The sequence below is a fragment of the Rosa chinensis genome, chromosome 1 (assembly GCF_002994745.2).
Source record: "Rosa chinensis cultivar Old Blush chromosome 1, RchiOBHm-V2, whole genome shotgun sequence".
NCBI lineage: Eukaryota > Viridiplantae > Streptophyta > Magnoliopsida > Rosales > Rosaceae > Rosa > Rosa chinensis.
The window spans coordinates 18,028,881-18,173,059 of record NC_037088.1 but is presented as its reverse complement, the minus strand read 5'-3'; the positions used below and the strand labels follow the sequence as shown (position 1 = coordinate 18,173,059).

General features: G+C 38.8%; 4 protein-coding genes, 2 long non-coding RNA genes, 1 other non-coding gene and 2 pseudogenes across 19 annotated transcripts; 4 read left to right on the top strand and 5 right to left on the bottom strand.

Annotated features, from left to right (window-relative positions):
- The first annotated feature begins 7,503 nt into the window (after positions 1-7,503).
- Positions 7,504-14,971, top strand: LOC112202799 (annotated as a pseudogene).
- A 9,222-nt stretch (positions 14,972-24,193) lies between these two features.
- On the top strand, positions 24,194-29,491 carry LOC112182389 (dr1-associated corepressor homolog). The gene is made up of 6 exons (XM_024320883.2): positions 24,194-24,383; positions 26,846-26,918; positions 27,018-27,111; positions 27,897-28,019; positions 28,185-28,242; positions 28,552-29,491. The coding sequence occupies exons 1-6, from the start codon at positions 24,351-24,353 to the stop codon at positions 29,071-29,073; spliced, it is 903 nt and encodes a 300-aa protein (XP_024176651.1). The 5' UTR covers positions 24,194-24,350; the 3' UTR covers positions 29,074-29,491.
- Positions 29,492-30,378: 887 nt separating this feature from the next.
- LOC112182390 (rust resistance kinase Lr10) lies at positions 30,379-32,518 on the bottom strand. Its single transcript, XM_024320884.2, is given in 3 exon segments — positions 30,379-31,257; positions 31,260-31,481; positions 32,512-32,518. Coding segments are annotated over 3 exon segments (1,095 nt in total). The 3' UTR covers positions 30,379-30,391.
- Positions 32,519-41,579: 9,061 nt separating this feature from the next.
- LOC112182388 (G-type lectin S-receptor-like serine/threonine-protein kinase At4g27290) lies at positions 41,580-45,872 on the bottom strand. 4 transcript variants are annotated; one of them, XM_040510730.1, is made up of 8 exons: positions 43,850-45,872; positions 43,601-43,714; positions 43,318-43,443; positions 43,133-43,251; positions 42,807-43,017; positions 42,405-42,642; positions 42,173-42,323; positions 41,580-42,037 (listed from the first exon to the last, which is right to left on the bottom strand). In XM_040510730.1, the coding sequence occupies exons 1-8, from the start codon at positions 44,877-44,879 to the stop codon at positions 41,747-41,749; spliced, it is 2,280 nt and encodes a 759-aa protein (XP_040366664.1). In that variant the 5' UTR covers positions 44,880-45,872; the 3' UTR covers positions 41,580-41,746. The 4 variants fall into 4 exon arrangements, with proteins under 4 accessions (XP_040366664.1, XP_024176649.1, XP_024176648.1 ...); XM_024320881.2 differs by having other exon boundaries at positions 43,601-44,104; positions 44,213-45,872; XM_024320880.2 differs by having other exon boundaries at positions 43,601-45,872.
- A 23,553-nt stretch (positions 45,873-69,425) lies between these two features.
- LOC112202790 lies at positions 69,426-87,195 on the bottom strand (annotated as a pseudogene).
- A 14,433-nt stretch (positions 87,196-101,628) lies between these two features.
- On the bottom strand, positions 101,629-105,036 carry LOC121051024 (NEDD8-activating enzyme E1 catalytic subunit-like). Of its 8 annotated transcripts, XM_040512834.1 has the most exons (8): positions 104,659-105,036; positions 104,265-104,392; positions 103,423-103,472; positions 102,999-103,235; positions 102,847-102,893; positions 102,663-102,718; positions 102,334-102,442; positions 101,629-101,683 (listed from the first exon to the last, which is right to left on the bottom strand). In XM_040512834.1, exons 4-8 carry the CDS (start codon positions 103,230-103,232, stop codon positions 101,650-101,652), a joined length of 480 nt encoding a protein of 159 aa, XP_040368768.1. In that variant the 5' UTR covers positions 103,233-103,235; positions 103,423-103,472; positions 104,265-104,392; positions 104,659-105,036; the 3' UTR covers positions 101,629-101,649. The 8 variants fall into 8 exon arrangements, 1 of the variants encoding a protein (XP_040368768.1); XR_005804848.1 differs by lacking the exon at positions 102,334-102,442; XR_005804846.1 differs by lacking the exon at positions 102,334-102,442 and having other exon boundaries at positions 101,636-101,683; positions 102,831-102,893.
- A 3,908-nt stretch (positions 105,037-108,944) lies between these two features.
- On the top strand, positions 108,945-109,966 carry LOC112182392. Of its 3 annotated transcripts, XR_005810130.1 has the most exons (4): positions 109,143-109,215; positions 109,311-109,413; positions 109,522-109,584; positions 109,862-109,966. It is a non-coding gene; the product is annotated as an uncharacterized LOC112182392 (long non-coding RNA). The 3 variants fall into 3 exon arrangements; XR_005810129.1 differs by lacking the exons at positions 109,143-109,215; positions 109,311-109,413 and adding an exon at positions 108,945-108,984; XR_002929425.2 differs by lacking the exon at positions 109,143-109,215 and having other exon boundaries at positions 109,222-109,413.
- Positions 109,967-113,206: 3,240 nt separating this feature from the next.
- On the bottom strand, positions 113,207-115,596 carry LOC112182393. The gene is made up of 3 exons (XR_002929426.2): positions 115,206-115,596; positions 115,017-115,073; positions 113,207-113,450 (listed from the first exon to the last, which is right to left on the bottom strand). It is a non-coding gene; the product is annotated as an uncharacterized LOC112182393 (long non-coding RNA).
- Positions 115,597-119,674: 4,078 nt separating this feature from the next.
- LOC112202785 lies at positions 119,675-134,160 on the top strand. The gene is made up of 3 exons (XR_005805270.1): positions 119,675-119,771; positions 128,840-128,962; positions 133,895-134,160. It is a non-coding gene; the product is annotated as an uncharacterized LOC112202785 (transcript).
- The last annotated feature ends 10,019 nt before the right edge of the window (positions 134,161-144,179 follow it).

Here is a 144,179-nt window from a genome sequence, read left to right as displayed (position 1 = left end):
AAGGAATTCCAGTTAAAGTAGGAATCTTAAGTCAACTAGGAGTGAGCTTGTGGAAATGATGACAGAAATGACAAATGATAGAATCCTAGTTGGACAAGGAAACTCATTCCTGTCAGGAAAGAAAACCTAACATGACTAGGAATCCCTGTTCTACAAGGAGAGCTTCGGAAGGTTCTAAAACATCTCAGAAATTAAGAGCCCTACATGCACTAGGAGTCCTGAGATGCTGTGGCTTCAAGATGTCTCAAGATTGTGCAAGAATGACAAGTTGGCATCATATACATATACATGGGCTTTGAAATGTCCAAGTTGAGAAGCCTGGCCCAAAGATTGAAGCATGTGACTTCCATGTGACCTTCTAGAAGAGTCTTGACATCTTGGAGGAGTTCTAGTCCCAAAATTACTTGTTTTTCCATGAGAAATAAAGAAAAATAAAGAAGATTTCGGCAAAGGCATAAAAAGGGAGAGTTTTGGAGAATCTCTACTTTGTGTGAATTATGGAAAAGAAAATAAAAGATAATAATTATCAATTTAGATTTCTTGATTGCAAACGAGTTGAATGAAGACCAAATTGAGACCAAGTACATAGTGATTTCGGCAAAGAAGATTACAATGAAGATTCAAGATTGTTCTCTACTTTTCATGGAATATTTTGATTAGTTGAATGATGTCATTAAAGTATAAAGTAATCAAGGCACTAGGAGAGGCCGTGCACTATATATAGGGAGCATTTTGAAAACTTTTTCACCACCACATAATTTAGATTCAAATTTACAAACACTTCTCTTCTTTCTCTCAAAGTTTCGGCATTCTTCCATTCTCCAAAGTTCAAGACCGTGAAGCATCATCACCTCCATCATGCATCCTTGCCGTGAGCCATCTTCAACATTCCACCACCTTTGAAGCTTCTTGCGTCCTTGAATATTCAAAAGTGTAACCATGAACAGCTTTTTATTGTTTTCAGTTTTGATACTTTGTAAAACAAATTCTATTTCAATTTCCATTTTGGTTATTGTTTTTGTACAATGGTTGTTGTGATTTCATGTGAGAATGAATCTTTGATTTTAAATGTTTAATTTTTGAATACTATGAAACATGTTTTAGGTTTTAGGTTTTCAAAACAGAAAATTGCGATTTCATATATGTTATGCATGATTGTCGGTTTTGTGCGAATAACCCATCGTTTATGTGTTAATTGATCTTAGGATGCATACTTTGATTGATGAGCATGTAACTGAATCCATATTAAGATATGCTAGCATTCTAGGTCTTAATAATTGAAGTGGAAAACCTATAATTCCTTAGGTAAATCAACAATGAGTTTTGCATGAGGTTAGCATTCTAACTTGTTATCTTTGCTTGAATTGATCAAACTTCCATATGTGCTTAATACTTTAAAAGTGTTTTTGTTAGTGATTAGCTACCACTAGTAATTGCATACTTAATAAAGTTAAATATGGTGCATTTATCTAGTTAATTTAATTAAGAGAAGTAAAAAGAATTTTGTATGCGTTCATCTCTGTTCTTGATTGATTTCTTCCTATAACATAATTTGATTCATGATTTGAGCTTTAAAACCTTGCCAACGTGTTAGTAATACTTAATTACTTCTATATTTCGTTCCATTCATAATTATCTACTTGATTATGCATTTTCGTGAGTCACTTGTGTATTGTTAAGTTGTTAGAATAAAATACAAATCCTAAATCCCCTTTATTTGTAATTCGTAAATAAGAAAGTGTAAATATATTTTTCTTTTGTTGTCTAACATTTTTCTTTTGTAGGAATAAATAATCCTTAATCCCCAGTTGAGAACGATCCCTACTTATTCTTACTATATTGATACGGTTTTAAATTGTGTACTAACTTTGGTGTAGTCAGAAAACAAAGTGGCTTTGAGTTCTATATAGGACTTTAAAGCCTCCATCAAGGACCCAGATGTGTCTGAAATGACATTGTTGATCCTGTGTTCCGAACTGTTTCTTTGTCAAGGCCAAAAGAAAAGTCTGGGAGGTTGGCTGGTTTCCTGCTCTGTTCAGGTGAGAGATGTCGACGACATCTGAACCCACGAGAGTGTGTGATGCAGCAAAGCTGGCTGTGACATCATCGATGGAAGTCATGGCTGGGGAAAGAAATCATGCAGCGGTTAGCTTCAAAGCTAGAGTTTTGAGAGTGGCTACAGAGTCGCTCTAGGGTTTTTTTTTTAGTAATAACACATCATGGAGAGTCACTTAGAAGTCTGGTGTAGTTGCTAAAATTGATTAAAAAGCTAAACATACTCTCCACAATAGCTAAGGAGTCACGACATAAAGTCTACTAAAGATTCTCTTAAAAGTCTATTGCAGCTGCTAAAATTAAAATAGATAAGGAGATAAGATAAAGAGTTTGCTAAAAATCCTTTTAGAGTTGAGAGTTTGGTTTTGCAAAGGTTTATATGACTTTTTTGGTGATTGTATTTAGAATATAAAAAAAAATCATTCAACTTCATTTGTGTTAATAAACTCAAGCTGTTGAGCATAAGGAAATCCCAAAAGTAGAGCCAAGAATGTGAGGACCAAGCTGCCATAATCAATGAAGATGAGAAGTAAAGAAAAGAGAATAGTGATACAAATCTAAGTTTGTCTTTTAAACTTTTCTTCCAACATTTTGTTTATTTTTTTTGTTGTTTGATAGTTCCCGTATCCAATTTACCTCTTTTAACGTACATTAATTACTTTAAGTTTTATTTTCCTCGATTTTCGTTTTACTAATTATGGGTCCTAAGAGTTGACTTGTTATGGGATAACAATTTGAGGAGATTTCCATCGCGAAAGCTGTAGAGGACGTTAAATCGAGTCTGTGGACACGTGGCAAACTTAAATCGGAGTTCGTATGCGAAAGTTATGATCAGAAAACAAAAGTAATTGTTTTGGGAAATTTTACTATAAATGGAAAATTTTACTTTGGAAACTTACTATTTCCGGAAACCTACCTTTTTACCCTGTTCACTCTCTCTCTCCCCCGACCCAATTGGCCCTCGACCTGCCTTTTTTCTTCCGGTGACGGATTTGGGCGCCACTGGTACCTTTAGAATGCTCTCATTGTCCTCTTCAATACTAAGGTGGTTTGGTGGCTCGGTTTGAGCTGTAGAAGTTGAGCAAGGAAGAGAAGAAGTCAGCACCGTCGTTTTGAGTTTTTGATAGGAACTTGAGTTTCCGGCCACCACCGGCGAAAATACTTGTTGGGTCTTGGAGCTCTTGGAACACACATCCATCCTCCAAGCCTCTTGATCCAATTTGAAGTGTGGAGTATGAATTGAAGCTTTGAAATTCTAGGGTTTCAAATTGGCCCTTTTGCTTTCAAGGTAAATTCCGGACTTTTGGCTTCAAATTGGACTTTGTTGTAGTTGTGAAATTTTGTTGTGCTTGTTGAACAGAAGATTTTGGCATAGGTATTGTAACCCAATTTGGGTTTCCGACCTTCTATTTTGAATGGTTGAGTTGTATTTAACATATAGGACTTGTAGGTATAATTTTGGTGAAAATCGTGGGTTTCTGAAGTTTGAAGTTACGAATATCGATTTACGAGAATCCGATTGTTGGATTTCTCTCGGTTATGCCTAGAACCTTTAAATTGACGAATTGATGATAGTGGTGAAGTTTGGGTCGAATCCGAGAAGTTGAAGCAATTAGATTTTTGGGGCCGAGGATTTAGTTTAGATTATTGCCCTTTATATTTTAAATTCCGAACCTTGAGTTATTGTTTATGATTACTGCTTTGTATAGGACGTGAGGAGACTCCACTTGAGGAGGATTCCGATCGACAGCAGGACTGGCCGTATATTGTGAGTGGACACTTTATTTTAAAATATATGCATGCATGCAATAATTCGTTTCGTAAATAATGGTTTTATTTACTTGAGATCATATTTTGGTTTCTTATATTACAGTATTTATTTAAAAACTAATTCAAATTGTGGGAAAGTATAAACCACTCTTTAATTTCTTATATTACATTATTTATTTTTGTCCACTCACTCTAACGTTTTTATATACTTTCCCCTGGGCCCTTTGATTTCAAATGCCCAGTTAGCAGTGTTGCTATTCGGCATTAGTAGGAGTTGAGGCATAGTAACTGCATCCGCTGCTGTCATCTTATTTGTAGGTTACCTGTTTAACCTACCAGTTGTTATTTCAGTTTCTTATTTAGATTACTCTGACTACCTTGGGGATGTTATTTAAATTCATAGTATTTCATTCAGGGTTTATGATCCAACTACGAGGAGTTGATGTAATTTAATTTGTAGATCTTTTTGTTGGGATATCTGTATTTGAGTTGTTGTTTTATGTTATCAAATTGTGGAGTTGTTTGGATGTGGGGAGCAGGGTACGTGGCTCTAGGAGAATAAAGTTGGTTTATTAGAAGTGTGTTTTCTACTGATCTTGGGTAGTCTATTTTTAGGGGTGACTCTGCCGAATTTTCGGTAGAGTTTTTCTTAAGGTGAGCCCCGTAGTGCCACCTGGAATTTCAAAGTGAAATTCGGGACAGGTCATGTCGTTGTTATTGTCTAGATATCGCAAATGTAATTTTTATGTGTATGATTTTTTTATTTTTTATTTAATTTTTTTTGCATAGATGGGGTCCAAAAGGTTGAAAAGGAAAGAAAAAAAAGAACACCAAAACAAACTCAACCATGGCTATTACAACTTTCCTCTATTTAAGATATTCACACAAGTCATCTAACACAAGGTTACACTACACCAATTTTTCAATTAGACAACATATATCAGACGACAGCAAACACTTAAACTGTCGTCTGAAATAATCAGACAACAGCAAAAAAATATATGTCGTCTGAATTTTCGAATCCAACGACAGTCATTACTTAGCTGTTGTGCAATTACTTTTCAGACAATGGTTGATATTATGATATTGTCTGAATAGATCAATTCAGACAATAGTTATTATTTCAATGTTGTCCAAGATTTATTCAGACAATGGTTGATTTTTGATGTTGTCTGATTGTCAATCACACAACTGTTATTCGTTGTCTGTTGTGCAATAACTTTTAAGTCAATGCTTGCTAAAAGATGTTGTCTGATTTGGTTTCACACAACTGTTTTTATTCGTCTGTTGTCACATTATCTTCAGACAATGCACCCTAAATGCTGTTGTCTGAAGTTAGATTTTCCCCCCTCTCCCGATACCAACTGAGTTTAATTTAGCTAGGGTTAGATTTTCAAAACTTGGACAAAAACAAAAATTAAACTCTTTCCCTCTCCATTCGACCAAAACACCCGAGCTCCCGCCTCTTTTTCTCAAAATTAATCTCTGCCCTCAGTCCTCTCTCTCTCTCTCTCTCTCTCTCTCTCTCTCTCTCTCTCTCTCTCTCTCTCTCTCTCTTTGAGAACCTCTCTCTGCTGCCTGTTTGATCGTACTTTCAGCTCTCTATCCCACCGCAGTGATCGCCAGTCAACCACCACCGCTTCGATCTCTGCTGCTTCCATCCGCCCTCTGCTACTTCGATTCGCATAGCCCTCTGCTGCTTTGGGACTTTGATTCTCGGAGTTTCGAGCAATAGCCAGTTCATCTTTTTGGTGAGGTTTGATTGTTTGGCTTGGATCTGTTGATGTTGTTTTGATTGATTTGGTATTATACGCTTGGATTTATAATTTGGGGCTTGGTTTAATAATAAGTCTCATGTTCAAATTTGGTTGATTAGTTTTGAATTTCGATCCAAAGAATTACGGGTGCTGCATATGAAGATACTTTGGGTTTATCTATCTGGGTTGTTTTGGGATTTGAATTTGGTTTTGTGGGTGATTAAGCCTTTTTCTTATTTTGACTCAATTTGCGCTTCTAATTTGAACAGTTCACTCTTCATAGTACAACACAGAGCAACCCTTCAGTCCAAAAATTTAATGAACCCCAAAGATAGCTGTGTGTGCATGTAATTGTTTCAGGCTAACTAAAGGACTCACTCGCACTCACTCATATAGCTCCTCCTCCAGGGATTGTTGTCACCCTTTTGCTTCTTCTTGCTCTGTAGAGTTATGGGTTCGTTCTTTCTTTTGCTTCCACAAATGTGAGTCTACACTACTAGAATTATGGGCTTTAAGGACACCCTACAAGGACACATTTTTATTGAGGTGTCCTACACTACTACAAATGTGAGTCTACCCTCGTTTTCTCCCATAATCCCTCTCTCTTTCTCTTCGATCTTGATGTTACCCACCAAATTGCGATTCGAAGAACTTGGTGGCCACTGGGTTGACCTGAATCAGGGATTTTTTTTTTTTGTCAATTCAGTCTCCTCTCTTGTCGAACCCGATTCAACAGTCGGGTCACTGGTGTTGGGCTCGTCTGATGGCGTGCGAAGCAGTTGATCGAAGTAGCAGGAGCAACATGTTCCCCTCCACCTTTGTCGCTCAATTCAATGGATATGGTATGTAACGTCTTCTGATGTTGAGAATCTTCACCTCAAATTTGGGGTATAATTGGTGCAGTGTTGAGGAAGCAATTTTATAAAGATGAGGTTCATAAGTATTAAGGGACATTAGTACTGATATTAGTGTTTCATTGTTTAATTGTTGTTTCATTTCATGGTAAGATTGCATATTCTCAAACTATGGGTTGGAGGTGGGCAAGATTGACATTCAAGATTGTGGTTTCGTATCATGGTTGTTCCTTTGATGGGTGGCAAAAGCAGCTGGACCTCTACAATTATCATGTTGTTTTGTGCATTTGAGAATTACTTAAGTTGAGTTAGCTGTGTTTGTTTGTGGTTTTGTATTTGTAATTGAAGCACTTAGTGTTTGCTCTTAGTGTGTCGGTATTTTGAACAGTGTTTTTGAACAATCTCTGTCTTGGCTCTAATTTGAGTAGAAAACTAAGGAAGAGAGGCAGAGGCAAATTGAGTCAAACTAGATTATGGAATGAGCATGGAGCTTAGTTAGCTAAAAGGGTGAAAGGATAAGAAAGAAAAGTTGCAGAAAAAAGATTAGCCGAGCTAGATTCATCAAGTACGTAATTGTTGGGAATGGAGCTATTGGAAAAAATTCCATGCTAATCTCTTATACCAACAATAGCTTCCCCACTGTAAAAAGCATGGTGTTAATTTCATCATAATTGATCACTATTATGTTCAGTTTGTTTCATTAATTTATGACATTTATTCTGTTTTTATTCTCCAAATTTTGTTATAGGATTATGTGCCTACAGTGTGTGAGATAACTTGCTAGATCTTATGTGAGATGCTAGAGGCCATTTAGAAAAGATAAAATTTAGTTTTAACCTCTCCAAATGTAGTTAGAACTTAGAAGTAGAAAAGATAACTGTCATTAAGTTATAATACGTAGTTATGTAAGCTGCTAGATTAGTTAGATATGGATATCCTCCGATTTTGTTTGTTTCTTTGACTGAGCTAATTCCTTTATGCTTTGTTGTTTTGCAGGCTGAGCATCTTGCTAAGTTTTATGAGTATTGCAAGGGCTTGAATCTTGCTAGAACTTTTCAATTTCCAACATGGTGGATCTCAGCCCCAGGTCTAAGATCTCATTCTTCCAGATGTTCTTATGCAGTGCCTTCACTACTTGTTTTGCCGAGGTATCCATCGTCCTTCTCTTTATATCTAAATTTCACTTTTTTTTGTTGGTTTTAGTTTATAGTTGTGAAATTTGCCTATCTGGGTCGGCGGTTTGATGACCATTTAGCTTAAATTCATGTACTTTTAGCTTCATCAGTGCATTTTCTTACTTGGGTTATGCTGAATTTTGTGTTGAGCAATCCAGAGTTTACATGATGTCAATACATTTTTGGTTTTATGGTTTATGTTCTAAATTAGTTGAAGTTAAACTTTAGGGCCTAGTATGATGCATATGGAAATTGCATAATGTGGATTCAAAGGCAATGAAGAATGGTGATTTGTCTCTCTCATCTCTTTGATATACATGACTGATCATATATGTGATTGTATTAGGTTAGACTGTTAGAGTCGAAATGTCTTGGCCGGCATGATTTAGTCCAACTTAAGCAATTGAAGTACAATTTGTAGGAGGCCCTCAACTTCATGTATCTGTGTTTTTTTTTTAGTAAGAATCACAGCTTGGTATATGACAGGAAATATGTTCTTTTGCAGTTTTGTACCATTCTTTTGGACATCGCTAAAGTTAGGCTCCAGCTCCAAAAGAAAGCAGTTGTAGGGGATGCAGCTGATGCACCTAAATATAGGGGCTTGTTGGGTACTATGGCTACCATTGCTAGGGAAGAAGGTTTAGCAGCTCCTTGGAATAGTATAATTCCAGGATTACAGCGACAATGCATCTATGGAGGCTTAAGAATTAGGTTATATGATCCTGTGATTTTTTAATATTATTCTTTCGTAATACATCCTGAATTGCCTGTTTAATGCTTTCTGTTGGTGAAATTACAATAAAATTATAATTTCTATATGAGAAACTCGTTGACAATAGGCTGAGGCGCGGGTATCTCGCTCTCTTTAAGGAGATTCAAGCCCTCTGCGGAACAATGCCGGTGCACCAGAAATCTCTTGACTTGTCCCCTCCAGGATACAACAGCCCAACAACAAGTTGTGTGGCTCACACCAATCTGCACAAATTGGAGGAACCCAAAGCTCCACCAAAAGAACACCTTTCTCTGGCCAAAAAATACACAAGACTCTTTGGGGGATTTTGGAAAGAAAGTTGATGGGTGAATAGTTGAGTAAAAGTTTGATGTGTTTTAGCATGCAACAAATGGTGCTATTTATAGGCTCTTAGGACACTCCCTACCATTAATAGGATAGTAACCAAAAGCCATAGGTTACAAGAATTAAAACCCAAAATAAATCAAAATAAAAACACCATGAGTTACAAAATAAAATTCAAAATAAATTCTGAATTTAAACACACAAATAAATTCAGATTTTAAACACAAAATAAATTCCCCCAAATTTAATTTCAATAATAAATAAAATATTAAAATGTAACAACATTCCCCCACTCATTTTAATATTTTAAAAACAAATATCAACCAAAGTTACCGGCCAAAGACAAACCATTATGCGTCATGAAGGTGTGCTCTGCATTGAACCTTCACTTAGTGAAACAGCAATCCCTACTCCAGAGTTGATAGTGGTCTCAGACTTGAACTACAACTGCTTAAGGGAAAATAAGAACTACTGCTCACACATAATAATTCAGGTGTTAATATGAGCTTTATTAGCCAGCACGTTACGGCCTTGTGCTTATCCCGGTTTTCATGAGTATATTTCAAGAATAAGCCCAATTCTTATAGAGAGCGGCCCCACTCTCACACTCATATAGGTAAAATCCGTCAAGGATGCTCTTGTAACTATGACATCCCACTCATATGAGCTACAGATTTTATTAAGAGTTTTAAGTGAACTCAACCTTCATATACGTTACAAGATTAATGCACCTACATCATAGGGATGAGTAAGAAAATATAGTGCATTTTTCTTACGGCCACCTTATGATTCGTTTTTCCCATTGAACCCAGTTTTTAGGATCTCTAATCACCGGGTTGGGTGTCCTCATATATGGCTCATGATGATATAGGCTTCAATCCCATCCCCCTCGATGTATTCCAGACCTTTTCTCTTGCCAAGCCCTTAGTTAAAGGATCTGCAAGATTATCACATGATTTAACATAATTCACATTAATAATTCCATCACTCAAATATGATCTCACAGTACTGTGCTTTCTTCTTATAGGTCTGGATTTACCGTTATAATAACGGTTATTTACTCTACCAATAGCTGCAGTGCTATCACAATGAATCAATATAGGTGGTATAGGTTTTTCCCACAAGGGAATTTCATGCAATAAATCTCTCAACCAATTTGCTTCTTCACTTGCTGAAGCTAGAGCAATAAGTTCAGCTTCCATGGTTGAATTAGAGATTATTGTTTGCTTCTTTGATTTCCAACAAATAGCACATCCACCTAATGAAAAAATATAACCAGTGGTAGAGAGAGAATCACCTGACAGAGTATTCCAATCGGCATCACAAAATCCTTCAAGTACAGCAGGATTTTTTTATAAAATAATCCATAATTTTTAGTACCAAGCAAATATTTCATAACACGCTCAATTGCATGCCAATGTTCTTTACCTGGTTTACTTGTGAACCTGCTAAGTACTCCAACTGCATACGCAATGTCAGGTCTAGTGCAGTCAGTTGCATAGCGCAAACTGCCAATTATGCTAGCATATTCCTTTTGATTAATCACATCATTTTCACTTTCAACAGGAAATAAGTGAACACTTGAATCAAAAGGAGTAGACACATGCTTGTGACCAACATAATCATATTTCTTCAAAATTTTCTCAATATAATGTGACTGATCAAGAAAAATACCATCACATGTTTTTGTTATTTTCATGCCCAAAATAACATTAGCCTCACCAAGATCTTTCATATCAAAATTGCTCTTAAGCATAGTTTTTGTCTCATCAATTACATGCAAATTTGAGCCAAAAATTAACAGATCATCCACATAGAGACTAATAATAACATGTGAATTTTTCCAAGATTTATAATATATGCACTTGTCACATTCATTTGATTTATAACCATTTTCAATCATGCATGAATCAAATTTTTCATGCCACTGTTTAGGAGCTTGCTTTAAACCATAAAGGGATTTAGATAACTTACATACCTTGTGCTCTTGACCAGGTTCTATAAAACCTTCTGGTTGGTCCATATAGATCTCTTCATCTAAATCACCATTTAGAAAAGCTGTTTTCACATCCATTTGATGAATAATCAAATCATGAATTGCAGCAATAGCAATCAATAATCTAATGGATGTAATCCTTGTAACAGGAGAAAAAGTATCAAAAAAGTCTAGATCATGTTTTTGCTTAAAGCCTTTAGCAACAAGTCTAGCTTTATATTTATATTTGTCTACACTTCCATCCGGTTTGAGCTTTTTTCTAAGGACTCATTTACACCCAATGGTTTTAAAACCTGTTGGTAAATCTACTAATTTCCAAGTATTATTAGAAATTAGAGACTCCATTTCATCATTTACAGCCTCTTTCCAAAAAATTGCATCTGGTGATGATAAAACTTCATGTAAAGAAATAGGATTTTCCTCAATATTATAAACATAATAGTCAGGGCCAAAATCTTTTTCAACTCTAGCTCTCTTACTTCTTCTAGGTTCATTTTCATTAGTTTCTTGTATATGCAAATTAGAAGAAGAAGAACTAGGTTGTGAAAAAATATTTTCTCTAGATTCTTGACCCCCACTATTTTTTGATTTAAAAGGAAATTTTTCTTCATGAAAAATTGCATCACCAGATTCAATCACAACATGATTTTCAACATCAAGAAATCTATAGGCTGTACTATTTAAAGCATATCCAACGAAAACACAAGTAGTAGCTCTAGCACCCAATTTTGGTCTTTTAGGGTCAGTTAACCTCACAAAGGCTAGACAACCCCAAACTCTAAGATAACCCAAATTTGGTTTATGCCCCTTCCACACCTCAAAAGGTGTAATTTTTGTATTTTTATGTGGCACTCTATTCAACACATAACAAGCAGTTAAAACTGCTTCACCCCAAAGATTAGAGGGAGCACCTGAATCAATCAACATGGCATTTGTTAACTCAATCAAAGTTCTATTTTTTCTTTCTGCCACACCATTAGATGCAGGTGAATACGGTGGAGTAACTTCATGAATCACTCCTAAAGATTGAACAAAAGAATTGAATTCAGAAGAATCATATTCTCTCCCTCTATCACTTCGGAGCCTTTTAATTTTTTTTACCAAATTGATTTTCAACTTCAAGGAGGAACTCTTTAAATTTGGCAAAAGCATCACTTTTATTTTTCAACAAATAGACATGAGCATATTTAGAACAATCATCAATAAAAGTGATAAAATACCTGTTACCTCCACGAGTTAAAATTCCCTCAAATTCACACAAGTCTGTATGAATTAATTCCAATAACTCGGTATGCCTTTCAACATTTTTGTGAGGCCTTCTAGTAATTTTTTCTTTACTGCAAGTCTCACATTTTTCAAAATCTTTTTTCATTGAAGGAATTAAACCCAAGCTACTCATGATTCCCACATATCTACTATTTATATGACATAAACATGCATGCCAAAAATTCAAAGAAGAGAGCATATAAACTGAAGTAGATGCTTTATTTTGTTGGTGAGGTTTACCAACTTTTTTCATATTTTTCTTCTTTGGCTGCATATGAGAGTTTTTATGAAAATGACCAATGGGCATATTATTATTGGAAGATACTAAATTTACCTTGGAGGTGTCATTGTTTGTATCTTGCATAAGAACATCTTGGCCTCTTGCTTCCTCTTCAACTCGGATGCAAGTCGTCAAGGTCTCCAAGAAAATCTCTTTTTGTTTGCGACGGATGGATTTTTTGGAACTCTCTCCATATTAATCTACAAAACTTCTCAATATTTCTTTGAATAATAATGAGTAGTTTATTATAATCATGAACATTACATGAGAAATAAGTCAAGAGATAAAAAAGAATAGTTATACTCATCTTTCTCAAGTTGAGATTTCCCATATTGTCGAACGATTTCTCTTGTGCATGCTCCATGTTAATGAATCTCCTTAAAATTGTTGGTGAAATTACAATAAAATTATAATTTCTATATGAGAAACTCGTTGACAATAGGCTGAGGCGCGGGTATCTCGCTCTCTTTAAGGAGATTCAAGCCCTCTGCGGAACAATGCCGGTGCACCAGAAATCTCTTGACTTGTCCCCTCCAGGATACAACAGCCCAACAACAAGTTGTGTGGCTCACACCAATCTGCACAAATTGGAGGAACCCAAAGCTCCACCAAAAGAACACCTTTCTCTGGCCAAAAAATACACAAGACTCTTTGGGGGATTTTGGAAAGAAAGTTGATGGGTGAATAGTTGAGTAAAAGTTTGATGTGTTTTAGCATGCAACAAATGGTGCTATTTATAGGCTCTTAGGACACTCCCTACCATTAATAGGATAGTAACCAAAAGCCATAGGTTACAAGAATTAAAACCCAAAATAAATCAAAATAAAAACACCATGAGTTACAAAATAAAATTCAAAATAAATTCTGAATTTAAACACACAAATAAATTCAGATTTTAAACACAAAATAAATTCACCCAAATTTAATTTCAATAATAAATAAAATATTAAAATGTAACAACACTTTCTTTATCCATAAAGTGCTTGCTGCACTATTAACTGATTAGTGCAACCATCCCGCTAACCTTAATTGTATGTGAGTGTTATCTTAATTGTATGCAAGTGTTTTGCATCTGTAAAGGTGTCGAAATTATTGTTTATATATTCCTTGCCTTCTGAATTGAAAACTGGGAAATTTAGCTTCCTAATTTTATGACAAACTTTTACATCAACAGGTGCTCTGGCTATCATAGTGGCTAATCCAACGGACCTTGTAAAGGTTCGACTCCAAGCTGAAGGAAAATTACCTGGCAGAGTTCCTAGGCATTACTCTGGAGCTAAAGATAATTATTTCACTATAGCGAGGCAGGTTAGTTTTCTTAAAGTAGAAGAATGTGCTTCTTTGCCCCTTCTTTTTTATATATTGTCTCCTTATCATCTTACTTATTTGTTTATTTGTGTTGTCAAAAATTAGGAAGGTTTAGGAGCTCTATGGACTGGGCTGGGACCAAATGTAGCACGAAATGCTATTATAAATGCTGCTGAGCTAGCTAGTTATGATCAAGTGGAGGAGGTAATTGCTTTCAGTCTCTGAAGTTTAAGTATTATTATAGATCACCAGTAATTGGTAATTTCTACATAGAGGATGATAATCCCAATGAATCTTAATTCTTCATCAGCATATATTGTGACTCTGGCTTTCAAGAACTGAATGCTAATGACATAGGTGTAAGGAATTATTACTAGCTCAATTGTGAATATAAAATAGAATTTTAAATAATAGTATATTCAATGCATGATAGATAGACCAAAGATTGACAACGTACTAGAGGTGTAAGGAACTATTAATAGTTGAAGTCTCTCTCTCTCTCTGCGCGATAATTTGGTGTTGGGACTGAAATATTCACTTTTGTTTCATTTTGTTTTTGCATATTCCCTTGCAGCTCTGTCTTCCTTACACAAAGTATGCGTAAATTCTAAAGTGAAACAAAGTAAGAAACTATGGTGCTTGAAGCTATAGAATTTACTCTGATATTGTTTAATTTGCAGAAAGCTGGAAACCCAATCTATACCAAAGGGTCTTGTACGTAAATAATAATTAATATATCAAGCTCCTTTTGTACGCCTATATATCTCTCCATACTCATTGGCTAGTAGAATATGTTGTACTTTCAGCTGTTGTTTAGTCCAATGTATAATTCTTAGTATATAGCCTATTCACTCATCTCTACATTACTATATGCAGGTTCTTACCCTGCGAGAAACTCAATTGTAAGTCACCTATATTCATTAAGATTGATTTGCCTCCTACCAAGTGTACTGATGGCTCATGAATATATGGCACGATTGTGTAGTGTTTAATAGCTGTAGGTTTACATTTGTTGGTATGTTCTGTTCTACCATTGTTGGTCTGTGGCATTTCACATTTGTATGATTGGTCCGGTTTTATACTGTGTTCTATATAGAAACAATGAACTATAGAGTAGTAAGAAGATTTAAAAGTGTAAATAAGAAGATTTAAATTCCATTTACTTATGCTTTGCTAGTTGATGTTGTAAATAGGACTATCTTAGCAGGTAGAAAAGAGTAAATTCTTGTAAGAACTCTAATTTGCATTTGATTAATTGAACGCCTTTATCTCTAATATTTCTACAATCTCTTTACAGCTTCTTAAGATATACAATACTAGTATATAATGTATTCACTCATCTCTACATTATTATATGCAGGTTCTTACTGAGGGTAAACAAAAGGATGTACTTAAAGCTGCTAGTGCATTGTTTTCACATATTTGTGAGGTTTAGGCAAGGTTAATGTGCATCAATTTATGGACAAGTATCGTGGGGGTTAATGTTGGGATAGAATGACTTTGTTGGATATATGGATGAATGTATCGAATCTTTACCTAAATAAATGTGTTTTGGGTTGTCATTTGGATCCCATATATGCATAATGTAGGTCTTTTGAATGTCTCTCAGACCATTCTATTCCAGCTAAAAACTATGGTCCAATAATTGATCACCATAAAATGGCTAACAAAAACTGTTGTATGAGTCATCTAACTATAATACTTTAAGGACTAAAAGAACGAGAAAGCCATTGTCCAGCAAAACAACAAACAACGGTTTTTTTTAGAAATCTATAGTATCAATAATAGATAGACAATGGGATTTGCAAGTACATATTGTCTGATCAAGCCTTCAGACAACAGCAAGCATATAAGCCCCTGTTATCTGGCACATCCTTCAGACAACAGTAAGTATATAAGCTGCTGTTGTTCTTCCTGGTATTCAGACAACAGCCATGATAGTAGCTGCTGTTGTATTAAACTTTATCAGACAACAGCAAGTATATAAGTTGCTGTTGTTCTTCGTGGTATTCAGATAACAGATATGATAGTAGCTGCTGTTGTACTAAACTTTATCAGACGACAGTTTTCTGGTATTGTCTGATTATGTATCAGACGGCATTGAGATAGACAATAGCAACCTTTATACTCAGACGACAGTGAAAAACTGTCGTCTGATTGAAAAATTGGTGTAGTGTTAGTAACTTGTGGAAGAGGTTGCTCGAAGTAGATAACACCAATCTCAACAAATAAATTGTATCTTGAAATGGCATCCGCTACCATATTAACTTTTCGAAAGTCGAAACACATGGCGCCTAATAACACACTCGGAGAAGCTACTTTGAAGATGAGACAAAAGTTGATAACAGTCTTCAAAAGGGTGCAAATCATCAACTCAATTATTCATCAGATTAACCAACACTTAGAATCACATTCCATGGCCACTTTGTCCATTCCAAGATCAACAACCATTTGTAATCCCATGCAGTAACTGTTTGAACCTATATTTGGCAAGGCCCACGTAGCAGATAGGTGGGCCCGGCCCGCAAGGCCTAATGAAGGACCGAGGCTAATAAAGACCGCGGCCAATTAGCCGCGGCACATTAAAGATTTACAAAGTTGATTCTCAATTAGCCAGCGCACGTTAAATGTTTTTTGTCAAATTTATGACCAAAGATAACATGTGCAGAGAGCCATTATTAGATCAGAAGAGACCAAATGAATCACAAGGCGTAATGAATAACTGCGGCTAATTAGCCGCGGCACATCAAAGAGATTGATTGTCAGGAGAGACGTTACCAAAGTTTGGGGGCAATTAACTTGAATGAGCATCAGGAGGTGTTATTGTCAATCATCAGTTACAAGACCTGATTGATTGCTCATGAAAGAATCAATCATTGATAATGTCAAAAATATCACAAACATGAATACTGTTCTATTTGTAATCAATGCAGTCTTAGTTGTAAAGACTGGGATTGTTTCTTTTCCTTCATTCAGTAATTTAGCTTCACTATAAAAAGGACCATAGGATTCATTGTTAGAGGTCCTCGACCAAACGTTCTACGCGATTGCACAAATTTTATCTCAATACATTTCTACAATTCAGCAATTCTTATCAATCTCTACGTGTTTATCTTATCGCTTTCTTTATCGGTGTTTATCTTCCTGCACTTTATTTGCTACACCTTTACATTCCTGCACTTTCTTTACCTGCACTTTCGTTTATGCTATTTATTTGTTGTTATTTACTTTACGTCATTTACTTTATTCAAAATCACAAAATCACAAAAAGAATCATCATCACTTCACTTTCACCTCAATCACCGAGTTACACAGCACGAAGACTGCGGCTAGTTAAGGCCGATTCGTGCTAAAGTCCTTGCATTCAAGGCAGAGAGAACCCTGCAGCCAAGATCGATCCTTTCTCGGCCCACAATCAACTGATCAGAAATCAGATCAGCGCAAGATCTACAATTTATAACAAAACCTCGCTTGGCCTACCGGCCGCGAGTTGGCACGCCCGCGCACACGTCACCAAGCCAGAAGGACACGTGTAAGCCAAGAAGCTCTCGACAGAGTGACACGGGGCCGAGACGATTTTTGAGCGAACAATAACATACCCCATGTCTTAGCTTCCGAAACCTGACTTTGCCCAATATGAGTAGCAAATCCATGTATCCAGTAATAATATTGACCTCTAAGAACCCCCAGCTCCTGTTTCCCCATTTGAATTAACTCTAGCACCATCAACATCCAGTTTGACCTATCCATTCCGTAGTCTGATTAGTTCCAAAACACTCTTTAGAATAAAAAAGCACTCATAATTGTTCAAGGAAAACCTAATTTGTGTTTAGCCCAAACTCTAGGTTACTTGACCTAGTGGTAATAGGATTTAATTAGAAGGATCTAGAATCCTAATCAATGTAGAATTACTTTCCTTGTATGATTGAGATTCTATGCATTGTAATCCTCTATATAAAGAGGCCCCTATTATCAATGAGAACACACAGCAAATTCCTCCCAAATTCAGTTTCTCTAAAACACGTTATCAGCACGAAGCCCTAACCTTGAAATAAATAGCCAAACCCTGATTCAAGAAGCTAAAAACCTTGAATCCGAATACAAAACCTTGAAGTCTTTCTTTCCTCCACCTCACACCTTGAAGAACTCTATCCCAAGAGTCCAGAACCGGCAGCCCCACCTCAAGAACCGGCCGGAAAACCACCGAACCGGCCAACGGAAGCTCTATACACCTAGCAGCAAATATTCCACCGGTTCACCATCTTCCGGACCTCCGATTTCCACCAAATTTTGGTCACAGAAGCCTCTCAAGTCAAAGATACTGGAACCGGAAGAAAAAGTGAGAAAACCGGCCTAAAAGTGCGTGAACCGGTCGACTAAATATCCTGCAGAAAACTGGCAGAAAAGAAAAGAAAAGAAAAGAAAAAAAAAGGAAAGGAAGCCCAGAAGCCCAAGCCCATGGTAGAGGCCCACTGACGCAGGCCCACTTACACTGCCACATCAGCACTGCCACGTCAGCACACTGACCCACTGCCACATCAGCAAACAGGGACCCACTGCCACATCATCAGGTCAACGGTCAACAGTCAACGGTCAAAGGTCAACAGTCAACACTTTTCCGGCCACTTTCCGGCGACTTTTCCGGCCAATTTCCGGCATCTTTTTCCGGTCAGCTACAGTAACTTCCGGTCTGCTACAGTGACTCGGCAGCTACAGTACTTTCCGGCGACATTTTTTTTCCGGCCATCTTTTTAAGGTAAACTTTTCTAAAGGTTCCCGTTTTTGAAGTTTTTTTTATTTATTTCTTCTTCTTTTCTCGGGGACTTCCAACATCCCTTCTTCTACCCCCCTTTCTCTACATAGGGGAGACCAAAAGCCGAACTGTGGGGGTTCGCGCTCACTCCAAGCTTGGAGCTTGTAGAGTCCTCCAAACTTAGAGTTTGTTGAGAAGAAAACGATCGACCACATATATCGTTGTTTCGATCTAATCCAAAATCCCTCTTGGAATCGGATTTTCTTAGAAGCGACTACGCTCAGAAAATTCCTAATTTCTTGGAAGCGACTACGCTCAGAGATTTAATAGTTTTTCGTGGTAGCATTTTCGCTCCGAAACTAACCCTAATCTTGTGTTGTTTTTCAGGATGAGTAACCTGAACAAGTTGAACTTCGTTCCACTAGAAACAACTGGCGCAGGATACCATAGGTGGGTCCGAGATGTGCGCCAACATCTTAAGGCTGATGGACTTCTGGGAGCCATCCAAGAGCCTGGTCAGAACGTGCTCTCCATTGAGCAAGCTACTGCTTTTGAAGCAAAACAAGCTAAAGCCATAATTCTCATGACAAGGCACATGAATGACGCGCTCCAAAATGAATACCTCAATGAGGAAGACCCAAGAAAGCTATGGGTAGAACTTGAGCAGCGATTTGGCAACGTTCGTGACTCCCTGCTTCCTGATTTAGAAGTGCGATGGCATAGCCTCCGCTTTTGTGATTTCAAGTCTGTACTTGATTATAACTCGGAAGCTCTTCGTATCAAGTCTCTGATGGAGTTTTGTGGCCAAGCCATAACTGATACGATGTTGATCGAGAAGACTCTCTCTACCTTCCCCGTCTCTGCACTGATGATTTCAAAGAATTATCAGATTGATGTAAATGCAGGACGTATCACAAGGTTTCATGAGCTCATTGGCGCCATGAACGTAGCTGAAAAGCACGACAATATCCTTGTGAAGAACTATAATGCTAGACCCGTGGGAACTAAGCCTATTCCGGAGTCTAACTATAGTCGCGCCCCTAATGGAGGACGTAAGGAGCGAAACCCTAAGGATAGGGACAATTCTGGACATTCTGGTCCATATGTTCGCCCTAAAGAGGAAGGAAATCGCCAAGAGAGGCGTGCACGGAACCGTGGAGGTCAACGTGTGAAGAGAGAGAGAGGCGGAGCCTCCGACCATGGTGGTAATGCCACCAAGAGGATAGGTCGTCCAAATCGCGCCCTAATGGCGCCTCGATCAAGGGAGCCTGACCATAATGATGTTTGTTTTCGATGTGGATCAACTGAACATTGGGCCAAATCATGTACCGCACCCCAAAATGTTGCAAACGCATACAAGACGTATCGTGAAGCAAGGGAAGTGAATTACATGGCACAAGAAGATCAAGATGGCGATCTAGATCTAAGGGTGGAAGACTACAAGGATCAAGACCCAGAAACTGGCGATTTTGATTAAGTCTTTTTATTTTCCAAGAGTTGTAGGCGATTACCATATTACTTTTTATTGGATTAGATTTTCTTTGATCATAGAAACAATGATGTATTCCGTTGGCTTATGAATAAAATTTCGAGTTCTTTTCCTTATGACTCAATTTTGATTCTGAGCATATGACTTTGTGACTACGATGGCTGGGCCATCAGTATTCATTCAAGGACATGGAATAGCCCAAGTTCCACTTGCCAAATGGCACCTTGATTACAGTTGTCACAGAAACTCTCTACGCTCTTGGGGCAAATAGTACCCTATGAATAGCCAACGAATTCCATGCGAAAATGCATGTAGAGAACAGAAATGAGTTCCTTTGCGTTGCCTCTAATGATTGCGAACAAAGACGCATCTTAGAGAAGTTTATGTGTCTCTCTAGTGGACTTTATGTCACTATTCGAGCTATTAAATCCAATAAAGTTATGAGAGAAGATCTCTTGGATTTAGACACATATTGGCTTTATCACGACAGGATAGATCATCCTAGTCATGATATGATGATCCGTCTACAAAAGACTTCACATGGACATCATTTCTTTCGAGCGAAACGAAGCATGAATCACAAGTTGATTTCTAGACTAAGTGTGACCGACGCTGCTGCCTAGGGCACCGCCTCCGTCCACCACCAGCCTAGGGCTGGCGTAGTCCCTATCCATGACTCCATGGATGGCGTCCATCATGGTGATGGCATCCTAGGTGATGCTGCAATCACCAACTTGCTTCAAAATAGCGTTTCAGACGCTCAGGCCTAACCAAAATTCTCATTGGTTGCTTCTAAAGCCTCTCGCTCGTTTTACTAAAGCCTGTTCCTTAGGGAAATTAGGACTGAGACCGTCCTATGCAAAGGATATGACATTACTCATTGTGTTCTTACAAAGAATCCGTAGGGATTTTGTGGATTGATTCAACCAACTTGCGGACGTTTAAATATCTCATGATGTTGGTTGACACGCAAACACACTGGTCACGTGTTGTGCCATTGTCCACTTGTAATGCTGCTTATGCTACACTCCTAGCACATATCATACAACAACGGGCTCACTCCCCGAATCATCCTATTTAGTCAATTGGATTTGACTATGCTAGAGAGTTTACATCGAAAGACTTTCGATGGATATTGCAATGGGCTTGATGTTGGACATCACATTCCCATGAACACACCCAAATGGTCTCACGGAAACGACTACGATGGTAGTCTGAACATTGGTAATGCGCACCAATCTTCTTACATCCGCTTGGGGTGATGCAATATCGCATGCAGCTATGCTAATTCGTCTACGACCTAATGCCACTCCATGTACCTCTGCGTTACAGCTAGTGACTGGGTACACGTCTTTTGTACTTACGCACATTTGAGTGAGCCATTTTTGTGCCAATTGCGCCGCCACAGCGCTCTATGATGGGTCTTTACAGACGAATGGGCAACTACGTTGGATTTGAGACTTCCAACAATCGTCCGCCACTTAAATGCGCTTGCTAGGCGATCTCCTTACCGCTAGATTTGCGGATGTCACTTTGATGAGACAGTCTTCCCGTCGTTAGGGGGAGATAGGAACACGAATGTTCAACAGGAATGACAGGAATTGTCGTAGTCTGTCCCCACTATGTCTCATCTTGATCCCTATTAAAGTGACGAGATCACACAAATATGCTGCAAACATGCCTGCAAGGAAGGACGTCTCTACGAGAGGACGTAGCGCCACCCTACACGGAGGTAGGCATGGCGCCAATGCCAAAGAGAGTGGCACTCTGGCGTTACAGGCCATGGCCCCAGCTAGGATGCGTGGGAGGCCCGTGGGTTCGAAGGATACATTGGCACAAACCAATCCTTGAATCATCGACACTCAAAATTCGCCTCATGAGAATCTTCCAGGTTATGGTTATCGTTGGGGGACGCCTCAACGTCAGAACCTATTCCTGAGAATATAGAGCTCTATGAAAATTACACTAGTGTACATGAGATGTGGGATAGAAACTCCATCATAATTGGTGATGTAGTTGCGTATTTTGTTGCGCATGAGTTTGTTGAGTCAGATGATATCGAACCACGCTCCGTTGATGAATGAATGCCAACGTAGAGAAATTTGGCCTAAATGGAAAGATGCGATCCAGGTTAAGATGGATTCTCTAACGAAGAGGAAGGTTTTCAAGCTAGAGATGCCAACACCTTCTAACATAAAACCTGTTGACTAATGGGTCTTCGTTAGAAAGCGTAGTGAGAAAAAGAGATGGTAATCTCACCTTATGGCGCAAGGCTTCTCACAAAACGCCCTGGAATTGACTACGATGAGACATATTCTCTCGTAGTGGATGTCACTGCACTCCACTACCTTGTCAGTTTGGTAGTTTCCGAATAACTGAACATGCAGCTTACAAATGTGGTCACTACGTATCTCTATAGGGATCTAGATACGGAATATACATGAAGGTTCATGGTGAACTTCATTTACCCAAGTCAAGTGGCTCTAGACCATGGAGCGCGTTTACAAAGAGGTTGAAACGCTCACTAAAGTGACTACTTGATTGGGAAGGGATATGCCCACGCGTTTCTATGACAAGTTTTAGATTCTATCGCGGTTCATGTTGGACATGATCTTCATTAGAAGCCCTTAAAGAGTTAAGGGAAACCGCTGACCACTTGAAATCTGAGTTTGAGATGAAGGATTTTGGGAGAACACGATTATGGCTCGGTTTGGAACTTGAGCATCGTGTCGATAGATGCTTAGGCATTTTGACAAGGTCAAGCCTTCGAGCACCCCCATGATCGTCCGTAGTCTTGATCCTGAAAAGGATCATCTTCGTCGAAAGGATGATGACGAAGATGTGCTAGAGGCAAAAGTGTCTTACTTAGTACAATAGGCGCATTATTGTACTTAACTCAATGCACAAGACCGGACATCTCATATATTGTGAACTTGTTAGCTAGATATAGCTCTGCGCCAACGCAACGCCATTGGATTGGTGTAAAAGATATCTTTCGATACTTGAGATGTATGAATGATATGGGCTTGTTCTATCCCTACAAAGAGATGATGGATTCTGACCCATTACACACCAGAAACGCCGCCAACGCTGGCCTGCGTTCTCTATCCCCATCCCAAAACGACATGTGTTTTGGAAGGTTTTGCTGATGTTGGGTATCTCTCTGACCCACACAATGGTCATTCCCAAACTGGTTAAGTGTTCACCATGGGAAAAGACCGTGATATCTTGGAGGTCTACAGAACAGACCGTAGTCGCTATATCTTCGAACAATGCAGAGATCATTGCTCTTCACGAAGTGGTTCGTGAATGCATATGGATTGGATCCATAATTACGCATGTTCGAACAATTGTGGTTTGAAGTCTACCACAGATGAGCCTACGAGCATTTAGGATAATGCTACTTGTTTTGAACAAATGAGGCAAGGCTACATCAATAGCGATAACACCAAGCATAATCAGCAACAACAGACACTCCTCGAGATCAAAGTGAACTAGGTTCGATCTGAGGACAGTGAGGCAGACTTGTTTACTAAGTCATTGCCCAATACCACGTTCGAGAAACATGTGGCAAGAATTGGCTTGCGGAAATTATCTGAACCCCCATGATCGTAGTCATCAGGGGGAGGTGCAGACATCAGGAGGAGATGTCTACATGTTCGTCTCGAATCGTGAAGGGTGTGTTGTGCTCTTTTTCCCCTTCGACCGAGGTTATTTTTGTCCCACTGGGTTTTTGTTACTCGGCAAGGTTTTTAACGAGGCAACGAGAGAAGCACCGCGTTTGGGCAACACAAGGGGGAGTGTTCAAGGAAAACCTAATTTGTGTTTAGCCCAAACTCTAGGTTACTTGACCTAGTGGTAATAGGATTTAATTAGAAGGATCTAGAATCCTAATCAATGTAGAATTACTTTCCTTGTATGATTGAGATTCTATGCATTGTAATCCTCTATATAAAGAGGCCCCTATTATCAATGAGAACACACAGCAAATTCCTCCCAAATTCAGTTTCTCTAAAACAATAATAAATTTATCCAAGAACGTCATTAAAATAAACAAGAAAATGACATAAAAACATATAAAATTGAGGTATGAGACCAGAAAGGCTACTAGAATATAAATGTCACTCGTGTGTCACGATCCTAACGGCTGCAACTTTCATTTTTTAGCAAACCAACGGCTGTAGTTTACAGCGGTTAGAATTGAGAGGTTAGCATTGTCCCGAGAATAATCCCGAGCCTGCTCAACCCCCAATCAAAACGTAACACGTGGAATAAACAGACGACTTTTTATTTTTTTAACTTGTTTTTATTTCGTCAAAGTCGTAAGGACGGATATTCTGTTGGAACCAAACCCCTGGTTTTTATCTGTTTGGTGTTATTATTATTTTTTAATAATTTTAATTAAAATTAATTTTTATAAAAATTTGGGATCTGGAGAGCGGAGAGGGGGGTTTCATGGTGGCAATCATTTTTGCGCTTCTGAAAAAAAAAAATTCGATTCCCTTTTCGGACGTTTTTGTCGATTTGATTTGGTTTTGATTTAATTAATGTTTCTTCAAATCTGACGACGCCATGAGGAAGAAGCTCGATACGCGTTTCCCTGCTGTAAGTTTCTTTGCCTCCTCACTCTTGCTTGTTCCTCAATTTGAGTTTCTGATTTGCTTTGATTGCTGCGAAATTTAAGCACAAAAAGGGGGGGAAGGTTTGAATTGGTAGCGAATTTCGTTGATTCGAGTTTAATTTTTTCTGGGTGTTGATGGGTTTTTGATTTGATGATGTTTCTTTGTTTGTTGTGATTGGAATTTGGGTGGGAATTGGGTGACTGGTATTTTGATCTGGTTTTGGGATTGGTTTTTTATTTTTTATTTTTTTATTTTTTATTTTTATGCATGATTTTGGTTAGGGTTAAAGTCATTTGGGGATATATAGGGAATTGTTTTTTTCTGATGATGTGGGTTTTATTTATGGGTCAAGATGAGCTCATGAGTGCGTTGAATTGTGATGTCCTTATAGTAGAATCTGATCTGGTTTTGCTGATTTTCGTCTGGATGATTATTGGGATTATTGATTGTGAAAATAAAAGGAAAGAATGAGTTTGGACTTTCTTTCTCATTTTAGTATGTAATCCATACAGTTCATGACTTGGTGGATAGCTCTGTTAGTGGGTTTAGTTGGACAAGAGTTGGGATCGGGTGTGTAGATCTCATGTATTGAAACGTTTGCAAAGAAAGAACGAAGAAACATCATAGATGCTTGGCAATTTTAAACTTCGTGATTGGATATGAAATAAATTTTGTCATTTGGGCAGCGTTGCTCTTCATTAACAGTTGGACTGCTTCCAGTTGATTGGAGTCCAAGATTGGACAACTGCCTAAAGTTGTAGAAATCTTTGTTTTGTAGCATTTTGCATGGTTTAAGTTGGAAAATATTGAAATGTGAACGAACTGATCTTTCATTGATACATAAGATTGTATCATGAATCATGGGCTTTGGTTGGTGTTAGCAGGTGATACTGTCACCGACTAGTTCTTCAATTTGTGCTTCTGCTTTCTTAAGCCCACTGGTTTTGTGGTGTTTCACCGGAGCAGTAGGAAAGATAGTAGCCACTTATAGATTCTCCTTTTATAAATTGTAGGAGAAGAGGAGAAACAGAGAGGGATAGAGATATATCTTCTCCCAGAGACATCACTCTTAAGCATTTGCTTTTGTCATCATACATTGCCCATCAATTGCTTCCTTCTACCAACTCTTTATTTTCTCAAATTACTGCTATGCAAATCTGTAAGGCAAGATCCTTCCTTCGTATTTGGTGTTCGATAATATACAGCCAAAGAGCAGTCTGGCTTCCAATACTCCAAGTGGCACAAGTATCTTCATTTTCATTATAAGATTGATTTATGAATTGGCACTTACTTTGAGATAGGTAACAATATGTATGGCTTCAACTGATGAGAAAAGACCTTGTCTAGGCTTGACTGAAAGTATTTATTTCCTTTGGGTGATCCAAGTGAGCTCGAAACAATTCAGATTTTTGTGTTACATTATGGAGTGGTACAAATGTGTTGGTGTAGAAGTTAGACGTGTGGTACTGGAGTAATATGCTGTGTTAGCAATCTTTTGGATGTTGTGGGGGGAGAGGAGTAGAAGGCTTTTGCAGTGTGCAAGTGATGAAGAGGTGGATATATTTATGGGTGAAAGTTTGTTTTTGGGCCTCCCCTTGGGCAGATAGTTCTGAACTTAGGGGTGATTCTGATATAGAACAGATAGGGATAGGACTAAAGTTTATGCAATAAAACCTAAGATGCTAGAAAACAACAGAGACTGAGAGCAGGAAAAATAGGTTTGGTATAGATCATTCACACCTCTATTAGTGAATTAATAACGCTGTTCATTCCCCAAAATGACAGTTACATGCTTTAAGTAGACGTCGACACCCACTAGAACCTTCTAGTCACCCTTTACAAGACATAAGTTGAATATCAGCTTTAATGACTAATTTGTCATCCAAGCACGACTTGACTTCTATGTAAATGACACATAGACCAAACCTTTAGACCCTTCTAGGAACATCTTTGAAAACTGCTACAACATTTATGATTGAATCAAGCTAAATCCCACCAGGGCTGCTGCACCCTCATCCCGCCAGATCAAAGTATTGGGCTGAGCATGCAGCCTCTTCATAGTCCATTTATAAAGTTTGATGTGGGACTATCCTGTTCTTTTCATGCAAGCTGTATGATTGGAATACTGTTGTGTTAATTGTTTTTTGGAGGGAACTTCCTGTCCCACGTATCGTATTGATTCTTTTTAAAGGAAGTTAGTTGTCTATCAAAATAAGTACATGTTTTCCTTATGCTTCCTATGATGGATGAATCACAAAAGGGTTTAGTTTATTGAATTTCGAGGTGGAATTATTCTTGTGGGCTGGCTTAAAAGAAGCTCCCTAATGTTGTAAGAGTAGCTACTTGTTTTTAGTTTGCTTTTTATCGTTTTACATGCATTTCACCCCTTCTATTCCGTGAGGCCCTTTAATATAGCCCCATCTAATCAAAGTTTAAATTATGCAGGCCCGGATCAAAAAAATTATGCAAGCTGATGAGGATGTTGGCAAGATAGCATTAGCAGTGCCCGTTTTAGTTTGTAAGTTGCTCTGATTTTCTAGGGCATGCTGGGTTCTTTTCATTTTATGTTATTTATTTCTTGTGTTGCTTATAATTTTCTTCATGAATATTGATGCAGCAAAAGCATTAGAGTTATTTTTACAGGACCTTTGTGACCGTACATACGAGATAACTCTCCAAAGAGGAGCTAAAACCATGAATTCAGTGCATCTGTAAGTGAAAGATTGAGCTATACTTTTTTTTATTTATTTTTATTCTTTTATGTGGATTAACAGAGAATTTTAAAGTGAACAAGGTACATTGTCTATGAACAAACTGTCTACCCAATGTGCTCTAGTAAAGTCTATTGGTTACTTATAGTTCAAATCTAATATAACAACTAAATGGTGTGGAGAAACAGTGGCTTTTGGTTGTCAAAGAAAAAATAGTATATCTCTAACATTTAAGGACCAGGATACCAACAATTAAGCTAAAAAGGGTTCTCTATGGGGGATACAGTTAGTCGAAAAATGTTGGTGTTTTTGTTTTCTGTTAGGGGTAGACTTTGTCTGGGAAAAGGCATGTACTATCAACTTATGGAGCAATCTAGGAGGCTTTGCCTCTGTTTTTTTTCCTTCTGCTTTTTTAATACCTTATGTTTATCACCTGAAGCGTCTTAAAATTGAACCAAGATTGTCCAACTGTTAAGCAACATTGCACTCAATCAAATATTAGTTATCATGTGGTCCACTTATCTGTAGCCAAATCTAAGTGGTCCAGTTTATGTATAGATAAGTAAGTACATCGACCAAGTGATTTTTCATTTTCAGCTTTATGGTCATGTGTTATGCAGTTGCCCTGTAATGAGATAAATTCCTATCATTTAATTGTCATGAGCAATATTTGTGAACTTCTGGATCTTATGGAACATGAACTGACATAAACTTTATGTATATTGTTTTTGCAAATTTTGTTTTTATTAGAGTTTTCATGACTAATTACTCTACCTCAACTGCAGAAAACATTGTGTACAGAGCTACAATGTGTTTGATTTTCTAAGGGACATTGTCAGTAGGGTGCCTGACTATGGTCATGGTCATTCTGATGCTGCTGCTGATGATCGAGCCATCACAAAGAGAAGGTATAGATTATCTGCTTTGTCATTTCGCCATTCCATAAATTAATATATGCAGTTGTGGAGTCTACTCGTCTTGTTGTTGTTGTTGTTGTTTTTTTTTTTTTGGCAAACTATTGAATCTACGTTATATATCTATTCTTCTTCTTCTTCTCTCTCTCTCTCTCTCAGAAAACCACCAGGTGATGAATGCATTGACAGTGATGAGGAGTTGAAGAGGAGCAAGATGGTAACTTATGGCTCCCGTAATTCGTTCCTTTTATGTTTTTGACATTCCATATATCAACATGCAAATTTTGTGAATTCTTCATATTATACAAATTTTGTTGCTCGTTAAATTGACTTCTGCGGTACTGAGATCTCTTTGATTTTTATGATAACTTTTTTTTTCATGACTGGAAAAAGTTTTCTTTAGGAAATGTGGATATCTGTAAATGAGTTTCTTATATGGATCTACTTGGGTTGACTTATCTGATAACTTGCATGTAAGTTGAATGCAAAATATTTGACTGATGGTAGAATCTTCTTTTCACTGCAGCTTGAGGTGAGCCATGGAAGCAGTAGTGGCAGGGGAAGAGGACGGGGTCGAGGACGAGGCCGTGGACGCGGTGCTCGAACTACTGAAAGAGAGCCTGTGCATCATGAGACTGAATCTGAACCTTGCACATCTCTTCAGCAGAGCAGCAAACTTAATATAAACCCTGGTATGGCGGTGGACGATGTTTCTGAGTCAAAGGAGTTATTGAAGGAAAATGTCAGTGTCCCTGATGAATCTGATCCGACAGTTAGAAATTTTGACTTGAATGCCGATGTACATGAGAATGAGGACACAAAAGCTGCAGCGGCAGCAGCCCAAGCCTCATCCGCGGCAGCAGCCCAAGCCTCATCCGCGGCAGCAGCCCAAGCCTCATCCGCTGCACCTACTTCTGAGACTAAACATGAAGAATACCCAGGATGGTCTCTTTCAGACGTGGACAAAATGGCCATTGACCCTCTTCAACTTGCACAAATGAGCAAAAGGCTGGACGAGGATGAGGAAGACTATGACGAAGAGGGCTAACCTTCACTTGATGGGGGCTTATTGCCCCAAAATAAGCTACTGAGATGAATATCAAGTGGAGGCTCATGGAGGAAAGTTCAAATAAAAGTATACAAAAGCTCGAATAGTGACCTATTCATTGGAGATGAAATGGGCTATGCAGTAGTCCCAATGAGGACTTGGAGGTTCTTTTCCTATAGCATTTGCTAACATCCATTTCCAGAGGTAGCTTTTGCTGACAATGGCAGAGAGGTTAGCCTCTGCACTTTGACTCTTTGATCAGTGTATGAGGAATATGGCACCCTTAGATAGTGGTGGATTGACCCTCCTTTTTAATTTTTAATGTTTGTTTTAGAATTTGGTACAATTGTAATATTTAAATATTGCTCACAGTTATCTTCTAGAAGTAATAGTTATGGTAGGCCTTTGATTAATCTGACCTCTGATGGATTTCTGCCTCTTGGTTTCTTAGCTCCTAAATAGGTTCTAGAACACGTTTCATATATTATAAGTTTACAGGTATATTAAACTTCCTTAAGAAATTGGATGGTGCAGTGATGCTCGATTGAGTGACTTCTTTGTGTTCGTTACATTCTCAACGGATTTAAGTTGTGCACATCTGCACGGCACGTGATGACTTTGTATGTATAGCTACTTACGACCAAACGCTACTATTTACATCGCCTGTAGGGCTGGTGGTTGAGAACAATTTTTCCCACCTAGTTGCAGCTCGAATCTGTCCCCCAATATTGCTTGATGAGCAAAAAAAAAAATCCCATCTGCTGCTATGTATAACAGAAAATGACCAAGAGAATGTCAGTTAAAATTGAGTGATTTAAATATCGAATGAGTTACAGTTGAGCTACCAAAAGTAAAAGCAAATTGTGTCTAATAAAAGAGATATATTGCTAGAATAGTAGAATGTACAATTTATATGGGAACCCCAAAAATCCAACAAGAAACTAATTGTTGTCTCTTCCCAAAATTGATCAACAAAGAGCGCAAGAAAAAGTGGTAAACAAATAGTTCTGAAACGTATGATCCGACAGTAAAAAGTTGTCTGTCTGGTTTGGCTAGTCTCCAAAGTGCACTTTACTTTGTAAGGACAACAGACTAATGCATATAACACTGCATCATGCAATTCTCAAAGCAAAGCTTAAATTTTAAAGAAGCCATCAGAAACTATATGATATACCGTCCAAATTATTACTACAACATTCTTCCCAGATTGGTAATATACTAATAGCAACCACCACCCAAACAAATACTATATCAATTCATCTTCATTTTGAAGTAAGCTAGCCGACTGTATAGAATCATGATCCGACAGTGTCGATGATCATTGTGTATCTGAATTTTCTTCATCATCCACTATTGGCTTGTGTTCTGGATATAGGAAAGGCTTTGGGGGCATTTGAAGCCGTTCAATATCTCCTTCAAGCATCTCTACCACTTTGTTCATTGAATTAGGACGATCACTAGGCTTCATTTGTATGCACCATAATCCAACGATAACCATCTTTTTTATTATTAACTTTTCCTCCTCAGTGGTATCTCCCATGTCTATGTCCTTTCCTTCATTGAATTGGTCATAGACCCAAGAAGAAAAGTAAATTTGGCTCGAATGGGCTGCACCTGCATTCACGTTCTTTCTTCTTCCTGCAATTTCCATCAGCAACATTCCGAAACTACAGATGTCAGCTTTGCTCGAGACACCTCCTATATTTTTGTAAAACAGTTCTGGAGCCATGTATCCAAGGGTTCCTCTTCCAGCAGTCATGGTTAAACTACTGTCATCCAATGGACATAATCTTGCTAGCCCAAAGTCAGAAATCTTTGGAATAAAGTCATCATCAAGAAGAATGTTGTGTGGCTTGATATCAAAATGCATAATTTTCATGTCACATCCTTGATGCAAATAATCAATGCCACGAGCCACTCCTAGTGAAATTTCAAATGCTTCCTTTTAACTTAAGGAAATGAGTCCTTCCTTAGGGAATATGTGTTTATCAAGAGACCCTTTTGACATGTACTCATATATAAGAGCACGCTTTGATCCCTCAGCACAATAGCCAATTAGTCGCACCACATTTACATGATGAATTCTTCCAACGGTAGCAACTTCATTCATAAAATCTTGCCCATTAGCTTTGGAATTTCCCGACATCTTAACAGCAACAAGGTGACCGCTCCGAAGCTTTCCTTATACACAGAGCCATAACCTCCTTCCCCCAATTTATCCTTAAATCCTTTGGTCATCTTCTTGATGTTGGAGTAAGAGTACCGTATAGGCATGAGGTTGTTGTGACTTTGTAAGAATTCTTCAATAACACTGTACATTGATAAATGTCGTCTTTTCAACTTCAAGATTAGAAACACAACCACACATGGAATTCCGAATATAGTTTTTGTTGCAGTCCACAAAACCACTGTAAAGGAAAATAATTTAGTCCCGTGCTAGAATTACACTAAAGATCAATTATTCAACGGTTTATGACTTTCTATCTCTTTGAAAGAATGAAGTTTCCTTAAATCTTCTTCTCAAAAAAAAAAAAAAAAGTTTCCTTAAATTAAAATATATAATCAAGGTTGCTTTTAGAAAAAGAAACTGAGGATAAAAGGCAAGGAAATTTTATTCGCACATCCCTGAATACTTAATACACCCCTCTTAGTATTGATTTCTTATTCTATCACTTTATTAAATACACCACTCAAACTACCTAAATTATCCTCAAATCTCAAAATTTTATATAAAATCACTATATATAAATCAATATTAAAATCATTATGCTAAACTTTATCATAATCACAACATTTTATATATATCATAATGAATTTAAATGCATTTAATTATCAGAATTATCATAATAATTTTAATTTTCTTTCAATTATTATCGTGAGACCTGTACAATCTTAACAATTTTGTTATTCAAAATTGCTAGTTGTCAAAATTGTTGAAAAATAATCAAGAACACATGAAGAGGATCCCAACTAGTTTTATAACTACATTGTTATTATTTTCTCTCCATTAGTTATCATGAAACAACATATACAATCATAAGGATTTTGTAATGCAAAATTGCTAGTAGTCAAGCTTCTAGAAGAAGATTCCAATTAGGGTTTATATATATCATAATAGGTTTTATTTTCTTTCTATTAATTACCAAGAAACAATATGAACGATCATAAGAATTTTGTAATGCATAATTGCTAATAATCAAGCTTTGTCATGAACTCATGACAAAGATTTCAACTTGAATTTATAACAATATCAAAATCTATTAAACATATTCCAATTATAGTTCCTTGTTTTTTTTTTGAAACGATTATAGTTCCTTTCTAATATGAATGTCTTTTCAGTCATTTCATTTACCCATATAATCTGATTTTAAATGTAAAAAAATTAGAATGTGTATTAAGTATTTAGGGATGTGTTAATAAAATTTCTCTAAAACGCACCTGCCATTATAAATATACCCAACAAATATCTAAATATACCCAGCACATTTTTTACACCGAGCAATTTTTCAATAATACCCATATGTTTAATTAAACCCAGCAAAGGTGAAGAATTGCAAACCCAGCAGTCAGATCACCAATACCATAAGCACAAAAACTCAACAACACATTATTTGATTTAATTACTTGGCTATCTCCAATTGGGTATTTCAAAAACCTCAAAACCCCCAATTTTAACACCAAAAAACAAGTAAAAAGTTGCAAATATTAGACAAAAGAGACAATGGAGGGAGGAACATTTTCGTGTTCTTGGGAAGGAAAACATGGAGCAAGAAACTTGGGATTCCAAAAAGGGTTCGTAGAGCAGGAAGAATGTAGCGAATGAGTTGTTGAAGGTGAATGATCAGGGAGGCACGTTTGGGTTGCCAGATTTGATGAAGGCCGTGACGGAGATTTTGGGAAATGGAGGATTGGGGGTCAGCTTAAAAGGATGTGATGGGTACTGGGTTGTCTGTGGTGGTGAAGAGGATGAGGGAGATGAATAGATTGGGGAGAGATGGAATTGATGCAGAAATGAAGAGGTAGGTATGGAAGATTAAGGCATAGTGTACCCTTGCAACTTTTGTGTCCTCGTGCCATATGATTTCCTCTAAAATATTCCTTGCAGTATCGCCCTCATTCTCCAATCAAAACTCGAAGCTCGAAAAGCAACATATCAGCATTTGGAAGGTAGATATAGGATTGGTCTTCTTCATTTTAGAACAGATGAATTTGTTGGGTTTGTTAATCTTCATCTTGATGAAGTTTTGCTGGGTTTGAAATAAGGGTATTATCAGGAAATTTACTGGTATAAAAAGTTTGCTGGGTATACTTAGATATTTGCTGGGTACATTTAGAAAGACTCTTAATTAAAAGTATGGGTGAAAACAATGAACTGGATTGACATGGTCCTCACCTAGGGACGTCCAGTACTGGGAAAGTTTCAAGGTTTCTTTTGCATCACAAATAGGGTTATTATCACAAATGGTACCTGAACTTATCCTCTATTTTATTGATGGTACCCGAACTTTAATTTTGATCACAACCAGTACCCGAACTTTTCAATTTCATTTTAAATGGTACCTAAGGCCACATTCGGTCACTATTCCGGCCAAAAAATCCATATCTTAAAAAATAAAAAACAAAAAACAAGTTCAAGACAAGTCTATTACAAAAAAATATCACTATATATGATCGCAACACTTGAAATCATAAAAAATTATCACTATGATTGCCTCCCATGCCATTTTTAGTCTGAATAGTGACCGGGGGTGGCTCTAGGTACCACTTAAAATGAAATTGAAAACTTCAGGTACTGGTTGCGATCAAAATTGAAATTCAGGTACCATCGATAAAATTGAGGTATAGTTCAGGTACCATTTGTGATAATAACTCTCACAAATATATAAATATCAAGTTGTGCACATGTCATGCAGCACCATTATAATTAACAAACTCACTACTACCACTTAGAGAACTTAAGATATGAGTAAAAGTTAAATGATTCTTAATCTCTTGGAAGTCGTGCACATGTTTCTGTAACTATACAATTTAACTCAGTTCTTGGTGAAGTGAATGGGAAGCCTGCTATTTAGAGAAGTTCCTCAACAAAAAATAATGAGCAACAAGTTCAAGGAAACCTCCTAACAATCATAATACTTGTAGGTCTCTCCCATCTATCTCCTGCTTAACTTTTCGTGGGTCAACATTAACGTTAGATAAAATCACATGCCCCAAAAATGATACTTTGTCTAACTAAAACTAACATATACAAAATTAACAAGTAACCGCTTGTCCCCCAAACAAGCAAGAATATTATTTTCCTAGTTATTTCACACGCTTTCTCTCACTTTGTGGCCAACATGCATATACATAATTAATAATACTATTGATCTAGTTATCAATAGAACACTGATTTCCTAGAAACGGCCAAGGCACCAGTCAATCCGAAAATCATAACTAAAATTCTTACTATCCGTCTGGGATTCCATGAATATCTGCTTCCTCAATTTGCAATCAATGAAAACTTAATCGTAGATTAATTTGAAAAGGCAGTGAATATTACAAACTCTAGAAAATAGCCATACGATATCTTTAGTTAACTTATAGTCTCATATTACCAACTTCCTTTTCCATCAATAACATTAGTACAAACTCCCAGTACTTTAATCGTGCACTTTGATATCATGATAAATTCATAACGTCTCTACAATCTCCCCACGATCATATCAACCTTGTTCATTGTAGTTCGTATCTACATTACTCAATCTGTACTCCTACTAAACCAATGTTCTTTTGACCTTATCAAAAATTGAAAATTCTAATTCTAATCTATCTTAAAAGCTCAATTCAAGCGATAATACTTTCTACTACCCATGTAATAAGAGAAATCCTTCATTCAACAATGTAAAGCTTTAACTATCTTAAGGTTACTAAGTAAACGACCTTTCATCCTTGTCATCACCTCTTCATGTATCCTTATTTTTATCCTCATTCTCAAAACACTTGTATCGTTCTCTGGTCATGGTTGAAAAAAAAACATGCACCTCAAAGTACTTGCGTAGTATATTTAAGACACGTACATGCTCTCTCGTGAACATCTCAATTGTTATACCCTTCAATTGGTAAATACGTAACTTGGATCTCGTTCTTAAAATATTTTTATTAAAGACTCCAATACCTCCAATAATAGTAATCAAGGTCACACAATATCTAATCTTAATGAGAGTTCCTTATTCCTTCCCAAAAACTTGACTTAATCATAAAGCTTCAACTATCTATGCATCTCCAATATTCTTCACATACTTGATCATACCAACATCGAAGAGTACATAATGGGGATCCGCCGCGGTCGGGCCATCACTCGATAGATGCTGAGTATATCAAATATAGAAGAATATCATTCTATCAATAATCCACTAACAACGAAGTCTAACCAATATGCTTACCTTTCACGATTCCTTAAGCTCGTCTTAACCATCTCAATGTTAACTAAAGAATAAGGAAGGAAATACATTTAGCAAAATAACTATTATAAGTAAAAGGCTATACAAAGCTAATGTGTAACAAAATTTTCTGCACGGTCAGCCACGTCAAGGCAATCCACATCAAATCGACCAACATTCTCTTTCCACTTTCAATCCCAAATCCAATACACTTATTTCCAAGTCTACAAAATCTAATGACCTAGCGCTCTGATACAAAGTTGACAGGACCGCCCCCGAAATCCACTTTGGAATCCTAAGTGGACCTGTGTAGACCAAATTAGGGAGAGATTCTATCGAAAATTCGACATAACCTCCCCTAAAAAAAGACTATCAAAAAACTAGTAAATCAACAATATGTTGAAGGAAAATCAATTTTGTGTGCCTAATCAAACTAGGAGTAGTAATAGGAGAGAAGGTTCTAGAATTTCTAATCCTAATCGGATTAGTTTTCCTTGTAACATTAGAACATGTACTTTGTAAACCCTATATATAGGGCTCCTATTCTCAGTAATGAGAGACAATTCTCTCTTCAATCTCTCTCGATTTCTCTTTTCCTTAAACACGTTATCAGCACGAGTTCTAACCAAAAACCCCAAAAACCTTCTCCACCGTTGCACCTAGCCCGAGCTAGCCGAGCCACCTACTGCTTCTGTGCTCCTACAGCCTGGCAGCCCTCTCGGCACAGCCCCTCCTGCGTCTTCACTACCCCTGCAGCCTTCTCGGACCACCACACACCACTGCTGCCCCTGCAGCACAGCAGGACCCTCATTGCTGTGCAGATCAGCCTGCTTGCACGCCAAGAAACGTCTTGATATGGACCTCAGATCAAAATCTTTCCTTCATCAAAGTTGTTCGTCTCTGTCTCTTCTATCTGACCCTCTAATTTCAGCCTTATCCGAGTTGTATTGGGACCTGTGCACAAATCGAAGTAAAAGCTGTTCAGAGGCAAATCTGCTCAAAATTTCAACAAAAATCCTTGAAAACCGCCGCTGCCACCTTCAAGCATCACTGCAGCAGCCCCTAGCTCACACTAGCCTCATCTGTGTGCCTGCCCCTGCAGCACCTACACGCCCCTGCGCACGCATCCATCGGCCAGCTCCTCGGCCAGACCTGTATCGGCCACACAGCAGGGATTGAAAGATAGTTTGCAATCCCCGACCTAGGATCGATAGCACGCCTGCAACCCTACACACCTGCATCAACATGCGCATGTATTGAGAATTTCAAATTCCGAAATTCATAAGTAAGTATGCACTAGTAAGTTGTTCCCGTTTTTGAAATTTAAATTTTTTTTATTTTTCTTCGGGGACTTATAAAATCCCTTCTTATACATCCCACCTTTCTGTAATGTGGGTTTGATTTGCTAAAAGAGGAATCGTGGTGATTCACCCTACATACCAACTAAGAGCGTTCGTAATCTTTAGACTAAGAGCATCCGTGAGCATCGATTTTTACGAACTAAGAGTGTTCATAGGCTATGGACTAAGAGCTTTCGTACGCATAAAAATTTGACCATATAAACATCATTGGTTTCAATCCAAAAATTTGGAAACTATCAACAAAGATAGTGGTTATAACTTTTTCTCACTAGGCGTACTCAAGAGTAATTGTGATGTCTAGGAAAGGTTTGAACTGAGAGAACTGTTTTAAAAGTGACCAACACTCCACCAAAATCTCGCCTTACCTTACCTGGTCACAACCAAATTGGAATTACCAAACGGATTGAGTAACTACTAGTCTAAGCTTGATTATCCTTTTTGGATTAAATTTAGAAACTTTGACGTAATCATTGGCTTTCATTGAAATAAAGTGTCGATTTTGATTCGAACTTTATTCATTCAAGTATGTTTCCCAAAGAGCTAGAATGCCTCGTGGATAGTGCTACTACGCACACCATATTTCAACATAGGCAGTTATTTCTTGAGATGACGCCTACTCGATCTCCAGTGACTACGATGTTAGGGTCATCTAAATTGATTCATGGTCGAGTACCAGCTCAATTCTTGTTGCCACATGGCACAATCATTAATGTCACTGAAGCTTTCTACGCTCCTAGGGTCGAAAGAGCTGTTTTGAGCTTCAAAGTTATAAGAGCCAATGGATTTCATGTGGAAACACATTGTGAGAATGGACAAGAGTTCCTTTGCATCACCTCTAATGACTACGGACATAAAAGAGTCTTAGAGAAACTTATGTGTCGATGTAGTGGGTTGCATGCAACCATTATTCTAATAATTGAATCCAGTCATGTTATGAGAGATGATTTATGGGATTCTGACACATATAGGCTTTGGCATGACCATCTGGGACACCCAGGTCGTGATATGATGATCCGTATATTAAAGACTTCACACCGACATCCATTTTTCAGAATGAAAAGAAGTAAAAATTGGTTTTTGGACACTGAAAGAGCACCTGCGCCTCACGGCGCCATTCACCCACAAAACAGGCCATCCTTGGCCTGCGTCCCCGTCCCCCTGTGGCCTCAAGGTGGCATTGACGCCACCAATGCTCTTTTAAATCCAAATTTTACTTCTACAGTCAATTGTAACTTCGTGGCTCAACTAAAATCCTCATTGGTTATTTCTAAAGCCCATCATTCGTTCTGCAAAGCCTGTTCTTTAGCAAAATTAGGATCGAGACCATCCTATGCAAAGGACACTAAAGAAAATATGCCATTCTTGCAAAGAATCCAAGGTGATATTTGTGAACCTATTCAACCACTATGCGAACCATTTAGATATTTTATGGTGTTGGTTGATGCATCGACACGTTGGGCACATGTCATGCTATTGTCCCCAAGGAACGCAGCATTTGCTAAACTCCTAGCACAAATTATTAAGTTAAGGGCTCACCACCCTCATCATCCTATTAAGTCTATAAGGTTAGACAATGCTGGGGAGTTTACATCAAAAACTTTTGATGATTATTGCATGTCCATTGGGATTGAAGTTGAACATCCAGTTACTCATGTTCACACCTAAAATGGTCTCGCAGAAGCTACCATTAAACGATTACAAATGGTCGCTATAGCACTGGTAATGTGCACCAATCTCCCTATTTCTGCTTGGGGCTATGCAATATTGCATGCAGCTGTGCTTATTCGACTGAGACCCACTACCACTCAACCCTTTTCTGCATCCCAGATGGTGACTGGGTATGAGCCTGATGTCTCACACTTACGCATATTTGGGTGTGCAGTTTATGTGCCAATTGCGCCGCCACAGCGCACCAAAATGGGTCCTCAAAGACGATTAGGCATTTATGTTGTATATGATTCTCCAACAATTGTTCGCTACTTAGAACCCTTGACAAGCGATCTCTTTACCGCTAGATTTACAGATTGTCACTTTGATGAGACAGGGGAGATAAGAACAATACTAAATCGACCATAACTTCTTCTAGAAAAATGATATTGACGAGCTGTAAAAAGATCTGGCTACTAGACATCTGAGGCTTTCCATAAATATAAAGATTATTCTCTGGATCATTGTGAGCTGGTCTTAGTGATCTGTTGAAGTTGACTGATCTGCAAAGGCAGATTTGCCTATTTTTCCTTTCAATCCTTCTTTTGCTTCTTTTCTCCTTCTTTGCTCCAAGATACCTATAAAACAAATAAATAAAGTAAATAACTAGAAAATACACTAAACTAACAAAGAAAGTATAGAGATGAACGCTACAAATGTCACATTATTATGCTCCTATCATACGATCGATATGGGCTTGTTTTATCCCTACAGAGAGAAATGAATAACGGAATTTTGGGATTGGACCCCATAAGGCCAGACGTCGCTGACCATGACGTCAAGATTGGCCAAGTTGCCGGCGTTGGCGCTGCTGCCGCTCAGGGTGGCCGGCTTCCTCCTCCTCCCCTCTATCAAAATGACAATGATGTTTTGATGGGTTTTGCTGATGCAGGGTATCTTTCTGACCCTCACAAAGGTCGCTCCCAAAGGGTTATGTTTTTACCATGGGAACCACTACTATATCTTGGAGGTCTATAAAATAGACCCTTGTTGCTACTTCCTCAAATCATGCAGAGATTATTGCTCTACATGAAGCTGTATGTGAGTGTATATGGCTACGGTCTGTAATTAGACATATTCGAGGAACTTGTGGTTTGAAGTCTTCCACAGATGAACCTACATGTATTTATGAGGATAATGCAGTTTGTTTTGAACAAATGAAGTTAGGTTTCATCAGGGACGACAACACCAACCATATATCGCCTGAGTTCTTTATAATCAGTAATAACAAGCACTTCTAAAGATTGAAGTGAATCAAATCCAATCAGAACATAATGTAGCGGACTTATTCACTAAGTTGTTACCTAAATCCACCTTCGAGAAACATGTTGCAAGTATCGGATTATGGAAATTATCTGAACTCCCAAAATTTAAGTAATCTGGGAGAGTTGTCGACATCATGGGGAGGTATGATGTCACATGTTTGATCTCGAAGAGTGAATGACGTGTTGTACTCTTTTTCTCCTCCTAGAGGTTGTTTTTTGTCTCATAGGGTTTTTCACTCGAGCAAGGTTTTTAACCCGGACTGTTAACGCGGCAACAATTAAAACGTCACCACCAAGTTTGAGCGGCACAAGGGGGAGTGTCGAAGAATGTTCACTTTTGGTGTGCCTTGTCAAACTAGGTTTAGTTCTGTGGTTGTAATAGGAGAGAAGGTTCTAGAATTCCTAATCCTATTCGGAATAGATCTCCTTGTATCATAAGATGATGTACTTTGTAATCCCTATATATAGGGCTCCTATTATTAATAATAGGACACACAATTCTCTCTACAATCCTCTTCTCTCTACAATCGCCGGTCATTAGGCGATTAGAGCGATCATCTTCTGATCCTGCTGCTAAGGAGGATACCATGACTAACAAGGTAGAGCTGGAAGGCATGAATTGTGAGACTGTGTTGCAGGATCAAACAACTAGGGTGGATTCGGGGATTTCTTCTGAACTTGGATCAGAAGACCTACCTATTGCTCCCAAGCAAGCTATGGAGAAGCAAACTTTGATCTATAAGAAGAGAGATCGTCAGGAAACAAGTGTACCTTCACCGAAGAAGTACAAGACTATTCTTGGAGGCAAGCTACTCACACTACATGCTGATGCACTTGGCTTGGTTGAAGCTGAGGATGATGTTACTCTTGTGAAACTGAAGAAGAAGATGGGTCGACCGCTTGGCAGTAAGAATAAAGGCCCTAGGTCTCAAAAAAAGGTGGGGATAACTCCTCTACGCCTCACCTATCCATCTGCTACAACTGTTCCAGAAGTTGGCCGTAAAGAAAAGGGCAAAGGAAAACCTAGAGTTTTCCTCTCTTTGTGTCTAGCAATTGAGGTAAAGTCTGGTGCTATGTAGGTTGGTTTCTCTAGCCGTACACCAATTAAGGTCTTTAGGCAATTAGGGTGGTCATGGCATGAACTTAGATAGTTTTGGAGTTTTGTTTCTTTAGCTAGGCACTTTAATAATTGTGCGTATTTGTTTGGAATGAGGATCACCTATTATATATTTGGCGGCTTGTGCCATTCAAATTCTGTTGGTATGAGACAACCTATGATGTAAGTGCCTTCTAGCCATGGATAAGTAATGAAGTTATCTATTTCTCAAAATCCTCTTTCCTTAAACATCAATAAGCATACTATATTTACTTTACTCTTAACATATTTTTAAAAAGCTATATAAGTATCTTAATCTTTATTGTTTCCATAATCCACAATAATAATCTCTGGTGTGGGAGCATATGCGGATAGCTCAATTTGCACCCCAAGTCTAGGGAGAGCAAGTATTGAAAGAAACACTAACAAAATCTCAATTAGTTTCAACACTCAAGCCTAAAAGGAGGAACTGATTTCAATTTGGTGACTAGATATATATTGGAAATTTGCACCATATCCACAAGTCAAGTCTACTAGGGGTTAAAAGTCAAGTAATCAAGTTTAACTGTTCAAATCACTCCCTTGAGTTCCGATGACTCTTGTGTCTCTTCAAACAATAATTTCCTGTTAGTTTTAGAAGGACCAAGATAAGTCATTCAGCCACACAATACATTTGTCGCTCATCCATATTGAATAGGAAACGTGGACATACAATTTACGAGGCCCATGCCAATTAAGCATGAGCCAAGCAACGGATATGTCAATACCTGTTTCTATGTTTTGTTTTAATATCCGACCTCGAATGCAAACATTATTGAAGCTCTATCGAGGATCTGGCAAAGTAATAGTAACTACATTGTTAGAATAAGTGGTAACATGACTTGAATTCCTACATGTTGAAAATCCAGGTTCTTTGGAGGGTGGAAGTGATGTAGCTTCATTGACCTCGAGCATATGAATCACCGATGACATTGTTGGTCGATCAGCTGGAGCTTCTTGAACACACAAAAGCCCGACATGGATACACCTCAAAGCTTCATGAATTCGGCATGTTTCCTTTACTGACGCGTCAATTACCTCCATTCCTCTACCTTCTTTCCATAATTCCCATACCTAAGATTGAAATATATAATCCCATTAATCTAGCTTCCTCTTGCTTTCTGATTCACCAATTGTTTAAAAATTGCATAATTAATATGCAAGGCTTAAAAACAATGTAGAAACAAACAAGTAATTTCTAGTACTTACCCACTGAGCAAGTGTTAGTGAATTTTCAAAACGATAAAAAGAAGCATTCTTCTTTCCACTTATAATCTCTAACAACAATACTCCAAAACTAAATACATCCAACTTCTCGGAAAAATGACCATAGAGTGCATATTCAGGAGACATGTAACCGCTGAAAGAATAGTATATGAATGAGCATCAATATTGTTTTTAAAAGTTTAAATGATAGAAATCATGGGCTATATATACTTACTATGTCCCAACAACCTTGTTGGTATTTGCTTCAATTTGATTTATATCAAAAATTCTCGCCATTCCAAAGTCGGACACTTTGGGGTTCATTGTTCCATCCAACAGAACATTACTTGCTTTCAGATCTCTGTGGATGATTTTCAATCTAGAGTACTTGTGAATATATAGTACTCCTTGAGCAATACCTTGTATAATTCGAAAGCGTGTATCCCAATCTAACCTTGTCTTTTCAAAAGGATCTGATTGGATAGATCATATAGAAGAAGCAGAATTAGCATAATATTGAATCACATTCATATGAAAAGTTGTACAAGATAGGAAAAGAGAACAAAACAATTAGCAGAATGCAAACTCGACGTCACATTGTCAAAAACTTAATCTTAGAAATCATAAGCACACATACCAAACAAAAATTTGTCCAAACTTCGATTAGACATGTACTCATAGATCAATATCATTTCATCTCCTTCCATACAGCAACCCAATAGCCTTACAAGATTGGTATGCTGGAGTTTGGCTATAAGTTTCAACTCATTCTTGAACTCATTATGTCCTTGCCCAGACTTCTTTGATAGCCTCTTTATGGCCACTTCTTGATTTTCTTGCAAAATTCCCTATAGTGAAGACAACCAAACCTTACCCTCAAAACTAATTTGGGAAACTAACAAGGGAAAGTACCAAAAAGAAGAAGAATGTACTTGCATTAAGAGCAGATTATAGAAGTGTCACCTTATAAACAGGGCCGAATCCCCCCTCTCCAAGTTTATTCGCTTCAGAGAAGTTGTTTGTAGCAGCTAACATACTCCTTAAACTGAAGATTGGTAATTCTGTATCATTCTTTCCACCTCCTGCACTAACATTACTTAGAGAGAGAGAGAGAGAGAGAGAGAGAGAGAGAGAGAGAGAGTCCTTACCTTTCTTTTCCAATTTTTTCTTCCAAAAGAAATAGCCAAAAGTTATTGTAAGCAATCCAACTGCTGCAGAGACTATTGCAATTACAAGGGTCCGCTTCAAGGAATTAACAGAAAGACCCTTTTTGCCTGCAAACAGACAAAGGATCTGGTGGTTAACTGTTAATAAAGGTAGCTCCAAGTAATGGTCAGTTTCTGGCCAATGAGTTTAATCTCAACTTAACAGTATGCCTAGGACTTTACCTCACACATCCATAAAGAAAATAGCAAAAAACGAAATACATACCTAGTTCGGAGCCATGAACACGAAAATAGATATCATGTCTAGAGTTGTTAAAATTCTCTACCAGATCCAGTAATTTGCCAAACCATGCCAAGCATGTCCCAATATTACTTCCATCTGTCGCATATACATAAGCATAAGCCGTGCAAGAACAGTTCCGCCGACATTCAGATTCACACTCGTTCATACTCCTATTGTTTAACAGTACAGAATGATCCGGCAGTTTCACCTTTTCAAGCTTTGAAAAGTTACCTTGTATGCCGTTACCACATGTCAACACCTTTTCCCTAATGCAGCCACTGGACCAATCCCCCACTGCCGATTGGTTCGGAAACTTGGCTGTAAAACCAGTCAAACACTTGCATGGTGATGACAGGGGTTCACCACTACGACAGGCACTATTGGGACCGCAATAAGCATAAAAATCACAGTTATGAACGGGCGGTGAAGTCCCTTGTTCCAACCACGTTTTACTAGAATTCTGCCAGAACTGCAATTTAACTAGCCCTGTAGGATCCAACCAGACCCTCAATTTTACTGAGCTATCCGAGACAATGTAAGTAAGATAAACATCATCAACATCAAAGTTGTATGAAAGGAAAAACGCCGTTCCACCTGGATTTTGAAACGCTGTTCTTATATCCTTGCCAATGTACAGAGGACTTCTTTGTATTGGAGTAGTTTCCTTCCAGATAAAGGCCTGAACTGGTACTTTAGGATCTATGCCCAAGGTGAACTTTCCGGGTTGTGGATCATCAAGCGCAGCCCAGGATGTAAGGCGCCTTTGTTGGCCAGTCTTTTTGTTCAAGCTAATCTTCATGCCAGGCAACATAGTATCACAGGGATGATCGAAGCTCTGCCATAAAGTGACATCTTCAAAGCTCAGAACAAGGTTTCCGGTATCCTCTAGTAATCCAGTTGTGTGATTCATTGCAGAAGCAGATACGGATGCATTAGTTGACCAGACAAGTTTTTTAGCCTGATCCAACACCACAAGATTTCCATCGCTACTGAGCATAAAGAAACCCGGAGAATCAAGTGGAGATTCTCTATTAGCTACCCATACTGATGCAGTATTTGGGAATTTGTTGAATCGTATACCAAGGAAGTATTTAGTAGAATTTTCAGGATTGAAGAAGCCTAATGAAAAGGTCTCTAAGGAAGAAACCAAAGTCATGTTACCACTGATATACTGTCCTGGTACTATTTGGTCTTGGCAGGTACAGAATGAGAGGATGTGAGATAAAAGCAGTGTTACAAGGTAACACAAGAGCCACCCCATTCAGAAACAGAGAGACAGAGGAAGAAGAGGAAGGAAAAAAAGGTTCATGCCTTGGACTAAAAGGTAAGTATAAATTGTACTCACTGAAGCTAGTGAAAGTTCACAGATGAGACTAGAGAGTATATCGGCCCCTAGTAAGTACAACAACCCAGAAAATGAAGAACAACCGCAAAATTCCTAGAACAAATGAAACTGAGGAACAAATTAAACCCAAAAATTGGTCAGAAAACCACCGACTCACAACCCACAAGTAGTTCGATCTGCATATTGCCTTGTGGTTCCATATATTGGATATTGATCAGAAATTTGCAAAATATCCTCAAATCGAAGTCTACTGGGGGCTAAAAAGTCAAGTTCAACTTTTTCGACGACTCGATTTGTCTTTCTGCAAACAATTACGTTTCTAGTTACTTCTGAAAGACCAAGATAAGATAAGTCATAGCTTCTGACCCTGGCCTGCCACCTAGTTGCCTTACCGCAAGTATTAGCATATACCATGATTGAAGCATTATATTGACCGAAGAGACTTATGTGGACCAAGGCGGTGCGTCTGTAGGACACGCGCCGTTACCAACCGCGGCTGAATATTGGATGGGTACAGTTGACATGGGAGGCAGTGAGGCACGCCGATTCGAAGCCTCTTCCATTAAACCACCTGCAGAACAGAGACAACCGGTCGGCGTCGGTGTCTTCGCCTCCGATCCCGACACCCCCTTGGTCCGCCTCGGATGGAGCAAGCAGGACTCCAGGAACATGGCCACCACCATCATGGATAGCGCCAAGGCCGTCGTCCTCGATATCTGCTTCCCGAGCCGAAGCCGACTTTGCCGCCGGAAAGATCGCTGAAGCAGAGGTTACCGGGGGCGTGGCCGGTGGCCTGGAAGAGGATGGTGGGGAGGACGGAGCCGTCGGACATTTTGGGGAGCTTGTCGGGGTCGTAGTGGTCGCGGCGAGTTTCTGGTCGATGCCGGCGACGTCAAGATATATATATATATATATATATATATATTAAATTTCTATTAACGGTGTAGTTCAAAAGCTACAGAGCCTGCGGTCCGGATCGAACCTCTGAAAAATGATTTTCTAATAAATAATTTTTTTAATAATATAATACAGAAATAATTTTTTAAATTCTAAAACTTCTAAAAATTGTAATAAATAGCTCTGGGGTCGGAAAAAATTCATAAAAATTCGGAGAAACTCGATGTGACATGTACTTTAATATTGTGTCACAAAATTTTTACTCGTCAATGGTCTAACCATTCGAAGTACGAGTTGATAGAAATAAGAAAACAAAAACTTGGTCGGTTGACCAAGCGGATCGACGTAATAACAATTATGGAATTTTTCAAATTTTTTACGTAAAGCTTAAAATGATGTACTTGGCATATCTAACGGACGGTATCTTAATCTCAAGATCCAACTTTAACTTTGCTCTTTGAAGCGTGTAGTGAAAAAAAGAGGGTTATTAAAACTAAGTCGTTTGACCGAGCCGATCGACATCCTAACGATGACGGATTTTGCCGAATTTTGGAATAGAATCCTAAAATATTGTACTTAGGACGTCTGACGGAAGGATTCTCAAGTGCAATAATCGATCAACTCCTTGCCCTTGGAAGGTTGTGTGGGAAAAAAATAGGGTTATTAAACCCATAGTCGTTTGACCCAGTCGATCGACATCCTACCGATGACGGATTTTTCCAAATTTTGGAATAGAATCCTAAAATATTGTACTTGGGACGTCTGACGGAAGGATTCTCAAGTTCACGATCCGATCAACCAGTCGCCCCTGGAAGGTTGTGTAGGGAAAAAATAGAGTTATTAAACCTTAGTCGTTTGACCCAGCCGATTGACATCCTACCGATGACGGATTTTGCCGAATTTTCTAACAGAATCCTAAAATATTGTACTTGGGACGCCTGACGGAATGATTCTCAAGTGCACGATCTGATCAACTTCTCGCCCTTGGAAGGTTGTGTAGGCAAAATATAGAGTTATTAAACCTTAGTCATTTGACCCAGCTGATCGACAACCTACTGATGACAGATTTTGCCGAATTTTCGAACAGAATCCTAAAATATTGTAGTTGGGACGTCTGACGGAAGGATTCTCATGTGCAATATCCGATCAACTCCTTGCCTTTGGAAGGTTGTGTAGGCAAAAAATAGGGTTATTAAAACCCTAGTCGTTTGACCCAGCCGATCGACAACCTACTGATGACAGATTTTGCCGAATTTTTGAACAGAATCCTAAAATATTATAGTTGGGACGTCTGACGGAAGGATTCTCAAGTGCACGATTCGATCAACCCCTCGCCCTTGGAAGGTTGTGTAGGCAAAAAATAGGGTTATTAAACCCTAGTCGTTTGACCCTTATGATCGATATCCTACCGATGACGGATTTTGCCGAATTTTTGAACAAAATCCTAAAATATTGTACTTGGGACGTCTGACGGAACGATTCTCAAGTGCACGATCCGATCAACCCCTCGCCCTTGGAAGGTTGTGTAGGCAAAAAATAGGATTATTAAACCTTAGTCATTTGACCCAGCCGATCGACATCCTACTAATGATGGATTTTTCCGAATTTTAGAATGGAATCCTAAAATATTGTACTTAGGACGTCTGATGGAAGGATTCACAAGTGCAATATCCGATCAACTCCTTGCCCTTGGAAGGTTGTGTAGGAAAAAAATAGGGTTATTAAACCCCTAGTCGTTTGACGCAGCCGATCAACATCCTACCAATGACGGATTTTGCCGAATTTTCGAACGGAATCTAAAAATATTGTAATTGGGATGTCTGACGGAAGGATTCTAAAGTGCAATATCCGATCAACTCCTTGCCCTTGGAAGGTTGTGTAGGAAAAAAAATAGGGTTATTAAACCCCTAGTCTTTTGACCCAGCCGATCGACATCCTACCGATGACGGATTTTGCGTAATTTTGGAACAGAATCCTAAAATATTGTACTTGGGACGTCTGACGGAAGGATTCTCAAGTGCAATATCCGATCAACTCCTCGCCCTTGGAAGGTTGTGTAGGAAAAAAAATAGGGTTATTAAACCCCTATTCGTTTGACCCAGCCGATCGACATTCTACTGATTACAGATTTTGCCGAATTTTCGAACAGACTCCTAAAATATCATACATGGGATGTCTGACGAAAGGATTCTCAAGTGCACGATCCGATCAACCCCTCGTCCTTGGAATGTTGTGTTGGGAAAAAATAGGGTTATTAAACCTTAGTCGTTTGACCCAGCCGATCGACATCCTACCGATGACTGATTTTGCCGAATTTTTGAACAGAATCCTAAAATATTGTACTTGGGACGTCTGACGGAAGGATTCTCAAGTGCACGATCCGATCAACTCCTCGCCCTTGGAAGGTTGTGTAGGCAAAAAATAGGGTTATTAAACCCCTAGTCGTTTGACCCAGCTGATCGATATCCTAACGATGACGGATTTTGCCGAATTTTGGAACAGAATCGTAAAATATTGTACTTGGGACGTCTGACGGAAGGATTCTCAAGTGCACGATCCAATCAACTCCTCGCCCTTGGAAGGTTGTGTAGGCAAAAAATAGGGTTATTAAACCTTAGTCGTTTGACCCAGCCGATCGACAACCTACTGATGACAGATTTTGTCGAATTTTCAAACAGAATCCTAAAATTTGAAATTGGGACGTCTGACGGAAGGATTCTCAAGTGCAATATCCAATCAACTCCTTGCCCTTGGAAGGTTGTGTAGGCAAAAAATAGGGTTATTAAACCCCTAGTCGTTTGACCCCACCGATCGACATCCTACTGCTGACGGATTTTGTCTAATTTTGGAATGGAATCCTCAAATATTGTACTTGGGACATCTGACGGAAGGATTCTTCAAGTGCATGATCCTATCAAGTCCTTGCCCTAGGAAGGTTGTGTAGGCAAAAAATAGGATTATTAACCCCTAGTCGTTTGACCCATCTTATGGACATCCTACAGCTCATGGATTTTGCCTAATTTTAGAATGGGTTTAATAACCCTATTTTTTGTCTGCACAACCTTCCAAGGGCAAGGAGTTGATCGGATATTGCACTTGAGAATCCTTCTGTCAGACGTCCAAACTACAATATTTTAGGATTCTGTTCGAAAATTTGGGAAAATGTGTCATCGGTAGAATGTCAATCGGTTGGGTCAAACGACTAAAGTTTAATAACCCTATTTTTTGCCTAGACAACCTTCCAAGGGAAAGGGGTTGATCGGATCGTGCATTTGAGAATCGTTCCGTCAAACGTCCCAAGTACAATATTTTAGGATTGCATTCAAAAATTCGGCAAAATCCGTCATCGGTAGGATGTCGATTCGATGGGTCAAACGACTAGGGTTTAATAACCCTATTTTTTGCTTACACAACCTTCCAAGGGCAAGGGGTTGATCGGATCATGCACTTGAGAATCGTTCCGTCAAACGTCCCAAGTACTATATTTTAGGATTCCATTCAAAAATTCGGCAAAATCTGTCAGCGGTAGGATGTCAATCGGATGGGTCAAACAACTAGGGGTTGAATAACCCTATTTTTTGCCTATACAACCTTCCAAGGGTAAGGAGTTGATAGGATCATGCATGTGACAATCCTTCCGTCAGACGTCGAAGTACAATATTTTAGGATTCCATTCAAAAATTCGGCAAAATCGGTCATCAGTAGGATGTCGATCGGTTGGGTCAAACGACTACAGGTTAATAACCCTATTTTTTGCCTACACAACCTTCCAAGGGCAAGGAGTTGATAGGATCGTGCACTTGACAATCCGTCCATCAGACATCCCAAGTACAATATTTTAGAATTCCTTTTTAAAATTTGGCAAAATCCGCCAGCGGTAGGATGTCGATCGGATCGGTCGAACGATTAGGGTTCAATAACCCTATTTTTTGCCTACACAACCTTCCAATGGTGAGGAGTTGATAGGATCGTGCACTTGACAATCCTTCCGTCAGACGTCCCAAGTTCAATATTTTAGGATTCCGTTCCAAAATTCTGTAAAATCCGTCATCGTTAGGATGTCGATCGGATGGGTCAAACGACTAGGGTTGAATAACCGTATTTTTGGCCTACACAACTTTCTAAGGGCGAGGAGTTGATAGGATCGTGTACTTGACAATCCTTCTGTCTGGCGTCCCAAGTACAATATTTTAGGATTCTGTTAAAAAATTCAGCAAAATCCGTCATAGGTAGGATGTCGATCGGATGGGTCAAACGACTAGGGTTGAATAACCCTATTTTTGGCCTACACAACCTTCCAAGGCCAAGGAGTTGATAGGATCGTGCACTTAACAATCATTCCGTCAGATGTCCCAAGTACAATATTTTAGGATTCTATTCAAAAATTTGGTAAAATCCGTCATCGGTAGGATGTCGATCGGATGGGTCAAACTATTAGGGTTGAATAACCCTATTTTTTGCCTACACAACCTTCCAAGGCCAAGGAGTTGATAGGATCGTGCACTTGATAATCCTTCCGTCAGACGTCCCAAGTACAATATTTTAGGATACCATCTAAAAATTCGGCAAAATCTGTCATCGGTAGGATGTCGATCAGCTGGGTCAAACGACTACGGGTTAATAACCCCATTTTTGGCCTACACAACCTTCCAAGAGCAAGTAGTTGATAGGATCGTGGACTTGAAAATCCTTCCGTCAGATGTCCCAAGTACAATATTTTAGGATTTTGTTCAAAAATTCAGCAAAATCCGTCATCGGTAGGATGTTGATCGGATGGGTCAAACGACTAGGGTTGAATAACCCTTTTTTTTTCCTACACAACCTTCGAAGGGCAAGGAGTTGATAGGATCGTGCACGTGACAATCCTTCCGTCAGACGTCCCAAGTACAATATTTTAGGATTTCGTTCAAGAATTTGGCAAAATCCGTCAGCGGTAGGATGTCGATCGGCTGGATCAAATGACTACGGGTTAATAAACCCATTTTTGGCCTACACAACCTTCGAAGGGCAAGGAGTTGATAGGATCGTGCACTTGAGAATCCTTCCATCAGACGTCCCAAGTACAATATTTTAGGATTCCATTCCAAAATTCAGATAAATCCGTCATTGTTAGGATGTCGATCGGTTCGGTGAAAGGACTTAGTTTTAATAACCCTCTTTTTTTCACTACACGCTTCAAAGAGCAAGGGTAAATTTGGGTCTTGAGATTAAGATACCATCCGTTAGATGTACCAAGTACATCATTTTAGGCTTTAGGTAAAAAATTTGGAAAATTCCATAATAGTTATTACTTCGATCCGCTTGGTCAACCGACTAAGTTTTTTTTTTCTTATTTCTATCAACTCGAACTTCGAATGGCTAGACCATTCACTAGTACAAGTTTTGTGACACATTATTAAAGTACACGTCACGTCGAGTTTCTCCGAATTTTTATGAAATTTTCCCGACCCCAGAGCTATTTATTACAATTTTTAGAAGTTTTATAATTTAAAAAATTATTTCTGTATTGTATTATTAAAAACATATAAGTTATTTATTAGAAAATAATTTTTCAGAGGTTCGATCTGGACCGTAGGATCTGCAGTGTGTGTATATATATATAAACATATATATATATATATAAATAAATATATATATATATATATGTGTGTGTCTCTCTCTCTCTCTCTCTCTCTCGACGTCGCCTCCAAATACCCAGAACTTCGCCGTGTACAACAGCACCACCGCCAACGTCGACGTTGCAGGCTAGGATTTTGGGGTGGTGCTTGTGGAGCCCGAGCGCCGCCATCGCAGATGAGCTTCACGGTGGCAGAGCAGTTCTCATTGAAGCCCATCGGGGGTTTCGGGGTTGCCTTGTTCAAATCGCCGACTATGGAATCGATGAAGGGTTCGCTCTAATGGGGCTCTGATTGGGTGGTGGATCGGTTGTCCGGTTGACCTGTGGATGTAATATCCTGCGCGTCGGTGGTCTCCGTTGTGCAGGTGGTTTCGGGTTTAATGGAGGGAGGACGGAAGGAATCCCATCAAGGACGAAGTGGGGGAACAGTAGACAACCCGACAGTTGCAGATCAGTGGGTCCCTGGTCATCAGCAAGTCGTCAGATTGCCTCTTCACTCTCCTGAAAACCGCGCGTTCTCTTCACGCGCCGGATTTAATCGTGGTCCACCTGGACCCAGGTCCATATTAGAATTTTTGTATATCGACTCATATCATTCAATCTCCATAACTAGACTATAAATTGAAAGTAATCCTCATGGTTGAAACAGTTCTCTTCACACTTCCTAGTGAGAATAGATGCATCTTCATTTTCATTGCAAAATCACTTACACACGCGAGTATGAGACTACATCAGAAGTGTTAATTATTACTTTATTAGTGACCTCTAGGCTTGAGCCAATAACATTGAAACCCAATTAAACCTTTTAATCTGAGACGTCTGGACATAAAATTGTTTATCACCAAGGTGTATTTTGCAAGAGGCGCCTCTCCCACCAATAGAAATTGAATCTATATCGACCTTCTTGGATACTAATGGTGTCTGCACAGTTGGAAGAAATGCTATATGGAGAAGGACCAAGAGCTAGTGAATGTTCAAAATGATGGAATGCGGCATTCCTCTTTCCACTGACTATCTCTACTAACAATACTTCAAAGCTAAAGACATCTAATTTCTTAGAGAAATTACCATAACGTGCGTATTCGGATGACATGTAACCGTTGCATGAATTAGCGGTATAAACGTGAGCAATAGTAGTGAATTTCATAAGGTTTAAGTGATTGAAGTCATGACCTACACACACACACATACTGTGTCCCAACAACCCTATTGGTATTTGCTTCAATTGGATTCTTCTCGAAAATCTTTGCCATTCCAAAGTCGGAAATTTTGGGATTCATTTCTTCATCCAGAAGAATCACTACTAGAATTTTGTTCATAGACATCAGTCCAAAACCAATGTCAAACTAAAATTTGACCGATGTCTTAGTGGGTGTAGAGAAAGATAAAAAAAATACAACATCGGTTAGAAACCGATGTCTGTAACAACAACAAACATCGCTTCTGAAACACAAATTGATGTATAATCGTTTTAATCATCATAATTTTTTTTTTGATCAAATAAGAACTTCATTAATAATGAACTGCTTACAACGAGTTTTAGGCGACATCTCTAACCCAGAAATGGCCTCTAGACTTCACACTGGAACTCTATAATGACTGACTCTAAACTTGCACTACAACTGTATGACAAAGACAAAAGCGCAGGAGCAGTGAATCCTTAACATCTCACCTCTCGTCCAGCCAGTAATAACTCTAAGACTAGACAACTCACTTGTGTTGACACCAAATTCACCAACCAGAGTCCTCCTGACCAGCATTTGATTGACCAAGACAACACTCGTTGTGACCTAAACTCAACCAAGTGGATCACCGGACACTTAGACCTGGGACTAAAAAAAAACACCATCACCTCCCTATTGTCAACACCATCCATCCACCACTACTCCAAAACGCCATCGCCTCCGACCCTATCCCAGACAGGAAGGACCCACTAGAAGGCCAAGGATGATTGTCTATGCCAGACTTTTTCGCCACTGCTGCTGACCCAACTCCAGAACAGGAACGACCCTCAAGACTGCGAAAGAGAAGATTGTCTCTACCACACCTTTAGTAGTGTCTTATTACCAACAATAAATAAACCAAACCCTAAAACACTAGTACCATCCAACCCCGCCACCATGGCAAACCCGATCTTAATACCAACAAAACAACTTAAAAAACAACATTAAAATAAAAAGATAAACAGGGCAGGGCCCAAAATTGAGCCCAAACCCCACATCTAGCCCAAGTAGGAGAGACCCATAGCCCTAGACCAAGAAAATGGTCCAAACAGCAGCAGCCCAAAAACCCTAAGCCCATCCTCTAGACAGTAGCAGACACGCACCACCAACCCCGCAGCAGCACCGCTGTCGCCGTCGTCCCTTGGTGCCACCACAAATCAGTCACCCCATCGTACACAGGTAAGCCTCCCAGAAGGCAGACCCGATCCAGTTCGGATCTGGAATTCCTTCCAGCCCCAGCCGCCCACACCTCCGCTTGCGCACCATGAAAGCAGCTTTCGGATGGCCAAACCGTAAACCCATCACCGGAGCAACCATCAGACGCCTCCTTCTTCACATCCGACCACCCAATCGAACCCAGAAGATAATCGGGAAGTCCAATTGGACAACCCGCCTCATCCCCATCAGATCCCCATGCCGCCCTTTCTCCGAACCCAGGATCACACTCCTCGTAAGCACTTGCACTGCCAGGCAACCTAGCCAACCACCGGAACCTCCTAGTAACCAGAGCAATTCAGATCTGGGTTACAACATGCCAGCCACATACCGTTTCAACCACGTCTCCGTCCAAGCCTAGAGGTCTCACCAAGCCCTACAGTCTGACAGACCCGTCCAACGACGACGTCTCAAGGACGTGCCGCCCGATGGGGAAGGAAACCCACGTAGAACTCACTCGCGCACGGCGCTCACTCTCTAGGGTTTTTTAGTTTTAGCTATGCAATGATTCTCTTTTAATCATCATAATTTTGTATGTTAACTATATTTAATTCTTCATATTTTCACATTTTATACTTAATAAAGTATATGCCAAACAATACATAAGTGAACATTTGCATCGATTTCTATTTAAGAAGTGATGTCTCATACACTTCTAGACATTAGTTCCCATATCACTTCTAGGAAAATAATGTGGTAAGATACATACATTATTTTCCTAGAAACGATGTCTGTATCTTCACCCGTCATCAGTTTTTTTTTTATTTTTAGGAATGATGTTTTCGTTCACACATAACATTGTTTTCATTTTCGTAAGACGATGTTTGCTGGTTTTATGTACATCGCTTATTTTAACATAAACTGATGTGTTGTATCATTGTAGACATCACTTTAGTTTTTGAAAACCGATGTTCTCTATTTAATGATACATCAATTTACGTTGTGGTAGGTGATTTGTACTTGGACAATAGATTACGTTTTGGAGTTTAAAAATTGATATACACTGGTTCTGGATACATCGGTTGTGTGAGCATATTTCGATATTTTGATAATCATAAAACATCATGTCCATTGCTGCCAACACACTTTTTACTACAACTGATTTACTACAGTTACAAAACAAGCACATTAATTTCCAGCTCAAATCATTAAGAAAAGCACAAAAATTTCCAGCTCACTGATCCAAACTAGCGAACAAAGCAATTGAGAAATGAGAACGAATAGCATAAATGAAGATTGTACATTAGGACAAAAAGAAAGAAAAAGAAAGGACAAGAAGAAGAAGATAAACTTCATGGGAAGAAGAAATATTATTGTTTTTAATCCTATAGACTACAGCATTTGGAAGATGGGTAATCCTACACTAAAGAAGCACCTAAAATGCTATTATCCGTCTCATATTCTTGATGCTCTGGCACATTCACACATCTGTCATTGCCTTGTTACACTTACAAACAACTTCCTTCCAAGTTATATTTCTCGTGTTTTCCACTAGCCCTATAATGCTTAAATTATCCCTCTGCAGAAAAAATAACGTACAGTAGTTGCCATTCAGGGACAGGGTTTGCTGAAAAAGCTAGCAAGTTTGCTGGTGAGCTTCCTTTTCAGCCCCTCAATCTCTGCAACACGACAAGATCCGCCCCAAAATAAACAACAAAAGAAAAGGCTTTAGCCTTTGACAATATCATGCATACACCATAAAAATGTCCATACCATTGTCCCCAGTCTTCAGTCGTCCACCAGGAAGTTTGCAGAATGTGTTTCCAATTTGCAGAAGCAATATGTCGGGATGATTATGTTCCTACACAATCAAGAAACATGTTGAGCCCCGGGAATAATGCAAAACACCAACATGTACATGTCAAAACTAAGTTCACCCCCAATGTTCATCCACCCGAGCCACGCCACTATTCACACATGAATTATGCTTGCAAGAATGTTGGGAATTAGAGACCTACTATACCAAAACATGAACTAATCAAATTGAAATGATAGCTAATAGCCTGTTAATACCCATTACTAGGTATTTGCCGACCTTTCTCAGAAACCATTAAACAGATGAATAAAAAAATGTCTTGCTTTTCTTCGTTGAACCGAATGACGATTCCCCGCTTGATCCATATGAGTGCTCCTCCTCTTCCCGCTCATTAAAAGTTCCATATGGTGATGGTGAGTATGCATGAGGCACGGCCAATGTTGTCGCCCTCTGTAATGAAGCCTTATACTCCTCGGTATGTTCTTTCGCTACTGTCTTCTGACGAATCTCCATACTTTGAGCTTTCTGCAACATTGACTGAAAATCGGTAAATCAAAACACCAAAGAAGGATTTTAGTTTCAACATCTTACAGCAAGCAGAGTAGTTTCCAGTAAAAGTATTATCATATACTTTTAACTCTGTAATGAAACTTACATCTAGAGCCCTTTGAGCTTCTCTCTCTATCCAAATGATGGCATGATCTGAAGTGGCATTAAAGAGAGGACTATGTGCTCAAACCTCCCATCTACGGGCACTGCTGTCTTCACAACTGGGGGAAACCTTCCTAACCTGCAAGCAAAAATATGTAGATAGCAGGTACTTTTAACATCATAAGATTAACAATTACTAACTACACCCTGATCAGAAACAAATCTATTGTACTGAAGCTTTATTTCAGGCTTTATTTCAAATCTATTAAACAAATCTATCCCACTGACACCGGTTGGCATTGTATAACATCCCTACTAGAAATGCATTTATAATACTATTTGTTAGGTTACAACTCAATATACAGACTCTTTATAATGACAAGTGCGAGAGAATAGCAATGGAATCTTGTTCTTATGAATTGAAATCTAAGTTTCTGGATTTAGTCAAGCAGATATTTGCCAACGTGTATTTCAAATGAACAACACCTGCAAGGCTTTCTCTCAACAATATGATAGAGACGGCCAGGTGCATACAGCCTCCTTGGATCTTTAAGCATCTTCTTATCAGGTATACATGTGTCCCGCATACATCTTAGGCATAGTAGACACGGAAAACTGTAAAATAAAATCCAACTTTCATAATACAGTGAAAATCTAGATACGTAAGGGCAGAAAAATGATGTAATCACTTAATTAAGTTCTGTTATACTAGTCTGCCCACTCCTAAAAGTTAAGTCTCCATTAACCTTTCCCAGATTGAACAGTTTGATGGTGCGGTGACTAGTGATATATATTAGCAACACAAAATGATATTGTAAAGGGCATTTTAGTTTCTATCTTGTTCTGCACTCTAATATTATCTTTACTATCCATTAGCTCAAAGAAATAGTTGAAGACAGAGGATTAGACGTAATCATACCAGACTAGTCACTTGAAAATGTCTTCCAAGGGTGTGGCCGTCCATGGTAAGAAGTCATCCTGGTTCAACATAATGATCACAATCAAATGTAAGGAATGTGCAGGAAGGATCCTACTAATATAATTCATAGTACCAACTTCCATTTCTCATTAGCACTTTAACAGTACAAGAGGAACTTTTGAAATGACAAATTTACACTATAAGGAGATAGAAGATGCCAATAAATCTAAACTCTTAGAGCAAGTCCACCGGTATGACTTTGCCCGGGCAAAGTGAGGGAATGATGATGTGTTAATCGGGCATGGAGAGAAACAACCTTCCATTGGGCTTTGTTTGACCAGCCAAACTTTGGCTTTGCATGACTGAGGTCAAAAAAAGGGGCAAGCCGATGACTATTTTCTTGCCCAAGGTCATAGAGCTGCCAGCTCGGCCAACCACAAAAAGTGGGTGACATCAGGAAGCTGCGAAGAGACAGACGTGGCTAAATCCAAGGGTGGAAGACACGGACCAATCCAGAAGCACCACATGGCCGACCTGCAGCAGGATTTTGTCGCCCAGTCGCTGAGAGGATGCCGGAAAACTGGACTTCCGGCCAGGTCATGTCGCAGGGCTGTGGGAGGCCTTCGATCTCCTTCTGGCCTGAGTGGTGAGGTGAGGCACCACTGTGGGGAGGACGAGCGGGCTGAGGTGAGCCCGTATGGCCCGGGTCCGCTGCCGGAGGACGCACGACGGAGCCGGAAAACTCGGGTCCGGTCGGTCGGGACCCGATGGGTCTGAGGAGACGCGGAGGAGAGAGAAGAGAGAGTTTCAAGGGTGAAAGTGAAGAAAAGAAGAAAAATCTGTCCTTATAAAAAAGGATCAGAAATTTTTGTTATTTATAGAAAATTTGAAAATTTTCAAAAATTTATAACTAATTCATACGAATTCCGATTTTTGCATTCCATATATGCACGAACTCGTATCGATGATCTCTATAACTTTCATGAAGGAAGTTTTCCCAAATTATATATGTATAAAAAGTCAATTTTCGAGACCCCCCTAAAATTATATAATAATGAACAGTGTTGATCGGGCAAGAAAAACAACGGGTGTAAACCCATGTCCAGTGGCAATGAATAGTAACTTGACTGGTCGAATTTTTGACTTCTCGACTTTGCCTTTTCTTGACTACTGGTGCACTTGCTCTTAAGGTTGCTGCGGCCATGCAAGCTGCACGGTCGTGTAAACTAATTGCAAAAAAAAAAAAATCAGAGGAAAGAGTAGTTGAAACACTTGTACTATTTAGGAGGATAGTCACTCTATAGGACCAGACACACATTAAGCCTTCCTAAAGGTCCCACATATATAAAAGTAAATAAATGGAGAAAAAGGAGAGGCAGCTATAACTTTACATTGCATCTCCCCTCCACTAGGGCAATAATGAACTCTACCAACTTCTACCGAAAAAGATAGCATTCGGACTACCAACAGACAAGGAGCATATATTCAGATTGGAGTAAATGCAGAGCTCAGCAAAATTCCTCACAATCTAAAGCATTCCGTATGGCCTAATAGTTCTAGAGTTTCTACAAGTCACCAGTCAAAACCTTTTAACATAGCCAATACCAGGAATTCATTACTAAAGTTAATTCAGGCAAAGCAAAAACATATCGATACACTACCACAAATCTTGGCCTAATAGTTCAAGTGAAAATTCTCTATTAGCAACCCATACTAATGCAGTATTTGGGAATGTGTTGAATCGTATAGCAAGGAAGTATTTAGTAGAATTTTCATTAGGATTGAAGAAGCCTAATGAAAAGGTCCCAAGGGAAGAAACCAAAGTGTGGTTACCACTGATATATTGTCCTGGTACTATTTTGTCTTGGCAGGTACAGAATGACAGGATGTGAGATACGAGCAGTGTTACAAGGTAACACAACAGCCACCCCATTCAGAAACAGAGAAACAGAGAGACAAAGGAAGAAGACTCGGGAAAAAAAGGTTCATGCTTTAGACTAAAAGGTAAGGATAATTTGTACTCACTGAAGATAAAGTCTTGAGGAGACGATCATAGGCGGACGAAGTCTTTTGGTTGGAGAAGAATTGAGGGGAAAACTTGACCAATTTCGACCGTATTTGTATTTTTCTATAATGTTTCATTATTTGGACCTCAAAGAAACGTAATCCCAAAAATGACTTTTTCTCTTCCAGTGAATTCTAGGTTTGAGTTTTTGCGGCCTCTCGGTAAATCTGGGTTTTAGAGATGTTTACCAAGCAAAGACTTTATTATTACCATGTTTAATCCAATCAGCTGTCTAAAATTTAACCCATTATTTCTCCCTCCATTATTTACTTTTCTTTCCCTTGCAGGCTTGCACTTGTTTTCAAATGAAACGTTGACGCCAATATCTTGGCCCCACTGAAATGAAAGGATGTACTTCATCAGGCATCAGGTGATGACCCACCTCATCTGAGTGGGTAGAAGAATTTTCTTGACGTCAATACCCTCTTCAAAAAATTAAGATACTTGTCAATCAATGGGAAAGCAAGAAACAAAACAACGGGCGTTAGAAAAGATAGAGGAGAAGCACCCATCCCGATTTATAGACTCTTAACAGAGACAATTACATCTCTACTATTTTTTTTTCTTTCTTTTTTTGTGCTAAACCTCTGCCTATTTGTCTGAGCCTCCAAGTCTACAATGGCTTAATGAGTTGCGAAGACTTACCAGCCCACAGAGGGATGGTACATGAAAAGATAGAGGAGATGCATCCGTCCCGATCTATAGACTCTTAAGAGACAATTGCGTCCCTTTTTTTTTTTTTTTTTTTCCTAAGTCTCTTGTTTAAGCCTCCAAGTCTACAAGTGATTTAATGAGTCGCGAGGACTTACTAGTCCACAAAGGCACAAAGGCATGCGGATGTACTTATGTAAACAATAGGAAATTTGAAATATCGAGTTCAACGGAAAACTCATAATTAAAAATTGTGCTAATTGTTTTAGGAAAATAGATTTGAGAGAGAATTTGTAGAGAGAATTGTCATCATATTATTGAGAATAGGAGCCCTATATATAGGGATTACAAAGTACTAGTTCTAATGTTACAAGGAATACCAATCCGTGTAGGATTGGGAAATCTAGAACCTTCTTTCCTATTCCTACTCCTAGTTTGATAAGGCACACTAAACTTGATTTTCCTTCAACACTCCCCCTTGTGCCTCTCAAACTTGGTGGTGACGCTTCATCCGTTGCCTCGTTAAAAACCTTGCTCGAGTGAAAAAAAAACTCTGTGGGACAAAAACACGCTCGAGGAGGAGAAAAGAGTACAACACGTCTTCTACTCTTCGAAATCAAACATGTAGACATCATGACTCCCCCTGATGTCGATATCTCCCCCTGATTGCTACAATCATGGGAGTTCGGATAACTTTCTCAATCCGATGCTCTTCACATGTTTCTCGAAGGTGGATTTAGGTAGCGACTTAGTGAATAAGTCCGCTACATTATCCTCTGATCGGATTTGATTCACTTCAATCTTTAGAAGTGATTGTTGTTGCTGATTATAGAAGAACTTAGGCGATATATGCTTGGTGTTGTCGCCCTTGATGAAACCTAACTTCATTTGTTCAATATAAGCTGCATTATCCTCATAAATGCATGTAGGTTCATCCGTGGTAGACTTCAAACCACAACTTCCTCGGATATGTCTAATTATAGACCTTAGCCATATACATTCACGTACAGCTTCATGTAGAGCAATAATCTCTGCATGATTTGAGGAAGTAGCAACAAGGGTCTGCTTTGTAGACCTCCAAGATATCGCAGTGCTTCCCATGGTAAAGACATAACCCGTTTGGGAGCGAACTTTGTGAGGGTCAGAGAGGTACCCTGCATCAGCAAAACCCATCAAAACATCATTGTCATTTTGATGGAGGGGGATAGGGTGAGGCCGGCCACCCTTGGTGGTGGTGGCGGCATTGGCGGCAACATGGCCGGCCAATTTGTCATGGTGGACGGTGGCTCCATGCCTAATGGGGTCCGATCCCATTCTTCCGTCGTTCCTCTTCTCTCTGTAGGGATAAAATAGGCCCATATCAATCGTACCTCTCAGGTATCAAAAGATTGTCTTTACACCAATCCAATGGCGGCATGTTGGCGCAGAGCTATGTCTAGCTAACAAGTTCACTGCGAAGGAGATGTCCGGTCTTGTGTATTGAGATAAGTACAATAATGCGTCTATTGCACTTAAATAGGGCACTTCGGCCTCTAATGTTTCTTCGTCCTCATCCTTTGGACTAAACGGATCTTTTCCGGGTTCAAGACTATGACCGATCATGGGAGTACTCACAGGCTTTGCTTTATCTTCATTAAAGCGCCTTAGAATTTTCTGAGTATATGCAGACTGATGGATCAAAATCCCATTACTACGGTGCTTGAGTTCTAAACCGAGACAGAACCGTGTTTTCCCAAGATCTTTCATCTCAAATTAGGATTTCAAGTATTTAGCAGTTTCCTTTAACTCATCTAGAGTTCCAATTAGGTTCATGTCATCGACATAAACTGCTACGATTGCAGATCCGGAACTTGTTCTTTTAATGAACACGCATGGGCATATTTCGTTGTTAATATATCCCTTCCCAATCAAGTAGTTGATGCGCTAAAAGCAAGCGCATAATTTAACCCTGAAAATATCGTTAGTAGTATAAGCAAATAGGGATCGTTCTATTCCGGGGATTGAGGGTACACCTGTCATTGTCAAACAATTAAACAATTAAAATTAAAACAAAGTATAATATTCACAAATATATTCACAACTATAAACATTATTTACGAAAAAAAAGGGGGGATTTTTTTTTTGGATTTTCGAAAATAAAACTAAGTTAACAAAATAATTAAAATGCAAAAACATAAAAATACGAATGGAATGAGAGAACAAAGATCAAAATCGAAACATATGATTAAAATTGATTCAAACCCTAATATTGTTCATCTAAGTCATGAGAGAGGAGTTGATCATGTGAAATGTTAAAAGCAAACAATTTCCCATATTTTACTTTTCAATGCTAATTAATCTAAGTGAAAGCACAAAGACTAATCCTATCAAACATGCATTCAAGCACTAGAAAGCTAGTTAATCATAACATGTTTAATGCATTACACATAGAGAAAGGCTATCAACTCAAGTGTACAACTTAGTATGGAAAAGTCCACCTAATTGCAATCCTCGTTAATTAAATTCGATCTTTGTACAAAACCTTTACATTCAAGTTTACACAAAACGAAAAGTCGATTTCATGTTCTTAAACCTAGCAACAATTATGCATAAACCCTATAAGTGTCGACCCAAATAAGATTAATACACAAAGGATATCTATAACGCAAATTTAATTAAGCAAACCCACATAAGCAACTCTCGAAGAACAATGATATGAATCTGAAAATATCAATTAATCATAAAAATTCCAGAAATAATACTTTGTTCATACATATATGTCAACTAGAACAAAACCAACGAAATCAAAGCAAAGGTTACAAAGGAGAATCGGATTACACCGTGAGATGGAGATGAGATGAACGAATTGAGGATGTAGTCTCTTGAATCTCGAAAGCAAGCTTCAAGGATGATGATGGAGGATGATGCTCACGGCAATTCTTCTTCTCCCTTGGCCTTGCTTGAACTCGTGGCTTGCTCTAGAGGGTGGAAAGGAAAATGGAAAGGAAATGGAGAGACAAAGAAGATGGAATAGATGAAGGAATGTGTGTTATGGATTCAGAAATTGGTCATTGAGAGTGAGAGGAGAATGTGTTTAAATAGGGAAGAAAAAGAAGAGTGAAATGATGAGATGAAGAAAAATAATGAAAGTGGAGTATGAGAGTGGTTTGTAAAATATGTAAAAGATGAGGTAATGATGAAAGCAAAGCATGAAGGTGAAGAAATGTGGAAGTGATGATGATCTTTTAGAGTAGAAAAATGTATCCAAGGAAAAAGAAATGCTTTCTTCATGTGGGTAGGAAACATGAACATGTGGTGTTGAGCTGTTTTCAGGTCAGTTTCTGCCCCTTTATTCCTTCAATTATTTCTCCATCAAAACTTCATATTGGGTCTCCGATTTCTTCATATCAAATGTTCCTCTATGAGTGTAGATCATCCTGATAAATTTTCAGAGCTTCAATCCATGTGGTTGGGCCAGAAATTCTGCTGGACTCCTCACAGGTCTAGTTTTCCAGTTTTGCTTCTGCAGAAAATTGGACTGATTGTTTGAAGGCCTTCCACTTCTATCTGGATCTTGCACTCTTCATATGAAATGTTCCTTTGGGTGTCTAGAATGGATCTGGAAGGTTTCAGCTCATTTGAAGTTCATTTGGTCAGGCGGCCGCTCCTTCTTCTTTGCTTGGCTTGGTTTCTCCTCGGAGTAGGAATATGTGTAAAATTGATCTTTTAGTACATTTCACCTTCATCTACTCCAATGTACCTTCATCTTTGCTCCCCTTGGTGTTCGCAAGCTCCTTTTTTCATTTATGAGTTCATTTCCACTTTTTAGCTCGGAAGTCCTGAAAATAGAAACTAATAAGAAAAATAGAAATTTTCCTAAACTGAAAATGGAAACTTTCTAAAAATGAAAAATAGAAACTACAAAATAGAAACTTTCTACAAATAGGAACTTTCCCAATTGAAGAATGGAAACTTTCCAAAACAGGGATTTTCTAAGGAAATGGCGCAGAAAATGTAGGGAAAAGCAGTTAAAACGTCGCATTAAAATGCTCCTATCAGTAGTCACTTAGATGGTTATACCACATCCATCCGGATTGTTTTAATTCATATAGTGAGCGTTTTAATCTTATTGAAAACGTGCTCCGTGGTTTAGAGCCACTTGATTTGGGTAATTGAAGTCCATCTGGAACCTCCATATATATCTCTGAATCTAGATCCCCATAGAGATATGCTGTAACCACATCCATAAGCTACATGTCAAGTTTTTCGGAAACTACCAAACTGACAAGGTAGCGGAATGTTATAACGTCCATTACGGGAGAATATGTCTCCTCGTAGTCGATTCCAGGGCGTTGTGAGAGACCTTGCGCCACGAGGCGAGCTTTATATCTAACCACCTCATTTTTCTCATTACGCTTTCTAACAAAGACCCATTTATGGCCAACAGGTTTTACATCTGGGGGTGTCTGCGTTATGGGCCCAAATACCTGTCTCTTTGCTAGTGAATCCAATTCAGCCTGGATCGCATCTTTCCATTTAGGCCAATCCACTCTTCGTTGACATTCTTCGACAGAGCGAGGTTCGATATCATCATATTTTATGATTCCTTTTGCAACATGATATGCAATGCATCATCAATTGCCATAGAATTTCTATCAATCATCTCATGTACACTAGTGTAATTCATGGAGATCTCTCTATTCTCTGGAGTTGGTTCTGACATTGGAGCGTCCCCCAATGATGTCTCTTAGATGTAACCATAATCCGGAATGTTCTCATGAGATGGATTATCTACATCGATGATTAATGGATTATTTTGTGCCAAACTCGCTTTCTTTCTTGGGCGAGAATCCATCGAACCTATTGGCCTCCCGCGCTTCCTAGCAGGAGCCGTGGGCCTAGCCACAACATCACTACCACTGTGGACGTTGGCGCCATGCTCAAGTGCCCTTGAGGTGGAGTCATGTCCTCTAATTTTAGGGACATCAATCCTTGCAGGCACCTTTGCAGCAGGTATGTGTGATCTCGTCACTTTAGCGATATCAGAAAACGCATCAGGCATCAATTCTGCTGCGTTCTGAAGATCGAGAATTCTCCGCACTTCAATTTCGGACTGTGCAGTTCAGGGATCAAGATGAGACAGAGTGGGGACAGACCACGACAATTCCTGTCATTCCTGTTGAACATTTATGTTCTTATCTCCCCCTAACGACGGGAAGACTGTCTCATCGAAGTGACAATCCACAAATCTTGCGGTAAAGAGATCGCCTGTCAAGGGTTCTAAATAGCGGACAATTGTTGGAGAATCATATCCAACATAAATGCTTAATCGTCGTTGAGGACTCATTTTAGTACGCTGTGGCGGCGCAATTGGCACATAAACTACACACCCAAATATGCGTAAGTATGAGACATCAGGCTCATACCCAGTCACCATCTGGGACGCAGAAAAAGGTTGAGTGGCAGTGGGCCTCAGACGAATAAGCACAGCTGCATGCAATATTGCATAGCTCCAAGCAGAAATAGGGAGATTGGTGCGCATTACCAATGCCCTAGCAACCATTTGTAGTAGTTTAATGGCGGCTTCTGCGAGACCATTTTGGGTGTGAACATGAGGAATTGGATGTTCAACTTCAATCCCAATGGACATGCAATAATCATCAAAATTCTTTGATGTAAACTCCCCAGCATTGTCTAATTTAATAGGATGATCAGGGTGGTGAGCCCTTAACTTAATAATCTGGGCGAGGAGTTTAGCAAATGCAGCGTTCCTAGTGGACAATAGCATGACATGTGACCAGCGTGTCGATGCATCAACCAACACCATAAAATATCGAAATGGTCCGCATGGTGGTTGAATAGGTCCACAAATATCACCTTGGATTCTTTGCAAGAATGGTATATTTTCTTTAGTGTCCTTTGCATAGGATGGTCTCGATCCTAATTTTGCTAAAGAGCAGGCTTTGCAGAACGAATGATGGGCTTTAGAAACAACCAATGAGGATTTTAGTTGAGCCACAAAGTCACAATTGACTTTAGAAGTAAAATTTGAAGATGAAGGAGCCTTGGTGGCGTCAATGCGACCCTGATGCCACAGGGGGATGGCGGCGCCAGCCAAAGGTGGCCGGATATGGGGGTGAACGGCGCCGTGAGGCCCAGGGACTCCTTCGGTGTCCAAAAACCGACTTTTACTTCTTTTCGTTCTGAAAAATGGATGTCCGTGTGAAGTCTTTAATATACGGATCATCATATCACGACCTGGATGTCCCAAACGGTCGTGCCAAAGCCTATATGTGTCGGAATCCCATAAATCATCCCTAATAACATGATTGGATTCAATTATTCGAATAGTGGTTGCATACAACCCACTAGATCGACACATAAGTTTCTCTAAGACTCTTTTATTTCCGTAGTCATTAGAGGTGATGCAAAGGAACTCATGTCCATTCTCACAATGCGTTTCCGCATGAAAACCATTGGCTCTTATATCTTTTAAGTAATCGATACTTTATTAATAATAGCCAATGATTACATCAAAGTTTCGTGATCATAATCTAATCCAAAGTAAAATCAAACATTAGACAAATTGTAGTCACTCAATTCGTTCGGTAATTCCAATTAAATATGACCAGGGAAGTAGAGAGAGATGTCGGTGGAGCGAAGCTCTCTTAAGTACCACTAATCTCAATTACTTTCCTAGACATCATACTTAATTGAGTACGCCTAGAGGAAAAGAGATAATCCAATAAGTCATTTTATTGATTAAGGCATAATTGCCATTACATAATTCTTGGAAATTAAAAGACTATTCTAAATAAAAATCTGCGGCATTCTATTTTCATCGCCAGATTTAAAGTCTTTTATAGCTCTATATCTTGATTACCATTGATCAGGTACTCCATAAAATACCATGAAGAGGATGCTCTCTTGATTGAGATGTATTGACACAATACATATGGTCCCTAGGACCAATGGCGTTGGAATAATGCAACCATGGCCAAAAGTGGTGCCATGGTGTCCAACCCTATATCCTCAACGTCATGACTCCTATGGTCATGTTAGGGTCTTCTCAATCAATTTGTTCTTTTGTGTTTTTCACAATCATGCATCAATAATATGATGTGGAGAGCCTCCAAACAATATTTCATAACTCTTTCAAAGTTTAGAGAAGCGGATATTATTCCATTATGCTTCTAAGTCCGGAAAATTGTGAATGTTACTAAAACGTTCACGAGGCGCAACCCAAAGGTTGTTAGTGTTATCCTCATTCATGTACTCAAACTGGAGGGCCATCTTCATGTGGCGCTTCATCAGGGTAAATGCCCTGGAATTATCTATCTCAGTTTGAGGGCCTTGAGTGGTTCTTTTAGAACAAGACTCCTGGATTGTAGGCAATAAATCAAGTGCAATTAGGTGGAGCTCAACATTTTGAGTCCACATGAAAATTCCGTGCCCGTAGAATCCAATGGAATAAAATCGAGCTCGTTCAAGTCTTACATCCTAAAAAGGAAAGCAAGAACGTATTAGTTTCGGAGTCAATGCTTCCACAAAAACTAATATGAGATTTCTGAGCAGTAATGCTACCAAGAAATCGATTTCCAAGAAATTTGGATTAGACCGAAACAATGATGTTTGAATGGTCAAAATAGATGCTTACGAACGCTCTTAGTCCGTAGCTTACGAACGCTCTGAGTTTGTTAAATCGATGCTTATGGATGCTCTTAGTCCGAAGTCTTACGAACGCTCTTAGTCCGAAGTCTTACGAACGCTCTTAGTTCGTTAATTGCGTGAATCCCCACGATTCCGCTTTTCAAGAATCGAACCCACGTTATAAGAAAGGTGGGATGTAGAAGAAGGGAGGTTGCAAGTCCCCGAAGAAAAAGAAGGAGAAATTAAAATTCGGAAAACAGGAACTTTAATTTAAAATCTTACTTGTTGAATATTCGGAGCAGATTCTGTTCTGAACAGCTTGTACTTCGATTGGTGTACAGATCTCAATATAACTCCGATAAGGCTGAAATTCGGAGGTTAGATGGAAGAGACAGATACGAACAACTTTGATGAAGAAATTTTTTCGATCTGAGCTTCCGAACTAGACGTTTCAAGGCTTGCAAGTAGACGGACGTGCACAGGAAAGAGGAAGGATGCAGTTGGTGTGCGTTGGTGCTGCAGGGGCAGCAGACTTGCAGCGGTGCTGCAGGGGCAGCAGGGATGCGTGCGCAGGGGCAGGCACGCAGGTGAGGCTAGCGTGGGCTAGGAGCTGCGGTGATGAAGAAGATTTCGGGTTTTTGAAGATTTTTCTGTTTTGGTTTTTTGTTTTGTGGTTAAACCTCGTACTGATAACGTGTTTTAGGAAAATAAATTTGAGAGAGAATTTGTAGAGAGAATTGTCATCATATTATTGAGAATAGGAGCCCTATATATAGGGATTACAAAGTACTAGTTCTAATGTTACAAGGAATATCAATCCGTGTAGGATTGAGAAATCTAGAACCTTCTCTCCTATTCCTACTCCTAGTTTGATAAGGCACACTAAACTTGATATTCCTTCAACACTAATTTCATTTTATCTCTATTATCTTTACACCTTAAATCAGTCGTGTCTCTTTCTAATTTCATCACATATATCTATGACATTCCAATTTAATTAATCTTGTCAAATCATTAATTTTTCCATCAATTATTTTATAAATTGAAAACATAGATCTAATGAGCTCCTTTGTAGGATGATGTATCACTAATATATTCCACAAGGGTATACTTGATGAAATTAGATGTGCAAGGGCACCCCTTGTTTGAATACCTTTTATTAACCGTGTTATTTGGCAGAGTAAAATACAACCCTATTATTTTACCACCAAATATTGTGGTGGTAAAATATTTGGTCATTAGATGTTTCATCCCCTGAGAAACTAGAATGATCAGATCCAAATGAATGAATGTGAAAAAGGGTGATGATAACTTCTGTTTTTTAACCCACTGGAATTTGGTACAAAAAGTGATAAGATATCATATCATAATATCATAGTGTGATCGAAGTACCAACCAACTGAGAGCTTGAAAGTACCTCTTTCATCCCGAAAAAGAAAAATGGAGAGCTCCCCATTTCCAATCTATACAAACAAGCCTAATTTCAAGACCCCTCATTGTGGAACCCAAATTAGGATATGTGGACATACAAATCAAGAGGCCCGATTAAGGTGTAGCTTTACACTTTTTGCTAACAAAAATTGATAAAGGTGGATATTCAATAATAAAAAATAAAAAAAGCTACTGTTGCCATTTAAAAGAAGATAGAATAAGATGATCAATTTTAATCGACTTTGGTTCAGAAAGTAGAGATTAGTATGATAAAGTTCTTGTAACACTACAGTTTCGGATCAAATCATTTGTATGCCCTTGACAAATGATTTTATCCGAAACCTTGACAATATCAAAGATCATGATGTACTTTGTAGCATGGGTTTGGTTTGATTGTCAAAAGAACAACACCAACACTGAACTCTGAAGATTCTGATCATTGAAAAAGAGCATACTTTAACATTACATTCAACCGATAGAGAGAATAAGGATTACATTAAGAACAAAATCAAATCGATACAATGTTTTTGCTATCAACCATCTTCTAAGGTGACAGTTAACTCATTGTTTGAAACTGTTTCTGGTTTTCTTGAAGAATTAGAAGCCCTGCTAGAACTAGAAGGGCATCGCCTAATTAACAATGAAAGCGGGTTGTTTAGGGGTTGGAATTGTTGCAGTTTCACTTCCGAGCATGAAAACCACTTGTGACATGGTTGGCCAATCACCTGGATCTTCTTGTACACATAAGAGCCCAACATTAACACACTTGAAGTACTCATCCTTGTTGCAGCTGTGACCAAGTGTTTGTTCTAGCAAATATAATGCCTTTTGTTCTTTCCACAAATGCCATGCCTGGTATAAATTTACAAAAGTAAGGTGTTATGATGTAAGGATGACATTAAATATTAGCTAGCCACTATGAAATGTTTCTATCACTCACATAGCCAAGAAGACTCAAAGATCTTTCAGGCTGATAAAATCCTGTGTTCCTGTTCCCAGTGATGATTTCATCACAACTACACCAAAGCTAAAAACATCAGATTTTACCAAGAATAACCCATCTAATGCATACTCTGGAGACATATAGCCGCTGCAATAAAAGAATGTGGAGTCAGTGCATATATTTTATATACTAGAAATGCAGACCCTTTTGTGGTTTTTGGTTGAGAAGTGACCAAGAATTAGCTGATGAAAACCATAAACACCATCTAGATAAACTTACTATGTTCCCACTACTCTATTGGTGTTTTCTGAAGTTTCATTGCCTCCAAAGATCCTTGCCAAACCGAAGTCTGATATTTTGGGGTTCATCTCTTCACCCTGTAGAATGTTGCTGGTTTTCAGAACTCTATGAATAACCCTTAATCTAGAATCTTGGTGAAGATAAAGAAGCGAGCAATTCCTGAGATGATGTTAAAGCGTGTATTCCAGTCCAATGATACACATACTTTTCGATCTTTCAAGGCATTATTTTTCATCCAAGAGAATTACGTTTAAATTAGTATTTATAAATCAATATTGTAGGATATCATGCAATGTGAATTTCTGGAGATCAAAGTAGAGACTAACCAAAGATGAAAGAGTCTAAGCTTTTGTTGGCTTCATAGATTAACATCTTTTCATCTCCCTCAGCACAATAGCCCAAAAGTCGAACCAGATTCCGATGTTGAAGTATGGCAATTAACAAAACTTCATTTTTGAATTCCTCTAAGCCTTGGCCTGAACAACTCGAGAGCCTCTTTACAGAGATTTCTTCTCCTCCCGGAAGCTTACCCTGATAGTACAAGTCAAACATAGTTCTATTATTCATCAGGAACCGGTTAATATTACCCCCTGACGTGTATATATTAAAGGGACATTACCTTGTAAACAGGACCAAATCCTCCTTGTCCAAGTTTGTTTGCATTGGAGAAGTATGTTGTAGCTACCAGTATGCTTTCCAAATCAAAAGAGGGTACATCAATGCCCTCCGTATCGTCATCCTTAAATCGGCCTGATTCAATCAAGTTCTTGACTTTTCTCTCACTGTCATGTTGAACACTTTTGAAGATTTGCCCTGCCTTCTGATAGAATAATTCAAGGAAAACTTCATCAGAAACAATCTAGATCATATCAACGAAGCTGTAAACAGACTACTGTGGTGTATATATGCTAGTTACCTTGTGTCTTAATGCACCTTCTTCTCCATATATAAGCATAAACAAAGGTACTTGAAAGAATTGCTAGAACAGCTACACTTATTCAAGTTACTGCAATGATTAGAGCCAGGGTCATCTTCCCTTGCTCACCAGTTTGCTTTCTGTGGCCAACTTCTGCAAAAATTAGAGAACAAATCAATCATTGGTCTTCTGCAATTAAAAATGTATGTGGTTTTATCAGTATGTAATACAAAGACAGATAAGTTATTGTCACGCCAACTTGATTCTAATTTTGAAGATAGATACATGAATAAAAGACTCTGTTTTCACAAAAGCCAAATTCTATCTCATTTTAGCAAATTTCATTTGTATCCATACATTATCTCTCATTTACCACAAGTAAATCATGGCATAGTTTGGCACAGTATAAGCATGCTTACCTTGAGTACAATTTAAACTCCTGCTATCCCATTTTGAGTTTGCAGGGCAAAGACACCTATTCTTCCCATCTAGAGCAGCATCACATATCGAACGAGGCCAGTCCTTGCAGTCTGTAGATGAGGAACAAGGTGGTTCCAAGGGTGACTTCCAAGCAACTTCAACTTCATATCCTCCTTTAAATGACAAGTCAGGACTAAAACGGGTTGGATCAGCATTGCACATGTTTGTCACATTATATGGAGAAGATTGGATGAGCTTCAGAAATTTTTTATCTCTACATTCATCTGCATCATTAGCTTGGATGACAAATGTTTGTGTGTCCGCGTTGATGCTTGTGACATGGTAGGTGCCGCTTGGTGCCTCAAAGCTCAGCTGGCCAGTTGAAATATTGCAGTGGAAACTATAGTAGGTGACATCACCACACTTTGGTCCAGTGCTTAAGGGATAAGGGATCAGGTTTGTGCCACAACTTCCACAGCTCCTCGCTGTTGATTCTGCGAAAATATAATTCTTGAAATTTAACACTAAAGAACAATGGTTTGGCCTAAGTGATTCTCTAACAAAGGTCATGTAACACATGATGACAATCGATCTAAAATAGAATGTAACGGGTTCATTAGTCATATGAATGAGCTACAACTCCATATAATCAGAAAAGCCAGTATCTTAATATTGTCTAATTAGTTTAGACAAGGTTGGAGCTCAAGTTAGCTTCTGACTTAAGACCAATTGCTTTGTGCAATGTGGTTTATAAAATTGCCTCTAAGGTTTTGGCCAACAGGTTGAAAAGGATACTCCCTGACATCATTTCTCCATTACAAAGTGCTTTCGTCCCAGGAAGACTTATCTTTGACAATACTTTAGTGGCTACTGAGGTAGCACACTTTATGAAGAAGTTTTGAAGTCAGGTAGACGGCTTTTTCTCTTTAAAGATGGATATCTCTAAGGCATATGCCAGACTTGAGTGGAGTTATTTGGAGGCTATTATATGGAAACTTGGTTTTTGCAGAGCATGGGTGGATGTGATTTTGGCTACTGTTAAGTCTGTAAGCTACTCTATTCTAATCAATGGCATTCCTACTGGTTTTATTTTGCCTACAAGGGGTATCAGACAAGGGGACCCTTTATCCCCTTATCTTTTTATCCTTTGTGCTGAGGGTCTCTCTGCTTTAATTTCTTCTTCTGTTCAGAATGGGATTATCAGAGGCCTTACGATGTCACCTTCTGCTCCGACCATACACCATCTGTTATTTGTAGATGGTAGATTTCTGTTCGGGGAAGCTTCTGTTAGAGAGTGTCAAGCCTATAAGAACATTCTTGCTATCTATGCTCGGGCTTCAGGTCAAAAGATTAATTTGGAAAAATCTAGTGTGGTTTTCAATGGTAATGTGGGCTTGCAATCTAGGAATCACTTAGCAACAGTTTTGGGTATTAAATGTGTCAAGGAACATGGTCTGTATTTGGGTTTACCTATAAATGTTGGACACAACAGAACAGCCATTTTTGCCTATTTGAAGGAGCGGCTCACCAAGAAACTAATAAGTTGGAGATCAAATCCTAAATGCTGGAGGTAAAGAACTTCTCATTACTGTTGTTGCTCAGCCCTTACCTAACTATGTTATGAATTGTTATTTGCTTCCCGAATCTCTTTGTGATGATCTTCAGCAGCTCTGTTCTCAATTTTTTTTGGGGAAGTATTGATGAAAAAAGAAGGATTCACTGGAGGTCTTGGGAAAGAATGTGCCTCCCCAAAGAACAGGGTGGCTTGGGGTTTAAGCATCTCTTAGCCTATAATCTAGCCATGTTATCAAAACAAGGGTGGCAGTTACTGTCCAATCCTCATTCACTTATAGCTCAGGTTTACAAAGCGGTCTACTACCCTAATGGGTCTTTCCTTACTACTGATATGGGAGATAGGCCTTCTTATTCTTGGCATTGCATTATGGAGGCAAGACCAATACTCCAAGCCGGATTGTTTTGGAGAATTGGTAATGGTACTTCTGTGAAAATTTGGGATGATGAGTAGATTCCAAATGTTGCAGCTTACTCACTAGTTAGACCGCTTGATACTATGTTTGAGACAGTTTTAGACCTGTTGGATACAAGTTCATGGTCCTGGGATCCTGTTGCTGTTCATGCTTGTTTTGACAATGATGTAGCTATGAATGTTCTTTCTATTCCCTTGAGTAGACGCTTTGCTTCGGACAGGGTTGCATGGAAACTTGACAAGAGAGGTTACTTCTCAGTTAAGTATGCGTACACGATTGCTTGTGAATTTTCCATTGGTAACATCTTTGCTTCATCATCAACTGTCGACCCTTATGCCCCACTATGGAAGGCTTTGTGAAAAGCTAAGGTACCCAACAAGGTGGCTATATTTGGTTGGCGAGCAGCTCACAACCTTCTTCCCACTAGGGTGGCTTTGACTTTGAAAGGCTACACGGGTGAATTGAATTGTGTCGTGTGTTCACAGGAAGTTGAAACACTTGAACACTTATTCTGTGATTGCTATATTGCTCGTGCTAATTTGTCTGTGTGTTCTTCTCCAAGTCGACAAAGGTCAGATAAAAATTGGAGCCCTCCTGTTGGTGACACTTTGAAACTAAACGTAGATGGTGCCTTTATGCCTTCTATTCCTTATGGTGGTATTGGGGGTGTTCTTAGGAACTCTCAAGGGCTATTCATTGCTGCTTTCTCTTACAGGATGAACTTTGTTAGTTCTGCATTACATTTCCGAGCTGCTGGCTTTAAAACAAGGTTTGCTATTCCTGCAAGTCGTGCAAGCAACAAAAGCAGTGGTTGAAATTGACTGCCTAGTAGCAGTGCAGGCTATCAACAACTGTAGAATCGCTATAAATCTGTATGTAATTAGGATATCCTGTAATTATGGAAAGTTTGTTTCCTATTAGAGTTAGACTACTACTTTGTACTTGTATATATACCCGCATTGTGGGATGAATAGAATCATCGAATTAACCCTGAATTGAAGTATTCTTTTCTACTTGGTATCAGAGCAAGTTCAATCCTTTGAACTTGTGCTGCATCCTTTGAATCCTAAATCCCGAAGAACACCACAAACCGCTGCGTACCACCATCGTTGAAATCAAACCATCATGAATTTCAAACCACCATCACCCTACCTTTTTTCGATATATTTTTTTTTTTTCCAAAACATTCATATCCATCTTGACCCTTGAAAATCTAATCCTGCGAGAATCATGAATTCCTCAATGATGCAATCAGAGAAACAGGCTATGGGGCATTCGGTAACTACCGAATTTTCTGTTATGGCTCAGCGCAAATAGGGTCCTCCTCCAAGCTTCTCAGGACCTTCTCCATGCTATGCTCTGGGTAAACCAAATCCATATGCAAACAATAGGTGTATTATCTGTGGGGAATTAGGTCATAGCAAGGAGAGGTGCTATGAAGTGATTGGTTACCTTGATCGGTGGGACTTCACCAAGAAACCGCGAAAGAATCTGGGCAAGGCCGCTGTTGCTACTACAGAGGAAGTTTACCAGACAATGCCTTCACTAATGTAGCGCAGTCAGGTATGAAAGGTAAGGTTACTTTTAATAGTACATGCATAATTGATACAGGTGCATCTGACCATATGACCAATGACCCAAGTCTTGTGAAAAACCTTAGACGATCCCCTCAAGACGTTGTTTCTACTGCTGATGGTACTCCAACTCCAGTCACCGAAGAAGGTTCTATTACTTTATCTGATACCTTAACCCTTGAATCTGTCTTAGTTGTTCCATCACTAGCTTATAATCTCCTATCTGTATCTCAAATTATTTTAGCTCTTGCATGTATTGTGACCTTCTATCCGTTTTTCTGTGTGTTTCAGGACATTCTGACTTGACGGATTCTTGGTTATGGTGTTAGAAGGGGGAATTATACTATCTGGATCTAACAGAGACTGGAAACAAATAGAAGCATCTTTTGGGACAAGCTAATCAGATCAACGAGGTAGAAAATGCGAAGGAAGCTATATGGTTATGGCATCGCCGTTTAGGTCATCTATCTTTTAGTTATCTTAAGAAGCTGCAACCTCATTTGTTTTCAGTTGTTAGTGATTTGGATTTCCACTGTGACATTTGTGAACTGGCCTAGAGTCACCGTATTTCATATTCACCAAGTCTTAATAAAAGTCATATTCCTTTTGTGAAGATTCACTCTGATGTCTGGGGTCCTGCGAAAATTCTTTCTCTTTCTGGAGCTCGGTATTTTGTAACGTTTATTGATGATTTCCCTCACATGACATGGGTGTCATTACTGAACAATAAGAGTGATGTATTTGGAATGTTTACCGAATTTCACAAAATGGTGGCAACTCAGTATCAACAATCCATCAGAGTGTTTCAGTCTGACAATGGTGGAGAGTTTGTGAATGGCCCTATGATTGAGTTTTGCCGGTCACATGGAATTTGTCATCAAACCTCTAATTCTTATACTCCTCAACAAAATGGTTTAGCAGAATGGAAGAACAGGCAGCTGATGGAAGTTATTCAAGCTTCCTTGTTTGGCATGAATGTACCTCGATCCTATTAGGGAGAAGCAGTGAAATAAGCAGCATATCTTATCAACCGTACTCCTTCACGTGTGATTGAGTTTCAAAATCCTCATCAGAAGCTTCATTCACTTTTGACCATCCCTTCTATGCCTCATTTGGAGCCTCGGGTGTTTGGGTGCATAGCTTATGTTCATATTCCCAAGCCTCAACACAGCAAGCTTGATCCCTGTGCCAGTAAGTGTATATTTGTTGGTTATGCTGACTTCCAGAAGGGTTATCGATGTTATGATCCTCTTACTGGCACTATACATGTCTCTCTTGATGTTGCTTTTCGTGAATCTGAGCCTTATTACTCAGGGGGAGCTTCTCAATCTTCCCTTCAGGGGGAGAGAGGTTGTGAAGGGAATCCTCGTTCTATTATTGATTTTGATGTCTTTGAAGACTTGAAAAATTTGGAGGAACGATTTGAAGGTAGAAATTCGGAAACAGAAAGTGCATTGACCGAACAGAGCATTGTGAATTCCGAAACAGAAAATGCGACTGCTGAACAAAGTGTAGTTGCCGAACAGAGCATTGTGAATTTCGAAACAGAAAATGCGACTGCTGAACAGAGTGCAGTTGCCGAACAGAGCATTGTGAATTTCGAAACAGAAAATGCAACTGCTGAACAGAGTGTTGTGAATTTTGAAACAAAAAATGCAACTACCGAATAGAGCGTTGTGAATTCCGAGACAGAAGAGACAACTTTTATGGATAGTTTGAATCAAAATCAAGACGTATCTGAAGCTCACACACAAGATATTCCCCCTTATGCATCACTAACTGAAGATCCCGGTCAGAATGATCCAACTCAGGTACCCTTAAACTTTAATGAGTCTTCTGGATTAGAAATTGTAGAACCTAGGAAATCATAAAGGGTTACCAAGGGAATTCCTAAGAAACAATATGAACCAGATATGAAAGCCAAAGCTAAATACGCTATAGCTAATTTTATGTCTAATCATAGGATTTCTGGGTCACATGCACTTGTTGTTGATCAATTATCTACTATATCTATTCCTAGTAATGTGCAGCATGCATTGATGGATCCAAAATGGACAAAGGTGATGAATGAAGAATTGGAAGCTTTTTAAAAGAATGCAACATGGGAGCTAGTACCTATGCCGGTTGGAAAGAAGACTGTAGGATGTCGTTGGGTATTTACTGTGAAGCTTAATGCAGATGGAACTATTAATAGATACAAGGCGAGGTTGGTTGCCAAAGGGTATACACAACGCTATGGGATTGATTATGAGGAGACTTTTGCACCTGTGGCAAAGATTAATACTATTCAGATTCTAATCTCACTTGCAGCAAACAAAGATTGGCCCTTGCACCAGTTTGATGTGAAGAATGTGTTTCTTAATGGGAATTTGGAGGAAGAAGTGTACATGGATGTGCCCCTATGTGTTAAGAATTACCCAAGTGACGTTGTCAAGGTGTGTAAATTGAAGAAGTCTTTGTATGGTCTGAAGCAGTATCCAAGAGCTTGGTTTGGAAGATTTTCAAAGTCCATGAAAGCCTTTGGATATAGATAGAGCAATTTTGACCATACCTTGTTTATCAAACGCAAGAATAGTAAGATTACAGCTCTTATTGTGTATGTTGATGACATGATTGTTACAGGGGATGATCCGAAATAGATGAATGAATTGCAAAAGTATCTGTCAAAGGAGTTTGAAATGAAAGATCTGGGACAACTGAAGTATTTTCTGGGTATTGAAGTTGCAAGGTCTAAGAAGGGGATTTTGCTTTCACAAAGGAAGTATGTCCTTGATTTACTTGCTGAAACGGGGATGCTGGACTGCAGACCAATGGAGACACCCATTGAGATGAATCACAGACTTGCTATTTAACCTGATCAAGTTCCAACTGATAAAGGGAGGTATCAATGTCTTGTAGGAATGTTGATTTATCTTTCACATACTAGACCTGATATTGCTTATGTTGTGAGTGTTGTTAGTCAATTTATGCATTGTCCTAGTGAAGAGCATATGGATGCAGTCTTTCGTATTTTGAGGTACTTGAAGATGGCACCAGGTAAAGGGTTACTGTTTCAGAAAAAAGATGAATTGGAAGTTGTTGGGTACACAGCTGCAGATTGGGCTGGTGATAAAACTGACAGACGTTCTACATCTGGGTACTTCACTTTTGTTAGAGGGAACCTTGTCACTTAGCGTAGCAAAAAGCATAAAGTTGTTGCCAGATCAAGTGCAGAAGCTGAGTTCCGAGGTATGCCACACGGAGTCTGTGAAATGTTGTGGATTCGTAATGTCTTGAAAGACTTGGAATACAAGCTTAAAAAGCCTATGGATTTGCATTGTGATAATATAGCTGCCATTGAGATTGCACATAATCCAGTTCAGCATGATAGAACAAAGCATGTGGAGGTTGACCGTCATTTTATTAAAGAAAATCTTGGTAGAAAGGTTATTCGCTTTCCTTTTGTAAACTCAGAGGAGCAATTAGCTGATGTTCTTACTAAAGGAGTATCCAGGAAGGTATTTGACAGTTCAGTTGACAAGTTGGGCATGATAGACGTCTATGCACCAACTTGAGGGGGAGTGTAGAATCGCTGTAAATCTGTATGTAATTAGGATTTTATTTAATTAGGATATCCTGTAATTATGAAAAGTTTGTTTCCTATTAGAGTTAGACTACTCCTTTGTACTTGTATATAAACCCGCATTGTGGGATGAATAAAATCATCGAATTAACCCTGAAATGAAGTATTCTTTTCTACTACAACGATGTGGATGACCTATCTCCTCTTAGTGCTTTAATTGCAGAGGTTAAAGGTCTGGTACTTTCTAGTGATGATATATATTAGGTATGCCTCTCGTCAGGCTAATACAGTAGCTCATAGGTTTGCTAGTCATAGCTTTGATTCTAATGTTCATCATGAATAGTTTGTAAATGCTCTAGACTTAATACTGGATGCCCTCGTACAACTCCAGACTTAATACTGGATGCCCTCATGTACGATTTTCATCGTACTCATTAATAAAATCCTTTCTTTTCAAAAAAAGGTTGGAGCTCAATTTAGAGTAGATTAATGCTTACTGAGTGGCCTACATTTTATTATTAATGTTTAAGACCACTGATATGCACATCACATCTGATTCACATATCATTTCATTGAACAAAAAAGAATATGTAGACCTCTTACTATATATAAAGCAGTTTATTATCTATTAATTATAAAAATGTTTTAGGAAATTGGAGAGTGAATGGAAATTGGAGAGTGAATGAGTGATTTATTCTTCTCACAATGGAGGGTTTATATAGGGATACAAAGTAGTGTGAATTACCCTACAAACAATATCATATTTGTTACCAAACTTCTCCACTTCTCAAGTGCTTACCAAACATACTCCATGATGTAGACATTTATACATTTACTACAACAAGTGCTTACCAAACATACTCCATGATGTAGACATTTACATTTACTACAACACTCCCCCTTGGATATTTCATGTTAAGAGTAATGTCTTGGTGGTGCGCTTCTAAGTTGCCTCGTTAAAAACCTTGCCAAGTAATAAAACTCTGTGAGAAAAAACAACCTTGGTCGAAGGAGAAAAAGAGCACAACGCGCGTTCAGTGTGGAGTTTGCTTCTGGATAATCCCCTGATTTAGACTCTTCGTGGTGCTTCTCTCGTTGCCTCATTAAAAACCTTGCCGAGTAACAAAAACCCAGTGGGACAAAAATAACCTCGGTCGAAAGGGAAAAAGAGCACAACACACCCTTCACGCTTCGAGATGAACATATAGACATCTCCCCCTGATGTCTGCGCCTCCCCCTGATGACAACGATCATGGGAGTTCAGATAATTTCCGCAAGCCAATTCTTGCCACATGTTTCTCGAACGTGGATTTGGGCAATGACTTAGTGAACAAGTCTGCCACATTGTCCTCAGATCGAACCTGGCTTACTTTGATCTTGAGGAGCATTTGTTGTTGCTGATTATAGAAGAATTTGGGCGATATATGCTTGGTGTTGTCGCCTTTGATGTAGCCTTGCTTCATTTGTTCAATGCAAGCAGCATTATCCTCATAAATGCTCGTTGGCTTATCTGTGGTAGACTTCAAACCACAATTGCTTCGAACGTGCGTAACTATGGATCGAAGCCATATACATTCACGAACTGCTTCGTGAAGAGCAATAATCTCTGCATGATTTGAAGAGGTAGCGACTAGGGTCTGCTTTGTAGACCTCCAAGATATCGCTGTCTTTCCCATGGTGAAAACATAACCAGTTTGGAAGCGACCTTTGTGTGGGTCAGAGAGGTACCCAGCATCAGCAAAACCTTCCAAAACACTTATATCGTTTTGGGATGGGGAGAGGGAATGCAGTCCACCATGTGTGGCGTTCCTGACACTTGATGGGTCCGAATCCATCTTCTTTCTGTAGGGATAGAACAAGCCCATATCGATCGTACTACTTAGGTATCGAAAGATATCTTTAACACCAGTCCAATGGCGTCGTGTTGGCGCAGAGCTATATCTAGCTAGCAAGTTCACAGAAAATGAGATGTCTGGTCTCGTGCATTGTGTTAAGTACAATAATGCACCTATTGCACTTAAGTAGGGCACTTCTGCCTCTAGCACTTCTTCATTGTCATCTTTTGGACGAAATGGATCCTTCTTTGGATCAATACTACGGACGACCATTGGGGTGCTTGAAGGCTTAATTTTGTCAGTGTTGAAACGCCTAAGCATCTTTTGGGTATAAGCTGATTGATGAATCAGGATACCATCTCTACGGTGCTCAAGTTCTAAACCGAGACAAAACCGTGTTTTCCCAAGATCTTTCATCTCAAACTCGGATTTCAAGTGTTCAGCGGTTTCCCTTAATTCTTTAAGGGTGCCAATTATGTTCATGTCATCGACATAAACCGCTACTATTGCAAATCCGGAACTTGTCCTTTTTATGAACATACATGGGCATAGTTCGTTGTTGACATATCCCTTACCAATCAAGTAGTCACTTAGACGGTTATACCACATCCGTCCGGATTGTTTCAATCCATATAGTGAGCGTTTCAATCTAATTGCAAACGCGCTCCATGGATTAGAGCCACTTGATTTGGGTAATTGAATTCCATCTGGAATCTTCATGTATATCTCCGTATCTAGATCCCCATATAGATACGCAGTAACCACATCCATAAGCTGCATGTTCAGTTTTTCAGAAACTACTAAACTGACAAGGTAGCAGAACGTAATAACGTCCATTACGGGAGAATATGTCTCCTCGTAGTCGATTCCAGGGCGTTGTGAGAAGCCTTGTGCCACAAGGCGAGCTTTGTATCTTACAATCTCGTTTCTCTCATTACGCTTTCTAACGAATACCCATTTGTGACCAACTGGTTTGGTGTTGGGTGGTATTTGTACAATTTTTCCAAATACCCTTCTTTTCGTTAGAGAATCAAGTTCTGCCTGGATCACATCTTTCCATTTTGGCCAATCAGCTCTACGTTGACATTCATCAACGGAGCGTGGTTCGATGTCATCGGTCTCAATAATCTCACGCGCCACTGAATACGCGAATACATCATCAATGATGATGGAGGTTCTTTCCCACGTCTCATGTACACTAGTGTAATTTACAGAGATCTCTACGTTCTCAGGGATAGGTTCTGACATTGAGGCATCCCCCAATGATGTCTCTTGGACATAACCATAATCCCGAACATTCTCATGGGACGGATTTTGAGTATCGATGATCAAAGGATTTGTTTGTGCCTCATTCGCTCTTTTTCTAGGGCGAGTATCCTTTGAACCAATCGGTCTACCGCGCTTCCTTGCGGGACCTACGGCCATAGATGCCACATTATTGCCATGTTGGGCAATGGTGCCATCTCCTGGCGTCATAGGAGTGGCGTTATGTCCATTGTTCGGGACATCAATTCTTGCAGGCACGTTTGCAGCAGGTATGTGTGATCTCGTCACTTTAGCAACATCAGAAAACGCATCAGGTAAAGTATCTGCTACGTTCTGGAGCTCGATTATTCTTCGCACTTCAAGTTCGGACTGTGCGGTACGGGGATCGAGATGAGACATAGTGGGGACAGACCACGACAATTCCTGTCGTTCCTGTTGAACATCTGTGTTCTTATCTCCCCCTAACGATGGGAAGACTGTCTCATCAAAGTGACAATCCGCAAATCTAGCGGTAAAGAGATCGCCTGTCAAGGGTTCAAGATAGCGGACGATAGTTGGAGATTCATATCCAACATAAATGCCCATTCGTCGTTGTGGACCCATCTTAGTACGCTGTGGCGGCGTAATAGGCACATAAATAGCACACCCAAAAATGCGTAAGTGCGAGATATCAGGCTCGTACCCAGTTACTAGCTGTAACGCAGAGTAAGATTGGGTTGCAGTGGGTCGTAGACGAATTAGCGTCGCTGCATGTAATATTGCATATCCCCAAGCAGAAACAGGAAGATTGGTGTGCATTACCAATGTCCGTGCTATCATCTGTAGTCGTTTGATAGCAGCTTCTGCGAGACCATTTTGAGTATGAACATGGGGAACTGGATGCTCTACATCAATCCCCAGTGACATGCAATAGTCATCGAATGTTTTCGATGTAAACTCCCCAGCATTATCAAGTCGAATTGACTTAATTGGATGGTCAGGGTAGTGAGCCCGTAGACGGATAATCTGGGCGAGGAGTTTAGCATAAGCAGCATTTCGAGTGGACAACAGCGCGACATGTGACCAGCGTGTCGACGCATCAACCAATACCATAAAGTATTTGAAAGGTCCGCATGATGGTTGAATTGGTCCACAGATATCCCCTTGGATTCTCTGTAAGAACGGAATGACTATTTTAGGATCCTTTGCGTAGGACTGTCTCGGTCCTAATTTCCCGAAGGAACAGGCTTTGTAAAATGAGCGAGGGGCCTTAGAAGCAACCAATGAGGATTTTGGTTGGGCCTGAGCGTCAGTAGCGCTATTAGAAGCAAAATGTGTGACTACATCTCCCTCTATGGCGTTGTAGCCATTGGGAGGAACAATCATGGCGTTATGCTCATGGTTGGTGTCATTACATGGGACTTGGGCAGCCCTATGGCGCCCCAAGACGGCTGCAGCACCAGATGCTGCAATTGTTGCGGTCTTGTTAAGTCCAGGAATCAATTCTCGATTCTTACTTCTTCTCACTCTGAAGAATGGATGTCCGTGTGAAGTCTTTAGTATACAGAGCATCATATCACGACCAGGGTGCCCTAGTCGGTCATGCCAAAGCCAATATGTGTCAGAATCCAAGAGATCTTCTCTTATGACATTATTGGATTCAATTGGTCGAATTGTAGTGACATAAAGTCCACTAGATTGACACATAAGTTTCTCTAAGATGCGCTTTCGTCCACAATCATTAGAGGTAATGCAAAGGAACTCTTTTCCGTTCTCAGTATGCGTTTCCGCATGGAATCCGTTGGCTCTTAAATCTTTAAAACTCAATAAGGTTCGATTTGCCTTAGGAGCATAGAGAGCTTCAGTGACTTTAATCAAGGTGCCATTTGGCAATAGGAATTGGGCCATTCAATGTCCTTGAACTAAACCTGATGGCCCAGCCATCGTAGTCACAGTGGAATATGTAGGCAACATCTCTAAGAATAATTGCCTATGTCGTAGAATGGTGTGCGTAGTCGCACTATCTGCTAGACATTGTAGTTCATCCATTCCTTAAAAGAAAAGCTCGTAATTAAAAAAGGAGTCATAAAGGAAAGAACTCAACTTTTATTAATAAGCCAAACGGAATTACATCATCGTTTCTTTCACCAAAGAAAATGTAATCCAATAAACTTAGTTAATGCAAAGCAATGGTAGTCGTCTAACTCCTTTCGGTAATTCCAATGCAAAGGTGACCAGGTGAGTAGAGAGATGTTGGTAGAGCAAAGCTCGCTTAAGTACCATTTATCTCAAAACCTTCCTTGACATCACAATTACATTGAGTACCCCTACTTTGAAGAAAGATTAATACCATTGGCATCTACTACAGGATAATGTGGCGATTGCCTACATCTCTTGGAAAATGAAAAGACTTAATCAAAATCGCCAGTTTCTGGGTTTTGATTTTTGTCGTCTTCCACCCTTAGATCAAGATTACCATCTTGATCTTCTTGTTCCATGTAATTTGCCTCCCTTGCTTCACGATACATCTTGTATGCGTTTGCAACATTCTGGGATGCTTTACATGCCCTTGCCCAATGTTCAGGTAGTCCACATCGGAGACAAGCATCATTATGGTCAGGTTCCCTTGATCGAGGTGCTTTAGGAGCACTTTGAAAACGGTTGTTTCCCTTAGTGGTGTTACCACCATAACCGGAGGCTTGGCCTCGCTCTCTTCTTACACGTTTACCTCCACGGTTCCGTGCACGCCTATCTTGGCGGTTTCCTTCCTCTTTAGGGTCCTCCTTTGGAGGAGCGGGTCTAGTGTTATAGTTCTTCACAAGTATGTTGTCGTGCTTTTCAGCTACGTTCATGACACCAATTAGTTCATGAAATCTTGTGATGCGTCTAGCATTGACATCAATTCGATAGTTTTTGGCTATCATCAATGTAGAGACGGGGAAGGTGGAGAGAGTCTTCTCGATCAACATCGTATCAGTAATTTGCTGTCCATAGAATTCCATCATAGACTTGATACGAAGTGCTTCCGAATTGTAGTCAAGAACAATCTTGAAATCACAGAAGCGGAGGTTATTCCATCTCACTTCTAAGTCGGGAAGCAGGGAATCACGGACGTTGCCAAAACGCTGCTCGAGTTCTACCCATAGTTTTCTTGGGTCTTCCTCATTGAGGTACTCATTTTGGAGCGCGTCATTCATGTGCCTTGTCATGAGAATGATGGCTTTTGCTTCATTAGCCTCTCTCTTTGCTCTATTTGCTTCAAAAGCAAGAGCTTGTTGAGGAGTAAGCACGTCCTGACTTGGCTCTTGGATCGTACTCAGGATCCCATCAGCCTTAAGATGCTGTCGCACATCACGGATCCACTTGTGGTATCCTGCGCCTGTTGTCTCTAGTGGGTTGAAGCTCAACTTGTTCAGGTTACTCATCCTGAAGAACAACAAGAAAATAGGGTTAGTTTCGGAGCGAAAAAGGCTACCACGAAAAACTATAAACTTTCTGAGCGTAATCGCTTTCAAGAAATTAGGGATTTTCTGAGCGTAGTAGCTTCCAAGAAAATCTTGATTCCAAGAGGGGTTTTGGATTAAATCGAAACAATGATGTATGTGGTCGATTATTTTCTTCTCAACAAACTCTAAGTTTGGAGGACTCTACAAGCTCCAAGCTTGGAGTGAGCACGAACCCCCATAGTTCGGCCTTTTGGTCTCCCCTTAAGAATTGGCCTGAAAAAGTGTCCGGAAAGTCGCTCGAAAAGTGGCCGGAAAAGTCACCGGAAATTGTTAGGCTCGGCCGGAGGTGCTGCTTTCTTTGGCAGAAGAGTTCAGGTCTCAAAACAACTCCGATAAGGCTAAAATTCGGAGGTCAGATAGAAGAGACAGAGATGAACAATGTTGTTGAAGAACGTATTTTGATCAGAGGTCCCGAACAAAATGTTTAGGGGCGTGCAAGCAAGCTGATCTGCACAGGAACAAGCATGCTGAACAGCTCCAATTTTGAATGATGTACAGGTCTCAAAACTACTCCAACATGGCTGAAATTTGGAGGTCAGATAGAAAAGACATAGATGAACAACATTTATGAAGAACGTATTTTGATCAGAGGTCCCGAACAAAACTTTTAGGGGCGTGCAAGCAGGCTGATCTGCACAGGAATAAGCATGCTGAACAGCTCCAACTTTAAATGATGTACAGGTCTCAAAACTACTCCAACAGGGCTGAAATTTGGAGGTCAGATAGAAGAGACAGAGATGAACAACATTGATGAAGAACGTATTTTGATCAGAGGTCCCGAACAAAACGTTTAGGGGCGTGCAAGAAGGCTGAGGTTAGGGCTCGTGCTGATAACGTGTTTTAGGAAATTGGAGAGTGAGTGAGTGATTTATTCTTCTCACAATGGAGGGTTTATATAGGGATACAAAGTAGTGTGAATTACCCTACAAACAATATCATATTTGTTACCAAACTTCTCCACTTCTCAAGTGCTTACCAAACATACTCCATGATGTAGACATTTATACATTTACTACAACAAGTGCTTACCAAACATACTCCATGATGTAGACATTTACATTTACTACAACAAAAAACTAATTATCTTCAACAAATCTCCTGATACTTTACTATGGTCATGACTCAAGCATCTTTAATTAAAGAAAAAGAAACATACCTATATCTGAAACTGCTACACGAACCTGTAGATTCTGGCCACCGTCATAGTCCTCCTGAAGATTGGTGACATCTTGTGACCAAATCCAACATGTTGAATTACTACTCCCACCCGTTTTTTTGTTCTCCACCTCTTCATAGACATAAGCTTGACACACACAGTTGTTAAGGCACTCTACTCTGCATTCCACTTCACTTTTGGCATTAAATTGGGAATCTGGGTTTCCCACTTTCATCATCTTTAAGCTCAAGAATGTGTCACTCTCAGCATTGTTGTCACATAATGTTGACTTCCTAGTGCATCCGCCTGAATAATCTCCATGATTCCAATTATCAGGTGAACTAGGCTTAAAACCAGGCAAACACTTGCAGACCAAACCATTTTTGCTGTTACAGCTACCAAAATTTCCACATGCATTATACACACTACATCTATCTCTAGGATCTGCACATATCAAAGACCAAACCTTCTCACTATCCCACATCCGATACTGAATCTGGCCCGAAAAACTCATAACCAGCCATATAGAAGTGTATAATGAGGAGGTGAGATATGGCACAGAGTCATTGTGGACTGCTGTAGAGGTGAAGTTTGATAGCAAGTAGAGAATTGCAGAAGCCATCTCATCAGAACTAATGAAGTTGCCATATTCTTCACTCTTCCAAAGTCGGAAAATATTGAAATGTGAACGAACTGAACTTTCATTGATACATAAGGTTGTATCATGAATCATGGCTTTGGTTGGTGTTAGCAGTAGGTGATACTGTCACCGACTAGTTCTTCAATATGTGCTTCTGCTTTCTTAAGCCCACTGATTTTTGTGGTGCTTCATCGGAGCAGTAGGAAAGATAGTAGCCACTTAGAGATTCTCCTTTTATAAATTGTAGGAGAAGAGGAGAAACAGAGAGGGATAGAGATATATCTCCTCCCAGAGATCACTCGTAAGCATTTGCTTTTGTCATCATACATTGCCCATCAATTGCTTCCTTCTACCAACTCTTTATTTTCTCAAATTACTGCTATGCAAATCTGTAAGGCAAGATCCTTCCTTCGTCTTTGGTGTTCGATAATATACAGCCGAAGAGCAGTCTGGCTTCCAATACTCCAAGTGGCACAAGTATCTTCATTTTCATTATAAGATTGTTTTATGAATTGGCACTTGCTTTGAGATAGCTAACAATATGTATGGCCTCAACTGATGAGAGAAGACCTTGTCTAGGCTTGACTGAAAGTATTTATTTCCTTTGGGTGACCCAAGTGAGATCGAAACAATTCAGATTTTTGTGTTACGTTATGGAGTGGTACAAATGTGTTGGTGTAGAAGTTAGATGTGTGGTACTGGAGTAATGTGCTGTGTTAGCAATCTTTTGGATGTTGTGGGGGCAGAGGAGTAGAAGGCTTTTGCAGTGTGCAAGTGATGAAGAGGTGGATATATTTATGGGAGAAAGTTCGTTTTTGGGCCTCCCCTCGGGCAAATATTCTGAACTTAGGGGTGATTCTGATATAGAACTGATAAGGATAGGACTAAAGTTTATGCAATCCTAGAGTAGAATGGGATTTTGTACTGTTCATTTAATAGTGTCGTGACTCTTTTGCCCTTTGATTCTCTGCCTTTTTACTTGACTACCCCAGACAAGTGTTCGTCTCCTATGGGACTCCGCGTGGCTCTGTTTCTTTGCTCCACGAACAGAGTGCATAAAGAGTTCAAGAACGATCGAGAAAGTGAGAGACAGGGAAAGAGCGATAGGGAGAGAAGACCGATTTCAATTCGATCCGTTTCAATTTCCGCCAAGATGTATTTTCATGTCTTCTGGTATTTTGACCCATTTCAATTCGATCACTTATCAAGAACAATCTACAGAGAGATAGAGAGATCGGGTGTGTTTCTTTTGCTTTGCACAAAGAGAGAGAGAGAGAGAGAGAGAGAGAGAGAGAGAGAGAGAGAGAGAGAGAGAGAGAGAGAGAGAGAGCTGATATTCAGAAAAGAGGTTAGTTGTTTCTTAGCCGATTTACCTTCTAATTTCTGAGCTTTTAGTTCGTTCTGCTTTTAATTTATGTTTCTGAATTTGTGATTAATATCAATTCCAACCGGAGAAATAAGTATCTCAATTGTGACGGAGGAGCTCTAAGCGACTCAGGGTAGGAGAAGAAGACAGACTGTGACTGTAAGTGGGCTCTGAACCATCTTCGTTTATTTCATTCCAGTAATTTCTGCGTATGTATTGTTGTTTCAATGCATTCAAACTGTGACTCTTTGTTCTCTTTTTGCCGAAATTTAATGATCCTCTCTTTGAAAATGGGTTGATCTCAAATTGGGTTTCTGTGGCTTGCACTTTTTCATTGATATTGATAGAGGTTTGTAATTTCTTGCAGAAAGTCACAGACCCATGTTTAGTTTTTGACTTTGGATTCAGTTTGTATAGTATTTGAAACAGCTAAACATAAAATCTGTACAAACTGATTTCATTGAAACAAAGACTTTAGCTGTTTCAAATACTACAGAAACTAATAGTATTTGGGATATTAACTAAGCTGTGGAAAATTCTACAATGTGTTGACGTATGACATGCATATAATTGCCTTAAAAGTGGTAAAATGAGTCATCAAAATAGTAATATTAGTCCTCAAAGTAGTAACATGAGTCCTTAAAGTGGTAAATTTTCTTAGTTACCACACGAGTCCTCAAAATAGTATTATTAGTTCTCAAAGTGGTGACATGAGTCCTTAAAGTGGTAAATTTTCTTAGTTTACCATATGAGTTCTAAAAATCGTAATATTAGTCCTCAAAGTGATAACATGAGTCCTTAGAGGGTTAAAAATAGTTGATGTATGAGAAACGTTAACATACCATAACTTTACCCCTAAGCTGTAGCTATGCAAGCGTTTTGGTTTGCTATTGCAATAGCCAGCAAATCACACAAAGCTACATTAATTTCAACGAAATTTTGGCCACTTGGTCATAATCCCTTTAATGCAATGTTCTGTTTTTCTCTCCTCATCATAATATTTTGTTTAGTTGGATGTACCTTTGATTCTATCTGGGTTCTTTTATTAACAATATGATAGAGCTCCTTCTTTTACTAAATTGTCACACTACTACAATAACATGATTTAAGGACACTGAAACTGTGTCCTTAAATACATACAAGGACTCTTTAAAAAAGAGTCCTCTATCTGGGTGTCATCATAAGTCCGAAATAAGGACACTGGAAATGTGTCCTCTTATCTATACAAGGACACAGTTTATGTGTCCTAATAGCTATAAAAGTGGTGTCCTTAAATCTATAAGAGGACACCTAAATTGCATCCTTATATTATCAAATAAGTGTCCTCTTTTCTGTATGAGGACACACAAATTGTGTCCTAAAAGCTCTGAAAATGAGTCCTTAAATCTATTAGAGGACACAAAAACAACACACTCAAATCTGTCCTCTATTTTATACAAGAACACAGAAATTGTGTCCTCAAAGATTTGAAAAAGGAGTCCTTAAATCAATATGAGGACACAAAAATTACATTCTCATATGTCCTCTTTTCTGTACTAGGACACATATAGGAATGCATTGTGTCCTATTTTCTGTACATTCCCATCAAATTTGCATACATATGACACATCAACAAGTCCTTATAATATGAAAACTGATATAGAAAATATCCAATACAAGTAGTCTATAAACACCATAAGTCCATCTCATTAAAGGAGCATAAAGATCCAAAATGTCCTACTCTAATGTTTTGACCAATTTAATTCAAAGTTCCTGCTACACTAAGCAGGTGATTACACGCATTTCTATGCATGTAATTGTATCTAAACCACTATAAATAAGTTAATCCTCAAGTCAATTTTTATATAATTAATCCATTTTTATTTATTGTGTATAGGAAATAAGCAGAATTGAGGAAACGTGAGAAAATGGCGCGAAATTGGAGTAATTTGGAGATTTCGGCAAAATGACAAAATAATAGAGCATCGGTCAACCACAGTCAACACGAGTGACGAAGGCGAATCCGATTATTTCAAAATGATGTCATTCGGGTGTGCTTTATGATTGGAAGAAGAAAATAATAATATTAATTAGCAATGAAAGAAATGGAGCAGATTAATTAATTAAGCATTGCTTAATTGCTTAATTAAGCTTCCGTTTTCTTTTATTCATGCAGGATGCAGCTCCACCCTTTCTCAATTAAACTAATGTTTAATTAAATGAAAGGAGCACCACACGCACGTGCTGTGCAGCTATCTAAGTTTTTTTTTTTAAAAAAAAACCCCACCCCATTCCCACCCTTGATGGGGCTCGAACTCCTGACCTCTTATATATGAGACCAAAGCCTTACCACCCCACCAAACATACACACCCCTAAGTAAAGAAAGAAAAAAAAAAATCTTTTTCTTCTAACCAATCACAAACTGCCACCTACCCCTCTCTTATCTCATTTTCTCTCCCAGCCACACGTCTTCTGCTATCCCCATTTCTATTCTCTCCCTCTCTTGCGACACAATGAGAGCGACCACATATATATTTCCTATCCCCTCACTCACCCGGAAAAAAAGACCAACAGAGTCGCACCAGAAAAAAAACAGAGGCAGCCCTTTTGGGCTACTCTCTCTCTCTCCTCCTTCTCCTCCATTTTTCCTCTTTTCTTTAGTTTTATTTTAGGGATTGCAAGGATTTACTCACCCAAAACTTCAAAGATTCATCAAAGGGCTCAACCTCTACAAGCTTTAAGATTTGGGTAATTGTGGGAGTTATAATTCAAGAGTAGTCATGTTGGCTTTCTAGCTAATTGTGGCTATCATTGTTTTCTCCTACACTTCTATTTTCTTTTCTCTTTGAATTTTGTAGTTTTGATGTCTATAATTATGGGTTGCGAGTAATTTTCTTGTTGGGTTTTAGGGTTGTGTCCCTAACCCAAATTTTGTGTAAAAGATGTTTAATTTAATGTAATGATGCAATTTTCATAGGATGGATGCTTATATCTATTTTTGTTGGGTTAAAATGCATGTCTAGGAGCCTAGTCAACTCTAGGGTGTGTATTTTGAGCATGTCTAGGATGGAGTTAGGGGCTTGACTCCCTCTAATTCCTAAGCTAGAAACCTTCAATTTCGTATTCGAGGGGTTATAAGCATGGTGATTTACACCCGTTGCGTGATTGTGCGGGCGGGTCGCTTAGTAGTCTAATTCCTCGATCTCTACGCCTCTTGATGTGAATTAGTGACCATTGAACCGGCTCTAATTCATGCCAAGTGAGTCCCTACGGCCCTTGAACCGGAGTAGGAATACCATGAAAGGGAATTTCGGTCCTTGAGCCTTGAACCGCCTTGGATACGACTACCGCCAAACTAGGAAATATGCATCTATATTAGATTAGCTTCCGACACATGAAATTTGGTAAAGGAACCTCCCTAGCACCCGACATTCCCATTTATTTGGTTACACTTTTATTATTTCTTTTTTTGCATTTTTATTAATTGCTTTACATTTCATTACATTTTGTTAATCTAAAATCATCTCTCAAAATATTGAATTTCGACTCATTGTAGATAATCATCACTAGGCTCTTAGTTGTGATTAGGCTTTGGTGAGGACCAAAACTGAGCATTGCTAGGGCTTGGTGCCTTAGATTAACATTTTTATTTATTTTCTTTTTCTTTTCTTTGTTTGCTAAGTGTCTTTATTTCCGATTACCCAAGGATTGTGGGTTAGCCACTAATCCCAGTGGTACGATAAACTTTGGGCATAATATTTCCCTATCTTGACAACGATACGTGCGCTTGCGTAAAGGTGTATCAAGTCAATGGCGCCGTTGCCGGGGATTAGGGTTTAATAGCCTTTATCCCTTGGAAATCGGTTCTTTAGGTCACTTTAGCATATTTTTATTTCTTTGTTATTAAAAAAAAAAATTGGTTGTTTATTTTGTTTGCTTACTTTCTAATTTTATATTTTCTAATTTTTTTTGGGTTACTAATCTCACTTGTGGAAACTTATAGGCATATATTTTTCTCACATTGAGCTATGGATCGGTGGAACTATGGATGGGAAGACCCGTGGAGATATGAGCAAGAAAGTTTATATGGTGGAGGTTATCGAGCTTATGAGCCTAGGAAGGAATTCGTTGAAGGACTATTAGCTCAATTGCAAGCTTCTCAAGCTCTCTTGCAAGCCTCCCAAACTCGATTGCAAGCTTCTCAAGAAATGCTTATACATTCCAATGAGCAACTTAAGGCTAGTCTTGCACAAGAGCCACCCTTCACCATTTATGAGCATGAATCTTTCTTTGACCAAATGGAGCCTAATTCAAGAGAAGAAGTATATTATGAGCATCATGAGCAAGAGTTGCCTATTCAAGATCGAGATGGTGATGTTCATGAACAAGAAAGTGAGCTTGGTTATGAAAGTTCCGATGCAAGTGGGGTGAGAGACTACTCTTCGGCGGAATGGGTACAATCTAAGCTTCCAAATGAAGGGGAGATACTTGAAGATGATTCCGAAGAAGAGGATGGCTTGTCTAATGAGGAGGATGCGGAGTTTGAAGTCATACACCCTAATCCCTTATTCATTGAGGTTGATATTCCCATGGAGGAAGAAAGTTCTTCAATACTTTGTGATGATGAAGAAATTGAAGAGCCAAGGACTTTCTTGCCTCCCACATCCATGGAGATCCATCATGAGCTTCCCAAGGTGGATTGTAGAATATTGATCACTTATGTTATTCATGAGAGGATTGGGATCAAGGTACTTTTACCTCCTAATCCACTATTAAGTGGTCAATGTTTCTACAATGAGGTGATAGATTGGAAAGGAAGTGAACCTCTTGCACTCAACCTTTCCTATCACTTGCAAGAGCTTCTACCACCTATTGTTTGTAAGGGCATTATTTCTATACCACTTGAGAAGGAGAAGGCAAGTATATTGGCTCCTAGAAGAAAAATTGAGAAGAAGAGGAAAATTAAGAAGCTACACTTTTGCTTGCCATTTGGAATATTCATAGGTAGTTCTTGGTCTTGCCTCTATGATACATCAAGGAGTCCTTTAGCCCCAAACAATAGGGTGGTCGTACTTGAGAAGTATCCACCTTGACAACGATCATGTTCTATAGACCGGCTTGGGGTCTTTAAAAACAAGCGCTTCTAGGGAGGCAACCCTATGTGGTTTTGAAATTTCCTGGTTTATTTTGCATCGATAAGGCTATTTGGCCATCTTTTTGGAGGATGGGAGGTGTCCGGAGTTGGAAATGTGAAGGAGAATTAATTTGGTAGTGAGCAGTTTCTGTCCGGAAAATTCAGTTGAATTTGGGTGACTATAGCTTCTATTCTACATGTTATTTTGAGCTGAAATTTTCTGAACCTATTCTCCTATATGTCTACTATTCTGTGCCAAAATTTGAGCCACTTTCAGTCACTGGAGATCCTGTTATTTGATGGTCAATGCATGAGGGTCAGAACAGAAATAGCTACTGTAGAGTGACTTTGAGAAGCTATACCCTCTACATATCAAGCTATTTGGAGCTAACATTTTTCAGAGATGTATATTCAATGTCCGCTATACACAGAAGAAACAGTTTTTGATTTTAACCTTCCTAGCTTCAGATATTGTGTTCCAAGTGACAGAGGTCAGAAACAGGGCACAGCAAAAACTGCAGAACAGATCAGTGAGTTTGGAGGCCGACGATTTTTGACTCATAATTAATTTTCAAGTGAAATTTTAACCAAAGGTAGCTTCATGAGTCTAGTTTTATATCCTGTTGTTCTCACCCTCTTTGCACCTCTGGAGCTTCAGATATTACCGTTTTGGTGACTGAGGATCAGCAGAAAACTTCATGACAGATTAGCAAGTTTGACCAGCTTTAATTTGCATTTCAATTGGAGATAGGTGGCTAACTTTATATGGATAGAAAGCTCTCTGAGTATACTTTCCATTTCCAGTGGCCTCACCTGATTATCACTTTCTGAGTATGAGCTATAGGCATTTGAAGACAGAAAGGTCATTGCTGGAAGTTTTCTGCACTCACTAGTTTGTGTTCACTCGGGTGGTTGGACTTCTTGCACTTCAATTCTTCAATGGAGGTCATTATAGGGCTGTTGTGAGGTGTGTTGGAGGTGATCAAGGCCATGTGCTTAATGGAGGACCCTTGTCCTTATTCCTTAGTGGGCTATTTGTGATGCGTTGCTATTGGACACTACACATTTCTCAATGGAGTTGATCTTTTCATGAGCACCTAGAGCGATTATGGAGCATACGTTAAGGAAGTCAAGGCCTTGTGCCTTGAAGTTGGTGTCTTATTTTAGTCTTCTCCGAAGGTCGTGAGCAATGGAGGGTCAACAAAATGGGGTTTTCCGTATCTTTTCTCCGCATTTAGATTTCCATTTTCATAGTTAAATTTTTGTGCCTTTGCCCGAACTTCACTCTCATGCCTAAATCTGATACGGATTTTAGCTTTTGAGCTCACTTTACAACATTGAGGACAATGTTGGTTTTAAGTGTAGGGGTGAGGGCTCGGGCGCCTATGAAAAAAAAAATTATTTTTTTAGATTAGCTTTATGTAATTATATTTTAGTGGTTAATGCCTTTTCCAACCCCAATGACGAGCCATGGACTTAACTTGTTATGATTGTAGATAGATTAAGCATGATCTAGAACTATGAATTTGTTTTGTAATTGAGTGCATATGTGATCTATGCTTGACTATATGTGTGCACATAGCCTAAGGTTAGGTTGGTTCATCATAATTAGAGAAGCATATAGATGATTTGATTGACTTGCATACCCTTATTTGTGAGCTTTTGTGCCTATATTTATAGTGTATGCATCGTTCATTCACTTATTCTTTCATGTGTGTACAATTTCATGACATTGCGTATCTAGAATTTGCTTGAGACCTCTCGAGGCTACTTTTAGCTTGCGACATGATAGAAAGGATGGAGGCATTAGGACTATATACCACCATGGCCAAAGAAGCATGTGCCCAAAAATATTTACCACTAGATTGCCACTTTGAGCCTATTTATATAATTTAGCCTTTTTGTTCATTACCACCAGAAATCCCTACCTAGCCTAAACACTTTTATCCTACCCTTCCATGGTAGTTGGTGAAGCGATTCGAGAGAATGACTTTATGTTTGAGTGCTTCAAAAGAAAAGAAAAGTCAAAAGTGTGAGATTACAAAAGAATAAGTGTGGGGGTGAGTGTTTGTATAGAAAGAAAGTTCTCAAAAAAAAAAAAAAAAAAAAGTAGTTGTGAAAATAAAAAGAAAGTTGAAAAAAAAAAAAGGAGAAAGAAAGAGAAAAGAAAAGAAAAAGAGTAAAAAAAAAAAAAATAGATAGTATTATTTTTGTTTATAGAATAGTGTAGTGTGGGTTGTACATTGAGTTTAGAGTAAGTGAGTTAGCATTCGAAAGCAAAAGTCATATATCTCTACAAGAGAGAGTTGTTTCACGAGCTTCTATGGACTTTGTATTTCCTTATCCTTCATTTCTTATAGCCACTTGCCCTTAGCCCCATTACAACCAAATAAAAGACCACTTAATCTTGAATGATGTGGGTTACCTAGCGGAGATGAGATCGAAGAGCAAGCATATGGTGACGCGTGTGGTGAAATTGTTTTTGAGTGAAACACATATAGCCCCTAAACACTTGAGCGGTAATATATAGTGAACCTATGTGAGTTTAGCGGGTTATATCGGGTCTTCTATGTGCCTATTTGATTGTGGTGGATTGATTTGACACATGGTCAACACATGCATATACTTGAGCATTTTTCACATGTGCTTCTTAATTGCCTCACAAATTCAAAAATCTTATGTTGTGCTTACATCTGCTTCATGGTCATGTACATAATTAGTTCTCCGAGGATTATGGTTGGAAAGGCTAATACTACACTTTCTTTATGTTTGTGAATTAGTAGATTTTCGGATTAAATTTCATTTAGTTTGCTTGAGGACAAGCAAAGTTCAAGTATGGGGGTGTGATTACACGCATTTCTATGCATGTAATTGTATCTAAAACACTATAAATAAGTTAATCCTCAAGTCAATTTTAATATAATTAATCCATTTTTATTTATTGTGTATAGGAAATAAGCGGAATTGCGGAAACGTGAGAAAATGGCGCGAAATTGGAGTAATTTGGAGATTTCGGCAAAATGACAAAATAATAGAGCATTGGTCAACCACAGTCAACACGAGTGATGAAGGCGAATCCGATTATTTCAAAATGATGTCATTCGGGTGTGCTTTATGATTGGAAGAAGAAAATAATAATAATATTAATTAGCAATGAAAGAAATGGAGCAGCTTAATTAATTAAGCATTGCTTAATTAAGCTTCCGTTTTCTTTTATTCATGCAGGATGCAGCTCCACCCTTTCTCAATTAAACTAATGTTTAATTAAATGAAAGGAGCACCACATGCACGTGCTGTGCAGCTAGCTAAGTAAAGAAAGAAAAAAAAATTCCTTTTCTTCTAACCAATCACAAACTGCCACCTACCCCTCTCTTATCTCATTTTCTCTCCCAGCCACACGTCTTCTGCTATCCCCATTTCTATTCTCTCCCTCTCTTGCGACACAATGAGAGCGACCACATATATATTTCCTATCCCCTCACTCACCCGGAAAAAAAGACCAACAGAGCCGCACCAGAAAAAAAACAGAGGCAGCCCTTTTGGGCCCCTCTCTCTCTCTCTCCTCCTTCTCCTCCATTTTTCCTCTTTTCTTTAGTTTTATTTTAGGGATTGCAAGGATTTACTCACTCAAAACTTCAAAGATTTATCAAAGGGCTCAACCTCTACAAGATTTAAGATTTGGGTAATTGTGGGAGTTATAATTCAAGAGTAGTCATGTTAGCTTTCTAGCTAATTGTGGCTATCATTGTTTTCTCCTACACTTCTATTTTCTTTTCTCTTTGAATTTTGTAGTTTTGATGTCTATAATTATGGGTTGTGAGTAATTTTCTTGTTGGGTTTTAGGGTTGTGTCCCTAACCCAAATTTTGTGTAAAAGATGTTTAATTTAATGTAATGATGCAATTTTCATATGATGAATGCTTATATCTATTTTTGTTGGGTTAAAATGCATGTCTAGGAGCCTAGTCAACTCTAGGGTGTGTATTTTGAGCATGTTTAGGATGGAGTTAGGGGCTTGACTCCCTCTAATTCCTAAGCTAGAAACCTTCAATTTCGTATTCGAGGGGTTATAAGCATGGTGATTTACACCCGTTACGTGATTGTGCGGGCGGGTCGCTTAGTAGTCTAATTCCTCGATCTCTACGCCTCTTGATGTGAATTAGTGACCATTGAACCGGCTCTAATTCATGCCAAGTGAGTCCCTACGGCCCTTGAACCGGAGTAGGAATACCATGAAAGAGAATTTCGGTCCTTGAGCCTTGAACCGCCTTGGATACGACTACCGCCAAACTAGGAAATATGCATCTATATTAGATTAGCTTCCGACACATGAAATTTGGTAAAGGAACCTCCCTAGCACCCGACATTCCCATTTATTTGGTTACACTTTTATTAATTTTTTTTTGCATTTTTATTAATTGCTTTACATTTCATTACATTTTGTTAATCTAAAATCATCTCTCAAAATATTGAATTTTGACTCATTGTAGATAATCATCACTAGGCTCTTAGTTGTGATTAGGCTTTGGTGAGAACCAAAACCGAGCATTGCTAGGGCTTGGTGCCTTAGATTAACATTTTTATTTATTTTCTTTTTCTTTTCTTTGTTTGCTAAGTTCCTTTATTTCCGATTACCCAAGGATTGTGGGTTAGCCACTAATCCCCGTGGTACGATAAACTTTGGGCATAATATTTCCCTATCTTGACAACGATATGTGCGCTTGCGTAAAGGTGTATCAAGTCAGCAGGCTTCAAATATATATAACTAATTAGATTCATACCAAAAGTAAGACTGCATATACATATGCTAACTATTTTAGTTCATCTTGGATATATCCATCAACTTGCTCTGCCCACTCTACTTGAACGACATCAACCTCTTCTTGAGTGTGTCTTTTTCCTTAAACTGAAATGATGAGCATTAGTGAATATTACATTAAATAAAAAAGCAACCCAGTAAGCATGTGCACAACTAATCAAAGCTACAGTACATATTATTGACCTGAAATAACAAATAGAGGAAGATCTATAAGGCTTTAATGAATGCACTAGTACACATTAAGAAGGATCTGTAAGGGTGTTGGCTTAAAACAGAACATGTAAGGTAGATATTCATTTGTTTGAATTGAGCATAAGGTACTAACTCTCTGCCACCAGTGTCAACGTTAACAGATAAATCTACTTTGTAAGGGAAAATACCTCTAGAGAGCAAAGATAATAACTTGCAAGGCTAGACTTAGAACCTGCCACTTAAGTAGCAGTAGCTTCTCTTAGTTCTGCTAAAATCTAAGGATTACTGCATACTCCATAAAGACTAATATAAAACCATAATATAATGCACATATATGCAATAAACACAGGGATGATCTCTACCTCAAGATATGACCTTTCTGATTTACCACTTATCCTGCAGTTTGGTCAGAACTGCTGGTGAATTGAGTAGAATTAGCAGGAAGTAAAAGATGCGCTTGTCCTGGAGTTGGTGAAGCTATACCTGAGAAAACTGAGCAAATCATAATCTTATACATGAATTATATCCAACTGCACAAACAATTTAGGTGACTTCCACATGTGCTACCGTACTCTATAATCAGTTGATAACAAATGTCAAAAATGCAGCTAGCATGCAAAATGATTGCCATAAATATAGAATCTTTAAGAAAGAAGTGTAACAAATTACAATTCAACAATTCTAGTTAAGTAATTCAATCTACTCCACCTTGTAGGTTTGCAGTTGCTTAATCTGATTCCCAATATCTTCAATCACAAGAGGTCTTTCATTAGGAGCAACCTAGTAACAATGACAAGATGCCTATGAGTCCCATATACTTACCACAGTAGGAGAATAAAAGAATGGGTTTTGATGCCTACAGTTTTGCATACAGATTACGATTCTACAAACCTATATTTGATACGCTCAAAGCAAGTGCATAATTTAACCCTGAAATGTCATCGTTAGTATATAGTAAATAGGGATCGTTCTATTCCAGGGATTGAGGGTACACCTGCAATTGCAAAAACAACTAAAGAATTAAAATAAAAGTATTATTTACAAAAATAAAACAAAGAATAAAAATATATACAAGTAAATACAAATAAGGGGGTTTTAGAATTATAAATTAAAAATTAAATAAATAAAATAAAGAAAATGTAAAAACATATATACACGGGTGGAATGAGAGAACAAAGATCAAAACCGAAACTATGATCAAATTCGATTAAATCCTAATATTGTTCATCTAAGTCATGAGAAAGAAGTTGATCATGTGAAATATTCGAAAGCAAATAATTTCCCATTTTTTACTTTTCAATGCTAATTAACCTAAGTGAAAGCACAAAGATTAATCCTATCAAACATGTAATCAAGCCCTAGAAAGCAAGCGCATAATTTAACCCTGAAATGTCATCGTTAGTATATAGTAAATAGGGATCGTTCTATTCCGGGGATTGAGGGTACACCTGTCAATGTAGGACAATTACACAATTAATAAAGACACAAAGTATATTATTTACAAAAATAAAATAAAGTATATACATAATTACGAAATTAAGGGGGGTTTAGGTTTTGGTTTTCGGAAATAAACTAAGTAAAGAAAACAAAGAAAACTAAAAACATAATTACACGAATGGAATGAGAGAACAAAGATCAAAACAGAAACTATGATCAAATTCGATTAAACCCTAATATTGTTCATCTAAGTCATGAGAAAGGAGTTGATCATGTGAAATATTCGAAAGCAAATAATTTTCCATTTTTTACTTTTCAATGCTAATTAACCTAAGTGAAAGCACAAAGATTAATCCTATCAAACATGTAATCAAGCCCTAGAAAGCTAGTCAATCATGACATGTTTAATGCATTAAACACATAGAAAGGCTATCAACTCAAGTGTGCAACTTAGTATGAAAAAGTCCACCTAATTGCAATCCTCTTTAATTAAATTCGGTTTTTGTCCAAAACCTTTACTACTTCGATTCAAGTTACACAAAACAAAAAGTTGATTTCATGTTCTTAAATCTAGCACCATTCATATCAAAACCGTAAGTGTTTCGAACCACATAAGATTAAAATACAAAAGATATCTATAAAGTAAATTTAATTAAACAAACTCACATAAGCAACTCTCGAATTACAATATAAGAGTCGAAATTCTCATTTAATCATAAAAATTCCAGAAATAATAATTTTGTTCAATCATGAATGTCAACTGAAACAAAACCAACGAAATTCAAAGCAAAGGTTACAAAGTAGAGGTCGAATTACACCGTGGATGGAAGATGAGGATGGGTGATTGACGTTGAGATCCTTGAAGCTTGAAAGCAGGTCTTCAATGGTGGATGGTGGAGGAAAAGGTCACGGCTCCTTCTTCTCTTGCTTCGGCCTTGCTTGAATCTCGTGGCTTGCTTTAGAGGATGGAGAGAATTTTTCTAATGTTTATTTTCTAATGGAGAGAGGTGTGTTGTGTGTTGTGAGGTGTGTTTAAATGTCTAGCATAGGGGAGTTTATATAGGGGAATGGCCAAGCTTTGCCACACAGCTTCGACCAATCACATAGCGCCACGTCAGCTCTGTGTGTCATCCAACCAATCAAAAAACTCCAAAATCAATCCCTAATATATTGTTGCTGATTTTCCCAAGATTATTTCTGATTTTTCTCTTAATTTTCGACCAAATATCTAGGCATGAACCTAGACAATGTATCTGGATGCATTTTGGACCTTTCTTCCCTTAAATCTCTCCATGGCTTTATCCTTAATGTCCTCCCCTTGATTTTCTCTTGATTTTCACATTAAGATTGCAGATTTTATTCTCTAATTTCAGCCAACATATCTTGAGGGAATTAAGGAACGAATCTGGACTTGTTTTGAACATTTTCTTCCTTGAAATTCTCCCTTGATATTCTCCACGTAATCTCCTTGATTTTCCATGCAAAAATCAGATTTAATCTCCCAAAATATCTCCCACGTCATCATGTTGTCTCCTAATGCCTTCAGGTTTCCTAGCCTCATCAGGATTCCTGTGTTGACTGGGATTCCTAGTTGGACCAGAAAAACTCCATTTCTTCATTTCAGCTAATTTCTTCTCCATTTATTCCAATGTACCTAGAAAATAAAAATTAAATTAAAATTTATTTATTTAAGGAAATAACTAAGTAAAATATGAGGAAATAATTATTAAAATGTTGTATAAAAATGCTTCTATCAATATTTAACTGAGATAAATCGTCCATAGAGGCGGCATAAATGAGGTTGGAATGCAATGGTGAATCAAACATTTTTTCATTAGAATGGAATAACTAACTGCTTATATATGACACATACAGATTACGAAAACTTGGTGGGAATTGATTCCTTAGTGAGAATTCTCACCTTTTGCACCAACACTTCATATTAACATGCAGAGACCACACTTGCTATTAGGTACGAATAAGAAATTGGAGGAACAAATAAGATCAGAACTGTGAACAGAAATTAGACACACAACTGGAAGTATTTCCACTTCTGATTTCCTTTGTGCCAGGACCTAGAATATGTTCTGCTAGTATAATAATAGGTGTGCTAAGTATTTCTAATAGAGATAGAGTGTTATACTGCCTTCCCAAACAAGTAAACGATTGGATCTAATGTTGTGCTCATACATAGAAAATGATAATCCAATGCATCTGTTATGCAACCAAAAAATGGTTTATGACATCTAGGAAAGGATTTCTAAGGATATTTAGTGTAGTTATTGATGAGAAAGAGGAACACACGTTAGATAGTTCGATAGAGTTTTACTGCATCCAGATGCAATCTTCAATATTGTAGCGCACAGGTAGCTGATATAATAGCATTTGTGGAAGCAATAGCCTGTATGATGTTCTTCAGAACCCCATTTAGACAACATAATCAGCTTCCAACAAGAGTGACAGATAAAAGTTCAAAAGATGTAAGCCAAAAGCTTAGTTACCCATAGTTTCAAAGTCCTAAATCCTTTTCTCATCCACATGATTTAACAGCAAAAGCCAAACTATGCAGTTATGTTGCAGAGAAACTTGACGAAAATAATAATAGGGGTAACTACTTCTATAAGTATGTATACCTGAGTGAGAGACAATGTAACTCTTGAATACCAAACAGCTCAGCTCTCTTGTTAGACTATTGGATGGGAACAAAAAACAAATTAGTAAATAAATAAATAAATGAAAGGAACATAATTAAAGGTCCATAAAAGGAACAGATAAATCACTAAATAATTGCCATAATTGACCTCATCATACACCCACTTTATATGTTCAGGGTCATCTGGATCAAAAGCCTCTCCGCTATGTACCTATATGTAGAATGTAAGTTTAGATAGCATACTCATGCAATAGGTTTTTTTTTTTTTTTTTAGTAAAAGCAGTGGGAAGACGAAACATAATGACTAATCCATTACCTCATCCCATTTAATTAGGTGAGCATATTCAATACAATGAGCAGCAGTTCTAGGGATTTCTGCAAGTGTGCATAAAGGGAACTTCACTTGAGGGGGGAAAAGCCAGATTGTACACTCAAAGCATGCATGGACTGATCCCTGGCATAATGACCCTGGCATGTCCTTGAAAATCTTCAGTCCCACCATCGACCATAGGGTTGACAGTTTCTTCTTGGGGTTTATCATCAGCATCATACTCTGTCAGAAGAAAATTTAAACCACCCACATTAGCCAAAGCATAGTAGTACAGGAAAAGCAAGTCATTCGCAGAATGAGATCTAATAGGCATCATGGGATAATCCCAGGATAAAAAAGCATAACTATACATATTTTTCTGGTCAGAGCAATATGTATAGTTATGACCAACAGTTCAGCTATACTTCACCTGTGTTACAAGGAAGAGTAATGTAGCTGCAGAGGACTTGGGTGGTCACCCTGAGAAATTAAAAGGGATTTAGGGTCACTAATGTGAACAAGGCGTGCTCAATAATCTATAACATAATTATCATCTTTAAATAACTTTAAAGTGATTAGAATGCAAAGTTTTCGGTACTCTTATGCTAAGAAAACTCTTGTAACAATGACAACGGTGTGCTCGCGGTAGCACAATTTTACTTCGAATTGGGCCTAAGAAAAATCACAAGGATGCTCTGTCATAAGCTATGCAAAATTTTAAATATTGAACTTCACCAAAATCTAGAGGATGGGAAAGAAAAACTTACTGGAACCTAAATGAAAAAGGCGAGCTCAAATGCATTCTACAAGGTCCAAAACAGTAATGTTAGTAATGTATTCAAGTTTGGTTCCTAGGAGCAGAACGACCTAGAAAAGAAAATGACTATCTCGAAACATAGGTATCTATATATGCTCGTCTAAACATACAACAATGTACTTACCAAAATGAACTAGGATTTCAAATAATGCTATAATCTACTTCATTTCCTTTACCTCCCCTATGTCATTTGTGATTATATTAGCCAAGCCGATATAGTTCACAATTCCACCACTCCTATATACCTAAAGCACCAAAGAACAAAACCCATATAGCCAAATTACACCATTTCTAGAACAGTCCTCATTTTCACCTAATCCCCATTTATTGATATACTAAAAGTATCGACAGTTGCAGAAACATGCATATACATATTGAGCCCAGGAGTAATAAAGTAAAAAGCTTTAAACAAATCAACAAATAATAGAGACTGTTTGGGTGAGTGATAGAGAGACCAGGTTGTGGTACTTGGCGAGCTTAGCCATGGTGGTGCTCTCTCCTACAGGGATTATGAGTGAGGCCACGGTTTCAAGCTGTTCTGGTTTCTTTATCTCCATGCTCTTCACTCCCAGCCTTCTCAACACTGCAACACAGAACGAAGAGTTTCAATAAACATTTAGAGCAAAAACCAAAAGACATATATATGGTCAGAGAGTAATAAGAAAGGCATGCCTGCTATGTGTTCGTTCTTCCCCACTAAAAAAAAATTAAAATCCGAAATAGACCCACAAATCACAGATCTGAAACTGATAAAAAGAAACCAACTTTAAGCTCAAAGACCCGAGTTGGAATCATGGGTCCAATCCAAATCTCACAAAAGTAACAATCTTGATGAATTTCAACACTCACCTTGATCGTATCGATGGGTTGGATGACAGAGGTAGCGAGCATACCAGAGACTCCGCCATTGATGAAGGGCGCGACGCACAACTCGTCGTTCGCGACAATGGCATCATGGAGGGGGTCGGAGGCTCTAGGGACAGCGGCTAGGTTGGAGGTTTAGGGAGAGACAACGGGAAAACCATATAGGAGAAAGCCACCGTCACATTATGATCTGCATAGAGCATATAGATATGGCAAAAAGAAAAGGCTATAGACAAATTAGGAAGAAGAGAGAGTTATCCATCTATGGTGAGATTTGTTTCTCTCAGAAATGAAGAATCAGAGCTCCAATGTGTTCGACGAGGAAGAGATGCACAGAGAAACTGAGAGAGAGAGGGGTCAAAGTGCGAATATGTGTTGGAAAAAAAAGGTGGGAAGTTCAACTTTTGACAAAAAAAATTAGGCGGGCCGAGCAAACTATTGCTCCTATTTTTTTAAGTCGTCCTCATAAGCTTATTAGGACTCTGAAGAAAAAAAAGTGTCCTTATATGGTGTCCTTATATGTGGTTTTTGTAGTAGTGTCAGCAAACTTCAAATTGATATGTTTGTCAACAAACATGAATTTTGCCTTTTTTATTGTTTAGTAAATGCTTAAGTTCATGGTTTTGTATGGAAAACTTTGAAACCAGAAGTCTTTACTTTGATTTTATTGACATTTTAATATTTACTGGTTTGGTTCTCCGAATTTGTTAGAATTTTATATTCACTGACACTGTTATTTGGTTTCAAATAGGGAAATCTTTTGAAGCAGTTGAAAGTGTTCCTAGGGTAATTTTTTTCAACTTAGTTCTTTGTGTCACGCCCCCAAATCCATGGCCAATATTGTACTGAAATATGGCTCGTGAATTTGTGAAATGAGTCAAAACAAATAAAATTTTCTTCTTGAATAAATCAACAGGAAGTAAAAGAAATTTTATACATGTTTGAATAGTACTTTTATTAGAAAACAAATATCTGTAATATATTTACATAACCAAAGTTAAGCAAAATTCGAATCAGTACATGTATTCACTAGAAATAGTAGTAGAAAAATATTATTTTATCTAGTAGGTTCATCCCGTTTCCCCAAGCATCTACTCAATACCTGAAAACAAGAAGGTGTAGCATCATGAGCAACACAAGCCCAGTAAGTACACAGCTTACATTCTTATATTAATGTGTCTTATAAGAAATCAAAACTGAACAACCAAGTTAAAATGTACCAAGAACCATTTAAGTTCATACGAATTCTTAAATATGTATATATATATATACACACAATACACACACACACATATACAAATATATTCATTCGTGTGAATGGTTTGGTAATAAATCACATAGTCACATATTCTTATCAAACCAACAAATATTGTAGCATTAGTATGTGAAATAACCTTAAAGCAATGCATGCTCGATTCTCTTTTTCACTTAGCACCGTGACATATTGATAATATATATCGCAGACAGATATTTGATCAAAATAATATAAGTACACTTCTCTTTTTAGTGAATTTTCGGATTAACTGGTAACAAATCACAAATCCACACCTTCACATATTAAAAATATATCATAAATAGATATTTGATCAAAATAATATAAGTACACTTCTCTTTTTAGTGAATTTTCGGATTAACTGGTAACAATTCATAAATCCACGTGCTAGGATCCATAATACCAAAGCACAGGTAAGCCAGATTGACTGGTAACAATTCATAAATCCACATGCTAGGGTCAAACGTACTATACCAAAGCATGGGACAGCCTCAGCATACCAAGGACACTACCAAAGTATGTATATTCAAAGTAAGCAACCTTCCTAAGAGTATAATAGTGCACTATCTCTAGGGACTAGGGCCCAACAATTCATAAATTATAAATCCACGTGCTAGGATCCATAATACCAAAGCACGGGTAAGCCAGATTGACTGGTAACAAATCATAAATCCACATGCTAGGGTCCAACGTACTATACCAAAGCATGGGACAGCAGCAGCATACCAAGGACACTACCAAAGTATGTATACTCAAAGTAAGCAACCTTCCTAAGAGTATAATAGTGCACTATCTGTAGGGACTAGGGCCCAAGGCTAACTTCTCATAACACCAAAACACATTTACCAGTAATTCACTTAAGCACGGGGTAGTAGATAACGTCCGGCTTCACAATTGTACTTCTTAGACATAATCAAATTCACAAAATACAATCTTTATGAATTATAGATCGTAATATATGTATATGTACACACATATATAGATACATATACTTAGGAATAATCTCATATGAAAACATGTATAACATAATTGTATATCACAAATAAGTGAATTCGCTAGTAAACAACATAATTAAAAAGAAGCTTATACATAATTGAAATCAAGTAAAATAGGTAATAATAAAGCACAAGCATTAAATAACTATAAACAATTTAACAAAATTAAATTATAGTTAGTATAAACATTAAAAAGAAGCTTATACATAATTGAAATCAAGTAAAATAGGTAATAATAAAGCACAAGCATTAAATAACTATAAACAATTTAACAAAATTAAATTATAGTTAGTATAAACATTAAAAAGAAGCTTATACATAATTGAAATCAAGTAAAATAGGTAATAATAAAGCACAAGCATTAAATAAGTAACTATAAACAATTTAACAAAATTAAATTATAGTTAGTATAAACATTAAAAAGAAGCTTATACATAATTGAAATCAAGTAACATAGGTAATAATAAAGCACAAACATTAAATAAGTAACTATAAACAATTAAACAAAATTATATTATAGTTAGTATTTCAGTCCTTATGTCCAAATCCATTGAAGTTCATCAACCATGTTCATGGTTCTCCAATTAGAGTCATCAAACTTCAAGATGTGTTATGTTGTCCATCACAAGTCCGAATTAGTCAAATGAGTATACCAATTCAAAGGGTTTCTCACAAGGAATCCAATGGAATAAGTCATATAATCCAGTTCGAAGTTACATAGTCCAGAAATGGTGAAGAACCATAACAGTGCAGAAACTGATATTTTTGATACTGTCCTTTGATGTCTAAGTAATTACGTACTGTGTATTTTACCATTACTTCTCAAACTTTCCAGATCAGAAGTAGAGGTCCTAAGCTTCAAATTGATATAAAGTTTGTAGAAATTGGTTAAGAAATGAGGGAGATATGAATTTTTGAAGTTGTGATGGCTGTATGAGATTTCCAGCGAGTTTAAAAGTTGAAAACTTTGATTAGCCATAACTTCTTCATTTCTTAACCTTTTTTAGTGATTCAAAAGCCTAAATTGAAGAAATTTTGATGAGTAATTTAATACTGTAATTATTTTTGACAAAACAGTTTTTTTTATATACGAAAATACTGGTTTGCAGCAAAGCAGATCCTTTTTCATCTTATCATTTATTGTGTAGTTTGATAAATCTTAAAGACAAAAGAACATAGAAATGTATTCATGTACTTACTTAAGGAACTCAGAAGGTCTTGTGATCAAACTTTGGACTTCTTTCACAAAAAGGAAACTTCTTAAGAGCAAAAGGGTGAAGGATTTGTGTGAGGAACTTCTAGTTGAGTTTTCTCTTCAACTAAGGGAGTTTTTGATCAATTTTGCATTTGATCTTCAAGCTTGTAAGAAGTATGATCAGATCATATGCTTAAATAGGCTAGAATTAAGCATAAAATAAGTAAGTGACTAATTATTATAAGGTGAGTGACTAATTACTATTTAGGTTAAATGATTAAAAGGTAAGATAAAATTAAGAAAAAGTAATCAAAGAAAGAAAGCATAAATCCACTTGCTAAATATATATATATATATATACATATATATATATATATATATGTATGTATGTGCACACACACATCCATATGCACATTTACCCAATTAATAAGTAAAGAACTTTAGTGCTTTCTTAAGGTAAAAAAAAAAAATTACAATAATTAGTACTAAAATGACATGCATCACAAAAATAACATAGATAATAATTTTGAGTTTGAAAACAAATATTGAGTGTACACAAGTAATACGAACTAACGTATTTTAGAAAGTTTACTAGAACTCTAATATTAAAAAAATTACCTATATAACTTGTAAGTATAGCATGTGGTATCATCGGTTTCTAAACGGAAAAAAAAATGCTTAGAAGATACTTGGATTATTTCTAAGTTTAAGGTATCTTAGAGTGCTCTACAGTGATACTAAGTTTTGGGTTATTACACTTTGTTATTTAGGTATGGTTCTTATTTCGATTTTGTGACAGTTTTGGATGAAAGAAAGCAGGGAAAGTTTTGATTCTCTCGGATATGGAGGTACTCCTTGATTAATGACTAAGATTGCTTTTGCTACTGTCTTGCAATTTCAAAATTAGAGTAGAATAAAAATTCTGGATTCTCCCTTACATAACAGATTTTGTCTGACCACTTTGGTTGCAATTTTTGCATCCCTTGGATTTTCAGTTAATGCCATGGAAATTGGTGAATAAGCTTGTCCTTGAGCTTCATTCAGTTGCTATGTCCTGCTCTTGATGAACTCAAGTTAGAGTGAGTTTTAGGATGATACTGAATGTTGGATTAGTTTGGCACTATTGGTGGTTTGGTGCAAGAGCAACTTACTTGTTCTTGCCTCAATATCCCAGACATCATTCACCATATGTATCGGTTCAAAATCCATCTGTGAATTTCAATATTGGTGGATAACATACAGTCACATCATGAAAACATAAATTAAGATATACTAAGGTAATTATAGAGAAGATCGAGTTATGTTTACCTTAGTACTAACAACATCATTTCAAATGGGACAAAATCATGGATTAATTTCATGATTTTCATCGTCTGTGTTTGCAGGGATCCATTCACTTCCAATTGTCATGACCGAGACAGAAAGAGGAAAACTTGAGAAATACAAAGGTAAGGGGTGCTTATGCAGATTGCAGATTAAAGTTTTGAGTCCTGAAATTTTTTCTGACGCAAAGCCTATTATGGCAGATTTTACATGACTTTCCAGAACCTTCCTACACCATGGATCCTATGCAAATACAAGTTGTCTCTAGATTTATAAACTTTGGCATTAATAGTACAGAATGTACTCATTTTCTAATGGTTGCTATTGCATAGTATATTTTAGGAAGATTTAGTAGCGCGGTATGTTCAAAACTCTAATCTACATCCCTTTCTTCAAAAATAGGCCACTTGAATATATGACGATACTTGGAGCATCTGTCAAAAGATCTGAATCTATGAAGTCAAGGTTGCTGTGTTGCCACTTCTGAGAGATTCTATTTGTTTCAGTCCAGAGATAAAGAGAGACAGGAGTGATCGATCTGGATTTGTTTGACAAGAGGTGTAGAGATAGAGAGAAACTATGAAAGGAGAAGATCAGAAGGAATCAATGTTGGACAAGAGGCTTCCAATGTAAAAGACAGGACATCAGTTGATAGCAGGTAATTTAGAGAAGAAGAACAGGGATCTGGGTCTGGTTTTGTTTTGGATTGGTCATCTATTTTTTTTTTTCCTTTTTTTTCTTCTGATACTGAGTTTTTGTTTTGAAATGCTCCGGTGAATTGATTTCAGACATAAAATTCCTGTCAGCTTCATAGTTATTGCCAAACTTGCATAATTGTTATCAGCTTCATAGTGTTGCTTAACCTTCATGGTTTTGCACTGGATTATCATTTGAACAGAATATGCAGCTCCATTCATCCTTTTCTTATCTGACTACCCCATTTTTAATGGCAGCCCACCAGAATCAGCAATAAATGATCTTCTCATCAACGCGAATGAAACACCAACAACAGACGAACCAACTGATGATACCTTTGAAGAACTCATGTAAAGTAACTGGTTCGAAGGATAAATGCAGATTATTTTGATGAGAACTACCTACCCTTGCAACTAGAGTTTAGGAACTTCGGTTAGAATGATCATTTTTTGAACAAATGTTGGTTAAAATACCCGTTTCTGTGCAAAACATAAATTTATGAAATATGTGAATAGACAAATCTGGTCAAAACTCCAGCTTTTGAATGATAACATTTTAAATTAGTGTTTCTTATAGTTTCTTACCTTATGAATGCAATTGTACTACATACAAATTTGGGGAAAAATGCAAACCCGCAGCATCGCGCGGGGGTAGTAGCTAGTAAAACCTAAGATGCTAGAAAACAACAGAGACTGGGAGCAGGAAAAATAGGTTTGGTATAGATCTCACTCATACCTCTATTAGTGAATTAATAACGCTATTCATTCCCCAAAAGGAAAAAATTCACCAACGGTGTCTGGACACTTAGGGGACTTTCAGAATGATATCCGAACTCACAAAGTTATCAATGTCATACTTGGACTCATTTTTTCATATCAACGTCGTACCTGCGAACAATTTCCGTCACAGAGCCGTTAAATTTTGCACGTGCGATGCACGTGAGTCACTTAATGAAGATAAAAAGACCGATTTACCATCAAAATTTTTTGGAAAACTTCACCAACGGTGTCTGGATACTTAAGAGACTTTCAGAATGATACCTGAACTTACAAAGTTATCAATGTGATACCTGGACTCATTTTTTCGTATCAATGTCGTACCTACGATCAATTTCAATCACGGAGCCATTAAATTTTGCATGTTAGTAACTTGATGAAGACAAAAAGACCGATTTACCCTCAAAAGTTTTTTTTTTCCTTTTCTTTTCTTTTCTTTCTTTCTTTCTTTTCTTTCTTTCTTTATTCTTCTTCTTCTTCTTTTCAGATTTTTTATTCTCTCCTTCTCTCCTTGCCAACACCACCGCTTCCGGAGAACCCACCATCGAATATGCAGGAAGAAAAATGGGGGAGAGCCATAACAACCTCCACCACCGCGCAATGACGTCGTCCTCCGCTGCTTCTTGATTGGGTTTGGGGATAAGGACTGCTTCTTCCTCCATCGCTAGCGAAATCGTGAGGCTCGAGGCCACATTCTAAGGGCCACCGGCCGGAAGGACCGCTACAGCAAGGTCTGCACAGCCAAAGGCCCCAGGGACCACTGCGTCTGGCTCGCCGCCCACACCGCCATTCAATTCTACGACGTGCAAGACCGGCTCGGATACGACCAGCCCAACATGGCCGTCGATTGGCTCATCAAGAAAGCCAAGGCCGCAATCCATGAGCTGCCACCGTGGAACCCAAACTCAATTTCTGTTCAGACAACATCTTCTCTGACGGTGCCGATATCCGCCGCGTAGGACATGCAGAACGCGAGCCTCCATTTCTCGATGGTGGAGGCTCCGAGTTCTTTGTTTGCTAATCGGCAAGGCGCAATGGTGGGCAGCAGTGGAGTGGCGGAGCTGGTGAATCAGAATAGCTCGAATTTTCTGCAGGTGAGGATGGTGTGGAGGCCGAAGTTAATGTTAATCTTTGTCTGCCTACAATTGCCTCTGATCAAAGTTGGGGTAGAGGCCGAAGTTCCCGACTAGACCGGTGAAGTTGTAGGTGAGGATGGTGTGGAGGTGGTGTTGCATGTCGGGAATGACGGAAAGGATGGTGAGGTGGGATTCGAGCTGTGATTTGAGAGTGGAGGGCTGGCGGGGTCTGAGTTTCTGATCAATGGTGTATAAAAGGGGGTCAGAGGAGAGAACAAGAGTGGTGGTGGCTAAGTCATCGATGACGGGGATGAACTCGGAGTGAGCGGCGAAGCCTCAATGCACAATTTCAATTTGCTGTAAGATTTGAAGTGGGAGGAACCAGTAGCATCTGCGGTGCATGAAGGTGGATTGAGACACAACAGCGGTGTTTGATCAGCGATCGACGGTGGGAATAGGGCGAGCAAGATGATTTGAATCTTCATGATTCAAATCAGGGGAAGAAGAAAACAAAAAAGAAGAAGAAGAAAGAAAGAAAGAAAGAAGAAGAATAGAGAAAGAAAGAAAGAAAAGAAAAAAAACTTTTAAGGGTAAATCGGTCTTTTTGTCTTCATCAAGTTACTCACATGCAAAATTTAACGGCTCCGTAACGGAAATTGATCGTAGGTACGACGTTGATACGAAAAAATGAGTCCAGGTATCACATTGAGAACTTTGTAAGTTCAGATATCATTCTGAAAGTCCCCTAAGTGTCCATACGCCGTTGGTGAATTTTTCCAAAAAATTTTTAGGGTAAATCGGTCTTTTTATCTTTATTAAGTGACTCACGTACAAAATTTAACGGCTCCGTGACGGAAACTGTTCGTAGGTACGACGTTGATATGAAAAAATGAGTCCAGGTATCATATTGATAACTTTGTAAGTTCAGTATCATTCTGAAAGTCACCAAAGTGTTCAGATATCGTTGGTGAATTTTTCCCTTCCCCAAAATGACAGTTACATGCTTTAAGTAGACTGTAGAGACCCACTAGAACCTTCTAGTCACCCTTTACAAGACATAAGTTGAATATCAGCTTTAATGACTAACTAAAAATTTTGCCCGCGCTTTGCCGCGGGATTTAGTGTCATCAATAAATTAGAAGCCTTGATTGAGCTAAAGAAGATCTTAGTATCGGGGGACATCATTCGTTTGATCTCTATTAAAATTGAAATATACAGCCAACTTATTTTCATTCACATGTTAATATACTAATACACAAAGTTTGAAAGAAAAAACAAAGGGCAGAATTTTAGATAACTGAATGAAACAGTTTTGGATCAAAACTTTAGCAACCACTTCTTTTAAACAAAGCTAAAGCTTCTTCCAAAAATTGACCAAAATCTTGGATCTTTCCTGAGGTTCAGTGCATTATTGCCATTCTGAAGTTCTATCAATCTCAATCCCTGCAAGGTAAAATGGTTGATCATTAAATTCCACAATTCATATTTGACAAATTTTTCTCAATCTAATATGAAATTATAGCAAGAGCTAGACTTCTAGGGAAGTTGATATTAAACACCAGAACTACTTCGAATTGATTTAATGCTACTACAAAATTATAAAGCGAGGGTATGAGATGAAGTAGTACATTACCATAAGTGGAATCCATGTACTACAGGTATCAACTTTTTTCTTCTTCTTACCAAAAATGATATAGAGAGAGAAAGGGAGAGAGCCAAGAATAAATATGTTGTGTTTTAAATTAATGCAACACTACATGCATGTGAACTGAGGTATATAAGACGTAATCTTGATACAAATAAGCCTTTTTGAATAAAAGGGTGTTATAAGAGTCTGCCTTTTGGTTGAAGTTGGGAAGCTGATATAAGAAATTTCTGCGAGTGACTCCTGACTTTGAAAATTCATAACTAATTCCAAAAAATTCCATTTTGGGTGATTCTAGTTCTACATGACTCTTTAAGATGTCTACTAAAACTCTTTAAGAGGAACAGACTTCAAATTCCTAGTAGATCAGTACAGTTTTACAAAAGTAAGTGACTGGGTCAAAATTCCAGAAAATTTGAAAATGGCTCAAATCCATTTCCTTGGCCAAAACTTTTTCTCATCTAATGAAGTCATAAAACAAATGAAAGTACCGTACAAAAACCCCAATATGAAAACAACAATCATCTTGGCAGCAGTTACGTTTGTAATTTATGAAAGCCATGCTTCTATTCATTATTAGTAAATGAAAATGACATAAGCTGATCAATAAAACAAACATTGCTTAGACTTTGTTTTACAAAGTTTAGTTTCTATATGAGCATCACTTTCAGTTTTCAAGAGATTTGGACTTTTTATCTAACGAATGTATTAGTCCCCTCTTTGTTTTGTTTCTGAGTTTGGCATGACAACTTGAACATAACATTGATTGCTAACCCCCTTAATATATATTTAACTTTAAATCTATCAAATATGCGTCAACAGGATGCTAATATATATGTCAGCCAACCTCTCAAATTCCCAATTAAAGAACAAATGCAAGCAATTGCAAGAGAATGAAATATATAAGCTTGTAACATCCAAATAATATCTACCCCTATCATATGCAAAAATAGTTTGATAAATGTAGGCTAGAGTCGACCATCTCATTTTTTACTCATCCTATTCAAAATCAACCTTGTTATTTTAAAACATATTGAAAGAGAAAAGGATTGATTACTAATCATAAAACTAAAATCTTTTCAGGAGAAACTGAAAATCCATAACACATGATAATAAGAAAGCAAAGACAAATATATTCATAGCTCCAATATTCACTAATCAAACAGAGAAGTTGAACCTTCATAGCTCCAGCTTTCAGAAGATTATAAATAGTTAAGACTCAGAAAATCATTCGTACCCACCACCCAAACTCGTCCCCTTCCTCCCCATATCAGAACCAAATAATTCCAATAACTGATAAGAAAATTATACATAGCACCCAATTTGATGAAAGTTTTTCAAATTGCCAAAGATCAGAACCTTACCTTGAAACCATTCCAATGTTGCCGAGATTCCTCAGATGCAAGTACCCAATCTCAATTCTTGTCAGAGAAAAACATGGAAATTGTTAGCAAAATCAATACTCTGTTTAATCAAAACCTCCGAGCCCAAATCCTAAATCAATGACATATCAAGAAAGAAGAAATCTTTTGAAAAAAAAATTAAGTCTATACCTCTTAAGAAAGCTCATCCCTGAGCTTATCCATGCAAGGAAGATTCGACCTTCGAGCTTGAGCACGAAGCACCAGACCTCTCACCCTTCTTCTCATCTGGGAGATGAGACTTGAAACCAAACCTTTCCTATATTTTTTCAGCCTAACCTTTGTATCTGAGAGTTTGATGCTGCGAAATAGTGAGGATGGATGTCAATCAAGGCTTCCCGAAAAGGCTAAAATTCTATCTGGTGAGAGTTCAAGGCTGCAAAACAGCTGGATGAATGTCCATAGAGACTTCCCGAAGACACTAAAATTTCTATAACCTTCTAATCCATATTCACAGTGGCAGGCCGTAAATCACGAAAAATAAAGGGCAAAACCGTCCTTTCACTCAAACAGTGCTAGGAACAGTGCTAGCTCTAGCGGCTTTAGTATATGTATAATTTCTCATCCAAGCACGACTTGACTTCTATGTAAGTGACACATGGACCAAACCTTTAGACCCTTCTAGGAACATCTTTGAAAACTGCTTCAACATTTATGATTGAATCAAGCTAAATCTCACCAGGGCTGCTGTACCCTCATCCCGCCAGATCAAAGTATTGGGCTGAGCATGCAACCTCTTCATAGTCAATTTATAAAGTTTGATGTGGGACTATCCTATTCTTTTCATGCAAGCTGTATGATTGGAATACTGTTGTGTTAATTGTTTTTTGGAGGGAACTTCCTGTCCCATAAAGGAAGTCTAGTTGTCTATCAAGTACATGTTTTCCTTATGCTTCCTATGATGGATGAATCACAAAAGGGTTTAGTTTATTGAATTTCGAGGTGGAATTATTCTTGTGGGCTGGCTTAAAAGAAGCTCCCTAATGTTGTAAGAGTAGCTACTTGTTTCTAGTTTGCTTTTTATAGCTTTACTGCATTTCACCCCTTCTATTCCATGAGGCCCTTTAATATAGCCCCATCTAATCAAAGTTTAAATTATGCAGGTCCGGATCAAAAAAATTATGCAAGCTGATGAGGATGTTGGCAAGATAGCATTAGCAGGGATCCGGCTCCTCAAAAGTGAGGAGTCTGTGAATTTACTTCAATTTCATAAAATCTGGGCTCTCTATCTAATCTAAGGGTCCTGAAAATTGACGCATCATGCTTGGACAATTTTTGGCTTTTGGTCTAACCGTGGTTAACTTGCTATTAGTTGTTGATAACTCCAGCAAAAAAAAAAAACTATGTTTTGCGTTATACACTGTGTTTCTTCTATGCGTGACTTGCTGCGTTGTTGTTTCTCTGTGCTTCTATGGAAACTCGTCCATGGTTACAAGAAGGCATAAACACAATCAGGTTCCTCCTTTAAAACGACCTCTTGATACCTTATTTGATATGAGTTTAATTGTTCTCTTTTGTGATTTATGAAGTACATAATTTATTGATTTCTGAAAGTTAGATAGTTCTACTCATAAGAAATTAGGTTAAACTCTCTTGTTTGTCAATCCATATATTTTTACTCACATAGGAATTAGGTTAAAATCGAGTTAAAATTGAAAACTTTAATTTAAGGATTAAATTCTGCTTACTACCTTGTACTTTCAAGCCTTCAAGGGTTCATCAGTTCAATCCCTGCACTTCTAACTTAATCAGAAAAGTCCTTACACTCTCCAATTTCATCAAATCGATCCAATCCGTCACTATTCCGTCAATTTTCGCTGTTAAAATGCTGACGTGAGACCTTCTCACAGGGAAAATTCCCAACCTACCCATCGCTAGGCAGTCCGCCGACGCGTTAGTGTTGTGATTGCAGATGGGTAGTTTGGAAATTTTCCCTGAAAATTGATGGAATAGTGATGGATTGGATCAATTTGATGAAATTGGAGAGTGCAAGGACTTTTGATTAAATTAGAGGTGCAGGGATTGAACTGATGAACCCTTGAAAGTACAGGGTAGTAAGCAGAATTTAGTCCTTAATTTAATAATCCTTGAGGTCGAAAGCTTCCACGAAGAAACTTTCTGACAGGAAAAAATGGACCAAGAACTGAAAATATACTGTTAATTTATTTTGTTCCAAGAGAGTAAACCAATAATGATCTTCATCCAACATCCATGGCTTTGTCTCCGCCATTTGAATATGCAGTAGTACTTTATACACAATCACATGCCTCCCATCCTATTAATCAGAGTAGCTCTTCAGCGATTCCTATTTTCATTATCAAAAAAGTGTAATGTTGGTTTATTTATAGTTGAGTATCCAGAAGATTAAGACCGTCTGCTTGACAATTGTCATTTTAGATAACAGTGGGCATAGTGTTGAAACTTTTTCTTATGTGAGTAGTTGTACTGCTGCTGCTACTACACACACATATTGCATCTAGAACTACATCAGTTTGATTTCTTTATCAGTTTATCTATGCCTAATGTATAGTCTGTGAACAAAGTGCATATTTAAAAACTTCATATTTAAACAATATATGAACGGAAATTGCAGAAATTTGTCGATAGCTTGTTGTCAATCTAATAATCCTAATGGATAAAAGATACCAGCATCCATTAAATGATTAATATTTCTATAGTTGTGAATCATTGTATCTTATAGTTAATAGTTGTCTTGTTTTATTACATATGAAGTGGGACGGATAACAGTACAATAGGTATTTTGGATGAGGGCATCAATAAGTCTCTTGATTGAAAGAGAAATAAGAAATTCTCTACTAAGAATCAATCACTATCTCAAGACTCTCAGGCAATAAAGATTTTTAGTATCAATGTCTTTGACTTAACATATCATATGTTTATGATATATGCAACATAATGTAATTTTTCTTTCTTTCTTGTCATATAGGATCAAGGAGCTCCACCATTAAGAAAGAGAAAGAAACAATTGTCTACTCGTTTAGTTGGTTATCATACATAGTAATCTTCTATATATATGTCCAAAACTAGATGCAGATGGTTGTTACCGTGTTTTTATTTTCTGTTGCTATTAAAAGTTTCATGAATCTAGAGGGAAGTATATATTGTTGAGATGATTTGAATGAGGGAGTTTTATCTCTATATCATTAATCAATGCTAGCTCTTGTGTTAAGCTCCACTATCAAATGTACCTGTAGAAGTAGCTAGTACTCTCATGCAGGTTTAACACTTTCATTTGATGATTTTAAAAAGCTAGATATATAATGCAAGCTAGGGAGAATATCATGATGAGAGAGTGGTAGAGAATAAAGGGTTGAGGAACCAGATTAATATTCAGTTAAGGAAACCAAAAGAAGCCAGTGATATAGCTGAACAAGAATTTTACAGAAAAGATTAAAATAAAAACCTAACAAAGGGCTAAAGGTTCAAGCATATGCGGTTACTGAATAACTGGGTAAGAGCAGCTGCTTCTAAATAGGCAGTAAAAGAGCAACTGCTGTTACTGAATATCTGGAGTTGCTTCTAAAATGGTACCACTCTTTTATTTATGAGACTGCACAACCCTTCTTGTAGCTTTTGTCCATTGACATAGTGTTGGCGACAAACACGCATGTAGACATCAGCCCCGTCAATCAGTTCAGTCTTCATCTCCTCTGTGTTCCTCAGGGTAAAGAAAGCTCGTTTGCCACACATTTCATATCGAGCTGTCAACTTAGTTGTAGGCCAAAGAGCTAAAATTTTTTTTGAATGACAGGGTTTAAGACTATATACAAACCACTAGATAGAAGGCTTGAGCACTTGAGTTTCTTATAGCATCCAAACCCAAAAAGAAAAAAATTAGTAAAGATGAAGAGCAAAATCACCTTTCTTGCCTTTAAGGACTAATACCAAGATCATACTACATGTTCACCTGAACAAAATTTAATTTCAATTCAAAAATTTTGAGTTTGTCAATTCAGCGAACACCTCGAGTGCATCTACCAAACTCCACTAAATGTTAGTCCAGCTAGTCAAAAACAAAAGAATCAAGCAGCCGATATCAAATTTCAGCAACGATCTTTGAGTCTGTGTTCCCCATAATCTGAAAATTATGTTTTTGAATAAATCAAATCACGTCAACGTAAATGACAAAAAGGAAGAACGACCCTTGCACGTCAAAGGAACTTGACCCTTTCTTCTGTGCCTCGATGACGCTGATTATATTTTTGCCTTTCTTGTAATTGTGAGCGAGTTTCCATAGAAGCACAGAGCAGAGCAAGTCAGGGATTGACGCAAAGCAGAGTTTTCTTTTTGGCTGGAGTTCACGGCAATTAACGTGAAGTTAACTTGAGTTTAGACCAAAAGCCAAAAATTGATCAAAGAATGATGTGTCAATTTTCAGGACCCTTAGATTAAATAAAAAGCCTAGATTTTATGAAATTGAAGTAAATTCATAGGTTCCTCACTTTAGAGGAGCCGGATCCCATTAGCAGTGCCCATTTTAGTTTGTAAGTTGCTCTGATTTTCTAGGGCATGCTGGGTTCTTTTCATTTTATGTTATTTATTTCTTGTGTTGCTTATAATTTTCTTCATGAATATTGATGTAGCAAAAGCATTAGAGTTATTTTTACAAGACCTTTGTGACCGTACATACGAGATAACTCTCCAAAGAGGAGCTAAAACCATGAATTCAGTGCAGCTGTAAGTGAAAGATTGAGCTATACTTTTTTTTTTATTATTCTTTTATTTGGATTAACAGAGAATTTGAAAGTGAACAAGGTACATTGTCTATGAACAAACTGTCTACCCAATGTGCTCTAGTAAAGTCTATTGTTTTTTTTTTTTTTTTGGGTCAAATAGTTCATTCATTAACAAAACAACTACAAATGTAGAAGTAGATGTACATAAGGTAGCAAAGGTCCTAGACCCAGAAGCCCAATAAACAAAAGCTTAATTAACCTACATCCAACAGAAAATAACACACCGAGGCCCAAAAGCCCAACAACCCTAGATCTAGAATCACAAAGCACTGCCTCCAAGAGATCAGCCGGCATGGCTGCTAACCTCCAAGTTGCAGAGGGAGTAACATCAGCCAACACTTCACTTCCGGATGCCAAGGGTTGTCCACCATCATTGTCCATACCTGAACAGTCTGCAAAAGAAGGATAAAGGTACCAAAAGACATAAGATCGCCATCGTGATGGTGGAGACCACCGAGCAACACAACGCCACTGGTCTGGCAACATCCACAAGCATCGGTGGAGTATCGGTTTAGCAGCTATTCTCAGGTGTAGAGTTCGGTATATAAACCAAGGTCGAGCACAAGTGTGATGCAGAATTGTGGAAAAAGAAGAAGATGGGATAGAGAATGAAAGAGGGAGTTGTGTGAGGATGAGAGAAGTGAAAGTAGATCTGGGCATTTGGAGATGAATTGGGTTAGAGCAAAGAAAAAGATAATAAAATTGAGACCTAAAGCCTTAGATCTAAGATGAAACTCAGGGAGATTCACCACAGAGGGTGGAGGAATGGAGGAGGCGTTGTCGACTCTCAAAACTGCAGAGAGAGAAAAGCTCACGGGGAGAGAAAAACTTAACATTAGTAAAGTCTATTGGTTACCTATAGTTCAAATCTAATATAACAACTAAATGGTGTGGAGAAACAGTGGCTTTCAGTTTTCAAAGAAAAATAGTATATCTCTAACATTTAAGGACCAGGAAACCAATAATTAAGTTAAAAAGGTTTCTCTATGGGGGATACAGTTGGTCGAAAAATGTTGGTGTTTTTGTTCTGTGTTAGGGATAGACTTTGTCTAGGAAAAGGCATGTACTATCAACTTATGGAGCAATCTATGAGGCTTTGCCTCTGGTTTTTTCCTTCTGCTTTTTTAATACCTTAAGTTTATCACCTGAAGCGTCTTAAAATTGAACCAAGATTGTCCAACTGTTAAGCAACATTGCACATTTGCACTCAATCAAATATTAGTTATCATGTGGTCCACTTATCCGTAGCCAAATCTAAGTGGTCCAGTTTATGTATAGATAAGTAAGTACATTGACCAAGTGATTTTACATTTTCAGCTTTATGGTCATGTGTTATGCAGTTGCCCTGTAATGAGATAAATTCCTATCATTTAATTGTCATGAGCAATATTTGTGAACTTCTGGATCTTATGGAACATGAACTGACATAAACTTTATGTATGTTGTAAATGATAATAACTATTCATGCAATAGGTATTGCTTAATGTATACGATTGACAGACTCGTAATGTATGCGATTGACATACTTTTAATCTGCGATTGATAAGTATAGCTATTATGTATTGCCTTTTGTATACGTGATGCAACCCTATATAAACCTCATGGTGAGATTGACTCATAAACTTTCAAGCGTACGAATCGTTGTCAAGTAAGGGAAGTATTTGAACCTTGATTATCGTACCTCGGGGATTATGTGTTGGACCTAACCGAGGTAATTGGCGCTAGAATCACTCAAATGCATACAATGAAAAATAAAAATAAAATAAAGTAAAATAATATTCACAAGGCACCAAGCCTCAGCAATGCTCGGCTTAGCCCACACTAAGCCTGATCAAAGCCACTAACTTGTAGCCCAAATGAGTTATGCACAATAGAATGTAGAATTTTGAATTGAGAATTAACTAAATTAAATGCAAACTAAAATAAAAGCAAACAACTAATTATCAAGCAAGAAATTAAATTTGGATTTTCAAATTAATGGGAACATGGGAGTGTCGGGTGATTCACACTAACTATCTTGCAAATATCGATACCAATTTCACAAATGCATGCATTTCCTATATGTGTTGAGTCCCGTATCTAGTATCGGTTATGGCTACTAAACCAATTATCCTTTCGGTGTTTTGACTATGCCGGTTAAGGTCACAATCAACTCTCTAACTTGGGCATTACGTCGGTTAAGACTGCAATATCCAAAATTAGAGGCCTAGAGAGCAAGATAATAGAGACCCAAGCAAGCTTAGCTACAATTAAGCTAGCTAATGGTCACCACACTTAAATCCTAGATGCAACAAGACCAATAAGTTGTCAATTTATCAATCTACTCATCACAATTGCCCACAACATAATTTCAAAGGGTGACAAAACCTAGAAACATGCTTCTAAGGACCAATAAATTCGGATTTAAAGCATACACAATGGAAATTGCATTTATTAAAATTAAAGCATCAATATTTATACAAGATGAGTTAGGGCTTCACAACCCTAACTCCCAAAATTGAACTACTCACTACCCATACAAGAATTCATCAACAAAAGTACACAAAAATTATGAACTAGATAATAAGGAAGAGAGGGGAGAGTCAGCTTGGTCACTCCTAGCTATGGGCTAGTATGAACCAAGAATTTCTTCACCCAACTACCCAAAAAAAAAAAAGATGTGTGCTCTTGATGATGATTCCCTTGAGGCCTTAAGTGTCCAATCCCAAAAGATGAAATTAAAAATGAAGAAGGGAAAATGAGAGAGTGTGAGGTGATGTGGGTGGTGGACGAGAAAATGGGAAAGATGGATCTGGGGGTGGTTGCGGCACTGTTGGAGAAGAGAAAGGATTTGGGGGTGTGCGGCTACTGTAGGGTTGGTCAGAATAGAGAATAATGGGATATATGTATATGTATATATATGGAGAGAGTGGTGAGAATGGGTGGCTGCTGCTTTCGTAACTAAGAGGAAATGATGGGATAGGGGCTGCCATATGGCAGCATGCATGGGAGTGGGCAAGGGGAAAGAGAGGGATGGCCTTGCACTCTAGCACGTGGTATCCTTCAATTAACAAGGATGCAATTAAGGTTTAATTGCAACATGGGGCATTTGGCTGAGCATGATTAATTAATCCCTTGATTAATTAATCTCTTAATTAATTAATACAAGGGTTAATTAATCAAATAATTATTTAATACAACTTTTTCTTTGCTTCAATTTTCTTCTTCTTCATTTGCTTTTTCCGAGCTCAAACCAATGATTTTCACATATTTGCTTGGGGCATTGACTCCTGACCATTGTTGACTTTTTGTCGATCACTCCAATTAGCTCTATTTTTGCACAACTTCTTCCAAAATCCATAACTCCACTTATTTACTACAACATAAATAAAAATGGATTAATTACATAGTTTGAGGATTAGCTTAATTCTAGTGTTTTAGATATAATTACAAGCATATAAATGCATGTAATCAGAGATGAATACAATACAATTTTTCCAATTCTTTACAACATGTTATCAGCACGAGCCCTAACCACAAGAAAAAAAAACCAAACCAGAAAATTCTTCAAAACCTGCCACTGCCACCTTCGAGCCTCATTGCCGCAGCTCCTAGCCCATGCTAGCCTCACCTCCCACCTACCTCTGCAGCACCTATGTGCCCCTGCGCACGCATCCCTGCTGCCCCTGCAGCACCAACGCTTACCGACTGCATCCTTCTCCTTTCCTGTGCACGTCCGTCTGCGTACAGGCTCCAAAACATCTAGTTCGGAACCTCAGATCATAATCCTTTCTTCATCAGAGTTGTTCATCTCTATCTCTTCCATCTCACCTCTGAATTTCAGCCTTATCGGAGTTATTTTGAGACCGGTACAAGAATCAAAGTGAAAGCTATTCAGAAGAGAATCTGCTCCGAATTTCAACACGTAAGTTTTGTAATTAAGGTTGCTGCTTTCTAGTATTTTAAATTCCTTTTATTTTTTGCACAATTTTGGAATATATGAAAAGGATTTTGAGTATTTAATAAAGCGAAATTATGGGGATTCACGCTTAACGAACTAAGAGTGTTCATAATGCTCAGACTAAGAGCGTCCGTAAGCATCAAATTGTGACCACATTAAAACATTATTGTTTGGTCTAATCCAAAAGAGATTCTTGGAAATTGTTTTCTTGGTAGCATAGCTCGAAAATCTTATTATTTTAGTTTTCGTGGAAGTTTAGCTCCGAAACTAATATATCTTCTCTTCTTATTTTTAGGATGTCGAATGAACCTAGACTCGACTTTCCCATACTTGACTCAAGAGGCTCGGATTACCACAGTTGGGTAACCGATATTGAGAACCACCTCACTTCAAAGGGAATATTAACCATAATCCAGGCACCTAACCCGGATCGTGTGTTCGTGCGAACACCTACAAAGCATGCTCAAGCAGTTATCTTGATGCGACACCATATGGACAAGGCACTCAGATTGGAGTATATGTCGATCAAGGATGCAAGAGAGCTATGGGTAGCGCTAGAAGAGCATTTTGGCATTGTCCAAGATTCCCTCCTCCCTGACTTGAAGGTTCAATGGAACAATCTGCGCTTTGCTGATTTCAAGTCTGTTGTTGAATATAATTCAGAAACTCTTTGCCTACAGTCCATGTTGGATAACCAGTCACAGAGCAAGAGCTAATTGAGAAAACTCTCTCCATCTTCCCCGTTTCAGCCATTGTGGTCTTAAAGCAATACCGCACTGAAGTCAATGTTGGACAGATCAAGAGGTCTCATCAGCTTATCAATCTCATATCTGTAGCTGAGAAACATGATAACATACTCGTGAGAAATTATAATTCAAGGCCCATTGGAACTACCAGTGTTCATGAGGCGAATTATAATGCACCCAAAAGAGGGCGCAAGGAGCAGAACCCTAAGAATAAGGGATATGAGGGATGTATGAGTCCATATAACCGCCCTAACCAGGAAGGAAACCGCAAGTTTGGTGCGGATACACGTGGTGGCAATGCCACACGTGGGAGAGGGGGTCATGGCAACCCTGGCCGTGGTGGTGGCACCATAGGTCATAGTGGTGGCACCAACCCTCATAGGGATCGCCCACAACGTGCACCTCAATTAAAGGGAGGCAACCATAATGATGTGCTTCATCGATGTGGATCAAGCGAGCAACTAGCTACAAGATACAGGGCATACAGGGACTTCAGGGAGAAAGAAGTGTACCTTGCAGAAGCAGAAGAAAATGTCCATCTCACCATAGAGGACTTCAAAGCTGACGATAAAGTGCACAAGGATGCTGCAGACTTTGATTAGATTAGTCCTCTTATTTTCCAAGAATTTTTGTAATGGCAATATGCCTTAGTCAATAAATGACAATTGTATTAAACTCTTTCTTATGTGGTGCACCCAATGAAATATGATGTCTAGGAAAGTCATTGAGATTAATGGTACTTAAGAGAGCCTCGCTCCACCAACATCTCTCTCTACTTTCCTGGTCATATTTGATTCGAGTTACCAAACGGATAGAGTGACTACAATGTGTCTTAGTTTGATTTTATTTTGGATTAGACTTTTTTGGACCTTTGATGTAATCATTGGCTATCTTTATTAATAAAGTATCATATTATTATTCGATGTCATGGACATGTTTTAATTCCAAACTTTATTATTTTTCAGTATGTTTCCTGGAGAGTTGGAATGCCTTGTTGATAGTGGCACCACACATACTATATTGCGACATAGGCAACTATTTCTATGGATGACACCTAGTCGATCTTCTGTGACTACGATGGCTGGACCATCACAATTGATTCATGGTCGAGGACCAGCTCAATTTATGTTGCCAAATGGCACAAGTATTAATGTTATCGAAGCTCTATATGCTCCTAAGGCTAGAAGGACCCTATTGAGTTTTAAAGATATAAGAGCCAATGGTTTTCATGTGGAAACACATTGTGAGAATGGACAAGAGTTCCTTTGCATCACCTCTAATGACTATGGACATAAACGAGTATTAGAGAAACTTATATGTCGCTCTAGTGGGTTGTATGCAACCACTATTCGAATGATTGAATCCAACCATGTCATGAGAGATGACTTATGGGATTCTTACACATATAGGCTTTGGCATGACCTTTTTGGACACCCAGGTCGTGATATGATGATCTGTATATTAAAGACTTCACATGGACATCCATTTTTCAAAACAAAAAGAAGTCAGAACCAAAATTCGATCCAAGGTAGGGCAGGTACCGCCTACCCCCTGCGGCCCAAAAGTGGTATTGACGCCACCAATACCTCCTTGGTTCCTTTTTCTACTTCTAAAGTCAATTGTGACTTCGTGGCTCAACTGGATACTTCCCTGATTGGTTTTAAAGCCCCTCTTTCGTTTTGCAAAGCTTGCTCTTTAGCAAAATTAGGATCGAGACCATCCTATGCAAAGGACACTAAGGAAAATATTCCATTCTTACAAAGAATCCAAGGTGATAGTTGTGGGCCTATTCAACCAACTTGCGTACCATTTAGATATTTTATGGTGTTGGTTGATGCATCGACACGATGGTCACATGTCATGCTATTGTCCATAAGAAATGCTGCAGTTGCTAAACTCCTAGCACAAATCATTAAATTAAGGGCTCACCACCCTGATCATCCCATTAAGTCAATTCATCTTGACAATGCTAGAGACTATTGCATGTCTATTGGGATTGAGGTTGAACACCCTATTCCACATGTTCACACCCAAAATGGTCTCGCAGAAGCTACCATTAAACGACTTCAAATGGTCGCTAGAGCATTGGTTATGCGCACCAATCTCCCTGTTTCTGCTTGGGGCTATGCAATATTGCATGCAACTATGCTCATTCGTCTGAGGCCTACTGCCACTCAACCCTTTTATGTGTCCTAGATGGTTACTGGATATGAGCCTAATGTCTCACACTTACGCATATTTGGGTGTGTAGTTTATGTGAAAATTGCGCCACCACAGTGCACCAAAATGGGTCCTCAAAGACGATTAGGCATTTATGTTGGATATGACTCTCCAACCATTATCCGCTACTTAGAACCCTTCACAGGTGATCTATTTACCACTAGATTTGCGGATTGTCACTTTGATGAGATAGTCTTCCCATCGTTAGGGGGAGATAGGAACAATAATGTTCAACAGGAACGACCGGAATTGTCGTGGTCTGTCCCCACTTTGTCTCATCTTGATCCAGGAACCGCACAGTCCAAAATTGAAGTGCGGAGAATTCTCGACCTTTAGAACATAGCAGACTCTATGCCTGATGCATTTTCTGATATCGCTAAAGTGACAAAATCACATATACCTGCTGCAAACGTGCCTGCAAGGATTGATGTCCCTAAAAATCATGGACATGGCGCCTCCCCTAGGGATATTGAGCATGCTGCCGCCACCACTAATAGTGATGGTAATGTGGCTCAGGCTGGGCTCCCAGCAAGGAAATGTGGGAGGCCCAAAGGTTCGATTGATTCTCGCCCGAGAAAGAAAGGGAGTTTGGCACAAAAAGATCCATTAATCATTTACATAAATAACCCGTCTCATGAAGATATTCCAGATTATGGTTATGTCCAAGAGACATCATTGGGGATGCTCCAATGTTAGAACCAATTCCAGGGAATAGGAAGATCTCCATGAATTAGTACATGAGACGTTGAATCGAGATTCTATTATCCTTGATGATGTGTTCGCATATTCTATCGCTCAAGGAATTATAGAACACGATGATACCGAAAAACTTGACATGCAGCTTATGGATGTGGTTACAGCATATCTCTATGGGGCTCTAGATTCAGAGATATATATGAAGGTTCTAGATGGACTTCAATTACCCAAGTCAAGTAGTTCTAAACCACAGAGCGCGTTTTCAATAAGATTGAGATGCTCACTATATGGATTGAAACAATCCGGACGGATGTGGTATAACCGTCTAATTGACTACTTGATTGGGAAGGGATATGAGAACAATGAAATATCCCCATGCGTGTTTATAAAAAGGACAAGTTCTGGATTTGCAATTGTAGCAGTTTGTGTCGATGACATGAACCTAATTGGAACTCTAGACGAGTTAAAGGAAACTGCTAAGTACTTGAAATCCGAATTTGAGATGAAAGATCTTGGGAAAACACGGTTTTGCCTCGGACTAGAACTCGAGCACTGTAGTGATGGGATTATGATCCATCAGTCAGCATATACCCAAAAATTATTAAGGCGCTTTAATGTAGCAGACTTGTTTACCAAGTCGTTACCTAAATCCACCTTTGAGAAATATGTGAAAAGCATCGGATTAAGAAAGTAATCCGAACTCCCAAAATTGTAGAAATCGGGGGGAGACCTTGACATCAGGGGGAGGTATGATGTCTACATGTTCGATCTCGAAGAGTGAAGGACATGTTGTGCTCTTTTTTCCCTTCGACCAGGGTTATTTTTGTCCCACAGGATTTTTATTACCTGGCAAGGTTTTTAGCGAGGCAACGATCAAAGCGTCATCACCGAATTTGAGAGGCACAAGGGGGAGTGTTGAAGGATGTCAACTACTCCACATTCACGCGCGTTGTGCTCTTTTTCTCCTTCGACTAAGGTTGTTTTTTTTTCCCACAGGGTTTTTATTACTTGGCAAGGTTTTTGAAGAGGAAACTTAGAAGCGTATAGCAGAGGCAACACTATTGACATGGAATATCCAAGGGGGAGTGTTGTAAATGATAATGACTATTCATGCAATAGGTATTGCTTAATGTATGCAATTGACAGACTCGTAATGTATGCGATTGACATACTTGTAATGTGCGATTGACAGACTCGTAATGTAAGCGATTGACATACTTGTAATGTGCGATTGATTAGTATAGCTATTATTTATTGTCTTTTGTATACATGATGTAACCCTATATAAACCTCCTGGTGAGATGAATACAATACAATTTTTCCAATTCTCTACAACAATGTACATTATTTTTGCAAATTTTGTTTTTATTAGAGTTTTCATGACTAATTACTCTACCTCAACTGCAGAAAACATTGTGTACAGAGCTACAATGTGTTTGATTTTCTAAGGGACATTGTCAGTAGGGTGCCTGATTATGGTCATGGTCATTCTGATGCTGCTGCTGATGATCGAGCCATCACAAAGAGAAGGTATAGATTATCTACTTTGTTATTTTGCCATTCCATAAATTAATATATGCAGCTGTGGACTTGTGGAGTCTACTCGTCTTCTGGTTGTTGTTGTTGTTGTTTTTTTTTTTTTTTTGGGGCAAACTATTGAATCTACTTTATGTATCTATTCTTCTTCTTCTTCTTCTTCTTCTTCTTCTTCTTCTTCTCTCTCTCTCTCTCTCTCTCTCTCTCTCTCTCTGAAAATCACCAGGTGATGAATACATTGACAGTGATGAGGAGTTGAAGAGGAGCAAGATCGTAACTTATGGCTCCCGTAATTTGTTCCTTTTATGTTTTTGACATTCCATTTATCAACACGCAAATTTTGTGAATTCTTCATATTATACAAATTTTGTTGCTCGTTAAATTGACTTCTGCGTTACTGAGATCTCTTTGATTTTTATGATACTTTTTTTTTTCCTGACTGGAAAAAGTTCAACCGCTACAAGATTTCTTTTGGCTTCTTTAGGAAATATGGGGGAAAAATTCACCAACGGTGTCTGGACACTTAGGGGACTTTCAGAATGATACCTGAACTTACAAAGTTATCAATGTGATACCTGGACTCATTTTTTCGTATCAACATCGTACCTATGACCAATTTCCGTAACGGCTCCGTGACGGAAATTGGCCGTAGGTATCACATTGATACGAAAAAATGAGTCAAGGTATCACATTGATAACTTTGTAAGTTCAGGTATCATTCTGAAAGTCCCTAAGTGTCCAGACACCGTTGGTGAATTTTTCCCAATTTTGCACGTGAGTCACTTAATGAAGACAAAATGACCGATTTACCCTCAAATTCTTTCTTTCTTTTCTTTTCTTTTTTTCTTTATTCTTCTTTCTTTCTTTCTTTCTTTCTTTCTTCTTCTTCTTCTTTTCTGGTTTCTTCTTCCCCTGATTTGAATCATCAAGATTCAAATCATCTTGCTCGTCCGATTCCCACCGCCGACCGCCGATCGCCGATCAAACACCGCCGCTGCGTCTCAATCCACCTTCATGCACCGCAGATGTTTCTGGTTCCCCCAACTTCAAATCCTATAGTAAATTGAAATTGTGGATTGAGGCTTCACCGTTCACTCTGAGTTCATCCCCGCCGCCGCCGCCAATGACTTGACCACCACCACTCTCGTTCTCTCCTCCGACCCCCTTTTATACACCATTGATCAGAAACTCAGACCCCGCCAGCCCTGCACTCTCAAATCACAGCTCCAATCACACCCTTCCGTCCTCTCCTTCTTCCCGACATGCAACACCACCTCCACACCATCCTCACCTGCAACTTCATCGGTTTAGCCGACAACTTCGGCCTCTAGCCCAACTTCGATAAGAGGAAATTTTAGGCAGACAAAGATTAACAACTTCGGCCTTGATAGGAGCATTTTAATGCGGTATTTTAATAGTTAATTCCTCACATTTTGCTTAGTTAATTCCTTAACGAATCGATTTTTAACTCAATTTCTATTTTTTAGGTACATTGGAGTAGATGATGATGAAATGAGCTGTTTGGCCCTAAAATGAGCATTTTGGCCTGAGAAAGCGTGTCTTGGAGAAATTGAGCCAATGAGAAAGCGAGCTAGACAAGAAATGAGGAGTGGCAGACTAACCATCCGAACTTCAAATGAGTTGAAACTTTCCATATTCATTCTAGAAAGCCCAAGGATCATTTCTTATGAAGAGTGCCAGAGCAAACTATGAGTGGAAGACCTTCAAACAATCAGCCCAATTTTCTACAGAAGCAAAACTGGAAAACTGGACCTGTAAGAGGTCCAGCAGCATTTCCGGCCCAACCACATGGCAATACATTCTGAAATTTTACCACAGTAATCTACATTCATGGGGGAATATTTGTTATGAAGAAGTCTTGGGCAGAATCTAAACTTTCAGTGGAGATAAAATTGAAGTAAATGAGTAGGAAATCCATCATCATCATCACCCAAAAACATTCCATGTTTTAGGGTGTAATCATCATGTTTTCTCCATCATTTCTCACACTAATCCACCATCATCATCACCCAAAAACATTCCATGTTTTAGGGTGTAATCATCATGTTTTCTCCATCATTTCTCACACTAATCCACCATCATCATCATCACCCAAAAACATTCCATGTTTTAGGGTGTAATCATCATGTTTTCTCCATCATTACTCACACTAATTTACTCCATCTTTTCCAATTTCACTCTTCTTTCTCTTCCCTATATAAACACCTTCTCCTCTCACTCTAAAACACATTCCTTCATCCATTCCATCTTCTTTGTCTCTCCATTTCCTTTCCATTTTCCCACACATTCCTTCATCCATTCCATCTTCTTTGTCTCTCCATTTCCTTTCCATTTTCCCACACATTCCTTCATCCATCTCATCTTCTTTGTCTCACCATTTCCTCTCCATTTTCCTTAGTCACCAATTCCTTCATCCATCTCATCTTCTTTGTCTCACCATTTCCTCTCCATTTTCCTTAGTCACCAATTCCTTCATCCATTTCATCTTCTTGTCTCACCATTTCCTCTCCATTTTCCTTAGTCACCATTTCCTACACACCAATTCCTTCATCCATTCCATCTTCTTTGTCTCTCCATTTCCTTCATCCATTCCATCTTCTTTGTCTCTCCATTTCCTTCCCATTTTCCTAAACCAATTCCTTCATCCATTCCATCTTCTTTGTCTCTCCATTTCCTTTCCATTTTTCTCTCCATCCTCTAGTGCATTCAACGTTTCAAGCAAGGGAGAAGAAGAAGAAGAAGGAGCCGTGAGCATCATCATCCATCCTCCACCTTGAAGCTTGCTTTCGAGATTCAAGAATCCATAACGTTTCATCCTTCATCCCCATCTCCATCTCACGGTGTAATTCAACCTCTTTCTTTGTAATCTTGCTTAGTTTCGTGAGAATTGTTTCTAGTTGACATTTATGTTTGAACAAGGTTTATATTCTGAAATTTTATGATTGAATAAAGAATTTCGATTCTTATGTTGTGATTCCAAAGTTGCTTATGTGAGTTTGTTTAATTAAATTTGCGTTATAGATAACTTTTGTATTTTAATCTTATGTGGTTGCAAACACGTAGGGTTTTGATATGAATGGTGCTAGGTTTAAGAACATGAAATCGACTTTTCGTTTTGTGTAAACTTGAATCAAAGTAGTAAAGGTTTTGTGCAAAGACCGAATTTAATTAAAGAGGATTGCAATTAGGTGGACTTTTCCATACTAAGTTGTACACTTGAGTTGATAGCCTTTCTCTATGTGTAATGCGTTAAACATGACATGATTAACTAGCTTTCTAGGGTTTGATTGCATGTTTAATAGGATTAATCTAGGTGCTTTCGCTTAGGTTAATTAGCATTGAAAAGTAAAAAAATGGGAATTCATTTGCTTTCGAATGATTCACATGATCAACTCCTTTCTCATGACTTAGATGAACAATATTAGGATTTAATCGAATTTGATCATAGTTTCGGTTTTGATCTTTGTTCTCTCATTCCACCCGTGTATATATGTATTTACATTTTCTTTATTTTATTTATTTAATTTTAATTTATAATTCTAAAACCCCCTTATTTGTATTTACTTGTATATATTTTTATTCTTTGTTTTATTTTTGTAAATAATACTTTTTACTTTTATTAATTTGTTTTTGCAATTACAGGTGTACCCTCAATCCCCGGAATAGAACGATCCCTATTTACTATATACTAACGATGACATTTCAGGGTTAAATTATGCGCTTGCTTTTAGCGACATCAGGCCTCAACACCATCCTTACCTGCAGAAAATTCGAGCTGTTCTTATTCACCAGCTTCGCCACTCCGCTGCTACCCACCATTGTGTCTCGCCGATTAGTAAACAATGGACTCAGAGCCTCCACCATCGAGAAATTGAGGCTCACGTTCTGCGTGTCCTGCGCGGCCAATCGACGACCTTGCTAGGCTGGTCGTATCCAAGCCGGTCCTGCATGTCGTAGAATTGAATGGCGGTGTGGGCGACGAGCCTGATACTGCGATCCCTGGGGCCTTTGGTGGTGCAAACCTTGTTGTGGCTGTCCTTCCGGCCGGTGGCCCTTAGAATGTGGCCTTGAGCCTCCACGATTTCGCTAGCGGTGGAGGAAGAAGCAATCCTTATCCCCAAACCCAATCGAGAAGCAGCGGAGGATGACGTTGTTGTGCGGTGGTGGAGGTTGTTGTGGTCAAGTCATTGGCAACGGCGGCGGCGATGAACTCGGAGTGTGCGGTGAAGCCTCAATGCACAATTTCAATTTGCTATAGGATTTGAAGTTGGGGGAACCAGAAACATCTGTGGTGCATGAAGGTGGATTGAGACGCAGCGGCGGTGGGAATCGGACGAGCAAGATGATTTGAATCTTGATGATTCAAATCAGGGGAAGAAGAAACCAGAAAAGAAGAAGAAGAAAGAAAGAAAGAAAGAAGAATAAAGAAAAAAGAAAAGAAAAGAAAGAAAGAATTTGAGGGTAAATCGGTCATTTTGTCTTCATTAAGTGACTCACATGCAAAATTGGGAAAAATTCACCAACGGTGTCTGGACACTTAAGGGACTTTCAGAATGATACCTGAACTTACAAAGTTATCAATGTGATACCTGGACTCATTTTTTCGTATCAATGTGATACCTACGGCCAATTTCCGTCACGGAGCCGTTACGGAAATTGGTCATAGGTACTACATTGATACGAAAAAATGAGTCCATGTATCACATTGATAACTTTATAAGTTCAGGTATCATTCTGAAAGTCCCCTAAGTGTCCAGACGCCGTTGGTGAATTTTTCCCGAAATATGGATATCTGTAAATGAGTTTCTTATATGGATTTGCTACTTGGGTTGACTTATCTGATAACTTGCAAGTAAGTTGAATGCAAAATATTTGACTGATGGTAGAATCTTCTTTTCACTGCAGCTTGAGGTGAGCCATGGAAGCAGTAGTGGCAGGGGAAGAGGACAGGGTCGAGGACGAGGCCGTGGATGCGGTGCTCGAACTACTGAAAGAGAGCCTGTGCATCATGAGACTGAATCTGAACCCTGCACATCCCTTCAGCAGAGCAGTAAACCTAATATAAACCCTGCTATGGCGGTGGACGATGTCTCTGAGTCAAAGGAGTTATTGAAGGAAAATGTCAGTGTCCTTGATGAATCTGATCCGACAGTTCGAAATTTTGACTTGAATGCCGATCTACATGAGAATGAGGACATAAAAGCTGCAGCGGCAGCAGCCAGCAGGCCAAGCCTCATCGCACCTACTTTTGAGACTAAACATGAAGAATACCCAGGATTAGGTCTGGCATTTAAACCCGTAACTCGCAAACCAGCACTATACCCGCACGCTAAAAACCCGCACAAACCAGCCCGTTTATTAATCCGGGCTAAAACAAGCCCTCATGCAAAAAACCCGCAAATTAACGGGTTTTGCGGGCTAAACCCGTTGGAACCCATTGGAACCCGTTAACTCAAAATCCTTCCCAAAAACCCATTTCCCATTACCCATACGGGTTCCCCATTTTTTTTTTTTCAATCAGGGCATTTTTATAATTTTTCTTATTCCCCATGAGGATCTGACAGTTGGATCTTCGTATAATTGTGAAAAGACAATTCAAACCGAGATCCGTGAGGATTCGACCGTTGGATCGTCGTATAATTTTGTGAGGATGATTCTAAAGGCGATCTGGGATGATCCAACCGTTGGATCTTCGTATAATTTTGCAAAGATGATTCAAAAGGCGATCTGTGAGGATCCGACCGTTGGATCGTCATATAATTTTGTAAGGATGATTCTAAGGGCGATCCGGGACGATCCAACAGTTGGATCTTCGTATAATTTTGAGAGGATGAACCTAAGGGTGATCCGTGAGGATCTGACCGTTGGATCATCGTATAAATCGGTAAAGATGATCCTCTAGGTGATCCGACCGTTGGATCTTCATATAATTTTGAGAGGATGAACCTAAGGCGATCTGTGAGGATCTGACCGTTGGATCAACGTATAAATCGGTAAAGATGATCATCTAGGTGATCCGTGAGGATCTGACCGTTTGATCGTAGTGTAATTTTGAGAGGATGAAACTAAGGGCGATCTATGAGGATCTGACCGTTGGATCATCGTATAAATCGGTAAAAATGATCCTCTAGGTGATCCGACCGTTGGATCTTCGTATAATTTTGAGAGGATGAACCTAAAGGCGATCCGTGAGGATCCGACCATTGGATCATCGTATAAAAAGATAAAGATGATCCTCTAGGTGATCTGTGAGGGTCCGATCGTTGGATAGTCGTATAATTGTGATTTGTGAATTATTTTTTGTCAAAAAGGAAAGGAAAAAAAATATAAAAAGATAGAAAATAAAAAATTTCAAAATAGAAAACCAAAAAAGTTCATATAGAGAAAATGGCAAATGAGGGGTTATATACATAAGTCTTAATTGGTTTTAATTGCTTTGATAAAAATTTAAAATATATATATTGTTTTAGGGAATCAGAAATTGAGAGATAATCGCTGTGTATTCTCATTGATAATAGGGACCTCTTTATATAGAGGATTACAATGCATAGAATCTCAATCATACAAGGAAAGTAATTCTACATTGATTAGGATTCTAGATCCTTCTAATTAAATCCTATTACCACTAGGTCAAGTAACCTAGAGTTTGGCCTAAACACAAATTAGGATTTCCTTGAACACTCCCCCTTGTGTTGCCCAAACGCGGTGCTTCTCTCGTTGCCTCGTTAAAAACCTTACCGAGTAACAAAAACCCAGTGGGACAAAAATAACCTCGGTCGAAGGGGAAAAAGATCACAACACACCCTTCACGTTTCGAGGTGAACATGTAGACATCTCCCCCTGATGTCTGCGTCTCCCCCTGATGACTACGATTATGGGGGTTCAGATAATTTCCGCAAGCCAATTCTTGCCACATGTTTCTCGAACGTGGATTTGGGCAATGACTTAGTAAACAAGTCTGCCTCACTGTCCTCAGATTGAATCTAGTTCACTTTGATCTCGAGGAGAGTCTGTTGTTGCTGATATGCTTGGTGTTATCGCTTTTGATGTAGCCTTGCCTCATTTGTTCAAAACAAGCAGCATTATCCTAAATGCTCGTAGGCTCATCTGTGGTAGACTTCAAACCACAATTGTTCGAACATGCGTAATTATGAATCCAATCCATATTCATTCACGAACCACTTCATGAAGAGCAATGATCTCTGCATTATTCGAAGATATAGTGACTAGGGCCTATTCTATAGACCACCAAGATGTCACGGTCTTTTCCCATGGTGAACACTTAACGGATTAAGAATGAACTTTGTGTGGGTCAGAGAGATACCCAACATCAGCAAAACCTTCCAAAACACATGTCGTTTTGGGATGGGGATAGTGGACGCACGCCAGGGTTGGCGGCGTACCTGGTGTGTGATGGGTCCGAATCTATCATCTCTTCGTAAGGATAGAACAAGCCCCTATCACTCATACATCTCAAGTATCGAAAGATATCTTTTACACCAATCCAATGGCATCGCGTTGGTGCAGAGCTATATCTAGCTAACAAGTTCACAACATATGAGATGTCCGGTCTTGTGAATTGGGATAAGTACAATAATGCGCCTATTGTACTAAGTAAGGCACTTCTGCCTCAAGCACATCTTCGTCATCATCCTTTCGACGAAGAGGATCCTTTTCAGGATCAAGACTACGGACGATCATGGGGGTGCTTGAAGGCTTGACCTTGTCAAAATGCCTAAGCATCTATCGACACGATGCTCAAGTTCCAAACCGAGACATAATCGTGTTTTCCCAAAATCCTTCATCTCAAACTCGGATTTCAAGTGTTCAGCGGTTTCCCTTAACTCTTTAAGGGCTTCTAATGAAGATCATGTCCAACATGAAACGCGTGGGCATATCCCTTCCTAATCAAGTAGTCACTTTAGTGAGCGTTTCAACCTTATTGTAAACGCGGTCCATGGTCTAGAGCCACTTGACTTGGGTAAATGAAGTTCGCCATGAACCTTCATGTATATTCCATATCTAGATCCCCATAGAGATACGTAGTGACCACATTTGTAAGCTGCATGTTCAGTTATTTGGAAACTACCAAACTGACAAGGTAGTGGAGTTCAGTGACTTCCATTACGAGAGAATATGTCTCATCGTAGTCGATTCCAGGGCGTTTTGTGAGAAATCTTGCGCCATAAGGCAAGATTGCCATCTCTTTTTCTCATCACGCTTTCTAACGAAGACCCATTAATCAATAGGTTTTATGCCAGGAGGTGTTGGCATTACTGGCTCAGAAAACCTTCCTCTTCGTTAGAGAATCCATCTTAACCTGGATCGCATCTTTCCATTTAGGCCAAATTTCTCTACGTTGGCATTCATTCATCAACGGAGTGTGGTTCGATATCATCTGACTCAACAAACTCATGCGCAACGAAATGCGCAACTACATCATCAATTATGATGGAGTTTTTATCCCACGTCTCATGTACACTAGTGTAAGTTTCATAGAGCTCTATATTCTCAGGAATAGGTTCTGATGTTGAGGCGTCCCCCAACGGTAACCATAACCTGGAAGATACTCATGAGACAGATTTTGAGTCTTAATGATCAAAGGATTGGAATGTGCCAAAGTATCCTTCGAACCCACGGGCCTCCCACGCATCCTAGCTGGGGCCATGGCCTGTAACGCCATAGTGCCACTCTCTTTGGCATTGGCGCCATGCCTACCTCCGTGTAGGGTGGCGCTACGTCCTCTCGTAGGGATGTCCTTCCTTGCAGGAATGTTTGCAGCATATTTGTGTGATCTCGTCACTTTAATAGGGATCAAGATGAGACATAGTGGGGACAGAACACGACAAATCCTGTCGTTCCTGTTGAACATCTGTGTTCTTATCTCCCCCTAACGAAGGGAAGACTGTCTCATCAAAGTGACAACCCGCAAATCTAGCGGTAATGAGATCGCCTTGCAAGGGCATTAAGTGGCGGACGATTATTGGAGTCTCAAATCCTACGTAGTTGCCTATTCGTCTGTAAAGACCCATCATAGAGAGTTGTGGCGGCGCAATTGGCATATAAATGGCTCACTCAAATGTGTGTAAGTACAAAAGACGTGTACCCAGTCACTAGCTGTAACGCATAGGTACATTGAGTGGCGGTAGGTCGTACACGAATTAGCATAGCTGCATGCGATATTGCATCACCCCAAGCAGATGTAAGAAGATTGGTGAGCATTACCAATGTTCGGACTACCATCGTAGTCGTTTCTGCGAGACCAATTAGGTGTGTACATGGAAATGTGATGTCCAACATCAAGCCCATTGCAATATCCATCGAAAGTCTTTCGATGTAAACTCTCTAGCATAGTCAAATCCAATTGACTGAATAGGATGATCTGGGGAGTGAGCCCGTTGTCATATGATATGTGCTAGGAGTGTAGCATAAGCAGCATTTATAGGTGGACAATGGCACAACATGTGAACGGCGTGTTTGCGTGTCAACCAACATCATAAAATATTTAAGCGTCCGCAAGTTGGTTGAATTAATCCACAAAATCCCTACATATTCTTTGTAAGAACAGAATGAGTATTGTCATATCCTTTGCATAGGACGGTCTTAGTCCTAGTTTCCCTAAGGAACGGGCTTTGTAAAACGAGCGAGAGGCCTTAGAAGCAACCATTAAGTATTTTGGTTAGGCCTGAGCGTTCGAAAAGCTATGTGAAGTAAGTTGGTGATTGCAACATCACCTGGGGTGCCATCACCATGATGGACGCTATCCATGGCATGATGGATATGGACTACGCCAGCCCTAGGCTGATGGTGGATGGAGGCGGTGCCCTAGGCAACAGCGTCGATCACACTTAGTCTAGGAATCAACTTTTGATTCATGCTTCATTTCGCTCGAAAGAAATGATGTCCATGTGAAGTCTTTTGTAGACGGATCATCATATCATGACTAGGATGATCTATCCTGTCGTGACAAAGCCAATATGTGTCTAAATCCAAGAGATCTTCTCTCATAACTTTATTGGATTAATAGCTCGAATAGTGACATAGAATCCACTAGAGAGACACATAAACTTCTCTAAGATGCGTTTGTGTTCGTAATCATTAGAGGTAATGCAAAGGAACTCATTTTCGTTCTCTACATGCATGTTCGCATGGAATTCGTTGGCTATTCATAGGGTACGATTTACCCTAAGAGCGTAGAGAGTTTCTGTGACAGCAGTAATCAAGGTGCCATTTGGCAAGTGGAACTTGGGCTATTCATGTCCTTGAATTAATATTGATGGCCCAGTTATCGTAGTCACAAAGTAATATGCTCAGAATCAAAATTGAGTCATAATGAAAAGAACTCGAAATTTTATTCATAAGCCAACGGAGTATGTCATTGTTTCTTTGATCAAAGAAAATCTAATCCAATAAAAAGTAATATGGCAATCGCCTACATCTCTTGGAAAATAAAGACTTAAACAGAATTGGTGATCTATTGATCCCAGCCAGATTTGTAGTCTTCAACCCTTCACTCTAGATCATCTTCTTGATCTTCTTGTTCCACATAGTGAGCTTCTCTTGCTTCACAATATGCTTTGTAGGCGGTGACAAGTTCTTCACGAGCTCTACAAATGTGTGCCCAATGATCAGACACTCCACATCGAGAACATACATCTCTTTGCTAGAACTCCATTGATTGAGGCACTTTGAAAGCGTCATTTAGATGGCTCTTAATGTTGGTGGCTCCACCAACATGGCCAGAGGCGTTGCCTCCCTCTCTCTTTCCACGTTTACCTCTTCGGTTCCTTGTTCGCCTATTTTGGTGGTTACCTTCCCAAGTAGAGCGATTATATGGATCGGAATGTCCAGAAGTATGCCTAAGATTAGGGTTTCGCTCTTGGCGCCCTCTCTTAGAGGTGCGACTATAATTGGATTCTGGAATATGTTATGTTTCCACGGATCTCGAATTATAGTTCTTCACAAGGATATATATTATCATGCTTTTCAGCGACATTCATAGCTCCAATGAGCTCATGAAACCTTGTGATCCGTCTTGCATTAACATCGATTCGATAGTTCTTAACAACCATCAATGCAGAGACGGGGAAGGTAGAGAGAGTCTTCTCAATCAACATCGCATCTGTGATCTTTTTACCACAGAATTCCATTAAGGATTTAATACGAAGTGCTTCCGAGTTATAGTCAAGAACTGTCTTGAAATCACAGAAGCGGAGGCTATGCCATCTCACTTCTAGGTCAGGAAACAAGGAGTCACGGACGTTGCCAAATCTTTCTTCGAGTGAGACCCACAGCCTTCTGGGGTCTTCTACATTCATATACTCGTACTGGAGCGAATCATCCATATGACGAGTCATTAGGATGATGGCTTTCGCCTTATTTGCCTCTAAGGCTGCTCTATTTGCTTCCAAAGCTTGAGCTTGCTCAACAGTTATCACATCCTGGCTAGGCTCGAGAATCATATCCAAGATTCCATCGGCCTTGAGATGCTGGTGGATATCACGAACCCACCCATGATATTCAGAGCCAGTTGTTCCCAATGGAGCATAGTCCAATTTGTTCAGGCTACTCATCCTGAAAGAGAACAAGAAATTAGGGTTAGTTTCGGAGCGAAGTAGGCTACCACGAAAACATATGAAATTTCTAAGCGTAATCACTTCCAAGAAATTAGGAATTTCCGAGCGTAGTCACTTCCAAAAAAATTGATTCCAAGAGATATTGGATTAGATCGAAATAATGATGTAAGTGGTCGATCATAAATTCTCTACAAACTCTAAGTTTGGAGATCTCAACAAGTTCTAAGCTTGGAGTGAGCACGAACCCCCACAGTTCGGCTTAATTTGGTCTCCCCTATAATGAAGAAAGGGGGTAGAAGAAGGGTGGTTGTAAGTCCCCGAGAAAAAGAAGAGAAATTGAAATAAAAACTCAAAAACGGGAACTTTTAGTAAACCATACCTCTTAGGATTGCGGATCGCATTTGATCCTCATTGTAGGATTGCAAACAAGCTTCAGTTTTAGGCGAATCAAACTTGTTGAAATTCGGAGCAGATTCGCTTCTAAACAGCTCCCACTCTGATTAGTGTACAGGTCACAAAATGTCTCCAATAGGGCTGAAATTCGGAAGTCAGAAAGAAGAGACCGAGGCGAACAACTTTGATGGAGGAAGAATTTTGATCTGAAAATCCGAAATAGAAGTTTCGGGGCTTGCAAGCTGACTGATATGCACAGGAACGAGCATGCTGAACAGCTCCCACCTTGAATACTGTACAGGTCTCAAAACGTCTCCAATATGGCTGAAATTTGGACGTCAGATAAAAGAGACATAGATGAACAACTTTTGTGAAGAAAGTATTTTGATCAGAGGTTCCCAAGAAGACGTTTCGGCGCGTGAAAACAGACTGATCTGCACAAGAACGAGCGAGCTGCTATGCTGCAGGGGCAGCAGGAGTGCCGCAATGCTGCATGGGCAGTAGATGGCACATGGGTGCGCAAGGGCTGCAGGGGCAGCTTACGGCATGGCTAGCAAGGGCTAGGAGCTTGCGGCTGTTTTGGTGAGAAGAGTTTTGGTTTTTAGGGCTAGGGTTAGGGCTCGTGCTGATAACGTGTTTTAGGGAATTAGAAATTGAGAGATAATCGCTATGTATTCTCATTGATAATAGGGGCCTCTTTATATAGAGGATTACAATGCATAGAATCTCAAACATACAAGGAAAGTAATTCTACATTGATTAGGATTCTAGATCCTTCTAATTAAATCCTATTACCACTAGGTTAAGTAACCTAGAGTTTGGGCTAAACACAAATTAGGTTTTCCTTGAACATATATATATATATATATATATATATATGTTTACGGGTTTTAACGGGTTCCAACGGAAAACCCGCAAACCCGCAAAACCCGTTAAGCTAACGGGTTCTTACCGGGTCGACCCGTTAAGAACCCGCACCATACCTGCGCTATACCGGCACGTTGCCAGGCCTACTGCCAGGATGGTCTCTTTCAGATGTGGACAAAATGGCCATTGACCCTCTTCAACTTGCACAGCTGAGCAAAAGACTGGACGAGGATGAGGAAGACTATGACGAAGAGGGCTAACCTTCACTTGATGGGGGCTTATTGCCCCAAAATAAGGTACTGAGATCAATAGCAAGTGGAGGCTCAAGGAGGAAGGTTCAAATAAAAGTATACAAAAGCTCGAATAGTGACCTATTCATTGGAGATGAAATGGCCTATGTACTAGTCCTGATGAGGACTTGGAAGTTCTTTTCCTATAGCATTTGCTAACAACCATTTCCAGAGGTAGCTTTTGCTGACAATGGCAGAGAGGTTAGCCTCTGCACTTTGACTCTTTGATCAGTGTATGAGGAATATAGCACCCTTAGATAGTCTCTTTGATCAGTGTATGAGGAATATAGCACCCTTAGATAGTGGTGGATTGACCCTCCTTTTTAATTTTTAAAGTTTGTTTTAGAATTTGGTACAATTTCTAATAGGGGAGTGAAATTTGCACCCCTAAAATTACAAACCACACCCTATTTTATTTTTTTAATAATATTTCATCCCAAATCTTTTTACACTTCCCAAAACACCCTCAAAAGTCAGATTTTCTTTTTCTTCTTTTTGGTCTGTTCTTCCCTTTCTCTATCCTCTCTCTCTCCGACGAAATCCTCAGAGAGATTAATCTCTCTCTCTCTCTCTCTCTCTCTCTCTCTCTCTCTCTCTCTCTCTCTCTCTCTCTCTCTCTCTCTCTCTCTCTCTCTCTCTCTCTCCGCCTCTTACTTCCCAATCCACTCTCAGACCAACGACCTCCTCACCTTCCTCGAGTCCACTCTCGAACCTGACTCCATCTTCGCCATCGAAATCGCCAGCGACCACAAGATATGGAAATCCCGCGGCTTCGGCCGCATCCAGTTCACCACCCTAGCCCACAAAGCCTGAGCTCAGTCTCTCTCCTTCTCCGCCGACCTCGTCTTTAAGTCCCACAACCTCCGCCTCTGACACCCACGATGTCATCGTCCCCCGCCGCTTGACCCCAAGCACCGGCTCGACGACGCCGTTTTGCACTCCGGGTTTGCCGTCAACGATGAGACCATGAGCGTTTTGGAGTTGTGAGAGGGCGTCCGGGCTTGGGTCATGCCCAAGAAGCGGCGGGTCGAGTTTTGGGTCCGGCGGGTCGAGTTAATCTTCTGCTTTTGAAGGGAAATTTTTCTTCTTTGTTCTTACGGTTTGCGTTTCTTGCTTAAAGTTACTGAAATTGGAAGAAAAGTTCTTGTATAGCAATGAGCAATCTGCTATTCGATTTGGGATTTTGGATTGTAATCTCCTCCCGCGTCTCGCCTTTGTACTTGGATTTTGTTTTCGATTTTGCAGTTGGATAATTGGGTCTTGTTTTCTATTTTGCAGTTGGATAATACAGCTTGTGAACCATCAAATGTTTTCTGATCCATTTCAATGTGATATTTGGGGGAGCTCTGCCACCGTCCAAAGTGAAGAACTTCAACCCTCTTCAACTTGTCAAGCCATTCTTGTTTCAAATCAAGATATTTAACGTTTACATTGAATACTGTCAATAGATTTTTCAATTGATCATCACCATGAGGAGTTATTGACTTACCCTCCTTAGAAACTAAACATGAACACCTACAAGTTGATATAGAACCAAATGGCATCATTGGCCATTTGGGATCGAAGTTGAACAGCTTAGCCTCTCTAGCCAAGGAGATCAACATACGACGAATCCAAGGGTGAACACAACAATTTTTCACAAGTAATTCACAGTTGGACTGACCTGGAGCTGGTTGAATCAAGTCCTTTCTCAAGAGTTTTGCAAAGATGTCTTCTCCTATCTCCTCTGCTAAGCATTGCACAAATGAAAGGAAGAACATACCCAAAAAGAAGACCATGTAATTGGGTCTTTGTACTCTCTGAAAGCCCAGCATTTTGGAGAAGAGAACAAGAGCTCGGAAGAATAGACCCAAAAAGAAGAAGAAAAAAAATCTGACTTTTGAGGGTATTTTGGGAAGTGTCAAAAGACTTGAGATGAAATTTCATTAAAAAAATAAAATGGGGTGTGGTTTGCAATTTGGGCAATGATATAGGGCCTCAATGAGGCCTAAGATTTGTGGCCTCAAATCCTAGGTGTCATGCCATGTAAGTAAATAAAAATTTATTTTCAATTCCATATAATAT

Coding starts and splice junctions, on each gene's coding strand:
- LOC112182388 (XM_024320880.2), bottom strand. CDS start 44,879: ATGGGGTGGCTCTTGTGTTACCTTGTAACACTGCTTTTATCTCACATC. Junction 43,018..43,132: donor GATTCGGCCCTGTTTATAAG/GTGACACTTCTA, acceptor TCTTCACTATAG/GGAATTTTGCAAGAAAATCA. Junction 42,038..42,172: donor CACTAACACTTGCTCAGTGG/GTAAGTACTAGA, acceptor TTTCAATCTTAG/GTATGGGAATTATGGAAAGA.
- LOC121051024 (XM_040512834.1), bottom strand. CDS start 103,232: ATGATGCTGATGATAAACCCCAAGAAGAAACTGTCAACCCTATGGTCG. Junction 102,443..102,662: donor TTACATTGTCTCTCACTCAG/GTATACATACTT, acceptor GGGGTTCTGAAG/AACATCATACAGGCTATTGC. Junction 101,684..102,333: donor ACTCTATCGAACTATCTAAC/GTGTGTTCCTCT, acceptor TTTATTTTCTAG/GTACATTGGAATAAATGGAG.
- LOC112182389 (XM_024320883.2), top strand. CDS start 24,351: ATGAGGAAGAAGCTCGATACGCGTTTCCCTGCT. Junction 26,919..27,017: donor AGCAGTGCCCGTTTTAGTTT/GTAAGTTGCTCT, acceptor ATATTGATGCAG/CAAAAGCATTAGAGTTATTT. Junction 27,112..27,896: donor ACCATGAATTCAGTGCATCT/GTAAGTGAAAGA, acceptor CCTCAACTGCAG/AAAACATTGTGTACAGAGCT.